Genomic DNA, 144,179 nt, shown 5'->3' with positions numbered 1-144,179 from the left:
GTATTCATTATTGTCTTTCAGATATTGCAAGGCTTGTCTAATTTTATGTAAGTCCACGAGTTGTTGCCAAATTTTGTTGTCTTTTGTTGGTACACCATTTACTAAGACAATTAAAGAATGCTCTATTGGACGTTGCACTACTAGAGTGTGCACATTTTCTGTCAGATGTAATGGCAAATAAACTACATTTCCTTTCACCAATTCAAAGAGAAAGTAGTTTATTTGCTGTTTTTGGTTGAAGGCGTATTATTGCTTGAAATGGGTGTACTGTTTGAATTATGATACTCTCATACAAATTGAGTTGTTGCAGGAGTTTTGGTAGTGGGAATAATTCCAAGTTATTTGTGATAGCACGTGAAGGAGTTTGGTTGTTGTCAAGTTTTGAAGTGCAGTAACTGCAACATATTAAGGGTTCACTTATTTCGTATTTGTTTTCTGCAAAAAGGTAGAGAGCTCATTCAAACCATTTGGAATCTTCATTGTCTTCTATTTTGTTTGTTACGTCTATAGTTTTTGTGTTACTTTTGTAAGAAGTTCTTCAGCAACTTCATACACACATGGTTTGGTACTTCAGCTGATGTAGTTTGTAGTTTTACATTTTAGTATTTCTTTTTTGTATCTGTGTAATAGAAGGTTACCATGTGCAGAATTGTTGCTAGTCTGTTCTAAAGCTATTGCATTTTATGAGTGGCTTTCACTTCCAAAATATTTTCTCTGGATACGGTCAATTTCTTCTTGTAGGTATTTGGGTGTACCATGCAGAAGAGTGTTATTTAAATTGGCTAGTTCTAAAGCTGGAATTTTAGCATAGTACAGTTTATACACTAGATTTCTTACATTTGAATGATGTGTTGATATCATTTTGATATCATGGAAGGTGCTTTTGCAAATAGGTCCTGAAATGCAGGCTAATGAATGTCCTTGTAGTCCTGTGTATTTGCGCACTGGACAGGTATCCATATTTTTCAGCACTTTCATTTTGATTTTGTCTTTACCTTTCACATACTGATTGAGGAACTGGCGTAAAGATTTGACAGACTTGTTGGGAATGTTACTCATCGACGTGCATGGCCATTTGTATACTGGAAGTTCTGGTTCAGTCGAATGGAGAGGTAATTCTCAGTTTCCTGGGGATACTTTTGCAAGCGGTGTTTCTTGTTCCATGATGGTATTATGGATTTTTTCATATCCTCGTCCACTGCTACGGGTGGCAGTTGTGTTTGTTTGATTTTATTTTGTATGCTTCTTCATTCAAATATGATTCTGTGGTCGTCGTGTGACTCCATTCACCTCCACAAATATTTAAGAAGTTATTTTTGTTGACATTCCGTTTATTGAGAAGTTTCTTTTGTAGTTTAGTACTTAGTTTTGTTAGTGGTTTCATCCTGTTTAAGACTAAAATAAATAACTTCCTTTTGAGAAGGATTGCACTGTCTACGAGAGCTTCTAGAATTTATTTTCTACGGTAGGTTGTAAGGGTTGTGGATGATTCTGCTCTTCTTCTTCTTCTTATTAGATTCTGAAGGACTCTGTGGTGGAACATTTTTGCTAAAATACTTTTTTTACTATGTTTTCTTGCTAGTATATGAGGATTTATAGGAGCAATGTTAGCAGTAGTGGTAGCCAAATTCTTGTTAAGCATTTTCTGTTTTGTGCCACATTTTGATAGAGGAGGCAATGTTTCTGTAGTTGAAGCTTCTTTTGTTTCGCTACATGATTGCATTAGTTGTTTTGTTTCAACGTTTTGTACAAACTCTGGTAGCGATGGATGCTTACTTTGGACACTTTTTTTTCATTTGCTCTATTTCTGCGTTCCTTTCTACGGACTTGCTTTTTGGTAGGCATTCTTTGGGGTCTGTTGAAAAAAAGAAGGTATGGGTTGGTCTGTTTTACAATGTATGTGTGATGTGTGCATGCGTGTATGAGTTTGATGGGGAAGTTGTTTGTGGTGGTGTGTGAATGTGCATTGGGCAGTTACAATGAGTTGGGAAGGCTATTTTTCTGTTTGTATTTTGCTACACTCTAGTTCAGATGAGAGTAGAAAGTGAGCTAGTGGTGAAGAGAAGCATTAATAGTAAACGTAATGGTATAAAAGTAAAACAGGTATTTGTTTTGTAGTACTAACATTCTAAGGCTTGCGTATGTTATTTGTGTGCCATTCTGCCTGTTAATCTTTGTTTAACAAATGGGGATTTGTGGGCAGAATGGTTCAGAAATCAATGTTTTATTGGTGTGCAAATTACATGAATGACCCACACAGTCTCTTTGAGGAACAGTAAGAATATAAAGGTAGTATTGTACTTCCTTTTTTTTGTGGAATGAGCAGGTTTCTTCAGATATGTTGTTTGTAGTGTAGATGCTGTTGATTTTGAGGAGAGTGGTCTTCACTGCAATTGTGAAAGGAAGAAGTTAGTAATGTTGTGTGTTTATAGCAGTGATGTTAATGAACACGTTCATTTTTATGCTTTCGTGGAAGTATTCCCTTTTAATATCTCAACACAGTGTATGAGTGCATTTCCTTTGACTATGTGCAGCCCTTATATGTTATTTGCAGTATGTTAGTTCAACCTGCTTCGCAAATTAGTCCAATTTTAGGTTCATGAAATTCCCTTGTTTTTTTGAAGCTGTGTTGTAGATAGCAGAGAGGTTTGGAAGTGATAGGTCATTATAGTAGATGGGAAAAATGTGAATACTTTCATATTATAAGTAGGCATGCGAAAAATCGGGAGCACCTGAGAGGAAGATGTCACCACAGCAATCGGGAACATTTATTTTTCTCATACCATCGCATTGGGCATAGCATTAATTTAGGCGGAAGACAGTAAAAAATTGTGACATTTTTTAATGAAAAATCGAGTTTCGCGCGTAAATCAGGAGGGTTAGTATGTATTTATAGGTTATGTGGGAGATAGTAAGAAGTAGTGCGATTTTTCAATGAAAAATCAGGAGTCTTGCGTTTAAAGCGGGAGCGTTCTTATGTATGTATTGGCTATGCAGATTTAGTGGCATTAATTTGTTTATATGGAATCATAAGAGTTGTACATGTACTCTGAATAAAGTATGCATACCTGTACTTTGTAATCATGCATGTGGGTATGCATGGAGCTGTAAGTAGAAATCCTCGAGACTTGCACAGTAGTTTTTGTAGTAGGTGCTTTGCAATGATATGAGACTTGTATTCAGTGTGATCAACAGTACATTTGAAGTCTCGAACTCTGATGATGGAGTTAGATGTAGAGGTCTTGGATGTGATTGGTGAATGGTTTTGTCACTCCTTAGCTGTGTCCAATGAGGGAATGGATTTGCGAGTGATGTGGAAAGGGTAGAAGGGCAGGCTAAGAGTTACGTGCCTTGCAGACACCGCGCCTGTCCGCGGGTAGTGCGTGCCACATACAGGGTTTTACAGCAAATCCAGTATGGAAAGGGGACTGTAGGGATCAGCCAATCAGATGTTGACATTGTTGATTTGTTTAGAAAGACAGTGTGTGTAGTGAAGATGGCAGAGGTGGAGACAGTCAGGGTGTTGGTGCTCGGAGATATTTTTGTCCATGGTTTACAGCACTATTCTCAATGTAGGCATGTGGCAAACAATTTCGATGTAAGAGGAGTGAAGGTGGTGTGGAGCGCTGCGACTGACTGCAATGTAGAAGCAATTCTCCAAGTTTGCAGGGATATGCGTAGGATGAACAGTCCCCATTTGGTAGTTTTGCACTATGGTGCTTTCCATTTGGGCTACGTGAGTTCACCTACTTTGTTGGGAGATTTGGAACAGTTGGTTCAAGCAGTCATCAACATCTTTCCAACTGCGAAAGTAATTTTTTCTGGATTACTTCCTAGCGCAAAATGAGACAACAGTTCTGTTTTTTGTCCTGATCAAAGTATTGGTAGTTGTGCAATCAATCGCGGCATACGTGCTTTCATGTTAAGAGCTGGTATGTTTTTCTGTAGCCACGAGAACATTGTTTCCAGTAATGTGGCTTATTTTGAAGCAGATGGTGTTTCTTTATCTTTTTTGGGAAATGCCATGTTCTTTTGGAATGTAAGGTTTGCTTTGGAGCAGGTTATGTGATGATTGTAGGAGTAAAGTAAGAAGAAATAAAAATACAAAATAACAGGTGTCTGTCAGGCAAATGGGGAACACTATTTAAATGTACAGTCATCACGCTTAGGTCCTCTACATGTCCGCGGACATGGCGGTAGTCTGCAGGCAGCGCGTATTACATATGGGGATTCTGGACTTGAGAAGCCTGCAAATGAGCGGAGCTAGGGATTGGTCAGTAAAGTTCAGTGGGTGTGTTGTGAACAGAGAGATTTAGTGAGAACGTCTTTTTCCTGAGAGGAGAACAGACAGCTATGGCTGTGTGTGCTCGAAAACAGATTATCTGGATTTTGGGGGACTCATGGTTACATTGGTTGAAGGTGCATGCAGAAAGTTGTGGTTTATCTGCAGATCTTGGATTCCCTCATGTGGAAGTGCACTGGCATGGAGTGCGTGGAATGAAGTGGCTGGTCTTGGTACCTCTCTGTGCTACTTTATAGACAGAGCGTCATCCTGATATAATTATCATTCATTGTGGAGGAAACAGTTTAGGGCATGTGTCTGGAATTTATTTGCAATTTGCAATGAAGGAAGGACTTGAGAAGGTTATGGACATGTTTCCAAATTGACAAGTCATTTTTTCTCATATTGCCCAAAGACAAATGTGGCTCCGTTCTTCTTTATTTGGTTGACAAATGGAGAAAGCGAGGCGCAATGTCAATAAGGCTGTTTGTGCCTTTCTAAGAGATGTTGGCATGGCCTCTTTTCGCAATGAAAATATTATGTTTCGTAGCACATTCATTTTTTTCACAGAGATGGAGTCCATCTTACATATGCTGGCAATCAGATTTTTATTTGAAATGTACAAAATGCATTGCGCCTTTTTCAGAGCCACCACTTACTCCCACAGAAAAATGCATTGATTTTGCTAGGGTTGCACCCCAAAAAGATTTCTGTACTAAGACTGTCCGTGTACTATTAAAAAATGCGGTGGTGCCTGCTCCGTTTACTTGATAGTTTTATTTTTAAACTGAGAAAGGTGGCTCTGAAAAGACCCTTCTTTTTCCTTTTCGTTGTTTTATATATTTTTTTGGCTTTTTCTACACCCGACACACTAGGATAGGAGGGGAAAGGAGGGTAAGGAAAGTACACCAATCACAGGGATAAAGAAAGGGCAGGTGGAGAGAGAAAGATGTAGGGTGGGCCTTATTTAGGTAGGTAGCAGCTCTTCTGGTGCTCCGTGACCGTAGTCTCAAAAGCACTTCGAAGACTCTCCCCCTGCAGAGTACTGCGTCGCTGTACATACACAATATTGTGACCCTTGAAAGGTAAGGGTCAACAGCATCGCGAATGGCCTCTGAAGCAGCTGGAGGGATGCGCTCTCCCACAAGAGTGTCTCTTGTGGTGAGTGGATCGGAAACGGAGGATGCTGTGGAGGAACTCAACCTAATACATTCTTTACATGGTACAACCTTGCTAATGTCCGCACCATAGAACGAAATTAGGTGTCGCTTCATGGTTGCCGTACCAAAGCTGTACGCACCAGGTCTCCCACGACTCAGCACCAACTTGCACTGGTTACAGGTGACCTGGTTCGCACGTGCTTTTGGTACGTTACCATAAACGGTAAACAACCACCTCACCCATGACTCCTGGCGAGTGCTGGTTGTAGGGAGTTCCTCCACCTCATTCTCTTCATCCTCTTCATCCTTGCTCTCTACATCCTCACGCGTATTCCCCTCTGCAGGCCCTTGGGGAGGTGGTGGTGGTGGAGGGTTTGGGGGAGGTGCTGAGGCTGATGTAGCAACAGCAGCCATGGATGCCATCAGGGTTGGTGAGATAATCTTCACTAGAGCACTAAAGGCAACAAAAGTCAATCTGCAATCGCCAGAAGTACAATGAAGATGAGCTTGGGGTGTGGCCTTTTATAGGGGTGGAGGGGTGTGCCTCGAGACCATATCGATCATATAGACCCGATGGGCTTTTCTTTTTACCCCTAGAATCTACCACATCTTTGCCATCACCACACTGGTAAAATGGCTTCCTTGGTCTGACTCAATCTTTTGTGGAAAGCCGAAACAAGAGAAGATGTGATTGATCATTATTGCAGTAGCTGTCTCTGCCTTACATTGTGAGCAAGCATGTCACATTCATCATGGACTTGTTTCCTCCAGAGGAGTGAATCACTGGTCTGATAAAATCGACTTGCAAATCTAACTAAGGCAGTGTCATTCCCCTTTTCTGTAGGGGGGCTCTGTGTGTGAGTGAACTGGGTTGGACTTGAGCACACACAAGGCAGCCCTTTAGGTGAGTGTTGAGGTCCTAGCCCATGTGTGGGCAGTAAGCAACCTTCCACAAGATTTCTAATGTTATGTGAAACCCTCTATGACCGGCAGTGGCTGCCTCATGGGCATGATTCAACATCAGGCTTCGGAATGAGGCAAGTACCACCCACTGGTCACAGCCAGATAGGGCTCTCCTTGCCAACAAACCATCTTGTATCTGAAACATCTTGGAGATCTTCATCAACACCTGGAGATCCTCTTTACCGGTATAATCCAACTATGTTAAAGGAATACTCAAATTGGGTCTTCGATGTGTCAATAACATTTCCTAATCATTGGGTCTGCTTTCTGTGCAGTGCTCAAATCTGCATCTGGGGTATCTTTACTCCACTGGGCAGTTGAGAGCTCACTGTTCACACACGTTTGCGACCTAGTGACAGCAGAAATTTAGATTTCCCTCAGCAGGGATTCTGTTTCTATGAAAACCCACTGGAGAGCTCTGGTTTTAGCCAGCTGGTCAGTCAGGTAATTCCCAGTCTTATCTGGCCCGTCTATCTTGGAATGACCTCTTATCTTCTTCCAATAGATGGTCATCACATTGGAGGTCACCAGATCGTTAATTGACTGGATTGTTATGGCATGCTTTAGGGGTTTGTTGTTGGCACACAGAATGCCCCAATTCTTTCATTTAATCAGGTGCTGCACAAACCCATTCCTGACAAAATCAGAGTCAGTGATTATGACAAGTTCATTCAGTTGGTGGTACACTGCAGTGAGGATGGCTTGAAAAAACGGCCATCAATTCTGTAACCTGACTACTTTGAGGTCCTATTTTATAACCAGCAGAGCGTTCTGGGGTATCATTCACCCAGGCATTCCCAATGCCTGCCACCAGTTATTTTTCTCCATTATCAACATGGTAGGAACACCCATCCACATGAACTGTGGGTATACCCTGACACATGTCTTCTTCATAGACCTTGTGTGGGGAAATTAAGTACGCCCCCATGTCGTTGTTGGTCATTAGACTTACGTCATCGAGAGAGTTTCCGTGAGCACAGTCATGCAAATCCGCCAACCCTTGCGATAGGGGACTCTTCTTGTTTTGGCTATACCTGACCTTCACAGGAAAGCCTTGCATGGACAGAGTCCAGGAAGTAATTCTGAAATTGTTAACATTCCCGCTCGGATTCTATTACTTTGTAGATATTTTCAGGGTTGGTGAGGAATCTCAACAATGATGTATTCCCCCTGTATGATTGGGTGGTAATTTTTCAACACCCACACTGTTGCCAGGAAGGCTTCTTACAGTCACTGAATATTTCCTCCATGGATGACAAAGTCGTGTTCGCAAATTAGATGGCTTTGTTGACCTTGTCATGCTTTTGGTACAACACCACTATTAGGCAAGTATCTGAGAACCCTGTTTCCAAGAAAAACTCAATTTTCTTTACGGGGTAAGCCAAACAAGGAGCCTGGGAAAGGCTTCTTTTGAGTTTTTTAACTGCCTCAGATAGTTCCGGACCCCACTCCCACTTGATTCTGGCCTTTAATAAATGGACCATGGGTCGAGTGACCTCTGCATAGTCTTCAATGAACTTCCGACTATAATTAGTGAGTCCAAGAAGGCTTCTTAATTCTCACAGAGTAGTAGGGTCTTTTCATTTAAAAAAGGCTTCCACTTTCTTTGCCTGGGGATTAAGACCCTCAGGGGTGAGTTTGTGCACTAAGAAGTTCACTCGGGTCTTACACCACTGTGCCTTCTGAAAGGACCGTTTTGCTCCGGCTTTCTGCAACTGGGTTAGAACATAGCAGATTTCTGCTATATGTTCCTCCACAGTTGAGCTCTTGATCAAAACATCATCCACATAGGCCAGGTTTCCCCCTTCGCCCAAATCGAGCATAGCCTTATGTAGGAAGATGTTAAACTCATTGCCGGGGTTTATGTATCCAAAGGAGGTTTGGGGTCCACATGTACTGCTGCCCCCCGAAGGTAAAGGAAAGCTTGTACTGATCTTCCCTACTGACAGGTACTGTCCAGTAACCATTGGTCAGGTCAATGGCCATGTACACCTTTGACCTTTGGATCTTGGCCAGTCCCTGATCGATGTAGGGAAGGGGCCATCTGGACATGTGGACCCATTTGTTGAACTCCTTCACGTATGCACATTGGCCCTCATTAGAACCCAGGCATTAAGGGGTTAACGGCTCCGTAAAAGGTGGCAGTGCCATTAAACCCTTAACGCCTGATTACGAGGTCCCTTTGCGGGTGGCACTTTAACGGCTGCTTTTAGCAGGCGTTAAAAAACCAACCCGCAAAGGGACCTTGGTGCTAAGTATGGTGCCGCAATTTGCGGCACCGTACTTTGTGCCTTCCCCATTCCCATTGAGCCCTATGGGGCAAAAATGGGAATGGGGAAGGGCCATGGCGGCATGGGGAATTACCACCCCGCCAACCTCGGAATGGGGCGGTAATTCCCCATTCCGCCATGGCAGAGTCGGTAAGTTACCGGCATGGACCATGGTGCTATTAGCACCATGGTCCAACGCCTGGGTCGTAATGAGGGCCATAGTCTCCATTGGCCTTTTGGTTTGAGTATCCACAGTAACGGGTGTTGAAGGTATTGTGGATCGGACAAATTATCCAACAGGATTCCAAGTTCCTAAAAATCTCTGTGAGTGACTCCATGGATGCGAGAGGTAACCGGTATTGTTTCACAAATACTGGAACCATCTCAGGGTCCATGGGAATGGTGGTGGAATTAAAGGATGTGCGTCCATAGTCGTATGAGTCCACTGAAAAGATATCTTGGAATTCCTGGAAGATCTGTTTCAGCTTTTGTCTTTGCTCTTCGGTCTCACAGGCATCACAAAGCTTGATCCTTTCCTTGACCATCTGCTTGAAACCTGGGCTTGCCTGTAACCTGTCATGGTTTGTTACACAGCACACACAAGCCAGGGAACTCCTTCACCTACAAGGACCTCAACCCCCAAACATCAAATGGACTTGATTCCCTTGAATGGAAGGCAGTGCCAGGTAGTAGGAATACAGGGGACAAATCGGTTTTGTTGTGGTGCCCACAGAAACAATATGGGGAGCCCGCACAGCAGGGAAAATCTGTTTTTGGAGCACCAATGGAAGAATGTTTTTTTTTTATTTAATGCCACAAGTGCTAGGGGAAAGAGATGGAAAAACAGAGAATTTGCTTGCTTGTGTTTAGAAAGACAGGCAGAGCTTTTAGGGAATACTAATCAGCACACAAGGAGAAAATTGTTTTTTAGAATATATCACATATGTGCAATGGAAAGGGAATGCAAATGAAAAATTCAGTTTGACCACACAATACAGAACGAGGAACAGAAAAGGGTAATCGTTTTTTGGGATATTAAGCTTAATTTCAATGGAAAACAAAATGCAAATAGAAATAGTTTTCTACTGAGGCTGTAAATGACAGGCAAGCTCTTGTAAAGGGAGTAGCTCTCACAAGGCAAATCAGTTTTCGGGTTTAGATAGCAATGCAAAGAGGAATGACCGTGGCAAATGGAAATTCGTTTATCAGGGCACAATTTAAACACAGGGCCAAATTTGTTTCTTAGATCACAATGGGATTTCATTATTTTGGACAATGCGTTATAACTATAACAATTAACGAAACCCCTGGGAAAAAGATTGCTGGTTTCAAATGCCACCAATCTGGATCTTGTGAAATTCAATGGGGGAATTAATTGATTTACTGACAAGAATACTAAGGATTTACACAGACAAATGGGGGTTCAATGGGGATATGCTAACATACACAGGCATACAAGAGATTCTTCTATGGGGAGATGACTGAAATGCACTTGCAATTGGGGTTTTCAATGGGGAATTTTCAATGAGGGAATTATGGATACAATGCTACAAGAACAAAGGCCTTATGCAATTTAGTGCTGGGGTTATTGTACTTACATAGCAAGCTTTTGTTTAAGGTTCAGGAAAGCCAGCTGCATCTCAGGACAATCTGGAAAGATAGGGCAGGGTTCTAATGACTCAACTCTCAAAGATGGTAAGTTGCAGCAGCATTCTCTCCATCTCTGTCCTCCTTTTTTTGTCTCCCCATTATTTTTGTCTCTGAGTCCTAGTACAGTCCTCCTTGTATAGCAGAAATGACCTCACCAATTTTACAATCTAGAGGAATTACCCTGCAATAACGATGCCGCTAGGAGTGGACAGTTCTGTCTCTCTCTGTGCCCCCAAATCAGGATTGGTTTAGGGGTTGTGAGCAACATCTGTCATTTCCCATTTGTTATCATCCTTTGTTTTCCTTTCAACTTTTTTGCAAAAATGAGTTATGTATCACAACTTCATAATTGTACTAGCAACTGCCATAAAAAATATATTTTCTGTTTTATCTGATCATGGGGAATTATATAAGCCAGCCTCCCAATCCGTATGATGTAGCATGGCCATGCATCACATTTTTGTCATTTCCATAAACTGCACAACAATTATGAAGATGTAAGTTATTTAGCATATCCCTAATTTCATGTTCTACCTTTTCACCAACTCTCACATTTGTAACATGTTCATATCAGCCAGAAACCTAGTCTAACTGGCCATTACAGTTCCCAGAGTCACAGGTAATGCATTTTATAACCCCAAAACTGCTTAGAAATTACATGAAGAATTGTATACAAATGAAATCAATCCACAGTATGGTTGCTGTGCAAAATGCCTAAAATGGAATAGTCATTTAAATTAATTGGGAGTGCTGCTGTTCAGCAAATGGGAAAGCTGCTTCATCCCCCACCACCATCTCTCCCCCTCTGCCAGCCTGTGACCAGAGGTTTTAATGAGTCTCTTTGAAGTTAGTGTGTGCTCTTTGGAGTGGGTGCAACAAGAATTCAGACATTTTAGTCATGCTACAGCCAAGGATGGCTTTCTGTTGAAGTCCTTGCTTCCATAGTCAGTAGGTCTGGAGGATACTGAATGTTGACACTGTGGGATATATTTACCCACTCAACAGTACTTCCTCACACCATCAAGCTGCACTTCAGCAGAACTAGCAAAATGGCTGTGCTGGCTCCTTTGAGGACCATTGCCATGCATCAAAACTGTGATTTACAGCTACCAGAATAATGGCTGCACCATCTTGCCAAGCACCTATTGAGCAGGATGAAACAAGGGGGCACACTGAGAAAGCCTGCCAGGGTGTTTCTTAAATGCACCAAGAAAGAAGAAAATTGAGAAGCAGCACGGCTTTGCTGCTTGATCCACATTCCCTTTGAAAAAGGAAATATTTGACCTTCATAATGATTGCACAATGGTGCTATTTCCAGCAAAATAGAACATTATCCCTGTATGACAGGCTGTGTCAGCCAAATCTTAGAAATCATAAGAAGCTTTATTTTCAGTCGCACAGGAAAATGCTTGACTTTTGAGTTACAAAATGTCAAATAGCAATGCTGCAAAAGAGACTCTGGCTCTCGGGGCCTATGTCAATTTCAATGGACCTGTGTCTTAAACAGATTGCTGTTTAAGTGAAACTGACTAGGGCTGAATAACAATGTCAAAAATTCAGAGAGAAAGCTTTTTGAAAGGGTCATCCTAGCAGACTTCACCATGTGTTAAAATGCGCTTTTGCAAATAAGGAAAAATTCCTATTTTAAAAGTGTAATGTTGAAAGAAGGTCCTGTTTCGGCCTAGCAATGTAAAGGGGGTTTCTGCTGGGAAACATATATGGGATGTTTTATTCAACAGGCTTGCTTTTGATTTAAAACAAAATAAAATAAAATAAGAAATAAAGGCATGGGCTGCCTTCTGAAAACTAGCCAAACAGGTTTCTGCCATGGCTCAAGGAACATTTGGCTGACAATAGGAGTGGCCTAACCCCCGAAAGAAGGAGCCACCATAGATTCTAGGACACATGGGTGATAATTGCTACCTTGGAAAACTTTGAATGGGCCAGAAGGCTGCATATCACAGTCTCATCAGACTTTTGTCTGGGCTGAGGGATCTTACAATAGGGATTCTGGGACACAGACATGTGAAAAAGGTAATCACATGTCCCATTGACTCCTACTGGGAGCTTCAAAGCCAACTCAAGAGCAGCCTTGGAACAATGCCCTTATATGATGAACAATGCTGACCATTTTTGCTGCTCTAAAAACTGTCATTTGTTAAGATGCCACAACTGTAAAAATGTGCCATTTATGTCAAAACTGGATTTTAGCTAAAGTAACTGTAGGAGGATCCTAGGGATTGTAAAGCCACATCATAAAGCTGATGTCATGTCTCTAAAAGTCCAACCAGCTGACAGCAGGGTGGTAACAATCATCCCGGGTCAATCCAGTTGTTAGAGGCATTCCTAGCTTAAGCCTGCCCCACCATAAAATCCTATGATGTCACCAGGCCCTATAAATAAGGCAGCCTGACAGAACTCTAGGACACACTCTCTTCTGAATTTCCAGCAACTGCGTATCCAGATATTCCACCTTCACTCTGCAAGATTCCAGACCCCACTGCCAGAAAAGGGATAGTTGACCCAGGCCTTCCTATCCAGGAAGAAACACCCTTCAGCACTAAAACCCCATAATAAAATTCCACTAACTTCATGGAGAAAGGGGAAAGGTGGATGAGCCCGCTTTGGGATTCTCTAGTGCCGCCTGCTTGTCCTGCTTACCCTCTCCATCCACCTGAGGTGTCGCTGTGCCGTGACCAGACATTTGCCCAGCTGTCTTTTGCCAGGAGAGCCCACTATCCTGTGACCAGAACCTTTTGAGCCCAGAACCTGGTTGGCTGTCCTAAATTCCAAACTCAAGTGCTCACTGTATTTCCCCATACCATAGCAACACATAGCATATCCCATCTTGAACCCTTTGTCTTTGCCCTATTTTATAAGTGATCCTATCCATACTCTGATAACTTGTCTAAACTGTTCTAATTTTCTGTGCACCCTGTCCTTGTTTTTCTAGTGTTAGCGCAATTCTTTCATTCACCTCATTGTGTAACTCATTACCAATATTTTGAATAATTTAAATGAATTCCCACATAGATCTGAACGCGGGATGTAAGGATTAAGTTGCAAGTTAACCCGGGATTGTACCATGTCTTTCTTTAACAATTTAGTCTGAATAAGCTAGTTTAAGTAAAATGTGTCCTTTTTCTTTCCAAACTGATTTCCTCTCTTTGACGGCTTTAATCCTACCAAAACCGACCCTCCTTTTATCTTGCAAATCTCATTCAGTTCTTCAGCTATAGCTCTCCTTTCACGTCTATATTGTCACTTTGATGTGCATCTATGCCCCAGCCCAAAAACTGCATTGCAATTCAGAGTATTTCACTGTTTTTTTTCTGAAAAACCATTTTGACATTTAAAACGGCAAACTAGAAAAAATGCAACTTTTTCATGTGTGACTTGACTGCACTGTGTTTTTGTATTCAACTTGCTTTGTGAACTGTATGCCTTTTGTGGTACCTTACCTTATAGTTACTAGTGGTATGATAGCCCTGAGACTGTGATAAAACATATGTACATAATTATTTAATTACACATATAATTAATTATTTGTTAAAATCTGAGTGTCATTTTAGGCTATTGCAAAGGGTTTTTGCCTCTTATGTTGATTATGTTTGCTGCCTCATATACCTGACTATCTGCTGCTTCTTTCTATCCACTCAACATTAAATTAATTGTGGGTTGAGGGAACATTGCAGGGGGAAATCTTAACTCTGGTGATATCTAGCCTAATTGAAAAAGTCTTAACTCTGGTGCTATCTATCCTAATTGAAAAAGAGGTCCTATTCAATTGTGCTTTGGATAGGTTCTTGTAGAAGGTTACCCAAGTGTATTTCAGTAGTTTTCACTGTAATTATCACCCCATTGGTGATTGCTGCCCGATATAAAAATGGTGTGATTTTCTTTCAAATTAAAATAAATAAATGTTGTGTTACCACCCACCGGCCTGGTTCAAGGTCCATTGTGACACAAGGTATTTGTAAAAGAGGGTGTTAGATGGGTCGAGTATCGGCTCAATTTGAATTTGTTGAAAAGAAAGAAAAAGCATACTAAATGGGCGCTACATCTAAGGCTGAGGGCGAAGGTCCTGGTCCCGTGTGTGACGCCCGATTGCAATCGTTCACAATGTCTTTAGCAGGACCACATTTTATTGCGGGTTATGAGATGTGACATCCAGCTGAAGCAGGGCTTTCCTTTGTGAAGTTTTGCCCCCAGTTTTTGAAGTTTTTGGATGCATGAGCTCTAATGCACGACCTAGGCTGGGCTTGAAATGGTTTCTTTTCTTCCCTTTTTTTACACATTTGGGAGCCATGGTGTATCAGTGCATTTTGATGCTCTTTGAGATGGTTGGTGACCGCCCTTCTTATATTACAGATTGGTTCTGCGTCCTCTTTTGTAATCATCTGCAGACTTGGTTGTCATTACAAGGGATTTCCTCCCCTTTCCCCACGTTGTGGGTGTCTTCACTTACGTGAAGGTAATTTTTATTTAATATATCCTGAACAATTCATGACTGTTGTCCTGTAGTGATCTGTGGCTCGTTGGAAGTGTGATGTGTCCTTTCTAGGTGTGACGATATTTTCGGCGGATTGAGACGCCTTTTGAAGTATCTTGGTTTTTCAATGAAGAAAAATTAGCCTATCTGTCATTTACAGACGTGCGTTGAAGATTCACAACATTAAGGTAAATCTAATTGGTTTAATTTCTAAACCTTTTTGTGGAATTGTTCTCTTGACTGAGTCAACTCCACTTTTACATTTGGTAATACCCCCTCCCCTGGGGATCTGATTAGTTTCCTCTGTTTCTCTTCTTTGCAGGCTGGTTGCCTGAAACTACCCATTCAACACGGTGTTGCGAAGAATAGTGGATGTTTTAAAGGTTCCCCTGAAGAATGTTCGCCCGAAAGGGGCTTTAAAGAACAGAAACATGTTGGGATTATATGTTGTTTTAGTGACACATTTAGGTTTTTTCTATGTACTGTGATATGTGATTTCGTCTGTGTCCATTTGTAAAGTGGTTTATTTGAAATTTAGCTTTTTAGATTTTGTAGGTTTTAGTGGTAGTTTTGTACACTGTGTTAGGTGTGGGTAGTATCTTATGTTTTAATTTAAATATTCTGTATTAAACAAAAATGTTTTTTGAAATTTGGAATGTTGCACGCAGTCTATGTTGTCAAGACCTGTAGTGCCGGAGAATCTGTCAGAGGTGTCTAATCGTTGGGGGAGAAGGAGGGGTGGAAGTAGAGAAAGTTTACCATCTTATCCTTCTTTTATAATATAATCTATGTTCCTATTGGTGGAGTAAGATGTAGTACATATAAATAGGATCCTGTGTACCTATTTGATTACATGTTTTCAGAGGCTCTTGTGGTCTCGTAGGTTGTGAATAAGGAGATATTGTATCACACCAGGACACTACACTACTAGCCATATAACATGGCTACAGCCTCAGACAAGTGCCAAGCATATAGCGAGGATCATGTGAAAAAATTGTTAGACACATTATCAGTGCTGGCTGGACCAGTGAAAATGAGATCAATATTAACAGCAATGATCAATGGGACGAATCGGTCCAATTAAGGAAAAGCCTTATTCGTACTAAACTGCATGGAGCTATTATGCTTGAGTATTTGAAAAATCAGGCCCTTCCTCAAGGTCTCATAGTGAGAAATGAGCCACGTCTATTTTTAGATAATAAGGAATTTAAACTAAAATGGAGTTACATATCTAACAAATGTGGGAGGGACTGGTTAGTCCTAATCATAGATACAGCTACTGAAGTGTCAAAGAAAATAGAGATAGATATTACAAAGTTGGAAGAAGAACTCAAAAAAGATCTTGATCTAGATACGTTCAAAGTAAAACTAGAACAACACCTTAAAGGGTTAGTAGATTTTAAAAATGATACTACCCTAGAAAGGGTCAAAAGGTTGAAAAAAGACCTCACCAATTTTACACATGAAAAGGCCTTCCCTTATGTTGTAGAGGGCCATAACTTTGGTAACACATTTCAGATTCCTAAAAACAATAGACGTGTACATTTTAGGGATACTTCATATAGCTCAGGTGAAGATAGCACAGGAGACAATGAACCTGTAGCTCAATCGAACACGGGCAGAGGCAGAGGAAGGGGCCAGAGAGGGGGCAACAGACAAAGGATGCCTTTTTTAGGGCAGGGTCCCAACCGAGGGGATTGGGACAACCAGGTCAGGACACGGAGCCGAACAAGGAATCAGTGGTGATTAACTTGTCCAAATATGTACTTTCAAGTGAAGAAGAGAATACCCTCAACAGGGGCCTTAGCTTTGTTATGACCAAAACCCATGATCCCTTTGAATTTCGTATTGAGATTTTTGCATTTATGCGTAAAGTACGCCTTAATGAATATTTCAGTTTACACGAGGGTTACAACAGTAATAACTGCAGTGGTCTGCGTAATGCGTCGACCTTCTGTGCACCCAGCTACTCTCACACCGCCGAATCCACGGTATTTGAAAGACAAGTGTTGGCTGAAGTTTTAAAGTTAGAATCCTGTGAGAAATCTCATAATTCGAACTTTAGTAAACCCCAGAGAGATTCTGTTCTAAAACTTGCAAAAGATAAGAATCTCATTATCAGACAAGCAGATAAAGGGGGAGCTATTGTTTTGATGAATCGCAGTGATTATGTTAAAGAATGTGAGAGACTTATTTCTGACAGTGTGAGCTATTTGAAACTTACTTGTGACCCTACTGCTCGGCTGATGAAGATCATAAAAGAAAAAGTTCCTTTGGCATATGACTCAGAGATGATTAGCAAACAAGAATTTGAATTTCTAATAAGGGAACAAGGCGGGGTACCTGTGTTCTATATTTTGCCTAAGGTGCATAAGAGATTGGTAGACCCTCCCGGACGTCCCATAGTCTCTGGGGTCAACTCCATTTTAGAAGCATTGTCTAAGTTCGCAGATTTTTATCTGCGCCCAATTGTGATGAAAATGCAGAGTTATTTGAGGGATACTACCGATGCCATCAATAAAATAGAGAACATAGATTTTGTTCAAGGCAATTCTTTATTGATAGGTTTGGATATTCAATCCCTCTATACTATGATACCACAAAGGGCGACATTAGAGGTTGTTGGAGAAATTTTGCTGGGCAGAGAGGATGGACATCCTGTGAGCAGTGCCTTTATTTTGTGGTGTACTGAGTTTGCCCTTACCCAAAACTTTTTCCAGTTCCAAGGAACTTTTTTCCTACAGACAGAAGGCACTGCCATGGGTGTGGCCATGGCCCTAATTTAGCCAACCTCTATGTTGAATATTTTGATAAAATTGTGATATACCCAGCCACTAATCCTTATATCCATCAGTTGAGGAAGTGGCTGAGGTATATAGACGATATACTTATTGTATGGGATGGTACGAGAGAAGAAGCTGAGTGCTTTATGACCTGGTTGAACCAACAGAATCTTTTTCTGAAATTTACGGGATCCATATGTGACTTTGAGACTCATTTTCTGGATATTACTATCTTTCATGAGAATGGAGTCTTAAAAGTGAAGCCCTACACAAAGACTACTGAAAAGAATTCTCTTCTGCACTTTAACAGCCATCATGCTAAGCATTTGAAAAACAACTTACCTTTTGGGCAGTTTTTAAGGTTAAAAAGGAATAGTAGTAGAAAAGAGGATTTCCGTCTAAGTGCGGACGCACTTACTCAGAAACTGCGAAACAAAGGCTATCCACCTAGAGTGATTAAGACTGCTTCAAAAAGAGCATACAATAAAAATCGGGAAGCTCTTTTGGAGAAAAATGTGAAAATAAAGAGAAAGATTGGTACTGTTTTTGTTAATACTTTTTCAAATTTATCGTACAAAATTAAATCTATTGTGATGAAAACTTGGAAAAAGGTATACAGAGGAAAAGAAGCCTTGCCCCCTTTGGTGGCCTTTAGAAAAAGTCAAAACCTAAGGAACATTTTGATCAGGAATGATGTAACTGAGAAAAGTACACCACTGGTGAGACAAACCAGGTTATGGGGTTTACCAGAAATAAAAGGGCATTTTCCTTGCGGTAAATGTAGTATGTGTGCCCCAACTAAAGAGATTACATATATACAAATTTTACCTAATCTGAAATGGGTGTGTAATGAAATGACCAACTGTAACACATCCAATGTTGTGTATTTAATCACATGCCCCTGTGGCCTATATTATGTAGGCAAGACTAACAGACAATGTAAAGTCCGTATGGTGGAACATCGGAGCTGCATCAGAAATCAAGTGATTGCAGCTCCTTTAGTGAAACATTTTCTTGATATGAAACATGGCTGCAATGACCTTACGTGGTTTATTTTGAAAAAGGTGCATGGCCATAGGAAAGCCGAGACCAGAAATTATTGAACCTGGAACAAAAAAGTATTTTTAAATTGCAAAGTAATGTTCTGGGGCTCAATGAGAGTATTGATTGGCATCTTTCTGGTCAGCCAAACATAAATGTTTTCTGCTATCTGACTATTGTTTGCAATTTTGGCTGTGTTTTGAATTTTTTTGAATTTTCCTTATTTTGTGCCATCTATATTTGCAAAAATGTGACTATGTCTGTTGCTTCATTTTTGCAATGCTGTGTCGATTTCTTTTGAATGGTTTTGTGCCCCCCAGTGCACTTTCTTCTCAACACTGCTTCCCCTTGTTGTTGGGTGGTTTGATGCAAAGATGGCCGCCAGTTTTTTCTTACCGGCTAGTACCTAACTGAAGAGTGTAGTCCTTCCTTAGTGTTCACTAGGAAGATTGCATATTAAAGATGGCCGCTGTATTTTCTTGCCGGCGTGTATTTAATCGAAAAGCATAGTCCTTTCTTAGTGTTTACTAGGAAGTGGTGAGCGTTTTGCTTCACTTGGTGAAAACACATGCTGGTGCTGCACGGTCTTCTTTCAAACCCCGCGAGTCATTAGCGAGGAGTTTGTTTCTCCTAATCTAGAGATGAGCATGTTGTTCTTGAACTTTAGTAGCTACATTACTTTTAGTGATGTTGGTGGCTATTATCCCTTTTCCGCAGTTTTTTACTTACTGAACGTTGAGGTGTTGTGTACTATCTCTCACTACTTGGTCACGTTCAGCATGTTTTTACACATTTAATGGCTGTGAAGACCGCTGGTGTATGACCCTACTGTTTGGAAGCATGAGCTCTAATGCACGACCTAGGCTGGGCTTGAAATGGTTTCTTTTCTTCCCTTTTTTTACACATTTGGGAGCCGTGGTGTATCAGTGCATTTTGATGCTCTTTGAGATGGTTGGTGAGAGCCCTTCTTATATTACAGATTGGTTCTGCGTCCTCTTTTGTAATCATCTGCAGACTTGGTTGTCATTACAAGGGATTTCCTCCCCTTTCCCCACGTTGTGGGTGTCTTCACTTACGTGAAGGTAATTTTTATTTAATATATCCTGAACAATTCATGGCTGTTGTCCTGTAGTGATCTGTGGCTCGTTGGAAGTGTGATGTGTCCTTTCTAGGTGTGACGATATTTTCGGCGGATTGAGACGCCTTTTGAAGTATCTTGGTTTTTCAATGAAGAAAAATTAGCCTATCTGTCATTTACAGACGTGCGTTGAAGATTCACCACATTAAGGTAAATCTAATTGGTTTAATTTCTAAACCTTTTTGTGGAATTGTTCTCTTGACTGAGTCAACTCCACTTTTACATTTGGTAATACCCCCTCCCCTGGGGATCTGATTAGTTTCCTCTGTTTCTCTTCTTTGCAGGCTGGTTGCCTGAAACTACCCATTCAACACGGTGTTGAGAAGAATAGTGGATGTTTTAAAGGTTCCCCTGAAGAATGTTCGCCCGAAAGGGGCTTTAAAGAACAGAAACATGTTGGGATTATATGTTGTTTTAGTGACACATTTAGGTTTTTTCTATGTACTGTGATATGTGATTTTGTCTGTGTCCATTTGTAAAGTGGTTTATTTGAAATTTAGCTTTTTAGATTTTGTAGGTTTTAGTGGTAGTTTTGTACACTGTGTTAGGCGTGGGTAGTATTTTATGTTTTAATTTAAATATTCTGTATTAAACAAAAATGTTTTTTGAAATTTGGAATGTTGCACGCAGTCTATGTTGTCAAGACCTGTAGTGCCGGAGAATCTGTCAGAGGTGTCTAATCGTTGGGGGAGGAGGGGTGGAAGTAGAGAAAGTTTACCATTTTATCCTTCTTTTATAATATAATCTATGTTCCTATTGGTGGAGTAAGATGTGGTACATATAAATAGGATCCTGTGTACCTATTTGATTACATGCACATGACAAGACATACAGTGCCTTCGTGTCTACGAGGGTAGCCACGCAGCGCAATGGGGCAAACAACGTCACATTCCGCCCCCTCCCGCCGCAACATCCGCTCACCCATAAATAAAAACCATTGTGCTTGAGAGAAGGCTGCGGGGGCAGTGACCCCATAGCCACTCGAGCCTGCCACCCCATTTGATGCTTGAAAATCGATGCTCTGGTTATCGCCCCATCAGTGAGCATATTTTAAAGCAGATTATATATGATATACATGTACTTTCTATTCAGATGTCGACCTCTGTCCCTGTAGATCTGTCCATCCATCTAACCACCGTGCAATAATCTATTAATTCATCCACCCGGTACTGATTACCATCTATCTATCGATATACAACCAGACAAAACATTAAAACATTTAAACTGCAAAGGCATTTTTGTGACACTGTTGATAAATCCTGCTTTTCGTGTGAAAGGGACTTCAGTTTGGGGCCTTTGAATGCCCTCCACATAGACATGGTTCAAATATCAAACTGTGAGCATTCTCATGTTCCCATAATGCTCTTTGCTTTTAGGAAAATGACCAGCCTTGGGTTGTATGAAGAAATACTGTGTTGCATTACCAGACCTGGTGCCACGACCACCGGCCCCACCCCATCCTGTCGCTCCCCTCTCCTCCGCCCAAGGAGGAGAGGCTTTCGCCCGGTAAAGATTTCCCATTTCCAGCAGTGGTGGGGAGTATGTCTTTTGTACATGATGACAATTGAGAGGGTGGAGTCTCACCACAGGTGGTAGTTAGAGCATAAGGCTAGGAATCCATTCCTGAGATAGATTATCACCATTTGTAAGTACTATAAATTCTGGGATGAGGAAAGGTTACACTAGGAGTAATGAAAATTACTACCTGGAAGTGGGGCATTTCTTGTCTCACCTCACACATCCCTTTCCTTTCTATCTCTCTGGCCCCATTCTCTTAGCTTCAGCCCCAAACTCACTTCCACTTGCCTTCTCCAAACAATGGTGTAGCCTTAGCATGCACTTTTTCTGGCAATATAACATAATGCAGGATCTCCACCCTAACTCAAATCCCCTCTCTCCTTTGCCCATATTTCCTAAAGTGGGGACTTTATTCCATATATTTTGAGACGCGAAAATACACCTGGATACATAAGGGCATATCTGACTTGTATGAATACAAGATATTTAAAGATGTAAGGCCTGCTTCATGGAATTTGATCACTATCCATTGTAAAAATATTACAACTTGCTCCTAAATTGGAACCCTTTGGCATGGCCCCTTACGATTACGATTATGATTATGAGTACGATGATTATGATTGATACCTGGATATGTATAGTGATTGTATTTATGTATTCATATGAAAGATATATTTTAAATAATTGTATACAATTTTCATATAAGTTTTATATTTAATGTTCTGATTGTATGTATGCATTAAGTACGTATGTATGTATTAAGTTATAGGTATTCGTATGGTTTGTGTAAAGTTCAATATGAACTAATTCACAATAAACGTATTATTATTATTGTAAAAACATACTTTGCACCGCTCTGTGAATCAGGGATTTTGGTGGCAGTGCAAAGTCACTTTGCACCACTCAAAGCATTCTGTGAATCAAGCCCTACATGTAATGTCGCACATTCATTGGAGATTATGCAAGCAAGACTGGGCATACCGTAGTGAAAGGAATGCAAACCAAGTGGGGAGGATTGTCTTGAATCCACGCTGCATCTTAGATTGCGATGTTCTGATTGTTCTACGACATTTATATCTTAGATCTTATAGCAATGAAAATATTGTTATGACACAAAAGGAATTATGGGATATTTTTATGGAGGGCAATGATATTAATTTAATATTTTATATACTGAAATTCATGGATTATGTAATGTTGATTTTACAAGATTTGATCGTTTTAAATGTTTTGGAGGGAGTGTGCAATATGGAAGCTGTTGTATACAAGGTCTATTTGACTATAGTATACTGTAAATAAATAAATAAATACGCATTACCCTTTTATGGACCCGTTTGTGTATCTCCCCTAACGCTTTCATTATCCGCACACAGCATATTTTTCTCTCATGCCCCACACACACTTCCACACAGACGCACTCACTTTCCCACCAGTCATGGAACACTCCCCCCCTGCATTGCCCTCTTAGGTCTTTCAATGCATGTGTTTTTTAAAGTTTTGATTTCACTCTCTCTGTCTCAGGCTTTCTTTAAAATGTACACATCCCCTCAACTGTCTGCAAATGGCCTGCATGTTCCATCTGCATTTCTCTGGTAACTCAGCCAGGCTGGCATTCCACCCTAAGGGCCTAATTCACAATGCATTTTCCAGTGGGGATTTGCCATTATAAAACGCTTCTGGGAATTAAGTAAAATACAGACACGGGGACGTGGACAACACAATTGGTCTCGTAGACAAAGAAAGACAGTGCAACTTGCATTGGTTTTGGAACGCCTGCAGCCAGGAAATCATAATTAACCGTAAAAGTCAGATTGATGTATTCCCGTCCTTCGGCCCACCTGCCTTTTTGCGCGTTAAGAGGTTTTCCGTGTGCCCCGGTGATATTAGGCCCGCTTTTCTAATTAGTCTCCACCGTATTTGACTTCGAAGTACATGCGTGTCCTGTTAGTTACATCTTCCAAAGAGAATGAGCCACAGGGTGAGCGACTGGCCTTGTGCTGATGACGTGTGTGCACGCAACCACGGGCTGAGCCCGTGTCATTGTCTTGGCGGGCTCTATCCATCAGCTGTAGATGCGAGTCACGCGGCCACTTAACCACTGCCTGCTGGGACCGATGCTCGGCGGCCAGCGCAAAGATTCCAATCCCGACAGCGCCGGCTCAGCCTTTCATCCTTCTAGGGTGTTAGAGTGAGCGCCATTGCATTGGCTAATGCCGACACCTGTTACCGCCCACGAAAAGGCAGACGAGGCGTGATTATTCCTCATATTAGGATGATTATTACTATGAGAGCTTTTGCACATGACAAGACATACATACAGTGCCTCCGTGTCTACGAGGGTAGCACGCAGCGCAGTGGGGCAAACAACGTCACAATCCGCCCCCTCCCGCCGCACCATCCGCTAACCCATAAATAAAAACCCTCGTGCTTGAGAGAAGGCTGCCGGGGCAGTGACCCCATAGCCACTCGAGCCTGCCACCCCATTTGATGCTTGAAAATCGCTGCCCTGGTTATCGGCCCATCAGTGAGCATTTTTTTTTAAAAAGCAGATTATATATGATATCACTATCGAGAGTTATGCACGTCTATGCACATGTACTACCTATTCAGATGTCGACCTCTGTCCCTGTAGATCTGTCCATCCAGCTAACCACCGTGCAATAATCTATTAATTCATCCACCCGGTACTGCTTACCATCTATCTATCGATATACAACCAGACAAAACGTTAAAAAAAAAGAAAACGCCACACGATGACAAAGAAAAATACCCGGACTCACGTCCTTTTAAAGTGCTTCAGTGCAGAAAGTGCAATGTAACTGCTAAGTAAATGAATGTCTAACATCTTAATTTGCAATATAATTTGCAATGCTGGTAAATTAGATCAGTGGGTTCAGCACTCGCTGCTGCGGTCGCAGGTTCGAATCCCGGCAAGGCCAACTCAGCCTTTCATCCTTCCGAGGTCGATAAATGAGAACCACTTTCGGTTGGGTGATATTGTATGTAAATATGTTTAAAGCGCTATATAAATAACACATCATTATAACCACGGACAAAAGAGAAAAAAAAAGACCTGCAAAAAAGGTGCACAACGTTGCCACGCATTCCATCCTCAACGGGACGTTGTCCAGCTGTCAATCAATCATCTATCTTTCCTTGGCCCCATCCCACTTCTATCCATACTTCTATCCATATATCTCTAAGTATGGCAATCTATCTATCTATCTATCTATCTATCTATCTATCTATCTATCTATCTATCTATCTATCTATCTATCTATCTATCTATCTATCTATCTATCTATCTCTATGTATGTGTCTGCCCATGTATCGTCTATCTATGTGTCTATCTATATATGTGACTGTCAGCTATCTATCCATCTATGTATTTATCTATCTATCTGTCACTCTATGTATCTGTCTGTCTATGTATCTATGTATGTGTCTGTCTGTCCGTCTATGTATATGTCTGTCTATGCATCTGTCGGCTACCTATCCATCTATGTATGTATCTATGTATCTGTAGGTCTATCTATGTATCTATATATCTATCTCTCTAGTATCTATCACTCTATGTATCTGTCGGATATATATCTCTTTATCTATCTGTCTAGGTATCTATCCATCGATCTTCATCAATCAATCTTTCTATGCATCTTTCAATCTCTCGATCTACCATCTTTCTATCTGCCTATCTCTATCTCTCCATCCAGATATGTTCTAGGAAGCTGCGGTCGGTGTCTCTGCCATGCGTCACGGGCAGAGGAGCCGCACCGGCCTCGGTCTGGAAGTCGCGCGCTGTCTCTTCCGGGCTTTCAGTCAGGAAATGGAGCGCGGGACTGCAGATCAATCTTCCAGGAGCGCGGCCGACGACGCATCTGTACTCGGGGGACTATTTAGTGGAACGGCCGGGCCCGCCCCCAGATCCAGGCCCATTAAAGGAAACCCTGGAAGTCTAAACTGTCAAAAAACACAAAACAGAAAACGATTCATCAGTGGAAAGATGATGGCTCCCGCCCCCACGGCAAACACAAGGGTCCTCTCGAGCAGCGATCAAAGGGCGCCATTACTGCATTCGTCCGCAATCACGGCGCAACATGTGGAGACCCTAAAGGGAGGCCATTTATTAAAAAAATGCGCGTGATCAATTCACATTTCACATGTAAATAGTTTCAGCAGCTCCCAAATGGGAGCGGCGGAATTTGATGGAGAGATTAAGGGATCTAAGAAGAGAAACTATCAACTCAAACTTTCTAAGAAAACGTGGAAAACTACGACGTACTTTTTTTTCGTGATATTGTTTCACCATGTTCATATAGATAATGCAATGGCGCATATGGCCATTTTTCCAACGTACAGCTCTTGGAATTATCGTTGTTAATTAAAGGAATAGTATAAATACGTGAGTTTCTACATCTTTATATATATATATATATATATATATAATTAAGGTGTGGAAACTTAAACGTTTCTTTTATAGTTGGTATAAGGCTTTTTTGACGCTTGATTCAATGCACAATACACACGCCCTCACGGCACTTACATGAACCCATATTGCATAGGCTTGTATTCGCATAATGTAGTCAAGCGAACATGTTTACGGATCGGTCAATGGCCCGCAAAGCCTTTATCTCGCGACTGCTCCCTTTGCTTCTGCAAGCATGCGGCGAACGCGCAAATACCGCTACTCCTCGAATATGGACCTACCACCTTATTTTGGACCCGTCTCCCGATGGCTCCATTCTGTGATGACCATTGTGAAATTAGGGGTCTGTGTGCATCGTTTTTTACAGGGGTCGCAGCACGCGTGCATTCATATCAAAGCTGGCTAGAAAGCGTGGACCGGGTTTGCGCCCCCCGCCCCCTAAAATCCCCATAAGAGAAACCGAAAATGTTAAGTGCATTTCAGAGGTGGGAAAGGCTAATTATTCCACTCAGTTTTCAAAATCAGCCCCCCTGCCCCCCCCCCGCACGCACAGAAATAAGGGGCAATCATTAATTCATGAATGTTCGCGGACGCACTTCACAGAATATTCGTTCGGAGACATCATTGTTCGAAAACTTGAAACAATTATACTTTCTGTCGTTTTTTTGTTTTTTTTTTGTTTTGTTGTTGAAATACTCTTGAAAGCAGTACGTCGTTGACGGGGAAGTTCGTCATGTTTTATAGCAATCTTCGTCGTTTTTCTGACGCCTTCGTTATTCAGTAGATTCCAAGACATCGCATTGGAACTCGCAGAAGACATTCCGCCGGAATGTTGGGCGGGACCTCACAGAACGAAAGAATGACATTTCCTCTGGAGCGAGCCCGGATCATAATATACAGCGCGCGTGCGTCAGGGCCCAGGGCAGCTAATGAGGCAGAGCTGCGTCCCCTGCTCCCGGGAGTGATGCCGGAGATGCAGCAACTGCTTCCGGAATACACTGTCCCAATTTCTGAGCAGACGCCGACGCTCTCCTGCCACAGCCATCTGCACTGATTGTGCCCCTGCATTGCAGGGACGAGGTCTGCACATCACTGTGGCCCGGGTGTGTGGTTTGTAGCGGTGGCCTGTCTCGAGTCGGTCAGATTTTGGGAGATATCAAGATGCTGAAAGGAAAACATCATTTGTCAGGTGATTTTGTCCGCGAACTTCACGAGTAACTGTCATGCCTCCAGACAAACGTACAGAGACACCCCCACCATTCCCCCCAACTATGCAATGGAACCACAGCACGTATTGTAATCTCGAAACCACCTTGCGGGCCATTTATCGGTGGGTCCCGTGGGTGTGTGTTCAAAGGCACAGCCCGGGCAGGAACGTGAGCACGTCCACATTCCACGAGGCATCTACTCTTTACAGAAACAGAATTTGCCAGCACTATCTATCACCGAATAATGACAAGGTACGAACAGCACACTTTAATCTTCCATTTCCACTAGAGGCCAGGACTCAATAAGACGCACAACAATCAGAGACGTAGTTTGACCTGTTTCGGGGGTATCAGTGGGTGTCGCAGTCATGCTTCCCAGGCATGATATCTATGCGGTTGGGGCCCCGCTAACACCAACATCGGGGCGAGTGAAACACGTGTGTGTGTGTCTGTGGAGTCGGGGCGGGAAGTACCACCCTTTTCACAGGTAGTGAAATAAATATACGTCTACACGCAGGCACACCTCGTCGCTACCCGCTGCTGTTTCACATCAAGAGGTTTTAGGGCAGAATCAAACCCGCACGCACTCAAAAGTTCCGCTTAAGCACGGGTTTAACCAGTAGAGAAAAGGAACAACTCCGAACAATTATCCAAAGCCCGCCCATGGCTCCTAAAATTACTTGGTTACCCTGCGACACACATCACACTTCCAAGCTTTTCAGGCGCTGGAGTCCCAGCAGTGGCTGTAGAAAAACAATTATTGGTAGTGAAAAAAAAACTCCGTCAAATTATTATTTTTAGTACGCCAAATACACGCTTGCCCCAATAACATGAAACAATTATAGACCCATTTACTGGTTTGTAGTGTGGCCTCTGCATACACCGTTTTAAACTCTCGGTTACATTTTCAAAGTGCTTGGATTGAGTTTGACGTTTTTTTTTTGGGCACCGAAAAACGCGAATTGTTGCTGCTTCCGAAGTCATTCATTTCGGCCGATCGTCCGTTTTCACTTTTTTTGTCAATGGTTGTTTGGAGCGGGCAGACCATTCCACACCTTCATCCTCTAAATGTTTTGAAGCGAAAGGGGAGGGTTTCAGAGTTAAAATTTGCATACGCGCAGATTTCATTCTAGCCGGTGTGGTTTTGTGTAGACTGTGTAAATTATCACCGGGAGTACAACTTTACAGGGACACACCACAGCTTGAAAATCCTTTTTTTTGTTGAACAGAGGCTAGTTGTGACATCATAACTGACCTGTAATAAGGAAATGACACCGCAGCCACTCTTTAATCAGTTATTACACTTGCTTCAGTTGTGACATCACAATGCCTACTGCTTGAGCCAGCACATAGCAGATCACCAGCTGCCACTGCAACACTTAATTAAATCCCTGACAAGCTTTTAAAATTGCTTACTAGTAATATAGTTTTCTGTGATACTTTGCCGACAGTAACACATGGACGTGTTTATATGGTAGATTTGTGCACTTCTGGAGTTTAACTGATTTTAAAGAACACGATCAAAACTGTTTTTGGTTAATTTTATGAAACTGCTCAGGCTATTTTTTTTGCAACACATTACAAGCTGCAGGTTAGCCTTTTTAAATCCAAAGGTATTCTACATTAATTATATGGAACAGGAAATGAAATATCTCTTACATTAGATTAAGCAAGAGGCCAGGTAGTAAAGGAGATGACAGTGTGTGCCCATGTATTATAAAGAATAAAATACCCCTACTTTATGTAAAAACGATATTTGCAAGTCACCTCAGAGTTCCATGACCTTATAAATGATAATGATGTGTTATTTATGTAGCGCCTTAATCCAAAGTGCTTTACCAAGCACATATTTACATACAATATCACACAACCGAAATTGGTACTTATTTATCGACCTCAGAAGGATGAAAGGCTGAGTTGGCCTTGCCGGAATTTGAACCTGTGAACTGCAGATCACCCTCAGATTGCAGCAGCAAGCGCTAAACCCACTGAGCTATCTTACTGGCATAAAAGGACCTCAGTCTTTGGTCATCAATCTCCTCAGTGGTTTGCAACAAACTTTTGAGTACGGTAGGGGATACTTTATCCCACATTTCAGCCTTAAAGAACACATGCTCCTTTTGGTATTCGACCCATGCCCGTTCTCAGTAGAGGGGCTCCCACACCCTTGTTTGAAGTTACTTTTTGTGTTCATTCGGTTCTTCCTGCTCCTTATGTTACATTGTATGGTTTCCCCAACACGCATAAAAACTGGACAAGCCACATTACATTACACTTACTGCCCTTTGAAGGGGGAAGAAAATGTGTCCTCCCGGTGGCAAATAGGGTTACAGACAGTAATCATTCTCCAGCAGGATACCCTGTGAATATGTCAGTGGCACACTTAACTGTCCCCCCAGCCATATGCCAACACTAGCCTCTTGCAATCCTGTTAAAATTGGGAGTCGGTTTATAAGGTCCAGGGAGTTCGGGGATGTCTAAGGATTGCCCTCCTTAAACGTCTGGGTGTCCAACCATACACAAGCTTCAATCTTATACCAAAGAAGGCTTTTTCAAGAACAACCAGCTCACCTTTCAGTAGACAGGCAGGTAGAGCACAGACTGGAGTACAGAGTGGATGGACATACTCATCTTTGAGTGAGCAGAGGGCATTACTATGGCAGCAACAGCTGGAACAAGTGATACAAGGGCATATAAAGAAGTTTAAGGGCCTTTTCCACTCAGCAAATCCTCACTGCAAGGGGCCTATAGCTATTAGCAACCCGGTGTGTTGTCCGTGGTGCTAAGAGTCTTGTTTTTTTAAATTGATAAATGGCACAGTAACAGTTCCCAATTTAAAGAAAAAACTGAAGAAGACGATTGCTACCACTGAAAAGTAAACAGCTACTCGTAGTCTCTTTTCTCTTTCCTTGGCAACAGGGCTCGAAACATAAATAAAAAAGCGGGGGTCTCTTACGCGTATTGGAAAGTGACGTTCAGGGCATCAAACTGAAATATGCACATTTTATTCAGGCCTGTCTTTTATGACCAAAAAAGGCAAACATGACAAAAAAGCATTTGCCAAGCGAGCAGATTTTTACACTACTTTGCTGCTTAAGTATAAAATGTCAGCACTTTTAAAATCTGAGAACCTCTAACAGAACATTTCCTGTATATTGAGATCACAATATGGGACGTTTTGCCAATTGCTGTGGTCTTGTGGTTAAGTGTCTCATTTCTGAGGCACAAGGCCATGGTTCGACTCCCAGCCAGAGCGGGGCACCCTGTTGTTAATATTTATTTATTTTATTTCTTAAACTTACAGGGCGGAAGCATCCGGCCACTCAATAAACAGGGCGCACGCCATCCACCCGCATGATCCCTTGACTGGATCCATATTTGGTAGTCACCTGTGGTAAAACGTGGTTGGCCAGGGGGATTGTGAGGAATTTGACCATCCGCATTGTGGGCATTCGATCGCCAGGACTTTGCGAATATTTAATTCAATTAAATGATGGTAGACCAACCTCAGGAAAATGTGTGGGGCTGATTAACACATATTCCTATGCTCACACCACGACAAAAGCATAGACACCTGTACTTCGAATGGGACACCGCCTAGAGGCACTGTCCGCTGCTGACATATTTAGTTGTAAAGTGACTGCTGAGTAGTGCACAATATCATCTCCAGGAAGGGGGAGAACCAATCTTCCCCTTGACATGGCCAGCCTAATTAACTGGCAAAGGCTTTGTGGATCTGCCTTGCTCTTTTGTTATGCCCTTAATATGGTGGCAGCGATTATCATACCACCGGTGGGTATTTCAAACAGGCCCACAAAGGGCCTGGCTGTAGAGGATAACAAAGGAGGCAGCAAACCCAACATTTTTTCATATACAACTGTTGTCTACCTGAAGCCAGCTCCCGCCTCTCACTATCAATGGCAGTGAACTGCCATGTCTGGGTCTGTTGTTCACAGTAGACCACCCCGCTAGGGGGACCCCATTCATAAGGTAAGAGAATATGGTTTGCAGGGGCCAGAGATTCTGGTCTCGCCACAGCTTAAAGGGAGACCTGCTGCTTTAACGTGGACCACATAGTGAGAACCATTAACCAGAGGGACTCTTTGAACACAACAAACAGGAAGATGGGTGGGACTTAGTAGCACAAATGAGTGAGCCCAGACCTCTTTCTGTTGAGAAAAGGGTTCCACCATTTTAGTTCTGGGATACATATTGTTCCTATTTTCACCCCATAAGCTTTCCTGTTGCAAATCACTCTGGTTATGACTCACACATAATAGAGATTGTTGGTAGAGAACCCATGATTGGTTCATTAAGGTAGGCTTAGCTTACATCAATCACCATGGCACACTTGTCTTTAAAGGAGGGCCTTAAACCCTCTTTTGCAGATCACCGGCTGACTTTACAAGAAGTCAGTAAGAAGAACGCAAACTTGGACCCTGGCTGAAGGTACAGTCTGCCTTACATCTTCTACCAGTGAAGGAAGGCCAGGATATCCAAAGAGGGAAGCAAGATCCCTTCCCATAACATATCCCAAGGAACAGAGGCAAATACAGAACTCAGAGGACCCACTAGTTACTCCAGAACTAGTACCCAGCAAGCACACAGTATGCCCTGCAAGGCTCTGCAGCAAGCTTCCTGGAGCCAGCGTGCCAGAAGGTCTCTGAACCTACAACCAAGGGCACAGCAGCTGTCTGCAACACACTTCACAGCTATGGGCCATCACCTTAAATGACGGCACAAGCCCATTGAAGAAGCTGCGAGAAGTGCCTCGACAAGAATATGTCGAGTTCCTCGTTCTGCAACTGACGGCAGCGCTGAATGTTTTCAGGCCGCTGTCGCTTAAAGACACCCAGTCATCTTGACCAGTGATTCCGAACCGCCGATCAGCACTGATATGATTGATTCCTGACCCCGAGCCGCCTTGTAGACCAGCCTGCAGCCGTTCGTCCAGCTTCGCTCGCCGAACTGTCTTTCCACCTGATACTCGCAGCTGACACCCATCTCAAGCAATGTCACAGAAGATTCCAAAGTGCCCTGAGGCCGACTTGACCCTGTTGAGCACCATGAACACCTCCAGCACAAGGTCCATTGTGGTTCTGTCCCCCTGGTACTTCCCACAAGGCCCCTAGAGACATATTAAGATCCATTGCTCCCTTTCTGCGGAAGCCAAGAAACCTTAAACTGTTGTGATTATTAACCATACTGATTACCCTCCTGTCAGTATCCAGAGTGCATCCCTGTTCCTTCTTTGAAATTGAATGTCCTCTGCATTCCTTTACAGGGTGGGTTGTATTTCATAATGTTGTTAGACTGTATGTTGTGATATAAATAAAGTATATATTTTTGATACAACCTTGGCTGTACAGTCCCTTTTTTCATTGGGTAATAATTGTATTTTCGCTGTGTTGCAACTAACCAACGATCCGTGACCTTTCGAAGATAAGCCTTCCGTTCTGCCCATGATACCAAAATTGGACAAGGAGGTTTATAATTAGCTTTTTATTCCAATCCGTTCAGACCCCTTCTGGTGTATTAGAGGTGTGGGGCTGATTAATGATTTAGAAACCGATATTCACCCCTGGATCACTGGTAACCCAGAAGTTGATTCGGCACAGGGATGCAGTGAGGCACAGTGCCTGCGGTTGCAGAGGACAGAGTGTCCTGAGGTGGGTGTGTTGGGGGAAAAAGGAAAGACAGTGCATGAGGCTAGGGATTTTTTTAAGGGTTTGGTGAAGCCTGGTGGTACGGGGGGAGGGTACATGTGGTGAGGCCTCTTTGCTATTATTTGCAGTGTGCCAGCGACATTGTGCATTGGAGATGTGAAAACCATCTGTTTGGGTTCATATGTGGATGGCATAGATATGTTAATGAGGTCCTCTGAATGAAGGTTGACTAAGCTAAAATCTTGCTGTTGGTTCATTGCACTTTACACCAAAAATATTTGTTGTGTACATTTTGGAACTGAGGATACTAAACATCTCACAGAGATCCTGTAATTGTAACCCAACATATCTCATCTTCGACCAGTTTCTATGGTTATGAAGCTAGAACCTATCTTGTATACTCTAGTCAGATGCACTCTGTGCATATTGCTGCTAGTGTGAGCTACAGAATTATATTTGCATCAAATACCCCCTTCCTTATATTATGTGTGTTTTGGCTCTCTCTAATGTGTTATATTCACAAAGGTAGACCTGGAGAGCATAAAGGCCAGGCAGACTGCACCCCCAGACCCAGCACTTCCTATTTAGAGTCAACTTAATTGTTTTATGTTTCTGACACCTATCATTTTGAGCAATAATACTCCAAGGTTTGAAGTCACTATGGCCCACATTTTATTATAGTTGGTATTATATAACTGTTTTATGTAAAGCGCTTCATGTCTGACTTGTCCTGCTTTTAAGTGCTGCACAAATAAGTTTTATTACTACCAAATGTAATAGTACTTAATTTATCAACCTACAGAAGTGTGAAGAATTTCCAGCAGGATACCGACAAAACTGTAATGAGGGCCTTAGTTTTGAAATAGTTTCCCTTTAAGTGTGACATCTGAGACTTATTCAACCTCATTCATGACTGTTTAAAATTAATATTCAGGTTTTTCTTTTTCTTTCTTGGTATGTGTGAATCTTATTTTATACTGCCATGACTGAAGCTGAAGTAGACGGGTTGAGTAGTGTAACAGATTTTATGACACGGCACACTCCAGCTAGGGACTTTTTCCACTGACACTGAAGGTGGCGCATAATAAAACACGCATTTTTGTTTTTATTTGAACCCTGGATTCTTTCTTGAGACGGCACCCAACCCATCTCACACCCAGCTAAACAAATACTCTGCGTCGCAATGGATCATGAACCAGGCCGGTGTGTAACAATGAAATATTATTTTATTTTTAGAATTCAAATGAAAAATCAGAGAAAAACAACATTTAGGGCAGGAGCCACCATGGTGTGGCAATACAAATGCAAAACCTTATACCACAGTTTATTCAACTTCTAACACAATATACATACACCTTTAAGAGAAATGGAAACAATATCACTTTTCTTCACAACCACAGATGGCACATAGGTTATGCACTCCCCCTGCAACACTTCTCCCAAACATCTGCGGACTAAATTCTGTGTGGATGGAAAGCAGTGTCAAGGAGTCAGAAAGTAGAAGGGAAAAATCAGATTTAAACTACAGCCCACCACCCCAATATAGGAGACCACAGAAGAAAATGAAAACCTTCAAAATGAGCAAAATAGCATATTCGGATTTCACTTGTTACTTGTATCTCAGTTTACAATTGCGGTAGGATAGCTATGACAGAAATGTGTGTGGCTGCACTACAGAGACAATTAAGTTTTCAGGCTACTGAGCAGGGCACTAAAGCAACGTGAACATAGGTGAGAAATTGATTTTGGGAAGGAAAACAATGCAGCAGAAATCACACGTGGCAGAATTTCAATTCCTTATTTTACACAGGCTTTAAACAGGCAAACAGCTAAGAAAATGGGCTTCGCAGTCAAAATCGGAAATTGTTTTTTGGGATGAGAAACAAAGATGCAGAACAGATAGGATACTGAGGGGAAGGGATGACTCTCTATAGGATGATAGTATGTTTTTTTTAATGGGAAATGTAAGTCTGATTTTTAAAGAAAAGCAACATACACGGGCAAAATCGGTTTTGTAAGCACAGTGATTAGTTCTACTGAGACTATATTTTAAGGACTATAATTGTTAAAGAAAGGCACTTGTCATAAAGTGGTTGGGTTCAAATTGCAACCAGCCCATTGTAAATCTCTTTATAGGGGTATTCATGTATTTATTGCAAATGATACTAGGGACTTACACATATAACTGAAATTATTATAAAAAGGAATATGCTAACAGATATGGACTAACACAGATTCTTCTAAGGAAAGAGTAAACAGAGAATACTGGCAATTTGGGAAATGACTAGGGTTTTTATGGGATTATTATAGGATTTGAATAGGATGCAAGGGTAAAAGAGCGGGATATGCAGTTTTGGGCACTGGGTAGAAGGATACTTACAAGGCAAGCTTGAGTTTGGTAATTTGGACAGCCAGCAGGTTCTCTGGACAGCGGGGTCAAGGATCCGGTCACTGGGCAGAGGGGTCAAGAGATCTGGTTACTGGGTCAGCGGGGCTCTCCGGAGCGGGAACACCTGGGCAAGAGCTGGTCACTGTGGACAGCGGGATGGGTCAGCTGGGCAAAAGGTCAGGTCAGTGCATTCACCTAAAGGGGATCAGCAGCCACTTCTATTTTCTCACTGGATTATTGGGTATGCCTAGATCTAGATGGGTAGCTCTGCCTGAATCTAGATGGTCGTGCTTGGATGAACTCAGATGCCTCTGGATCTGCTTTTGGGGTCTTGGAATCTTGAATGTTGAATGTTGAATATCCCTTGTGTCTCCCCGTCTCCCCCTTAAATAGCCATGGTGACATCATAGAATTTTACAATCTGGGGGGGAAGCACCCACGAATTAGTCCTATCTTAGGATAGGCCAGCCAATCGGTCCTCCCACCTCCCTCCAGGCTGATTGGTTACAGGGGAAGTGACATCAATTCATGTGTGTGCATTTTATGACTTACTTTGTCTCACCACAGCTACCTTTTACCAAAAATAAGTTATGGAACAAAACTTAATATTTACACTAGTTAGCATCATAAAAAGCAGATATGCAGATCCCATATTTCACAAGTAATCGACCTGTCCGAAAGCCAATTCTGTGTGATGTTACATCGCCCTTCGGCACAATTTTGTCATTTTCAGGAGAAACATAATATCTAAAATGCTGCAAATGGCTAAACAGATGCATACTATTATTTGGCATATTTTCCCCAAGTGTAATGTCTGTGCCATTTATGCTTCACCCAGAAATGCATTTTTCCTGCCATTCCAGTTCCCCAGGTGCCAGCAAGATGGCCTGGGTCTCATTTTGCTTGCTTAAAAATGACATCAGATACTGGCATAATATCGAATTGTTGCTTATTTAGGGTGCTGAAACAAGTGTCATAATGTACAACATGTCTTTAAAGTCCATGGGGTGAATTATTCACAGATGTAGGTCGTTCTCAACCTCCCACAGCCAGCTGTCTTCTGCCAGGCTTGGCTTGCACAAAGGACCTTCTGGGAGAGGGTGCTTGAAGGAAATCACACCTTTAAGTTAAACACAGGGCTTCACTCCCTACCTCTGTATTTGATGGCAGTTATGCCGGCCAGCCTGGTGAAATCAGTAATTATCACACCCTCAGTCCAAGAAGAGCAGAGCACATGTCCTTGCAGCCTCAATTCACTGGTAGGTGTGAAAAAAATGGGAGGCAAGCTTTCCTGCCAAACTGGTTTGACTGAAATTCCGTAGGCCTCAGCCAGGCTGATTGAAGTCTTTGTGGTGGGAAAAGCATAATCTACTTAGGTTTGCAGCCCCTCCACCCCTAAGTATAATATTTCTTGTGCGATCAACAGTGAAAGATTTGACATTTAACTTTAAATGACATTTTTCCTGATTTTCAGAAGTGTAAATTCACACGTGTGTTTATTTCAGTTCCATTTGAGTTTCCCAATGCAGTTTCTGTAGCACCAGTTTCTTATTAATTATCCTTCTGGAGTGCTTTTACAGATATGGTCAGTTTCTGGACACAGGGAGATATACTGCCAATCATTCTTTGCCATTAAAGTGATTTCCCAGTACATCAGCTGTCTGGAAATGTATTGCCTCCCTTCTTGGTACTCAGAAGAAGTAAAGCATGCCTGGGTGGGTTTTCATGAAGCGCACAACTTTGTGATGTTTTAAAATGAAATCAAGAGCAAATTGCAAATCCATCTTGGATGTCATGTGTGCAGCTTAAGTATTCAGAAAACAGAACAGCAAATGTAGTGCTGTTCTGCATGTAGGTTATTTTCAGATGGTTTATATGGAGGTAAAATAATGCAAAGCACTTATTTTGTTGGCATTGCATTTCTTGTATTCAGTGCTCGCCACACATATGCATCATGGAAAGGAAAGCGCAGACATTTTCCCGCAATATTTCCATGCAGTTTTGAGGTAAAGGGATTTTTGTTGTGGGCCTTAAATGTACCCCACAGTAGTCATTGGCAGTGAACAGACTAGTTCACACTATAGCAGAGACTTTGTTAATGCTATCAGCAACTGAAAATGCCCTCACCATAAAGATAACTCCTGGACACACCACTGTTTTGCCATTCAACCAAATGAGAAACCAGAGTCAAGCTCATTTTATAGCTAGCCTGCACCCTAACATGTAGCTGGTGGTGGCTGATTAGAGGTATTAATGGCAGAGGGAGTGGACGCTAACCCGATGCCTGAAGAAGTAACATTGCATAAAATGTTGGTGGGGACATGACATCTAAATGAAAGGGGCCCCTGCCAAATGAGTGAGACAAAATGGTGTGTCACAAAAGTTGGGGCGGTCAAGCACCCTTATCCCCCTCCTAAAAGTATGCCCATGCTGATGCCACAAGAAAGTTTAGACCTACCTCTTAATATATCTGAGCTAAAGTGTCAGAAACATGCAGATGTAGGTCTTAGCATTTGCAATCTGCTGGCAGGGCCATTGCAATGGGGCCGCTGTGAGGTCCCCTGCCAGAGTGATGTCTGGGGCAATTCAGTCCCTCTGCCCCCCCCTTGTGGAAGGGCTGCACGAGGTGGGTAACAGGATGGGGGAGTGGGGAGGTGGAACAGGAAGGAACTCGTCGGACCAGTGAGGGGGACTGATGGGGATGAAAGGCACCAGATGAAAAGTTGAGCCCTTCAGAGGGCACAGATTTAAGGCCAATAACGAGGTAGGGCCTCATCCTGTATTCTCCGATTAGCTGACAGCCACGGGAGGACTGGCAACTTTAGGCCGCCTGGAGGAAAAAGTATAGTTAAGTGGCCCATGGCGCACTGGCTCCAGACTTCAATAAAGAGGCCGCAACCCACCATTCAAAATGAAGAAGATGATGTGCCAAGGGTTCACACAATTTCGGTCTTGCGATGAAGCTGGGATTCTAACACAAGACACAGAAAAACGTATTGTACACCTCTTTCTACATTGTGTTAAAACAAAAATAATATTGCCTGAGCAGGTAAACTCAATACCAAACCCTTTCCACATCCACACTTGATCAAATGTGCATTGTGCATTCAATAGGCATTACTTTCCTTATTAAATGTGAGTACATGATTTTATTTTGTTGTCTTTTGGAGGCCCAGGCCCCAAGGAAGCACCCCCATATATAAAAATATAAAAAGATTTAGGAAAGGGGGTCAGTTTTACATCAGAGGTATTAAACCACTTATCGAAACTCATAATTCAGATTGATGTGTGTGGTTTGGAATCCAAAGGTTGGACGCTTGTCTTCACTCTATTAAGTATGTCGTTTCTTCAGGATTCTGGGTAAACACAGTGCCATTCAGGATAGAATTGTTTGGGTCCATAGTCAGCACAAAACAAACCCCTATTGAATAAGGATATCAATTAGAGCAGACTTCTATTGGTCGCAATGGGCTACCGTCTTGGTACATAATTCCAACGAATACACATTTACACATTCACATAATTCCGTTTGCCATCATAGCTTCTGCTGGATCACCACCAAAGAATATCAAAACTGGTATGACACCATGTAATACAGGTGCCCACTACCATCAGCGGCATCCGATCTTATTTAATAGTGAATCCATGTATCCACAAAACAAATATTCCAAGTCATATATGTTAATACAGATGATGCAATTGTCTTCAAACAACTTCCAGGCCTGGAAAAATGCAGGAAATACAAAATACATGTCTGATATGTTTTACTGAAAATAGATTTAATTTCATAAGGATCCTCACATGAATTCTTGTAAATTATTGCATCTAACAGAACTCTTGTAATGGACATTCCAGACCCTATAGGGTCTTGTTTCCCTTTGCACAACCCCTTAACCTTAATCTTGAACTCCTCCTCTTGCCATACACTCAGCTTAGAATTCTCATATCCTTCAGACCCCCATTTCCTTGCTGCTCTCTGATTTATTTTGTCCATCATACCAACAACACTTGCCACTCCCCTTTTGTTGCCTTCACACAAGTACCAGCTTTGATAAAGACCCCTGCCATGCTCTGCAGACTGCTGAGAAAGAGACTCGGGGGGCCAGGTTCCACCCCAATTGACTGAATGCTAGGTCGGGGTGGAATATGGAGTATCCTGAGGCAATTGTTTTGGATTTGCATCACATGCTAGGGTCAGTGACTAGGATACCACCACATCCCCTGCCCAATGAGTGCCAATCTTTAGTGGGCCCCTTCCCGTAAAACAATACTACGGAACCACTCATTCCTGGTACTAAACAAAATGGGCAGGCGCCTAATCAGACCCCCACACGCTCAGATTACTGCAAGTGCAATTCTGTGCATTCCCTGAGAAACACAGCCACATCTGTGGGGTTTGCAGACACTTCGAGATTCATGGACTCACAGAAAAAGTCCACAAATGTGTGAACTTTCACATAAAGCAAGAACCACACAATGAGCCCAGGAATAGTGTGGGGTCTTTTTTTTTATTTTTTTTTATTTTTTATTTGATTGGCTGATTAAATCAACCTTTCAAAGAGAATAACTTTTAGATTACAAAACATTTCTTAACATATAACAAATACAATGTATAGCAAATACATTTACTGGTTTACAAATATTTACATCGAAAAAGAAAAGAAAGAAAAAATAATCATAATAATAAATAAATAAGAAAGAAAAAAAAGAAAATTCTTCAAATTTATCAATCCTCTTAATGTCACAGCCTTCAGCCACTGATTGCGTGACCAGTTAACAAACATAAATTGCATAGAATCATCATAGTCATAAAAGAATTTAAGAACAAGAAATCAACCAAAATAAAAAATAAAAATCCACATTTAACAACAGGCCACTCATGCTACATGGTTGTATGGCAGAATTGTTTTTATAAACTGTGTAAGTGCAATGTGGATTGCAGTTCGATTACTCGTGATTAAAATGGTCCAGATTTCAGATTCAAAACGATCACAAGTCAATTGCAATAAATTACTAAAATAGCGTTCACGCAATCCATTTAAAGCAGGACAATTTACTACTAAATGTATCAGGGTTTCTATTTGTTTTTTATTTTGGCAAAATCGACAAAATCTGTGTTCTTTAGAGATTATACCTCGTCTGGCAAGGATTTGATTTGTTAAGTGCAAATTTAGACGTGTTCTTAACATTTCAACGCGGACGAAATTTGATGGACACTTCAAGAGGTAACAAGCCATTTGCTTATACTTTTTTGGTGGAAAAAGATTCAAGTCATAGTCCGCATAGTTAGAGCATAATTGATAAGTTGTAATCCAATCATGCCAATACATTTTTTTCTTTGCTCTATCAGGATTACTTAACAACAGCTCAATTGAAACGTCAGCTTCCACCAACCATCCCAAAATGCCCTTTACCCACTCCTTGGGGAAGGCATCATGCGATGAGCGCATATAAATTGCTAACGTTCTCAAAATATTTGGCTTTTCAAAACCAAGTAGACATTTCCGATAAAAATTACACATTTTCCACACCACTACTGCAGACAATGAAATTAGTCCCAACTCGTACTTTAGAAGGCACATCGGAGTGCACTTAGGTAAGGAAAAGATTGCCTTCCAGAATTTACCCTCCAGTAAATCCCAAACGTCCCTTCGCCGTGGCTGGAATGTTTCAGCTCCATAGGAAACAATCGGGACAACTTTCTGATTATAAAATGTAACTATATGAGTTGTAGTGAATTTGCCAAATCTGTACAAAATTATTCTTGCCTGTGATGTTAACATCAAGATTTTTGCTCTTAATGTGTCAAAATAAATTTGATTTTTCACAGTACCGGAAAAGGGTAGGCCCAGATATTTATAACTGTGGACAAGTTTTAAGGGCGAGTTCTTCAAAACCCATTGATAATTGCCCATCTTTTTGTCTTTTCTCTTTTGGCAGATCACTATTTGTGTTTTGCTGACATTAATTGTGAGATTATTCTTGTCAACATACGTCTCCAGTTTAATTAACAAGTTCTGAAGACCTCGCGGTGTTTGCGATATTAAAACCAGGTCGTCGGCATAAAGCAGCCATATGATTTTCTGCGTGCCTAGTTTAGGAGTGTCTGAGACTGCTTCTTCAAAGGCACTACCGATGTCTAGCAAGAAAAGATTAAATAAAGTAGATGCTAAGATGCACCCTTGCTTAAGGCCCCTTAAAGTGTCAATATTTGCCGAAAGAATACCTTCAATGGACAACCTAACTTGCATGGATGTATTTGAATGTAACATCTTAATTATTGTTAACACTGATGACGGGCAGCCATAGTTTTGCAACTTTTGGAATAATAGTGCTCTGTCTACCGAGTCAAAAGCTGACCGAAAGTCCACAAAAGTCATATATAATGGTTGATTTAAGTGGGCATATTTAGATTTAATCATGTTCAGCATTATCAAGTTTACAGAGGTCCCTAGGCCCGTCACAAACCCAGTTTGAAAAGGATCTCTTTTAAAGGAGACCGCTGACCATCTGGTTAATTCTTGCAAAATAATGCGGCTGTATAATTTACCAGGCGCATCTAATAATGCAATCGGTCTATAATTCTCAGGTAGAGAGCGGTCACCTTTTTTATGGATCGGTACAATAAGAGAATGTTTCCATGACAGAGGGATTTCCTGGGTGACATTAATGTTAACAAATATCTGATATAAGATCGATGTCCACAAGACTGGATGTTGCTTGAAAGTTTTGTTCGACAGGCCATCAGGTCCAGGAGCTCTAGATAGGCTAATTTTGTTGATGAAATAGAATATGTCGGCTTTGGAAATGTTAATATGAAACGATTGTTGAGGCAATGTGTTGTCTAATTTCACGGAGTTAGGCGGAAGCGCATACATTTTGGAAAAATAGCTAAGCCAGATTGCTTCCGGCACACCCTGAGTTTGTGACAATATTTGGATCGGAGATAAGGTATTAGTTATTACTTTCCAAATTTGCGTCACATTGCTGTTACGAGTCAGCATTAGCATTTGCTCACCATCACGCTGAAACAGTTTACTACGATGCTGTCGCCGCCAGTTTCTATATGTGATCTTAACTTTATTGAGTGCTTCAAACCTCCTACACAAAGGCAATTTTAGTGCCTCCCTTTTTCGAAGTCGATATTCAGTTTTTTTGTTTCTGGTTTCCAGATCGAACATATGTATGTGCTTAGACACCCTGGGCTTGCACATTTTAGTGTTGGAGAAGTGTTGCATAAGGTCATAGTAAGGAACAGAATTGACTTGGGAGCTGTTTCGTGAGTGACAAAAGGCTGTGCGCAAAGAATCATCAAATTTCCCAAGGCTGGTTTCATTCCAATTTAGGCGGTTTAAAGAATTGGATACCGTCATATGCCACCGGTCAGTTATAGAAGGAATCTTTAAAAGAGAAACATCAACTGCCCATTCAATAGAGAAAATGCAATGGTCACTATCCAAGTTATGCTCAATTTTGAAGGATTTGATTTTAGAGAACAGCCTATCGTCAACATAGATATAATCAATTGAGGCTTTTTTCCACCCCTGCTGCCATGTATAGGCCATTCCACCAGTATCAAATTTGCTTCCATTCAGCATACAAAACCCTCTGGAGAGCATTAAGTTCTCCCACAACCTTTGCCTGATGTTTTCTTGCAATATATTGCCCTGTAAACAGTGTAAATTTAGATCTCCAGCAACAATAGTATGCTTGATATTAGGTGCTAATATGATGAAGTCTAACATAGTGGATATATCAAGTAAAACATTTTGCATCTCAATGCCTTTGGGGTTCCAGTACAAGTTAACAATCGCATACAAGGTCTTTGCTAACGATATAATTGTCAGTTGTGAAAAGGAATTTGGAGCAAATGAGAAAATAATTCTTATTTGTGAGGATAGTTTAGCGGCAGTCAAAAGGCCAGACATAGGCCGACCCATCACACCTTTAATTGCTGGTAGAAAGTGTAAACCATGGTTATCCCATAAAGGGGCAGATAAAAGCCAGGTTTCTTGCAAAAGGATCAAATCGTACTTTGAGAGAGGGTCTTGTGTATTGTTAATTAAATGACGATAGCCGCGAGTATTCCAAGACACTAGAGTTATGGTCCGAGCTTTATTGACCTTGCATGGAAGTTAGCTTCTGGAATCACAATTACAACAGCATTGGTTCGAGGTGACTACAGCGGTGTTATTCTCAATAAATCTTTGTGCCTTGTTAAGTTCATTAGACGCCGACTTTATCCAGGATTCTACACAAAGAGGGCCATTGGTTGGAGTCAAAGGACCTAATAGTAATATGAATCCAAGATCTAGTAATTGGGTTTTGGCGTCCCATATCAGATTCCTAATAACACGGGACATCAGCCAGATACAAGCTGTACTCACTACATTATCATTGAAAAACTCCACCTGAGCAATGTCAGCCGATCCAATATCTTGTAGCATAGGAATATCAGAAAACACCTGTAGGATGCTGTGTCTATTAAGTACATACTGAGGAAATGGAGCAGGTCGACAGCCCAACACTAGAGCAATATTGGATTCTTTATCTGTTTTTGTTTTCAGTATGGATTTTATCAGAGGTTTATTAGGGACTAAAATTGAGTTAGTAGGACCAGGTTGTTTTGTTTTAGATCGTAAGGAATTTATTAGCAAAGCAATTTCTGCTTCCTGACTTGGAAGCGGTGAATCCGCTGATGATGTCGTTTTATCATCAGCACATTTAAACGTAACAATACGTTCAGATACCTGAGGAGTAGAAGTTGTTGATACTGCATATTCAAGTATGGGAGCTTTGAGAGTCGATAAAGTTGTGAAAGCACTCATATAGGCATCAACTTCGTTTCTAATTTCTAATCGTCTTCTTGCTAGCATCTGTTGCTCACAGCCAGCAGAAGAAGACAGTGAAGGTGTAGGAGGTTGATTCAAGGTGCAACTATTACTGATTTCCCTGATAGCGCCCTGAGGTTTCACACATTCTATATTTATTGTATTAGAGGAAGACTCGGATTTAGACCCAACTGGCTGTTCAGATTGTAATGGTTGGATTTCAGAATGAGCTTGCTGCTTTTCAGCGAGTTCGTAATTTTAAACAGCCTGCACTAGATGATCTAATGGCGCATAGGGTTCAGCTGCAACAAGATTTTTATCAGCACAATCGAGCTTGAGTTTACGCAGCTGATTCAGATGCGCATATTTTTTGGTAATAACACATGAAGTTTTCTGGGCCGATTCTTTTGGTAAAGTAAGCATATTAAAAAATGATTTAGAGCTTGCTGAGGTAGGTATTTCTGTATTTTTAATGTTCTTAGCTTTTTTAGATAGAGCAGACTGCATAATTTTCGTTTTTTTGGTTGGTTCCTTATTGGTCAGACAAGTCTTAGAGCCCGAGATGGAGGATTTTTTGAAAAATATTTTGAATGGAGCTTGAGGGGGTTCAGTTGGCGTCACGTCTTCAACATCCTCTATAACTTCTGTAGTTGCCTCTCTAATGATTTGACCAATATAAGGAAGTGAGCACAGGATTCCAGAATTGTCCACAGTGATTGGGGACAAAGGATCAACTCCTTGTTGATCCAAGCTCACATTTGCCACTGAATTATGTGACATTATTAGCGGTACAGGGTTAGGAACAGAGGTTAAATCAACCACAAGGTTAGGAGCTGAAGTTAGATCCACCGCCGGCGGAAACATGATGGGCGATAAACACTGATCAACTGTCAACCCTGGGTTCCAAGGATTTGCCTTTAAATTCAAGCCTTGACTAGCCCAGATTATTTCCTGTTTGGCTTGCCAAGCCAGCACTGATAGTAATTGCGTGCTTTGTACATCCAATTTGGAGTTCAATGTGTTAAATAGAGTCGTCAAGGTTTGCATTGTTAGGTTCATAGCACCCAGTGTTAGTTCCAACACTTTAGAGATGTTTGAGCAAGGAGGAATTTGATTCACTGGGGAAAATTTCCGTGGAGTGGGATGAATAAAAGAAGAGGTTAAATTTGATCTAGTGCAACCCCCAGCCGAGAATAGTTTAGGTGAAAAGGACAGACCTCCCAATGTTTGATTTAACAAAAAGTCAGAATCAGGGGGAGACAGATCGATAAGCGCCATTTCCTCTGAACATTTCGTGACCTCAAAGCTATGTTTCGAGGGTGGGTAGTAAGCCACAGAATCATTTCTTAAAACTGTGCTGTCAGAGAGTGAGACATGCACAGTAGAGCCACACACTTCTTGTGTTTGATTGGAGATTTTGGGGCCCTCTTGCTTAACAATTTGAGAGGACTGTGAGATGGATTTAGAATTTACACAGTCCGGGTAAAAAAATGTAATATCTTTCAGGTTTGAAACATTTTTTTGTCTAGATGTGGTAGTGTCACGAGAGGTTACTCATTTTTTAATTTTGGATACAAGGGGAACCACAGGCCCGGCCCCTGTAGCTCGCGGAGTCGAGACACACGGGACGGCCTGAACATGTAATTCGCTCGCATGCAATGGTACAGAAACCATTAGGGGCAATGCTTTTTTCACGCCCGAGTCATTCACACACGTGGTAATAACACCTGTGGTTATATTCGTATTCGGGTTCACACCACTTGATTTGGCGAACAGTTTAGGCAAGGGCGGCATCCCAGTGCGCAAGTTATAAATGTTACGTTTCATGCCAATGCTGCAATGCAAAGTGAGCAGAGTTGTTATAAACCACCAGAATTACAAGGTTTTTGTAGTCTTGCGAAATATATAGTGCTAGGTGCAGCCTCCTAACAATATTGTCACAATAAAATCACTCACTTCTCAGAGAAGCCCCTCGCTTTGCTCGCGCCGCTGCGGCGAAGTGGCAAAGCGGGACTTCACGGGGCTTCACCGGTGTGCGCGCACGAGTTCTATTTTATAGGCACGCCCACACTAGTCTGACAAAGTGCCTATAAGTAAATAGAAACCACAGTTAACACATGTATAATATAATATATGTATATATATATATCCCCAAGTCCATATACAGCAAGTCAATGCGACCACGGTCTTCACCTTGTGGTCAAAAGAGTCCAACGATATCCAAGGAAACAAATCCAAATCCAAATGGAGAGCGAAGCAGAGCAGCAGGCAAAGCGGGACTTCACGGGGGTCACACCTAGCTATCCCAACATGTACTTACCTCCCCAATACTACAGAACAGGCTGGCCACAGACAGAGGCAGATCCCTCTGACTTGCTGTGCACAAAAAGTCATTCCAAAATAGCTGCTAGGATTCACATAGAGGTATACCACTCCTAAGGCTCATTCTTACTCACAGGAAACCAGGGGCCACAATCAATCATAGGCCCATTCCGGCAACAGAACACAACTGCAGACCCTAAGCCAAAATTCCACCAAGGACAAGGGGGATCACCTTATGCACGCCAGGCAGCTAGACAAGCAGTGTGGTTTGCAGGAGCAGGAGGCTGGAGGTTGATGAAGGCTTGAAAGCCTGAAATGGAGTTGGCTGGAGCGACACTGGCAGATAAGGTTGTCACTGGAAATGCAGCAATAGCTGGAGAGGCGTCAGCAGGAGAAACAAGCAAGTGAGATCTACAGGGGAGAAGGGGTGGTGAGATCAGAAGGGTGGATGGTGGCAGTAAGAGGAGAGGCAGAGGTGTTAGGAGATAAGGAGAATATGGTTAAATAGGTGGTAATATGGGAGTGGAAGTCAGAGGTGAGATCAGAAGAGAAAGAGCTGGTGGTAGCGATGGAGATGAAGGAAGTGGTGACATCTAAGAGGTGGTAAAGAAAGTGGAATAATTGGAGGAGTGCCTATTTGTTGGAGGGAGGTGGAGCATGTAGATAACTCAAGGTGGTAGAGACAAGCCAGTGGCACAAAGATCAGCAAAATGTGGTAGAAAAAAGGGGGTCGTGAGAATAACAGGCCAAAGTGATAGTGAGGTGATGGTAGAGGTCGTTGTGGAGCAAATGATCATGGATACAGAGGAGTTTTGGGCTGAAGAATAACAAAGTAATGAGGAAGAGTATGAGCGTGAGGAAGGTATGGAGGAGGAAGAAGAGGATGAGGAGGAAGATCTGATTTTCATTGATGATAGGTGAAGGAGTAAGGAGAAAAACTGACAATGGGGTCTGGCACCTCAGAAACCCTGCATCTATGGTCTCTTGAGCAGAAGAAAAAGGTTTGTGTGACCCTTGAGCTCACAACCCCACACAGGGGTTATTCATGCCCTCTGGGATTTTTGGAACTAAACTTTTGGTTAACGGTAGAGACCAGAAGTGTTGTTATAGAGACCGGAATGCCCAAATACTCCTGTGGAGCGTGAGTTTTGAAGAGAGCATTTAGAAAGGAACATCCTATTTTTTTTTATTTTTTGGGAAAAGTCCAGTTAATATACTTTTGAGTTATCCCCCATTTTTTGGACACTTTCCTAAGAAAGGTGTTGGACTTAGAGTGTTTGGTGTTGGTGTCTTCTGATACCAACTGGCCATAATTTGGCACACTTTAATGTTTCCCTTTTATTTTCCACTCCAGCTTTTCATTTCATGGGCCTGAATGGGCCTAGATGTCTCTCTCCTGCTCCTTTTATTGTGTTCATGCACGAAACAGACTCATGTCTGAGGATTGGAGAGAGAAGAGCAGAATGCTCAACCCCTGCCATCCTCACTAGTCTCACCTGTGCGCCTTCTTGATCCATGCCAGCGACATCCCGTGGCACTAAGAGCCCAGCATACATTTCTCCATGGCATTGCTCATTGAATCTGCTTGAGAATGTATTTGTGTGGCCTTGGGTTCCTAGTTCTTCACCTCATGTGTTTGCAAACTACACCATGAGGACCTTGGAGCATAGCGACAACATGTCCCAATTTTTCACAACAAGGTGCCAATACAGCTCTCTTGGGTTTCAGAGGCAGAGACATGGGAAAATACATCTGTAAAGAGGTGAAGAAAGTGTCCTGAGATGAGGTAGGGGTCAGCATAGAGAATCGCAAGCGACTGAGGGATGTAGTGTCTGGAGACAGGCGGAAAGCATCTCAAGACCAAAGGTGAGACCGTTCATTAACCAACGAGAACATTTTCCAGAAACAGAGGCAAGCGTGCTCTGTCACAAAGTTCCTTGGAACCATATGGATAGACTCCAGAATGCAGACCTTTAAATGGTAGAGCTCCCCAGCCCCGCCAAACCTGCACCTCAGCTGACAGGAAAAGTCTAGCACCCCTCTATGTGACACAGTTGCACATGGTTGTTGGCTCAGATTCAAGAAGATGTCTTTTCACGTCTGAGTATAACACCACATTATGCATTGCTACAAAGGTGTTTGTTGATTAATTAGGTTTGTTAGTTAGCCTCATGGGAACTCTAGGCAAGTGCTTTGTTTCAACCCTCTCAGGTGAGTGCAATTGACATGACGTTTGCACTTCTTAGCCCCTCTGACTGTGCCCTTCTCCCCTGACTTGTGTACCCCTGCCCACCCAAGACCTGCCCCTCTGCCCGTGCCCCCTCTGCCGTGCCCCTAGGCCGGATGTGCCCCCTTCCCTTTTGATTCCTTCCCACGTGGTTCCATCGCACTCTTCCTTGCATTGCACTCTCTCGCCCCTTCCATCCGTGTCTTCCCACCTACACTTCCTCTGCCCACGTGGTTCCCTCGCAATTCCGTGAATGCATGGCTCCTCGCTCCTTCCATTCCTGCCATGTTTTCGCCTGCATGTCTTCGGCCTGCATGGTTCCCTCGCAATCCGTTATCGCGTGTGCTCTGTGTCCCTTCCATCCTTGGCTACGCTCATACTTGCGCGTCCCTGCCCACATGGTACCCTCACAATCCTTGAATGCGTGTTCTCCATGCCCCTTCCATCCTTGGCTACACTCGTGCCTGCGCATCTTCTGCCCGCATGGTTCCCTCGCAATCCTCTACCGCGTGTGCTCTGCACCCCTTCCATCCATAGCTATGTTCGTGCCTCTGCATCCTCTGCCCGCGTGGTTCCCTCGCAATCCTTGATTACGTGTGCTTCAAGCTCCTTCCATCTTTGGTTGGCTCACACTTACGCGTCCTCTGTGCATCGCATGCTCCTCATGCAGGCCCCTTCTCCCCTGACATTTTCCCCATCCCATCCCCTGTTGCTACTCTGTGCTCTGCTGCTTTTTCTTCTTCTAGGCCCCCTTTTTGCTTGACTGAACGGTTCTTGTGTCTGCTATCTTTGACTGCTGTATACATGTACTGCCTACTTCTGTATGATTTTCACTCTTCTCCTTAGGTTCCCTTGATCATTGTTCTGTTACTTAGCCCTTGATCTGCCTGGTCTTTCCCTGTTGTGTTCCTTTTTCTTTCAGGTTCCCTCGTTCTTATTCTGTTAACTGATTTGTTTTCACATCTACATGACTGCTCTTCTTTTTTGTCTCATCAAGCCAATTGTGTATTTTATTAATTTGTTCTTGTCTCGTTCTTGTCTCATCTGCTTGCTGTCCACACTAAGAAGAGAGCTCACATTCAAGTCTGCATCTCTGCAGCATCTAACAACTCTGCCAAACTCTTTAAAATCTGCAAGGGGCTGGCCAATCCTGCTGCAGTCTCTACCTCTCCTGTCCCCTCCCAGGCCCTCTGCTTCACATTTTATCTAACAAACCCAGGACATCCTGTCCACCCTCTCTTCCATCATCCTCTATTTCCACTACCTCTGGCTTTCGTGCAGCCGCCTCTCCTCCTCCCTTCTCTTCCCTTCCTTTGTTCACCCCTGACAAGGTTTCTAGACAAGTCTGATCTATGAAAGTCTCATCAAAACAGGTTTGTGTGTGTTCATCCAAAACCACCAATGACCACATTGACAACCTCGCTCCAGCCTTGCCCAACTTCTGCAACCACTCTTTCACCACTGGAACCTTCCCTTCCCCCCTGAAGAACTCTCTTGAGCACCCTCTTCCTAAGAAACGCTCAGCCGATCCCTTATGTCCGGCTAACTATCGCCTGATCTCATAACTCCTTTTCTGAGCAAACTCTTGGAAAAGCTGGCCATCTCCCAGCTTACCCTTCACACAAAATCAGTTGGGTGTCTCCATGACCATCAGTCTGGCTTCATAGCAGCTAGAAGCACGGAAACTGCTCTCCTGAACAGCCGTGAAGACCTGCTCTCAAACCTTGATAATAACCATCCCTCTGTCCTCATCCTACTCAATGTCTCTTCTGCTTTTGATACTGTCAACAATACCATCCTGCTCAACAGGCTCCGTGATAACCTGGCTATCACTGATCAGGCCCTGTCCAGGCTGAGCTCCTTTCTCTCTGACTGACCCTCCCAGGTCCAACTTGGGTCCTTCCTCTCCTCTATCTCTCTGTAAGTCTGTGGTGTTCCCCACGTGTCTAATCTTTCTCCCTGGCTGTTCAAGGAATACCTGGTACTTCCTACCCACCGCATAGCTGCTCTATGCTCCAACTTTCAGTGCTATGCAGATGACACACTGCTCGCTTTCAGGCTCTCCTCAGCCACCTCTTCTCCCTTTCTCATCCTGGATTGTCTGTCCGCAATCCAGGAGTGGTGTGCCGCCAATGATCTCTGCCTTAATTCCAGTAAGTCAGAGATCCTCCTCATTGGCTCACCAGCACCTTCCTTTCCTGTCACTCTAAGGCTGCCCACTCTGGGCCCTCGACCTGCTCCCACCTGTGAGGCTAAGAACCTCTGGGTCATCTTTGACTACACACTCTCCTTCTCTCCTCACATCTCTGATGTCTCAAAGAAGTCTAAGTACCAGCTGCACCTCCTCAGAGGTATTCTTCCTTCCTCACTTTCCCCCAGAAGCTCACTGTCTCCAGAGCTCTGGTTCTCTCTAGGCTGGACTACTTATCAACAGTATCTTTCTAAATCTACTTGCCTCTACTCTCTGTCCTCTAAAACCCATCCGGAACAGGACTGCAAGACTTGTTCTTGGGCTCAAGCCCAGGGATCATATCTCACCAGGTCTGAAATCTCTCCATTGGCTCCCAGTGGCATCAAGGATCAAGTTCAAGACCCTCTGCATTGTCCACAAGGCTTTCTGGGGCCTGGGACCACAATAACTCCAACTCACTCTACGGAAATAGCTTTGTACTTGAGCTCTTCACTCCTCCACCTCCAACTCCTTGAGGGTCAGTCGCTTCTCTAAGCAACAAGTTGGAGAGAGACCTCTTTCTTCGGCTGGTTCCTCCCTCTATAACAGCCTCCCTGCCTCTCTGAAACTTGAGCAGAGCCAGCTCTCATTCCGGAATCATCTCAAGACCTTCCTCTTTGTATCTGCCTTCTCTGGTTCTCTCCCCTGCTGCGCTCCTGCCTGATACATGCACTGGTTACCTGGCTACCCTCTGAATTCGGTGCCAGGTCTCTTGCCTGTCCAGCTGCATACCCGCACTGCCTCCTGGCACCCCCAGCACTTGTGGTCTGTATCTGTAACCCTATAGTCCCCTTTCCTGCACTTAATAGACACCTGTTGTCTGCACTTCTAACACCCACACTTGACACTTGTTGGCTGCACTACTTATTGTGTTGATTCCTTGTCCTGCACTTGTCCATCCTCCCACCCTGCATCCCCTGGCATTTCTCCCCTCCCTGCTCCCCTGCACTTTTGCGATCTCAATGTCACTAGGCAGAGTAAGATTGTTGTTTTTTGTCCTCCCTCTGTTTCCTCTCCCTTGCCTTGTCGTGCCTTGACACACTTATGTATAGGCGCGTTATGAATGCCATATCATATCGTTTCATATCATAAAAGCACAATGTTAAATGGATCAATCCTATATCTCAAGCTTGCAATGATCAACAGCAAAGAAATGACATGTTACTGCCTCAATCCTGTCTCTCCAGTTTGCATACATCAAAAGCAAAAAATGCAGTAATGAAACCACAATGCTAATGAATTATTCACTCATTTCAAAATGTGATAACCATCAAGAACACATGTTTAAAACAAGATATTCTCCAGCATATCACTTATAAGATGCCTGCTTGCTAAGTTAAACAGGACATCCCCTGTGGCTGTAGCTGGTCAGCTGTGACAGGACCCTCTAACAGCATGCATCTCCTCAACCATCCAAGTAGCAAGCCCCCCTTCTAAGGTTTGTATGTTATTATATACATTCTATTTGGAAACCGCCTGATCATTATGCTCACATGTCACTGGCTGGACATTTGCTCTGGATCTAATGTATCTAATGCCAATCTCTGTGTTGCAGGGCCGTTAAGGTCCAGCACTTAAGGTGTGATGTATATCAACAATTTAATTGGTATACCCCCTTCTGCTTTAAACTGGGGTAAACCGTTTCATTGCTCAGTGACTTATCTGTCACATGAACAAAACTTGCATTTTCTGTCTGCGTCTGTTATCTGTCTGCAGCATAAAGTGTCCAACGTGTCTAAGGCCATGTTTATCTGTGCCCAGAATGATATTCCTGGGGAAGGCTGCTCCAAAGCAATTATTTATTTGCGACTTCAGTCCCCAGCTCTGTGCCCCTGCTGATTAGTGCTGTCAACGCGTTATCAAAGCACAACAAAATACGTGCATGCACAACGTGCAAGGCCTTTTGCACAGTGCATCCTGGAGGACTGCTTTTCCAATCTTTCTATGGGGAATTAAAACAAGGTTGCTGGTGCTCTTTGCTAGTTCAATCTAAAACCTATAGAATTCTATCTAGAACTAAATATGCATGCATAACTCATTCATTCATAAATGTAAATGTACCATAACGCATACAACTAATTTAAGAGGTGGTTTTGCACATAAAAGCAAATGCAGGTTAATTCAGGCGTCTAGCACCTTTTGTGTTTCCTGATTTTCAAGGCACCATATTTTATTAACAGTACCTTGTCAGGCCTAGACTAGCCTTGCTTACATGAGGGTAATTCTAGCAGGCCATGATATCTAATTTGCCACTTCCTTCCTAGCCCAGAGGGAAGAATGGGTGACAACAGGTGTCAGCCTAAGGGCAAGGGAGTGCCCATAATTTGGTAACAGCATCAATAGACAGAGGGATGATAGTTTGAAAAACAGGTGCTGGCCACATGTAGGGAAGTGTGCATAGTCTGGGCAGGAAGAATGGTGCCATCCAAAGACAGGAATGAGAGTGCCCAGAGGCTGGTAAGAATGCCCAGAGAGAGGTGAGAGTATATCCATGGATGGGGGGATTAGAGCCTTCATAGATTGGAGTAGGAAGTATCAAAAGACAGGAGAGAAAACACCCACAAACAGGTGAGAATTCCAGGCCAGGGACATTGTCGAAAACACGGTTGACATCATTATCAAATAAGGGAATGATTTCATCCAGAGAACGAATGAGAGTCTTTTCGATACGCAATGGGGGCCATCCAGGGACAGGGTTAAGAATGTCAAGAGGCAATGTTGAGAGAATGCCCACAGATGGCGTAAGACCACGCCAAATAGAGAGGAAGAATAACTGCCTCCAGTGACATGGGAAAAGAGATGGCATCTGTGTTCTATACAAATACCCAATGCTTGAATTGCTAAATAATCAGTGCTTGCATCGCTGAATAATCAGTGCTTGCATTGCTGAATATTAAAATGTGTAGTCACATACCTAGGCAGCAGTAAATCCACCAATGATGCCGTATAATTACACCCTTGGAATGCATTTGCTGGTGAGATTATTCTTAAACAACATGCTCTACTTACTGGAGGAGAATAAAGAGGAAGAGCAGTGCTGATGAGGGGGGCACCCACGTTTCCTGATCTGACATGGTGAGCCCTCCCACTGGCCCCTGGACATAACAAACTGAACTCTGCAGAACTGGAGGGGTGTGAATGAAAACAATGTTCTCCCTTTTTTGTTTCTGTTAAACTTCACGAGATATAGTAGTAGCTTCACCCCCGAACCCAGCACAGACACCTGAGCGCTCTTATGGAGTGTGAGTGTGCTCCACTGTATTTGCAGACCAGCCCATTAACTGAAACTGCACTAGACATGATACAGTTTCCGTTACATGCTTTCAGTTTGTTAGCAGCGCCAGTACAGGTTCACAGCCCAATATGATAACACAAAAAATGTGCTTACTGCAAAGTGACACTTGGCGTCCATCCACTTTTAGGCTCACCAGCCCTGTCTAGACCTGCAATAGCAGCGTGGGAGGCAAATGCCACCTTGCCCGCCAGCCCGGTCCTCCTCGGCTGAGAGCCTCTATGATGTCACCTTCTGTGTCCTAATGCAGCATAGCACAACATTCCAATAAATAGATTATTTCCAGGTTATTATAAAATGTAACCCTTTATTTTTCGAAAATATCACACAGTTATTCTTTATAAAAATAAAAAAAAACCTGTGGATAATATGAAGACATCAGTACTGCAAAGTTGCAGCCATTTTACAAAAGTCAAAATAAATATTAAATAAAAAGTACAGGAATTGAACAAGCTGTCAACTCCTCCAAGAAATTGTTTGATATTCTAAAATCTATAAACAAAGCAACCAAAGATATTAACAGGCCTGAACCTTCGGTCGATTGTGGCAACTCCATTCAAGGCTACATTTGCGATAAAAGTAACAAGAGAAGGTCCAGAATTGATGACAGCAGCTCAACTGAAGTCTCCAATGACTCTGTTAAACTACCGAGTTATGCAAACTCGAGTCTGATGCCAACTGTCTGCAGTATTTCGTATGCCAAACCTGCCTTTAATCCTTCTGCACTCTGGTTTATAGAGGCTGCCTCCATCTTTGCTAGTCTGAATCCTACTTGTCTGAATGATCCCTGTCTATCCCCCATTATAAAGGAGTGCACAGATGTTCTAAGTCCTACCATCACTGCATTGATACACACCTCATTTCCCAACTCTCATGCGAAAGGCCCTGAAACAAGCTTGGGTCACCCCATCACTAAAGAAACCCACACTGGACCCAAGAGTCTGCTCAAACTATCATCCAATTACCAACATCCCCTTTTTACTGAAGGTTATGGCCAGGACAGCCACCATTGAACTGCAGACCTTTGTCGAATAACATGAATTGTTGGGAGATCATCAGTCTGGCTTTCGTTCAGTCAGCGGAATGCTATAGGCTCCAATTGACATCGAGGAAACCTTGCCTCCAACTCACTGATAACGGGGAAGCTGTTCTACTTATGCTCTTAGATTTATCTTCAGCTTTTTACACTCTGGACCACAACATCCGAATCCAAGGGCTCCAAAAGATTGTTGGTTCCACAGAGGATGCTGTCTTCTTGACCACCTCTTTCCTTTCCAACAGATCCTTAACTGTACAGATCGTAATTGCTAATCCTGCCCTTAATCAGTAACTCAGAGGGCTCATGGATATCTCTGCTTCTGTTCAATGTACATCTACAACCTTTGCACCATCTTCTAGTTGGACTCACAGTAGTAGTTCAACATGTTTCAGATGACACACACATCATTATTAAGTTTGAAAACCTGAACAAAAATCCTGATGTTAATATTACACATATTCAATTCATTTTTAAAATAATTGAAAGCTGGACGGCGTAAAATTGTCTTGTTCTTAATCCATAGAAAACAGAAACCCTGCTAGTCTCCACTCCAAAAAGTCGGTATACTTACAGTAGTTCTCAATATCCTTTAAGTACCGAGAAATCCATCTTTCTAATTTTCGAAACCCAATCTCAAATAAAGTAAAGATATTGGGGGTGATCCTTGAATAAACCCCCTCAATGAAAGCTCAAGTCAATGTTATTATCAGCAGAGCAAATGTTCATCTTATGGCATTGAGACAGCTGCAACCTCTGCTTTCACTGCTTTCAGAAAATCATTGCACCACCATCGCTAGAGCAATGATCAGCTGTCGAATAGATCATTGTATTGCTGTGTGCGCTGTTGCACCCAAATACCTGTATCAGTCTTCTTCAAGTCTCACGAAACACGACTGCCCAGATTCTCACAAATACAGCAAGATAAATGCACCTCATGAAACTTCACTGGCTTCCGATAAAGCCTCATATCACATTCAAACTTCGTACTCTGGTCCAACAATCTAACAATGGATCCTCACCTATGTACAAACATATTGTCTGGAAATATATACTCCAGCATGTCACATAAGATCTTGCTCTTTAAATCTAGATTTAAATGAGCCCAAGGACTAGGTTATACGAGCACATACCTTCGACTCTTCTAATCTTTAACCTTTTAAAATGTGTTGCCTTTAGGTCGAGCACTAAGATATCCAGGGCCGTAGCGCCATCCACCTACAAAACAGAAATAGAAAATAGGAAGGTTTTTCACTCCTTCATTGAATACAGTAAGCATAGGATACACATGTCCTCTTGTGAGCACTATAGAGAAGGATAACTCTCTAGTGTCTGGTCAATTTAGAGCCTAAAAATCCTCATGGCAGTCAAGGTTCAGGTATAAGTACTCGTACAAAAAACTGGCTTGCCAGTATGAGAAGAGTAGGTGCCTAGAGGCCAAATGGGGAAGTGTTTATTCACAAATTACTAATTCTAATTTACTTGTCACTTAAACCTGGTGACAGTGGCAGACAGGACTACAATGAACTCTGGAGAACTTTTCCTGCGGGTCTCCACCTTATGAGGCTCGTTTGTGTTCTGCATCACTTACCCTCTCTACCAGTCACCAAATCCCTTTCCTTCCATGTCGCCTCATCCCCCAAATGTCTTGGAAGCAAATAATGTGTTTTAAATATCCCTGACTTTGCTTGATAACTGTTTATATCTTTTTGTTGTTATATTTAACGGTTCTATGTGATAATCCTGAATATTGAAGGCCACACACAACAAAAACAAATAATTTTGGCTGATTTGGTGCAGCCTTCCTTAGCGGGAATGTCTCGATTTGGGGGTGGGGGGTATTACACTCCCAGCTTCCTCTGAAAGCCAATCCCCTGCACACCATCACTCTTTCATGCGCTAGTGTGGATTTCATTTAATACCCCCTTTTTACCCGGCCACCTCCTTTCCCCTCTAAAAACATTCCCCCTTCATCCCCTTCTGACAGACACACAAGCACAGACAGACAGACAGACAGACACACACACACACACACACACTTACTCGATCTCACACTCCCTCCCTTCCCTGCCACAAGCACTCCTCCTTGACACCCTCACAGACACAAACACACTTACCTTCTACCCTACCCCACTACAAACATTCCCCCTCAAAAGGCACAAAGCCACACACTTACCTCTCACACCTGTGACTCAGGTCTTCCAACCTGGTTGCACATGTCTTGTAGATGGGAGGTGTCTGTTAAGTTCGATTTACAAAGACTGATTATACCGACTGTTCACTAATGAACACTTTAGGTGAATTGACAAGAGGCGCATGGGGATAAGTCACTTTGAAGATGTGCATCAGTTGCAGAGACATTTCTTGACCAGTGTGTCAATAACGTACAGTGATATCCTTGATAATTACATCAACTACAACTTTGGCACAGATAAGTACCCATCTTCCTTGATGCCAGAATATTTTCAGTATCTTAATATTCACATTCCAGCACCAATGAGAAGCATTAAGGGCCTCATCACAAATCAGGCGTTAACCCTTAAAAGCGATGGTAATGGAATTAGCTCTGCCATTACTGCTCCACCGGATCATGAGCCGGCGCAAATACTGCCGACTGCAAAAGCAGCCAGCCCAATTACAACCTGTGCTATTACAGCTGGCACCATCACAGCTAGCGCAACTACAGCCACATCACAAGTCCAAGTCTGCTGCAAATAGCGCCAAAAAATGGTGTAAATGCCGCCAAAAACACAGCACAGATACCTCCAGCTTCCAGCTTCAGCACTGTGGTGCATGGTGATTGGCAGGCTGGGCACATGTCGGTGAGTGGGACGTACTTCCCTGTGGCTTGTCTGCCATGCCAACATGGGGCAAGCCTACTAGGCCTGCAACAATCCTGGTGCAACTGCAGCAAAGTGTTGTGGTCATTCACACACCCCAATCCCCCTGGCACTGGGTGCACCAGTAGAGGTGTTGCACGCATGGCATTTTCTTGGTGCACTTGCCTGCCCTTCCTGCTGCTGTGATGCTCAGGGGAACCCTTGGTGCCCTGCGCCGTGGCTGCTGTGGAGGGTGGCTGATGTGCCACCCCATCACTCTGCCCTGTTGGCATGCCCTGCTTACGGGTCTGCTGACTTGTGTCACAGTCCACTGGGGCATCTCATGCTGGGCTGTCATTTGTGCATACATTTGTGTTTGGGGGTTCACTCACCTCCTGCCTCCGGGCTGCTGGCACCCGCGTCCGCACTGCTGACTCCCTCTATCCCTTTGAGGTGCAACACTGTGCTTAATTTTTCCTCCCAGGCGGTGAGGACCAGTGGCTCAACACTGCCTCCTCCAGTCGCCAGGGACTCCCGGCGGTGTTGCGACTGCAGTCCCCGCACCCTGACTCTCAGGTCGTTCCACCGCTTGCGGCAGTCCTCTCCATCTGCTACTAGTGCCAGCAGTTATAGTTTCGGGATTCCCGGTGGTAGCGATATTAGCACAGCTTTTTCTACAGTTACCCTTATTTCCACGAAGTTAGTGCCGGTGTTAATAACATTTCCACTGGATTCGGTGCGCGTTCACGCCAGGTTGTGGTGCATCGCTAATTCTGCCACACAACCAGGCAGTAACACTATTTCTGCTTGGCGGTAATTGCACCAGATTACCATCAGACTTGTTATGAGGCCCTAAGTTTGAAGCTCAATAACTAGTTGAAGGTTAAAACTCATCACAACAAGAAGAGTTCACAAACACAGTTCTTGTGGCAGAACGTACAACCGTTTAATGATGCAATCATGACACAAAGAATCCAAATGTCATGCCTCACAAATGGGTTTGTGATGCTAACATTCAAAAGAGAAAGTGGACACAATAAATCAAGAAAAGTAAACACGTAGTTTGTGGAAACAGAAGACCCTAAACTGTTTATTCTTACCCTAGATTCCACTTGATACAGAAGACATAATGGATTGTATGTTGTTCCTAAAGTAAGTTTGAACACAATGTTCCAGAATAAGCACATATGATTGACCAGCAAAAAAAAAAAAAAAAAATAGATGTACACCGCGTGATAATCCTGAAGAAATTCCAAGAAATGCTTGTTATTGGCCAGGACACATAAAGACAGTGCACTTGATGAGTGTGTGTAGATTATTTTTACCTGGAGAATGTTTTTGAACTTTTTTAAACACTCTCCTTTGAAGATTAAAGAGGGTGTAGTCGTCCTTTGAAAACCTTTTTTATTCATGTTGGGAAAGCTACACAATTGTGGTGCATGGAAGATAAGCATGCTCAGTGGTTATTGTGATAATGCAGTTTGCTTGTCATTGAGTAATACTGCTGCAAAGAAGTACAACTGAGTCAATACCCTTACAGGCCGATTCATGGAAGCAACGTGCACCGAAAAAACAGCGCACGCGTGCTAAAACGTGCAAATCGCAGTGAAATAGCGAAAATCGCAGTGCAAGTGCGATTATCGCACAGAAAACATTGCACATCTATTCATGGAAGTCCGTGCACGTGCAAAATGTGGGATGTGTGCTGAAAAAGTGCGCGGCGCACGCTGGCGCACGCTGGTGCACAGGTCACCGAACGCCGTGCGATAAGGCCACAGCGAATTCGCACATAGCGCAGCGCACATAACAAAAGTAGGCGTAACACGGGGCGTTACACGCAGAATGGGGAACAACTCGTGAAAATGTGGGCGTCACGGGGGAAGTACAGGAGGCAAGTGCGCGGAACGCCCACACGCTCGCCTACAACACGTATTCATGGAATCGAATAGAGAAAAACAGCGCACGGCCAAAGACGCGCACATGCCCATACATGTCCGCCACAAGAAAGCAGGCGGTAGCTTCCCTGTGCAGGAAAAAAATGTGCGCCAAAGTCCTACACGCACGAGAAGTTCCACACGCGATCGGGCCTGGGGGAGCGTGTGCGTGTATTTCCGAGGTGCGCGAGAAGTTCCACACGCGATTGGGCCTGGGGGAGCGTGTATTTCAGAGGTGCGCGAGAAGTTCCACACGCGATTGGCCTGGGCGCGTGTATTTCAGGGGTGCGTGAGAAGTTCCACACGCGATTGGCCTGGGCGCGTGTATTTCAGGGGTGCGCGAGAAGTTCCACACGCGATTGGCCTGGGCGCGTGTATTTCAGGGGTGCGCGAGAAGTTCCACACGCGATTGGCCTGGGCGCGTGTATTTCAGGGGTGCGCGAGAAGTTCCACACGCGATTGGCCTGGACGCGTGTATTTCAGATGTGCGCGAGAAGTTCCACACGCGATTGGGCCTGGGGGAGCGTGTGCGTGTATTTCAGAGGTGCGCGAGAAGTTCCACACGCGATTGTGCCTGGGGGAGCGTGTTCGTGTATTTCAGAGGTGCGCGAGAAGTTCCACACGCGATTGGCTTGGGCGCGTGTATTTCAGAGGTGCGCGAGAAGTTCCACACGCGATAGGCCTGGGCGCGTGTATTTCAGAGGTGCGCGAGAAGTTCCACACGCAATTGGCCTGGACGCGTGTATTTCAGAGGTGCGCGAGAAGTTCCACATGCGATTGGCTGGGCGCGTGTATTTCAGAGGTGCGCGAGAAGTTCCACCCGCGATTGGCCTGGGCGCGTATATTTCAGGGGCTTGCGGGTGGTTTTACACACGATCGGGCCTGGGGGAGCGGGGTACGTGTATTTCAGGGGTTCGCGGGGGGTTTCACATGCGATTGTGCCTGGGGGAGCGTGTGCGTGTATTTCAGAGGTGCGCGAGAAGTTCCACACGCGATTGGCCTGGGCGCGTGTATTTCAGAGGTGCACGAGAAGTTCCACACGCGATTGGCCTGGGTGCGTGTATTTCAGAGGTGCGCGAGAAGTTCCACACGCGATTGGCCTGGGCGCGTGCATTTCAGAGGTGCGCCAGAAGTTCCACACGCGATTGGCCTGGGCGCGTGTATTTCAGAGGTGCGCGAGAAGTTCCACACGCGATTGCCCTGGGCGCGCGTATTTCAGAGGTGCGCAAGAAGTTCCACACGCGATTGGCCTGGGCGCGTGTATTTCAGAGGTGCGCGAGAAGTTCCACACGCGATTGGCCTGGGCGCGTGTATTTCAGGGGCTTGCGGGTAGTTTTACACGCGATCGGGCCTGGGGGAGTGGGGTACGTGTATTTCAGGGGCTTGCGGGTGGTTTTACACGCGATCGGGCTCGGGGAGCAGGGTACCACTCACCGTCTGCCTTGCGTGTAGAAGAACGCGTAGCCAACACCCACCCGCTGTGAAGTAATAGCGTGTGAACCCCAACGCCTGCAAAACACACGCACCGCACCCCACGAAAAGCAACGCCCGTGCGCGATACGTCACAGACACGCATACGCGCTAAGGGCCTTTGGTCCAATGGAATCGCGTATGCGTGCTGACGCGCTTACGCGCTAAGGGCCTTTCCTCGATTCACACGCTGACATGCAGAATTTTCACGTGCCAAATCACTCCGTATCAAGCTGGCCACGCGTAAGCACACGGAAGACCACGCTCCTGCCCAAAAGGCTGAATTACTGCCCCCCAGAGCCCCGAGCAGCCTCCCACGAGCCATCTGCTGCTGCCTGCCTGCCTGCTGCCACCGTGCCCTGCCATTTGGTGCCTGCACATCAGCCATCTGCAGGGGTCCAGTTGCTGTGTCCACCCCTGCTGGAACAGAACACTCCCGACTGGGATACCATCGCTCGGCAGCCCAGCCCCAGGACCCAGTTGCCCACCCACGCCTGCCTCGGGGGTCGCCATGTCGGGGCAAACACCATCCGAGACCACTGGCGACCCCCCGCCAGAGGGGCAGAGGGCCACCAGCTTCAGTCAGAAGGAAGTTGGTGTCCTGGTGGAGCTTGTCCTGGGGCATTATGATGCCCTCTTCGGATCACCACGCGCCGACAAGGAAGGACAGGACAGGATCTGGGACGACTTTGTGGTTGCCATCAACGCGGAGGGGGTGGCAACCCGCAACATCAAGCAAGTCAAGAAGCGCTGGGAGGACTTCAGGTCCAGGACCCTCATAAAGGCCCGGCGCCTCGTGGAGGGGGGCCAGGGCAGCATGAGTACCATCCAGCTGAGGGTCCTGGAACGCGTACGCCCAGCGCTCCATGCCCAGATCCTTGAGAGGCAGACCCGTCTGGAGTCGAGCGGTAAGTGGCCAAGAATTGATGTGTGAGACAGGGCATGTTGCAGCGTGCTGGTTCTCTGATACTTCCCTGTATGTGTGACATAGGCCATGTACGCGTGTGTGTGTGTGCAGGGACATCATGGTCACGCATGTGAGACCAGTAATGTGTGAAGCACACGGTTGGTGTATGTGTTTAAATGTAACATGGGGAGCCCTATGCGGAATGGACACATGAGAGCATGCCAGTCTCTGTTCCTGGACATGGGTGTGGGTGAGGGATGGGTGCTGATGCCATGTACATGTATGGTGTCCATGTCTGTGTTTCTGACCTGCGTGTCTGTGACTTGTGGATGCCATGGATGCATGACACATGTCTGTGACAATGTTCAGATTCACTGATGCAGCCTAGTTATCCTTGCATCCACTGTGTCTGGGGTGTACGAGTCCAGATGGATGAAAGTACGTTGAAGTGTGTGCATGTGATAGGCATGACCCATGATGCATGTGAGTCCAAAAACAACATTGTATGCTTCAAGAGTCCCTTGGACATGTTTGCTTATGTCCATAGCATGCGCCATGCCTGTTACTGCATGTGTTTTGCCTGCACTGACCCATGTGTTGTGGAGGGACATGATGGAAGTGATCTTTGACAGTGCCACTCATCTGCTATTGCTTCCTGTCTAGGAGACCATTGTACAGTACCCTGATGCTTGTGTTCTATGTCTCCCTCTACACAGCGCAAAGTGAAGAAGAGGGCGGAGACGGCGCTGTGGAGCTAAGCGGCGGGGATGCCCCCACGGCTGCAGCGGAAGGGGTGGGTGAGCCCCCACAGGGGCTTGCAACGGCGGAAGACGGTGTGGAGCCATCCAGGTTGGTGGTTTCCACAGAGGAGGAGGAGGCCGCTACTGAGCCGCACATGGGGCCTGGTGGGGGCATCCCTGCTGGTGCAAGTGGTGCAGTCCAGGGGCAGGAGGCAGCACAGGTCGCCGTGGAGGTGCCTGTGCATGTCACTGTCCCTGACACTGTGACTGCACCACCATGCACCAGCAGGGATGCCCCATCCCAGGCCCGTCCGCAGGTAGGGGGGATGTCCATGTCATCTGACTCCCCTCCACCTGCGGACGAGGGGACCCCTGGCCGTATGGAGAAGGTCCTGATTGGAGTCGCGTTGCGCACGGCTGTCATTCGTGATGAGGTGCGTGCTTCCCGGGGGGAGCACGCACGTCATCACGAAGGGCACCGTGCCAACGTGGCCCAGTTGGGAGCGGTCATGGTCGGGGGTCTCGTACATGTGTCGGGCACTCTGGTGACCCTCTCCTCCTCTGTGGAGGCTATGCACCAGTCGTACTCTATGCCGTCTTCCGGCCCAGATGCTACCAGGGCCCCCTGTGGACCTGCCCCGACCAATGCAGCTACCTCGGTGGGGATCCCATCCCTGCCACAGTCGGGAGTCGGAGGTCCAGCAGGGGTGGACACACCAGCAACTGGACCCCAGCAGATGGAGGATGTGACGGCATCATCGGGCAGGGCACGTGCAAGACGGCGTCGGTGGTTTCCATCAGCCTGGATGCCGTCGTGCTGGCACAGGCAGTTGCGTCGGCGGCAGCGGCAGGCTCGACGTGGGAGGTATCATGGCTCAGGGCCATCAACATCAGGGGTGCAGGCATCGGCCGGAGGGCAGGAGAACCCTGGAATGGGAGTGGCTTCTGTGTGGGAGCGGCTGGGCCAGTAGATAGGTGCGGAGCGGCAGCGGGCAGAGGAGGAACGGCTCACAATGGTCAGGGCGGAGAACTCCATGCCGAGGGCGCTGAGGCGGGCTGAGTGCCTCGAGGGTCTTCGCAGGGAGTTGGAGCTGGACACTGCATTATCCCTGCGGGACCTCGGGGCCAGGGAACATGCCCGCTTCCAAGCCATTGAACAGGAGTTCGATGATGCCCTGGCCCATGACAACAACCAGTGAGCCGTCGGACTAGCCCGCTGCCCTTGTAAATAGTTATGTAGTTAGTGTTAGGTTTCCTTGCCTTTTTTATTTATTTTGGACCTTTTGGACAAAGGGCCACATTTTTGTATATAGTTTTATTTTATTAGGTAGTATTTTTATGTAGGTTTCATTTCTTCAGTACGGATCATGGACCCTGGTTTGTTTATCTGTATATTTTTTTGGGATTTACCCATGGAGCAATGGTTTTCGGTTTTGTTTTTACCTTGGATTTACTTTCTTGAACTGTGACTTTGGACACCTTCCCTTTGGATTATGATTTGTCGTTTTTCATTATTTTATGGACATGCTGCTTTTGGTTTTTGATTCCCATTGTCATTTGTTTATTTTTAATTCCATTTATGCTGTTTTTAATACATTTTTTTCATCAAACTTCAATGTGTAGTATCATCTCATTGGTATCATGCATATCATGATATGGGTTTTGAGATTCACTGTCACCCATTGGGTGTATGTGAGGGCCATGTGTTCATTTCCAAACTTGCTATTGGGGTTCTATCATGTCATTGCCATTTCTAAGTGGGTGGATGCAATACTCGAGTGGGTGTTTTGCATTTGGAGGCTGACCATAAGGAACAGGGATCTGGATTGTGATGACATGTTGGCTGGGGGACATGTGTGGGGGCCTGCTGGCAGGTGCCCCGCAATGCTGGGGGTGGGGGTGCAGGGCGACATGAGTGGTACATGAGTGGGGGCCTGCTGGCAGGTGCCCCGCAATGCTGGGGGGTGGGGATGCAGGGGGACATGAGTGGGACATGAGTGGGGGCCTGCTGGCAGGTGCCCCGCAATGCTGGGCGGTGGGGGTGCAGGGGGACATGAGTGGGACATGAGTGGGGGCCTGCTGGCAGGTGCCCCGCAATGCTGGGGGGTGGGGGTGCAGGTGGACATGAGTGGGGGCCTGCTGGCAGGTGCCCCGCAATGCTGGGGGGGGTTCAGGGGGACATGAGTGGAACATGAGTGGGGGCCTGCTGGCAGGTGCCCCGCAATGCTGGGGGTGGGGGTGCAAGGGGACATGAGTTGGTGATCAGTAGTGCAAGGAGACATGTGCCTTTGCTGGGGGGCATGCCCATGTTGGGTGGGCTGCCTGCGGGACATGACCAGGGATGCAGGGTAGTCCCCTGTGGTGTGGTCTGCCTGCAGGGGCCGTGGAGGGTGTACAGGGGACACCTGGGAGGACCCACACTGCCAAATCACATGTAGGACTCCCCGGCACCCCTGAAATACACGTACCCTGCTGAAATTGCGTGTGAAAATTCTCGCGCACCCCTGAAATACACGTACTCTGCTGAAATCGCGTGTGAAAATTCTCGCGCACCCCTGAAATACACGTACCCTGCTGAAATCGCGTGTGAAAATTCTCGCGCACCCCTGAAATACACATACCCTGCTGAAATCACGTGTGGAACTTCTCGCGCACCTCTGAAAAACACGGACACGCACCCCCAGGCCCGATCGCGTGTGAAACCACCCGCGAGCCCCTGAAATACACGCACCCGGGCCAATCGCGTGTGGAACTTCTCGCGCACCTCTGAAATACACGCACACGCTCCCCCAGGCCCGATCGCGTGTGAAAACACCCGCGAGCCCCTGAAATGCACGCGCCCAGGCCAATCGCTTGTGGAACTTCTCGCGCACCTCTGAAATACACGCGCCCAGGCCAATCGCGTGTGGAACTTCTCGCGCACCTCTGAAATACACGCACACGCTCCCCCAGGCCCGATCGCGTGTGAAACCACCAGCGAGCCCCTGAAATGCACGCGCCCAGGCCAATCGCATGTGGAACTTCTCGCACACCTCTGAAATACACACGCCCAGGCCAATCGCGTGTGGTACTTCTCGCGCACCTCTGAAATACACGCGCCCAGGCCATTCGCGTGTGGAACTTCTCGTGCACCCCTGAAATACACGCACCCAGGCCATTCGCATGTGGAACTTCTCGCTCACCCCTGAAATACACGCACCCAGGCCATTTGCGTCTAATACTTCTCGCGCACCCCTGAAATACACGCACACGCTCCCCCAGGCCAGATCGCGTGTGAAACTTCTCGCGCACGTGTGTTCCCGACACCCGTAATACGCGTTCGCCACTTTGCGTTTGCTGTTTGCCAGTCCGGTAAACTGGTACAGGGTTGGCGCAGCCCTTTGCGATGGTTTTGCGATCTTGATGGCTTTTCCTTGCGCGAGAGCGTTCTTGGGGGCGTAACTGGCGCTGCTGCAGGGTTGCTGCGCCACTCTGCGCCACGTCTGCTTTTGGAGGTGAGAATCCATGAATACACTGTGCGCGGAAATTGATTTTATCGCACGCGGCTGGCACAGACATTCGCACGGGCACGCTGTGCGCCAGCCGCGCGCGACACTTTTGAGAGGAATTACATGAATCGGCCTATTAGTCTTGTGCATGCCGTATATATATATGCTTCAGCAGCTAAACCCGATGCACGTTAAGACAAAATGCACTTAAAGGGTTTAACACCCTGCTTTTCATAAACATCTTCATTCTTCTTTCGCATTTTCACATTTGCAAATTTTTTTTAATGTGGTATATTTCATCCTCCGCTTCTCAGACAATTTTTAAAGGTACATGTTGACATTTTTCCAAAATAAATTGCTTGAAAGGTGATATTCATGTAATGTAACAGCCACGAAATGCACATGTTTCAATCACTCTGATCGTCATCAGGTGGCGAAATGATATGAACAAACCCGTTTAGACTGAACTGCAGCAACACCTGCCACATGTCCCACTTTTGATAGTCTCCTCCTTGATAGTGTTGTGCATGCTCTAGAGAGACTTTGTGTACCAAGGGTTGTTGGCAAATAGTACAAAACAAGCTTCAGACACAATCCCTAAATGTGCAAGTTATTGTGTCATCAGTGCTGCATTTAGACATTACACAAATTGAAAGTGCACACAAAACATAATTGACCTAAAAACATTTGGCCTAAAACATTTGATCGAATTTTTTTTACCTTTTTTTCGGTCAAATTTAATTAAATATATATATATGGGTGTGGGTAAGGATATAGATTAGGTTGAGGGGAAGTGCGGGTGGGGTCTTTGGAGGGGATCTCCCACTGCATTTTAGACCAAAAAAAGGTCAAATAAATTCGATCAAATGTTTTAGGTCAAATAGACCCACACACACGTGCGCCCAAACACACACAAAAAACAATATTTTCTTTTGAACTTGGCACATTTATCCACAACATAAAGAGAAATAAAGCACAACAGCCAATGCCAAATGCCCTGTTGTCAGCCATGGCGTTAGGATATTTCATTTTGTTCGTGCCCACATGCCCTGTTTGTACTGTGGTCCACATAGGCCATAACCTGTGGCTTTAGTATATATACCAGAGCTGTTGTATTATGCATGGTTTTATTAGGTAGCCTATATGGCGTGCCCTAAGGTCAGCAATAATAAACCTCTTTGAGAAGTGCTTTCAAATAAGCAACAGACACTTAAAAACAACTCCGTAGCAGAATACAGCATATTCTTCCCCTGTACCGAGGCGACTGTTTCTTGTAGTGAATGATGTCATGGACGATATCATTTGCGATATCCTCATCACGACCCAGGCGGTAAGTTACCGTCTGGGCCGTGACTTTACCACCATGGCGTAAACTATGTTTACGCCATGGTGGTTGGCGGACTTACCGCCCCATTCCGACCTTGGCGGGGCGGTAAGTCCCCAATCCCCATTTACCCTTCCCCATTCCCATTTTTGCCCCATAGGGCATAATGGGAGTGGGGAAGGCGTTAATTACGCCACCGTAAATTACGGTGGCGTAATTAACTCCATGGTCCCTTAGCGCCATGGATTTTAACACCTGCTAAAAGCAGGTGTTAAATCCGCCATGGCGCTAAGGGACCTCGTACTCAGGCGGTAAGGGTCGGCGCTGTTTACGGCGCCGTAAACCCCTTACCGCCTGAGTTGTAATGAGGGCCCATCATGTGTTGCATGATGGACAGTGCATGGCGGTGGCTGATTTATGGTTAGGTTTTTAACCAAATCTGGTGAAATTCAAGTGGGGTAGGTGGAGGAGGGGGTCTCTGTGCAATTTCGATTTGAACAACATGACTCCCAAAGTTATTTCATTCATTATTTGTTTGTTAATTGATATAAGCTAACATACCTACTACTACAGTGCCAACTAGTAAGGGCCTATGGACAAACAAGTAGCATATTGCAGTCGACTGGGTGTCCCCTGCACCCTTGGCAAAGTGAGAGGGTATAAAGGGAGTGCAACATGGCCACAAAAAGAAAAAAAAAACATGCATTTTTGCCGTGAGGACCACATAACGTGTTCCCGGTTTTGAGCCGGGCTTGACGTTGTTGCGAAAGGCTCGCATGCAAGAGCCAGGTTTTGGACCAGGCACAGGTCTGCAAATCCAATGCAAATCATACTGTCTGGGACAAAGAGTTTTTTGGAAGACCGTGTGGTCCTGGCATAGCGCCATTGGGCCCCAAACCTGGAATGGACCAGGTTGCCCAGGCCTGCAGGCCTAAAGCTAGTTTTCAATGGGAACACAGACCTGGTTTTTGACCCGAGTATAATCATGTCTGGTGTGGAGCATGCATGGGATAGGTCATGGGCCTAGGCCCTCAGCAAGGTTTGTGCCAGCTATATTGTGGCCTGCATACCAGGAACCGGTGCTGAGGACCCTGAACCAGAGAGATACTGGGTCTGTGCAACCCTATGGCACGCCGTTTTGGGGACCACAAGCCCCTAGTTTGGTCTGAACTGGGCCTGTGTTTTCCGTGTTGGTTTCACAGATCCCGAATTGGGTGTTAGCCATGTATCTGGTGGCCAGTGGACTTGACTCAGAGCCTTCTGGTCCAAGCCAGAACTGTGTGGGGCCATGTACCAGGCTTGGTGAGATTGGGACATGACCAAAGGCCATAGCAAACTGGGCATTGCCAAGTCGTCATATATACGTGAGCACAATGGGAGGCTTGAATGTACTGCCAAGTGTTTGCTGGGCATGACCATAGCGAAACAGGGAAGTGACTGTATTTGAGGTGCCATGGGAATGTCCCAAGGCTATGACCAGGTAAAAGGACCGATTGACATGGCCACCGGCCCTTTACAGAGGGAACATTGGGGTTCTTAAATGAGCCCAGAGGATAGCTGAATTCCGATGGGGAGGGGCATGGCCAATGTTTATACCCATGGCCATGTACTGACGCTCATTTCCACAGGCCGTGCACGCTCAGAATAATAGATGCCATGGGTGTGCCTACTGCAGAGCTGTATGCTAGCAGTACGAACTCCCCAACTACTTTCACGTGTATGGCCTCTGTTTGGACTTTGTCAATGAGCATACTCCAAAAAACGTCACTACCCAAAGTTTCCCCAGGACATTTACAGCACCAAGAGTATGGACTCGATTCCACTTTCTTGCAGTAGTATTGCAACACGTGAAACACACAAACTCAATAACAACCAGAAACCTTACTCAGAAATATAACCATGAAGCAATAAAAGCCACAATGTACAATTGCAACACGATCAATACAAAATGAATAGTGAAGATTAAAACACGAAACAAGCAGCAACCTTCTTAGTGTACACATATGTCACAACACACTTCCTGTATATTAAATACTTTTGTTTAAAAAGTTTATACTATATATGAGCAGCTACTATCAAATCTATCTGCCTTCACAATGCTCATAGCTCCAACACCCTAGTTCTGGAACATTCGACTCCCAAACGTCTAAAATGTATGCCTTAACCCTGGTCTACAAGGTATAACTTGTCATTGGAAATGTAACTTCAGTTTAGGTCTTACTGTGGGAGCAAAAAAGTGCCTCTTGCTTGTGCTCGGCATACACCTTAACTAGCAGAGGCTTGAAACATCTTTCTCTTAATGCTTGGAGGTGGGACATGAAAAATAAGAATTACATTGAAGCCTCCTGGCGTAGGTGCATCCGAAGACACAGAAAGTCACACGTCTCAGACCTTGGATCATTTCCTAATATGTGCCATTGTTTCGAGGTTCCCCAACCTTAATATTGTGCACAACTCTTTCATCTCAGAGCAGACCATGTGATGCAGATACCTTCCCAAGCAGTGAAACGTCTTATTGTAAGATTAAGCCTGGGGTGTTCAGTTATTACAGACGGCTCCTAGACTCTCATCCTCTACCCATTTCCAGGAATACACCCTCTACTCCCCCGCACCTACTTTTTGTAGCCTGAGTCTCCTAAGCCAAGTTTCTATTTGGGCCTCTGCCCCTCCATCCAACCCTGTTACTTCATCAATGTGTATTTTATAGACTGATGGACGTGACTTTGCACAAATCCTATACCACAGGAGTCTGGGCTTTAGGGTCATGATGTGATGAATCACTCGAATTCCCGATCTCCTCTCCAGCTAAAAGGAAGGAGCAAATCATGTATATGCAGAGGACGTGCTCGAGTAGTTTATTTTCTTTCGATATGATGGGGTGAAATGGATCCCCGTGCCTCCCTAACTCCCAACCCTCTACCCTGTACATCAACTGTAATGACTATTATTGCATAGACTTGAGCTGGCATTGTTAATATGGTCCCTCTCTGGTGAGTGTTTCACAGTCTAGACTTTCCAAGAGGAGGCAGAACGCATACTAGGGTAATGATCAGCAGGCTGTCTCAAAACTTCCACCCCCCCTAACATTCCTCATGTCTTAAAGGTTCTCTAGTTTCCATCACCATCATCTTTGTTTTTGCAATATTCCCGGTAAGGCCCTATTGCATGCAATACATATCAAAACTCTCCAGCAGCCTAATTGCCCCTTTTTCTACCCCTGATATGAAGACTGCATCATACACAAACAGCCGGATCAGTACACCAGACGCGCAACCGTTAGGCTTTCAAAATCACAAAAAAGAATAATAAGGGACAGGGAAAGCACACAACACTGCCACACATACCTCGATAATGGGGCCTTGTTCTGTTATCTCCCCATTGGGCTCAAACTTGACACACTTTAGAGTGTTTCAGCACACCAACTACATCTCTAGTACCTCTGTGACAGGCTCATGTTGCATCTTGCAGTTTTATTTGACTCCCATCACTGCCAATGTACTACATTCTAAGTTTTCCAAGTGCATGCCAAACCAATCTCTGATCATTCTTGCAGATTGTCTATGCACAGGAGACTTCATAGGTGTTTTATTAAAGCTGCTGTGGATGATATCACTAGCATCATCTGTCATGTAATGTATGGTGTCATGATCAGGGTGTGGTGGTGGATGAGTCATACTTTCCCTAGTTTCAATAATTGCTGAATTATGGGATTTTGATGTAACCATGATGCCCCTTCAAGGAATGTTTATTTCAGCGAATATGCTCACGTTTATTCAAACGTCTAGGGCATAATGGTTGCTTATCTGGATGATGTTCACTGTGGGTTAATATAGACCCTGTCACATTTCAAGACTAGGAATTCAGATATGTTCATGCACAACATACTTCCATTAGAAAAGAACAGGGGGATTATGGGGGGCTGAGTGCAGTTTACATGAAAGAAAACAGTAAGATGTAAAGTGCATTTTGAATGGTAGTTGTGTCCGGTGCTGTAGGGTATGGGGGTCCAGAATCTCCCATTTCCCTTTATAACGGGTGTATGTAGTTCTTGAGCAAATACAAAAGGCTGGAATATGGAAATGTGGTAGAGCCTCTATATTGGCCCACAGATAACTTAATCCAGAAAAAGTTACAATTCCCTACTAGATTTTGGAATATCATTAAATGTATGTATGAGTTTGGCCTTGCATATTTGTTATTGTCCTGTCCATTATCTATATACATAAAAGTCAAAAATTGTTGGTTTCTAGTTTTGTGAAACATTTGACGTATGGGAGGAGAAGGTGTATGAGAGACGTAAGGTGAAGGCCTATGGGACGCGAAGACGAGGCGTATGGGAGGCGAATGGACCTGAGAGGTGAAGGAGGTAGCATTCCAGACATTTCCAAATTGTTGCTGTATAAAGAGGTGCAAGAGGCATTTGTGTTACTCTCTTACGAATAGTGCTAAAGTGTAATTTGACAAGTGGCTGTGTGAACGAACCATCCTTGCTGTTAAAAATTATTTTGTCAATGAAACTAATAGTTAAATCCAGGGTATGTTTCCAGGCACAGTTACTGAGTACAACTCAATCGATATGGTGGTGGATACCGACAAAGTTGTAAACTATCCAACAGAGTTCCTCAAATCACTCAACACCCCCATAAATACTATCACATCACCTTCGACTGAAAGTTCGGTCACCTATCATGATGCTTCACAACCTGGAAAAATACTGTTGAGTGATGATTAAGTATCAGAACTGCCCCTCCACTAATCCCTAACAACTGCTGAAGCAAGGTGTGCCTACACCACTCTGACTTCCTTGCCTTACCTAATCAGACTCATTCCTATCTACATCACATTTTTCCTTTTACAAATTCGAAGCCTGGTGTGTGTTTATTGCCTAGCCAAAATACTTCAGCGCTTTGGTATAAAGCGCTATATAAGACTAATAAATACAAATACAAATACTTCTGCAAACGCATTCTCCTCCTGTGCTTCTAATTTGTTTTATGTGTTTAGAGTGCTTAGGTAAATTAACAAGGAGGGGTCCTGGGAGTCCCTCTACCAGACATTAGTCCTGGTTACGTGATCCTTACCCAGATTCTTTATATCTTTCACAGAGGAGAAATATCCAAAACATGTCAGTCTTTGTCTTGCCCTGGGGCAGTCCAGCACCGATATTTTAGGCAATTCTCCTCTAAACAAGAGTACCAACAGCAACGCCAGACACGTCTTTCGGTCTGGTTGGACCTCATCAGTAGGGTGGAACTGTGACTCTCTAAGAATAGTGAGCAAGGGGTCCACGTCTGGATTCCACTAGTAACTTAGGGTGAGACCCAAAGTTACTTAAATTATGCAAATTAACAAGGGGTGTCCTGGGAGTCCCGCTGCCAGACATTAGTCCTGGTTAAAAGATCCTTACCCAGATTCATTAGCTCACTATCTTTCAAAGAGGAGAAATATCCATAACATATCAGTCTTAGTCCTGCCCTGGGGCAGTCCAGCACTGAAATGCTAGGCAATCCTCCTCTGAACAAGAGTACCAACAGCCTAGGTAACATTACATCTTGGTTTCCATTTGGTTCTATGTGTTTAGTGCCTTGCATCAAAAATCGAATGTAGGTGTCCTATGTGTGTTTTGTGTGCTTTGATTGCTACTCCAGTGCATCTGCTTCTTGTTCTTCCTTGGCTACTAGACCAACTGGTGAGCTTGTTATCATGATGTACAGTCCCTCTCCTCTATCTCCCATCTTTAACTTTCCACCACCCAAATGACACTCTCCATCTCTCCTATCTATTCTAACTGCTATGCTATCACCTATGCTCCTTCTCTCACAAAGTCTGGAAGAACTTTTTTTAAGAAAGAAATCCTGACCACTAACCATGGCCTATCTATCAGAGACACCTATGTCAGCACATCTTCCAGACAGATCTTTACTGATATCCTCTTCTCTGTCCTGTCTCCAGATCTTTGGACTTCTCATCTCATCTCTACTCTCTCTCCTCTTACATCCTCACCCATTAATGGTGGCACTAAATGGTAAGTCCTCTTGGCGGACTACGCATCATCCAGGTTTATCATTACCGTCTATCACAATGGCACTCTCTTGGCTCAGGGTCTCAAGCCAACCTCCACCTGCTTGACCAGCTGCCACTGCCCCTCATTAACTTCCCACTCCTACTACTACTTCTTCCACTCTCTCTGTCCCCCCCACTCCGACTTGTGTACCACATCCCCGTACCCGTCCTCGGAAGACCTTCAAAGGTGGAGATCTCTGACATCTTCCGCCCTCTTCAAGACCTTGACCTCAATATCCTTGCTCTCACAGAGACATGGCTCAAGGTCAGCTCAGTCACTACTTTTGACTCCCAGATGGCTATAAGATTATTTCTAAGCTTCACCCTAACCGTGCATGTGGTGGGTTTACTTTTACCTTCCCGCAGTAGGTTTCTTCTTCCCTCATATCCACCCAGCCTTACGCTTCCTTCGAGAGCCTGGTTTTCAAGTTGGTCATCTCCCCCACCTCCTCACTGGCCATTGCCAACATCTACAGGCCACCTGGCTCAACCTCTCTGAATTTCTCCTCCTCTCTCCTCACTACCACCAATAAACTCCTTTTCATGAGCAATTTTAACATCCACCTTGACTCCTCAATCATGGCTTCCACTCTCTTCCATGACCTCTGCACCTTACTCTACCTCTCCATTTTCCCTTCTGGTCCTACCCACTTAGCATGACACACAGTTGATGCCTTCATCCACATCAATCATTCACTCTCCCTTCACTGACAATACCACTTTCTGGGTCAGACCACTCCCTCCTTTCCTCTCATCTGGGTCCTCTCGGCCCTCTAACCGCACCTCCCTCAGCAATAACAACCTTGTTCACAAATATCTGTCTGATGAAATGAATGTCAATTGCTGCCTTTGCATCTACCTCTGACTCCACTCTCGGCAGCTTCCATCTTGCCATTAATAATACTCTAGACATTCTTGCCCCAGTCGTGAGGATCTGCCTGAAACATGCCTCTAAGCATAAGACTTGGTACGACTCTGAAATTACAGCCCTGAAACGCAAGTGCAGAGCTGCAGAACAGATGTGGCAGACCTCAGGCTCACCCTCAGACAAACTGGCTTGTCGCCTACTCCAAAGGCAATACAGACTCTCCGTCCACACCAAGAAAAGGGCCCAAATCCAGACCTGCATCTCTAGTGCATCCAACAAAATGGCTGAACTCTTTAAAATTTGCAGTCCCTCTGCAGTCGCCTCCTCCCCTCTTCCCTCCCAGGCCCTCTAAAACGCACTGGCAACACACTTTACTGCGAAAACTCAGGACATCCTGAGCACCCTCGTGTCACTCTTCCCCTCCCATCCACCAACCCCCCTGCCTCCTATGGCCTCCAATCCTCCCTCTGCCTTTCTCTCTTATCACACCTGATGAGGTTACCAGAGCTGTATGCTCCATGAAGGTCTCCTCCAAACAGGTTTCCCCCTTCCTCCCCCAGAACCATTAAGGACAATGCTGGCTCCCATACCCCTGCAGTGGCTGATTTATGCAACCATTATTTTGCTACTGGATCTTTCACCTCCTCTCTCAAGCACTCCCTTGTGTTCCCACTCCTGAAACAAACCTTCTGCAGACCCTTCTTGTCCTGCCAATTACCACCCCATATCTATCACTCCCTTCCATGGGAGACTCCTGGAGTGGATGGTCCTCCACCAACTGACCCATCACACCAAACTTGTTGCTTGCCTCCACGACCATCACTCTGGATTCTGAGCATCCAGAAGCATGGAAACTGCTCTTCTTAACATCTGTGAGGAACTGCTTGCATCTCTTGATTAAAACTCTCCGGTTGTTCTTATTCTACTTGATGTCTCCTATGCATCTGATACAGTCAACCACTCCATCCTCATAAAACGGCTTCACGATACCCTATGTATCTCCATGCAGGCACTGGACTGGCTGACCTCCTTCCTTAGTGACCAACCGTCCCATGCTATTCTGGGCTCTTTCTCCTCCCTCTCCCACCTCGATCTCCACCTGTAACATCTCCCAGGGCTCCAACATTTCTCCCTGGCTCTTTAATAACTAGCTTGCTCTTCTTGCATACCTCATTTCCATCTTCTCTCCAAACCTCCAGTGTTATGCAGATGACACACAACTCTTCTTCAAACTGCCCTCTGATTCCTTTCTTACTTCCTCCATCGTTCCTGATCGCAAATCTGCCACCCGGTACTTTTGTACTTCAAATGATCTCTGCCTCAATGCCAGCAAGACTGAGATCCTTCCTACTGGGACTCCTGCTCCCTCTTTCTGTCCCTCATTCCGGCCATCTTCTATGGACTCCCCCCTTCTCCCCAACTGAAGCCAAAAACCTTGAAATCATCTTCAACTGCTCTCTTTTCTTCATTCCACATTCAGGACCTTGCCAAGCAGTCCAACTTTCATCACCACTTTCTCAAAGGAACTCTTCCTTTCCCCACTTTCACCCAGAAGCCCAATGTCTCTAGAGCTCTGGTTCTCTCTAGGCTTTACTACTGCAAAAGCATTTTCCTTAATCTACCCTCTTCTTCTCTACTGCCCCTCTAGCTAATCCAGAATAGGGCTGCAAGACGCATCCTTGTACTCAAGCCTAGGCACCACTTCTCTACAGCCCTAAAAACTCTCCAATGGCTCCCGGTTGCTGCCAGGATCAAATTCAAATGCTTCTCCCTCATGCACAAGGCTGTCTGGGGTCTGGGACCATGCTATCTACAACTTGCTCTCACTAAATACTCTCCCACTAGATCTTTACATTCCTCCGGCACCAACTCTCTGTATGTTAAGCGCTTTACTAAACAGTGAGCTGGTGGCTGATCCCTCTCCTCAGCAGGCTCCTTCCTTAGCCTCCCCCTTCCTCTTCATCTTGAGCTGGATCTCCTCAAATTCCGGAAGCTCCTCAAGACTTTCCTTTTCACCTCTTCCTTCCCTTCTCCCTTCTCTGTTAAATCCCACAGTGGCTGAGATTGGTGACCAGGGCCCTTATTTGTCCTCCCGGGTCCTGGCATCCCACACCCAATCGCTTACAGCCTCCACCCCCCCCAGAACTTTGCCTTAGCACCCACTGGCCGCTTATGTCTCCACAGGCCTTGCACTTATTTATTGACGCCTGACCAATCTGCCTACGCATTTACATCTGCTCACTCCCTAGCTCTTGATACACCAAGCACTTACCCCCCACTCCCTCATCCCATCTCTCGTCTCTCTGCATGTGCATGTTCTGAATGCTCACAAGGCTTACTAGCACCGCTTCCATCTTTCATTGTTGTATTGTAATGTATTTCCATGTCCCCTCCCTGTTGCCCTATGGGTGCTATGAAACACAATTTACTTGATGTAAAAGTGCCTTATAAATGCATAATACATAAATAAATACATATATATTTACTCAGTGAAAAATGCTTGGTTACGAGAGAGTTAAGGGGGTGAGGTTTAATTAAACAAAATCATTGAAATTCAGTACTCGCATTTCAAGCATGTCTACCTTAGTCTTGCACCCGCTGTTGCTAAGCGAATGACCACAAGGATGACATCACAGATGACATCACTGGTGATATCACTCGTGCCCGAACTAATGACATCACTAATAATATCAATAATTACATCATATATGACATTACTGATTATGGGCCTGATCACGACTTTGGCGGTAACCCTTAAATCCGGCGGTAGCACTATTACCGCCGGATTTAAGGGTCTGCCAAATCAGGACTTCGGCGGATTTCGCCCCAGCTCTTAGCTGGGGGGAAATCCGCCGAAAATTTGCGCTATCACCGCCGGCGGGAAATCCGCCGGCGGTAAGAGCGTGAATTTTCCCCATTGAGCCCAATGGGGAATGGGGCATTCCTGAATGGGCTCAATGGGGAATTACATTACCGCTGAACTCGTGATCCGGCGCTATTAGCGCCGGGGAGTTTGGAAGTAGGGCTAATACCGCCGGCGGTAATACCGCTGGCGTTACCGCCGAATTCGTGATCAGGCCCTATATAAGTTAGAATATTTTTGTTGGCCACTTTTGATACTTATATTTATTAGACCTGCAGTAATAACAACATGACATTGAACAATTCAGTCATACACACGTTTCATATGATTATGTGTGGAGCATTCATTTGTATTACTTATCAAATTATTAAATGTAACATAAAAATATGTAACGTTATACAAATAGTTCAAATTTCATATATTAGTACGTCATTAAATACTTAATTGCAGGGAAAGAAACCATCCAGCTAAATTTATTTCAGGTATTTCAAAGATAATATAATAAGTTGATTGACAAAGTATTACCCTGTATTCGCCCGACAATGGGAAGAATGAGCAAAAAGTGCTGAAGTAATCCACGGTATTCCCCCAATAAGCTGCCTTCACAGCACTCACCATGTGCCCCACTCTTCTTTACTTGCTTCCCCACACTCTCGAATGATTTGTTCCTCCCTAGCCCTCTCCCATTAACTGTGATGCATTTTCTTTTCCAAGCCCGTCTTTCACCTTGTGTTATTACAGTGATATTCTCACGAGTTTCCCCAGTATTCCCCATATAATACAAACATTTTGGAACTGTGACTAACTCTCCTGACAACCCCCAACTCTCCAACTTCACATGGTGTTCTTTTCCCCCTCCCATCACCTGATTCGAGCAAAGAATAAAGGGAGATTTACATTTCTGAAAAGCCTCTCTGCTGCAAGGCACCATGAGAGATATATCATTCTTTTTGGGAGCAAGATTTACCCCATCCCCGTTGAATATTTGCTAAACTCTTGGAGGGATCTACCACAAACCTGTACGGTAAATGTGTGGGCCATAAGAGAATGTTGCTTAAAAGCACGTGTTGAAACCCTATATACCGTAAAGTGTGTGTGGCATAAGAGCATGTGTGGAAAGATTGAATGTGGTGTAGGAGTGCACTCTGTTGAAATGTGTGTCTTAGAAGCATTTGTCGTAGGAGCGTGTGTCATAGAACAGCGTGTCATAAGGGCATGCATAGTAAGAATGGGTTTTGGAGCTTGTGTTGTAGGAGCATGTTTCATAGGAGTGTGTGTTTGTTACAGTGTGCGTCATAAGAGTGTGTGTTTTAAGAGCATAGATGTGATTATTCAGGCGATGCATATTGTGTAATGTACGGCCTGTGATACTCATATGCCTCTGTGTACAGTTCACATGAAAGATGTACATTTTGTATAAAAGTTGTTTCTAGTGTGGCTGTTCTTGGGCATGGACACCATTTGGATATACATGCTGCTGAGGAGGCCAGAGGGCCAGCAATGTGGTGGCGGACAGAGACAAGGTCAGATTCCACAGTACATATCAAATATCCAAAATGCAGTGTATGTTTCTGTCTAGCCTTTAGGGACATGGATTCTAATCTCACTTATAATGACTGGCATACATACATTGATTCTTAGCATGTTTAATGTACATATTCTAAAAGTATGTATACATTTTATATAGAAGAGGTTCCCATGTATAATAGCGTACAAAATGAACATCCTACATTTTGTATAGAAGGTGTTCATTGATTCTCAGTGTTTGCCTTAATAGCGTGTTTGGTACGAACATGTAGTGTAAGTGTGTGGGGTTCAAGCACATGTTGCTTAACTGCATGTGGTGAAAGTGTATGGTTCATAAGTGTGTGTATCGTAAGAGCATATGTGGTGAGATTGTGTGTCTTTTGTGTTGTAGGAGCAGGCTTTGTAAAAGTGTGTGTGGTTGGAGCGTGTGTCATGGGAGCTTGTGTCATAGGAGCATGTGCCACTGAGGCATGTGTTAGAACAGTGTGTGTCATAGCAGCGTGTGTCATAGGAGTGTGTATCATAGTAGCATGCATAGTAAGAGTTTCTGGTGTTGAAGTGTGTGTCATAGGAGCATGTGTTGTAGGAGCTTGTGTCATAGGAGCATGCATAGTAAGAGTGTGAGTTGTTGGAGTGTGTGTCATAGGAGAATGTTTTGTAGGAGCGTAAATTTAATATAAGAGTGTGTGTTTTAAGAGCGTTGATCAGATTTTTCATGAGATGCACATTGCCTTATGTACGAACTGTGAAACTCATACACCTCTTTCATTTGAAAGATGTACAATTTGCATAGAAGCTGTTCCTCGAGCAACTATGCTTGGACATGGACTTGGACACCATTTGGATATTCCTGCTGCTGATCAGGTACCAACAGTGCAGTGGAGGACAGAGACAAGGTCAGATTCCACCGTTCTTATTAAATATGCAATATGCAGTGTATGTTCTGCTCACACCTTTAAGCACATTGATTCTAATCTCACTTATGATGAATATTATATGTGCATTTATTCTTAAAGTGTGTAAAGTATACATTTTGTATACAAGCTGTTCCTATGTATTGTAGCATACAAGTGCGAAATGTACATCTTCTACATGTACTTGTACATTTTGTATATAAACTGTACATTAATTATCAGCATTTGTCTTAATAGAGTAGCCTGTGTTGTAAGAACATGTAGCGTAATTGTGTGTGGCGTAAGAGCATGTTGTGTTACAGCATATAGCGTAAGTGTATGTGTCATAAGTGGGTGTGTGTTGTAAGTGTGTGTGCGTCATAAGAGCGTGTGTGGTAAGATTGTGTGTCGTAGGAGGATGCATTGTAGAGACTTGTCTTTTAGGAGCCTCTGTCAAAGGAATATGTGTCGTGGGAGAATGTGTTGTAGGAACATGTGTCCTATGAGCGCATGTCACAAACAGTGTGTGTCATAGGAGCATGTGACATAGGATGCATTTGACATAGACGCACATGTCCAAGGAACATGCATAGTTAGAGTCATTGGAGTATGTGTAGTAGGAGCACATGTAGGAGAATGAGTCGTAACAGTGTTTCTTGTAAGCGTGTGTGTCTTAAGAGTGTTGATGTATGTTTTTGGGAGACGTACATTGTGTAATAAACTGTGAAACTCATTCAGCTCTCTGTACAGTTTGCATGAAAGATGTTCATTTTAATATTCATTAGGAGGGAGAGCTGGTTTACTTCACATTTAAATCAATAGAGATGAAGTCCTATCCTAAGACTTTCTAACTAATAAAAATAGCTTTACTAGTAAATAATAGTTTATAAAATTGCAAAAAGCACATACAATGCCCTCATTGATGCTTCAAAACAATTTGGAATTAAGTTTGGATGTCTGAGTTTCTAAGCATCCACTTTCTAACTGGCACATGTGGACACTTACAGTGGCAATCAAAGTCATGAATCATAATTGCTAGGTGATGAGAATAGTAATTTATGATTTTTATATTGATAATGATATACTTCATTAACCTGAAATACATGTGGATTTCATTGATGACAAAGTTTGGTCCACTGTGTGCGCCCAATGGATTTGGGAACATTAAGAAAGCATTGTGATCTGCCCAATTGCTGCCTTACGCTGTTGATTTCCAAACCTAAGAAGACGTTACTGCTCCTAGAAATGCTGACAATTCACCCACCTGTAACATTTTATGAAATGAGAGGTCATGTCTAATAAAGATGTTTTCATTAATTTGAATAATCCTTTTCAGATACAATTACCTTCGCTATACCCATCACGACTTTTTGACTTCTGAGATTATACTATTTGCATATTGGTTGATAATAATAATTTAGAAACTACCACTTTGTGTAAAGACATGTCTATTGAAAAGGCTCTTAGCTCAATGGAGCACTGGCGTGGGACAAAGTGGGATTCAGTGTTTCTTGATGGTATTGGTCCTGAAAACATCTACATTCGACCAATGCTCCACTGGGTAGAGGATATTTACCTGTCACAATTTTGACAATGAAATGGTATTCAGAGTTACAAATAATTATCACAATACCAAAGTGTTATCCAATCAGTTAGATAAGATTCACTGAGATCTTTCCACCCAACTCCGATGCATCTGAAATTGCAATACCATATGTTTTTCAGGCTTCCTTCATTTGGTAAAAGAGTGATTGGCCTGGCTGATGTCTGTGAGACCAAAGAACAGAGACACCAACACAGAGATAGGTGTTTTTGGATTTGGAGATTATCCTCTTTGTTGATTCTTACAACTATGGACATACATCCCTGCATTAGACAACAATTCCCACAGATCAGGATATGGTGCAAGTATTTTTCAGACAGTACTACCTGCCTCTTGCAACCATGGAATCACTCACAGACTGTATTACACATTCGGAACCCCTTATGATCATTCCTCTTATTTACAGTACTTTTAATAAACTAGTAATTGGGGTACTAAACCAAATGGACACGGGAGACTATGTACTGATGTTAGAGAAATGAACAAAATGGTCCACACATCCAGTTCACTTCTTCCTTAAATCCAGTCACAGAATCAAGCGTCTAATGTGTATGCAGCCCTTGATTTTCCAGATTTTTGCTACTCCCCATGATTCACACATATCAATTTTAGCTTGCTCTCACATTTGAGGGTAGCAATACACATGGACTTTACACCATTTAGGTACATCAACAGAGGGAATTAATTTAATATATTCCCACATAAGGCCTTGCCTGACCTCAATGAATGAGGAACTAGGCCTATTTTGATGATCTGGAAGTAAAAAGCAAAATGGTGGAATTTCACCCTGTGGACATCCATCATGTTCTGACAAAATTACAGAAAGGAGGTTAAAAAGTATAATTCTGGAAAGCTCAATGGTGCAGAAACAAAGTAAGGATTATGTGACCTGAAATCACAGCTGAAGGCCTTTAGCCACAGAAAAAAGAAAGCTGTAGTCTTATTGAAATTAAGGGACGCCACAAATCACTGTGAATTATGTAACTTCTTAGGACTCACCAATTTTAGACACAAGTTCACAGAGGATTAAGCAAAGATGATGCAGCCATTAGACCATTTATTAAAGGCAGAGGTAATGTGGGAGTCATGTCACCCACAAATATTTGGTAAAACAAGCGATACGAAGCCTGCCTCAAACCTGTTACTTAGCTAACCCCTTTAAGAGCAAGATCTTTATAGAAACTGGATTTTTCAGCACCTGCTGGACCACAGTATTGTATCAGAAACATGGCCCGATCTATAAGGTAATCTCCCATGCAAGTAAAACTTAGCCACCTGCAAATGTAATGAATGCCAAACACATTTTCAGCGTAATGGCATGGGCATTTAAAAATGCTCTTCTGTTGATTCATGGAATACACATCATAGTGGAGATCCCCCTTCAGCTGCTGCACATCCTCCATTCATTCAGTGAAGGGGTAACCTGTTGATATCCAGTATGGTCAAAATAATAATTGTCCAATGGTCAAAAATTTGGTGGATTTACAGGAGTGTGTCAAAGATTATTGGCTAGAAGAAGAATATTTAAAACAGTGACAATTGTGGCATAATTAGCTTCCCTGCATAAGATGTTTGAAGAAAACATCTGTCAGGGGGTGCACACAGTTTGTGGATGTACGTTTCTGCCATACTACTGTAAATGTCGAGAAGGAATCTGGGCTACCATTGGAAATGCTTGGGTTGATGATATTTTTGAACCCTCAGATGGTTACAAAACTGATGCCCATAGTAGTAAGCTGGTAGAAGTGATGGCCATTTAGCAGGCATCCCTCATTGCCATATATTCACAGCCCCAGAACATGTTATTATTAGAGTTTCTGACTATGTCAATTGAGTTGTTAAAGCTCTGGTAAATTGAAAAGCAAGGGGTATGCAAACAAAAAGGCCTGGTAAACTGATCCAAACTATCAATTATTTCTGATGTCTAACAACGTGACAACATATTGGAGAACCTCAAGAGTTATTGAAAAGTAGATTGCCCCAATGAAATATGAAGTTAATTGTCTGATCAATTAGCTAAAGCAGGAGCTCTACGTGGTATTTCAGTGATGTGGAACATCTCCTCAGAGGCAGATGCAAGTGACAGTGCTGACTAAATCACAGTCTCTTCTGGACAGTGAACTCTTCATAGCTCAGTTGAGTAGATCTGCTCCCAGTGCATATTAAATCACTGCTCAATAAGATGGTCTGATTATTAGGAAATTGTATCAATACCTACAAGACCACTTTCCCCTTACTAAACAAGATTATCAGGGGAAGGAAGATTTGAGAGTCCTGTTGAAATTTAAAAACATGTTTCAAATCTCAGATGAGCTGTTGTCTATGCATTTCCTATTTGAGTCTGACAAGTGTTTAGTACCAATCTCTTTCACAAGTATAATGTCAAATCATGTCTGAGAGAACCCGTAGGTTTCTACAGAACAAGTATCCTATAACACCGGTCTTGTATATACTTCCTAAAATCTGCAAAAGACTCATAAAACCTCCAGGACGCCCAATCATTGCTGCAACAGAGAGCCTACTTGAGCCACTAGCGCAGTATTTAGATAAGATTCTACAACCTTTGATCCAGAATACGCCTACATACCTGAGGGACACTATGGCTTTCCTGAAAAAACTTCAAGATATACAGTTTGTCGAGGGACGGGACATACTGTTCACAATGGATGTGACTTCATTGTACACTAACATAGTCCATGAATCTGGGCTTGAGGCAGTGGAATGGCTGCTTTTGAACTCTGACAACTGCCAAGGTGATCGTGTATTCGTGTTGACCTTGCTGAAGCTAGTTTTGATGAATAATTCTTTCAAGTTTGACGATAGATATTTTCTGCAGATCTCAGGTACGAGCATGGGAGCAGCCATGGCTCCCTGCTATGCTAACATATACATGTATTTTCTCGAGCATGAGTATGTGATCTCCTCACCAAGATGGTCTAGGCACCTTACCATGTACACTCGATATATTGATGATATCTTCGAGATTTGGAGCGGACCGGATGATGAACTACAGGCCTTTTTTAGTATGATGAATCAGATGCATCCAACGATCCAATTCACAACTGTAACCAGCAAGTCAAGTATTCACTTCCTGGACGTTGAGGTCTATGTTCAGGCACATAAACTCGAGACCCGGATCTTTTCTAAAGCCACGGATAGAAACAGTTTACTCTTGGCTACCAGCTTTCATCCGCAGAGAACGTTGGACAGCGTTCCCTTGAGCCAATTTCTAAGATATGGGCATAACATCTCAGAACCTACAGAGTACACCCGGCAATCTGCCATGTTGGAAAAGAAGTTTGAGGAGAGAGGCTATGATCACAATCTTATCTAGAGTGTGAAGGACAAAGTGAGTAAAGTACCAAGGGACACTCTACTCACACCTAAACCACGGAAGACTGGTGAGACACTGGTATATGTGACGACTCATTCCACGCAAAGCAAAAGAATCAAGAGGATCATACAGAAGCACTGGGCCATGCTATAAATGGACTCGAAGCTCCAACAGCTATTCCCCCAAAAGCCAACATTTGCATACAAGAACAACAAGGCACTGCGCAATAGCCTCATTAAGGCAGAATTACAAGTACCAAAACAGGATGCAAGAACATACAAGGGTACGATCTCTTGTTTGAATTGCCAACATTGCGCGAACATTATCAAGGGGAATAGTGTCAGGCACCCACACTCGGGTAAACCGATTTGGCTCAAACACTCATGTACATGTGATGCTGTGAACGTGGTTTATGGCCTGAAATGCCCTTGTGGCTTCTATTACGTGGGGATGACCACGAGAAAAGCCAAAATACGCTGGATGGAGTATAAGTCTACTATCCGAACTAAGAACCAGAAATCACCAGTGGCGATGCACTTTACAGAAGCCAGACACACAGTGGCACAACTGAAATGTGTCATATTAGAACAAGTGAAACTGGGCCCAAGGGGTGGTGATATTACTAAGAAGCTCCAACAGAGGGAAATCCTGGATTGATCTACTGGACTGTATCAGTCAAAGGGGTATGAATCTGGAATTTGATTTGATGTGTTTTGTTTGAAGGGCTGGATCCTGAGGTTGGGTTGGGTACTTTTTGAGTAACTTGGTTCTAGAATGACCAGACAACATGCTACTGATTGTTGCTAAAATGTGAATGGATTTGTAATTTTAGCTGGTGTGTGTTGTGTAGTGGAATGTATAGACCAAAAGATGTCAGTGCACTTACACTTGCATATTATGTGCACGCTTGGGATGTCTACTCAAGGTACTCTGAATGCAGCAGTTTGGAGAGGTATATCGCCCCTTTTGGGCCTGCTGACATTTTGAATTTGACACATGAATTTATGGCCGTGACCCCCTGCCTTTGTGGGATGAGGGGAGATGGAGACTGAGGACTGACTGTACACCTTCCTGTTACATTAATAAGATGGGGCATATCCCTTTCTTAGATGGTGCATAGCGTTATTGAGGCTGTTCTGGACAATCACAGCATACTGGCTGTGGCATTCAAAACTTAGGTAATCAGTGACTATGGGGGCCCCAGCAGACTTTGATCTGCATTCCCCCATGCTCACCTCCAGGAAATGCAGTGGAGTACAATGTATGGATACGGGGTGTTGGTGATTTGTATAGTTGCCCCTTGAGACCCCTACGAGCGTAATGTGCTCGGTTCGCATTGAACTTGCATATACGGCATTGGGCCTCGATTTGCCCACACAAATATGGCGGCCGCCGGCACCAGCGCGCATGCGCGTAGTTGCCACGGCAACCGTTATACACAATGGAGAACGGCCCTGCGTTGACACAACGATTGGCTGGCTCTCCATCTATCCGAAGTGTTAATGCTATTGACATATGGAGAGGTCCCCTGCTGGGTTGACATCCCGTGAGGGTGTAAACGCTGCAGGGATGTTTAATGGATAACATGGCTTTCCTTTTGAATTGGGGGCGCCATTTTTAGGACTTTACAAATTCGAGCTTTCACTCTGATGGAGTTGGGAATGCTGAACCGGATAACTCCCACACACAACGGGCCTTGTTAGGTGACTAATTCATAAAGGGTCATAGCAGCACACCCCTAATAGTCAGTGACTGTACTGTGGATTTGGGATATAATGGAATAGTCTGGGGAGTTTGAGTTCCATTGTACTCCATTGTAGATCCTTTAAGCCTCATGCATTTTTAAACATTGTGGTGTATGATTTTGTCCTTGACACACCATCCTTTCCTCCTATAGGACACTGGGCGCCGCCACACACGACTCAAATCTGTAGCTGGACTCAGTGGAGCGCTGCGATTCAGCTTACCTGCTTTCAATATTTGGTATCCACGGCTGATGAGCCACGAGGTTGGTGTTTTTCCCATGGAAACAAGTGATATTATTGTGTTTAGGATCCCTTTAAAGATATTTCTAGTGATTGTACTTTCTGTTACCTTATAGAAATCAGAATTGTGGAAATTCAGAAAAAGGTCGGAACGGATAGCAACCATAGCCCTGAAGATGGATTCTGTTGTAATCCGAAACGCGTTGGCGATTGTTTGAATTCATTGGTGCTGTTTGGAATTTTGAAATGGTTACTGCTGTTCTACCTAAAACAATGCTCTAGTGTGATTGTTGTAAACACTGGACATTGTAAATTGTTTTGAAGATTATTTTCTTTCCTATTGTTTGTTTGTAGCATTCAATTTACTTTGAAAATGTGAACACAAAACATTCTGTAATCAAGTGTGAGGTACTTTTATGTTTACAACGGTGCTTTCCTTGATGATTTACTTTTCCTTATTAAAAAAACGTTAGAGATAAGTTGATGCCTGTTCTTGAGAAAGCCAAGAATTTGTTGGTACTTATATGCTTTAAGTTCACCTTCTCTCAGTGTGAGAGTAATACTAGCAAGTTAGTTATAAACACTTCACATGTGAGAAATGTAATTGATGGTAGTCGGTACCCCCCTCATTATCCCAGTGTTGGGGACACAGACTCGTAAGCTAAACCTGGGGTAACTCTTCGCCCCCCTTGGAGTGCATATGGGGTTACCGGGTGGCAACACACGGCTTTGTTTTGTTTAATGTCAAATCATGCCCATGATGCAGAAATAATCAGAAAAGTGAGACTTTAAAAGACATTTGAAATCCTACACCAGGTAGCTTATGGACCACACCTAGGTCAAGACTTACATAACTATTTAAAGAACTGTCTAGTGTGTACACCATTCTAGCTGAGTTCTCGCACTCACAGGACCTCATTTCAGAAAAGAAAAAGGACATTAGCGTGGTCAGGTCGACAGATCGTTTTATTCAGGGCAGAAATAAGTACAAGTTGGCTGTGACATGCCTATTCACAAAATGGGTTACATGTCTCCCAGCCTGAAACTTTGAAGTGGAGACAGTGGCTATTTACTGATGAAACACATATTTTATAATTTCAGGATTTCTCAAAGTATTGAGTCTGACTGAGATCATCACTTCAGTAGTGAAATGATTACAAAGATATGGGAAATTGTAGGTGTAAAAAGAAAACTCCACGTTGCCTGTCACCCTGCATCTTTTGAAGGAGTGGAGCGGTACAATAAAATACTGGGCAGGTTGTTAAGAAGTTTGTGGTTGACACCAGGCTAGATGGTAATTATGACTACCCTTAGTTCTTATGGTCCTAAGATGTAACCCTTCTTCCACTACCCATATCACCCCCATTTGTACTCATAATTGGCAGAAAGATGGTGTTACCTGATGAAAACAGTCAGTAAAGCAGATATTTACACACAAATATTTAAAAAAATAGTTAGAGAACCCGTATGGGGACATCTGTTATACTGCACCAACCACAGGGATAGATATTGCTAAATACCTCTACTACATATGAGAACATTGAAAACATTTGAAAGCATTTATAGATGCTATTTCACATGCTCAACAAAAACTTTAAAAGCCTGCTGGTAGAGTGAGAACTTACTATTACCTCACAACTTCTAAACAGGCATACAAATTGGGTGAGAGGCGCGTCCCCTATGACTTCCAGGGGAACCAAACTAAGGAAAAGAACTTTCATCCTAAGCGGATCAGATCCTTTGAATTTGTAGGAAAATATCTCCTGTCACTTACAAGATCTGAATCACAAAAGGAGTACAAACAAACCAATGCTGTTTTCATATCAACAAGTTGAAAATCATGCATTCTAAGACAAATATAGGGACTATTTTAACCAATGATTGAGGTAACCTGAGAATAAAGATCAAGAAGAAAACTTGAAAGAAGAATGGATTGTAATTATCACACAGAGTAAGTAAGAATGTTTACATAGAAGGGTGGAAGTTTGAACTTTATTATTAAAAAGGCATTCGGCAGTAGGGTAGAATGTATGCTGTTCAATTAAAAAAGGTCCATTACAATCATTTACTTATAATGGGTGCCCAAACTTTTGGTTCAAAGGAAAATAGATCTTCCATGCATTTTATCTGGGGAGGCAGCTGTTCCCTTTCATTGCTCAGTGAGTTATTGAACTACCTCTGCTTCATGAAACACCTGTGGGCTCGTGGCCACCAAGGTTTCTGTCATGAAATTGGCATCCATGTCATTCTTTGGCTAGTAAAGATTTTCTTAAAATGGAGAATATAGCAGTCAGTGCCACTTGGGCATTACCTTAGTTTTGCATGTTGTCCTCCTATACTTTGCTCTTCTACCCAACAATGACTTATCATCCTTTGTTTGGAGACCAAACACAGCGATTTCTACAAATGATTAAATTCATCCTGCTTTTTTTTCCTTTATTGTAAGTTTATAGCAAGAGTGTCATTTTATCACAAGCTGAGTCTCTGTGGGTCAAATTCTGTAAGATGTGATCTAGCCTCCTTTTAGCATCTCGTTGTCATACCGCCTGTATGAAATGTTTCAGTATTAGACGTTTTAGTTGTAACATGGAGAACAATTGCCTGCAGTAACGCCGGTTGTGTACATTCAACATCCTCTTGGTTCAAAACAACATCCTCTTGAACAACTGAACAACTTTCTATACTGGAACAAAGTTCACATACATAATTGGGATTTGCATAACCTTATCTATTTCAACCAACATAATAATGATTTTGCTTTGTTTGTGGAGAGACCTTTGAATCATTAGTGTACATTTTCTTCCCGGGAACATGTATAATAAGAAGAGCTTTTGGAAGAAGGACCGGATTGTCATTGTACTCTTTTCTTTGTACCAGTTACATTTTTTGGGCTGAATGCCAGTGTACTATATCTATAAGAATGTAGTCTATAAACAGGGAGGTTTTTCCTTGCCGGAAAGAGGGCTTGGGTGGACGGTCCCCTTTTAATTGACCATTACCAGCACTGCACCAAAGTTTCCAGAGTTTGTTATCCATCCTGGCGGCATCTAAGTGTTTACATGTTGGAGGAGCAACCTCCAATACAGGGATATTTATTGCAAAGTCCTTCTCACTGTATAAGACAGTGGATGACATAGAAGATTTGTATTGATTCATACAAAGTACTTCAGTTCATATAAATTCTATTCTAACGTTCCTTGATCTAAAATAAACATTAAATAAAACAAAAATTCTTTCCTTATTATGAAAAACATTTAGGCACATTAGATCTGAACTATCAGTCTGTTCAATCACAATATTAAAACCCACTTTATTTTGAACCCATGTGGATAATCCTCTACTGGGATATGATATGACTGGTTATTACCCAGAGGTTTCTAAACGAGGACCTGGGGATCGAACCTGTGTTGCTCTGTGTCGTCTTGCTTCCAAGGTGAGCATGTTGCCCCTGAGCTATTCTCCCAAAACACAATGCCCCTTAGTGTCCTTAATTGCAGCCATAAAGAAACTGGTAATCTGCTTTGTATAGCTCGGTCAAAACGCAGATCTCCTGGAAATAGACTATGTCCTCAATGTTCAGAAATAGGTGCCAATCAGGATCATCCATTATTCTACGGAGCCCTGCTATATTCCAAGAAGCTATCACAATGTTGGCATAGACATAAGTGAGTCACTGGATGGCCTCCTCATGGGGTTTCATGTGGAGAAGAAAACCTTCAGGCCCGTCGTGTCCCATTCATAGAATGGTAAATACAATTATAATTGTGTATCCCCCAAACTTCAGATTGAAGGTGAATAGATCTCAGGGTTCAATGTCCCCAAATGGATAGAAAGTCTTTTGCAGACAAATATGTTCAGATTCGATGGAGGGAGAATCATAAGGTATATTGATAATAAACCTTTGTGAGCCGAATTTTTAAAATGTTACTTTAAGGATGTCCTTAGATGGTTGTTTCGCGTCTGAAATTCACTGTTGCCACCAACTAGTCACACAGAATTCCACAACATACCTTCTTGTGACACATCTAATGGATAATCTTACTAGTTACGGAGTCCTTGGAGTCAAAAGAATTTGTAGAGAGTGAAGGGATACATTCTGATGGAAGAGGATTGATGAATTGATCCTTATACGCTGTGGCCAGTTAAACGATACTGTTGAAGAGCTTGAGACTTTCCTTTACTTTGTCACAGGATTCTCAATTGGGCCAGTATAGCATTTTTTATCACCAGAACACCGAAAGTTTATTTCTCAACAGGGCCTTGCCTTCATCTCTTTGCTAGCACGTAGGTAAGGTAAAGCCTTTGAGTTGGCAGAAGTGAGCCAGACCAAAGAGGATTTCAGTACTGCAACTTCACTATACTACTTTGTTGATTCTTTTAGCTAAATCACTTCTTTCAATCCCATGGACAGGCCACACATGAGCTCAGGATACAATTAGGGACTTCAGGTCTCGAAGGAACATTTGAAAATTCTGTCTGTGCTCTTGGAGGGTTCCCTATACCCAAGACCTCAAACCAATGAGATATGACCATGTTCGCTGCAGTTTTAGCTCTAGGAGATAAGCTTTGTCACCTGGTGGGCACAACATCAAATGATTGATTGATAGTGGATCGATCCATGTGAATAACCACTATCTTCTCTCTATATATAAAGCAGAAAATCTGTTAGTTTGTTCCTTAAATAATTCCACACTGTTGCACCAATCTGCACAAAATTTAGCATAGTAACCTATTTGGACCCTCCGGACATTACTGGCTACATGACATTTGGATACCCCACCCTTTGCCCGCATTTCAGCCCCTTCACACATGAGATGGTTGCCTGAAATCAGAAAACCATCAATGTGGTCGTAGAAGGACCAGATAAAGGTAATTTTAAGTGTCTCAATGCGAGCAACAAAACTCAGCGGTCCCCATTGAAAGCCACATTTTGATGTCCTAGGATGCACCACTTCTGAGATTTTTGCACCGCAACAAACTGCACTGATTTTGATTTTGTGCAATTTCTATGCTTTTCTCTTCCCAGATGCCTCCCAAAAAGCAAATATCCACTGGGCAATCGAAAATCAAAGAAAGTGAGATTGTTAAGGACCTGTCTATAGAACCTGTGCGGATAAGAGTACTTTTTGCTAGTAAGAAAATATAATCTACTGCCTTCCTGATAATTGGGCAATGACATTTCGTACTGGAACAGTTCATCATTACAATCTTTATGAGGTTTTGACCTGAATGCTGCATGATCTCTGTGATCACTCGTGTTTTCCTGCGAGCCAGGATATGCCGGTTTTGTATTTTAAAATCCTCCAAGAGCACTACAAATAAGTACTTTCCGTAATTATGTAATTGAAGCACAATTAGTAGATGATTTTGCAGGCAGAGGGAGAGGAGGAGGTTTATTTACCATGTTCAATTTGCCATCAGTGCTTCATCCCTTCTATTTGAGTGTCAAGAAAAAAGCTGAAAAGACTGGTAAATCAAGAGGAACCAAAAGTGCTGGTCGATCCAGAAACACAATTCTAAAATAGCCACCTTACTCCACACTCCAATGGAACTGGGCAGCACAATACAACACAGCACATGCTGCACGCTGCGGAGGTTGCAAGAAAGAAGACGGACTTCCAAATGTCAAGAAGCGACCCACAGCACATTCAAGGCCAACAGCAAAGTTGCTTCGAACAGTGGCTCTGTAGCTCTGTTATCAAGTGTGCAATCCTCTGCTGGAACACTTTAGGGGCTTTCAACGTATGTTAGTATACGTTATACTTCATAAAACATGGTCAATCAAATGCTAAAGATTCAGACCACAGGAACCTGGCCCAGAAGTCACTGTAACTCTGTGACTCTCCCCACCCCTAGGCGAGATAGTGAGCAGGCTCAGTATCAGAACGGAACATCAAATATTGAGGCAGGGAATCAGCTCTACCTCAAGCGTGCCACAAACAACAAGGTGCACATAGCTTCTGGCCATTGGACAGAAACAGAAACGAACAGGAGAAGTAATAGCAGTTTGATTGACCGCCCAGTTGATCAGCAGCGTTGCTCCTTTCACCACTGCCCTATGGACTCTACTGACCCCCGCTCTGGGACCAACGCAGCTTGCAGTATCGCTCCAGTATAGCTGATATCAGCTATGCTGATACCTTTAGTATCAGCTGCCCTTCACAACAATCTGCCACTTTGGTGCTCCTGGTTAGGGAACGTAATCCACCATCGTCCTGGGTTGAACTGCGCTGCCTTGGCAGCCACTTCCGACATCCCCAGCTCGCTCGAGAAATTTAAGTTAGTAAATTGAAATTTGAAAAAAGGCATAGCAGTACATCTCCTTAACAATTTAATATTGAGTCGGGCATATTGGTCTCTGCTTTAAGAAATTAATGAATGCACTTGGTTTTGCCAGATACAAAATACATCTCGCCTTTAAGGAATACTGCATCACAAATCTTGAAGATTAACAGTGATTAAATACCTGTTTAAATACAAGATTTGAATTAACCTATTTCCTTGTTCTTACAGGGACTACAAAAAGAGAAGGATAATGGGGGAACAGCACCCAAATAGACACCTGCGGTTGGGCTATTTTGGCCCCTTAACTTTTCATAGGAAACAAACCGTTATTTCAAAATGACCCATTATGACTACATTGCAATTTGAAACATTTCGGAAGTCAAGGGTTCTCATGTTCTATGTCCCCACAGCATAAAAAAAAAAGGCTAACGAAACGTGTAAAGATGTTACACTTGTCGCACACCTTTTTTTACGCTGCAGGTCATGTTTTGTTGTCGGATTTCAGGAGGCTTGGGGGGTAAGGCCCAGAATGGGAATTATGCCCCCGCCCCCTTTTCCTCTCCTCCAAAAAACTGTTTGTTTTACACTAGCATGGTATTTACAATGTTTTCAAACAGAATCTTCTGGCTTTTTTCTTTCGGCAGAAGCAGGCGATTCTAAAGGAATCCATTGTATATTCTGCCTGACATGCCTAAATGCTAGGTAGCATGTACTCAATTTGCAATGTGAAGTGCAAAAAGAAGATGTGATGCTGATCTTGCCTGCTTTTTAAACATACGTTTTGCACTTCATAGTGTAAATAATTAAAACTGCAGTTTACTGCTGTGCAATTTACAAAGAGATTGAACATGAACTCCAAGAGGGGTTGCCCTAGTTGAAAGCTTGAGACCTATAAGCGAGCGACTTGCTGATTCTTTCATCATTTTTATTTCCTAATTTCTGCGAAGACATAAATAATGCTGTGATTTTGTTTTATCTGTAATTTTAGGGAGCCTTATTCTGAATACATTACCACCCAGTGATAGAAGGGTGATTTTGTTTTGAATGAGTACTGCAAATGGAGCTGAATTATAATTGTTTGTAGAAAGATGCAATCTGGAAGAATTAACTTTCTCTCCTGCGGAAAACCAAGCCCTTCATCCCAGAAAAGAACTTCGGATCTCCTGTCCAACCACGGTCCTCTCCCACCTGGATGGTGGCAATGCCCCTTTGGGAGGCCTTCTGGCATCTACACTGGCACCCCTCAGATGTGTCCTGCATGCTGCAGTATGACTCATTAAAGGATTAGGCAAATTCGACCGCACATCACCCACAACCCTCATCAAACTGCGCTGGCTCTCGCTGCAAGCCTGTATTATCTTCAAATCCTGCAGCATCATCTACAAGACTATCACCCTGAAGTCTCCAAGCTACCTCACTGAGAAACTCAGCATCTCTGAAGTCCTACAACCCACCAGAAGATGTGCAGACTTGAACTTGACTTGTGCAGGAAATAAAGAGCCAGAAGACAGGCCTTCTTTGTCTACACCCCAGGGCTCTGGAACCTTCTCCCAGTCAATATCAGACTTCACCCATTGCTTCTACAGTTCAGGAAGGAGCTCAAGACAATCTGCTTCAATAAATGGCTCCTTCCTAACACCTACACCCACAGCCCTCTACTCCCCACCCTACCTGAGATGGGGTGATCTGTTCCCCACAATTTCATCACCTGGTTGCTTGTAGATACCTGGCTGCCAAATTGCTTGGCTCACCTCCCCCTCCCTCTTGTTAGCTCCTTGTTCCCATTTTGATTTGCTTCCCTCACTGGGTTCTTCATCCTATGATGGGAAAGTGCAAAGTAGCTCCCCGAAACTAGGTCTGCACTCAATCAACACCCTACTACAACTACTACTACTAATAATATATCATTCTGAAATTGTGTATTTATTCTACATAAAAGGTTATCATAATATCCGTCATAGGTTGGACAATCTTTATTCACAGAGAAATCTTGGGACTTTTTATTTTCTGGAACCAGCTTGGCTTTAAGTTTACCGTGTATTACATATGGCAAGAGATTTTAAAATTGTCGAATGATGATGTGTGATTTAAGCATGAGGATATCTCCTGAATGTTTTTTTATACTTTATTAAATTTAGATCTACTTATGTGATCCAATTATGTGATTGTTTTAATTTAGGCATGTTAAACTAGATATATGTTCATGAGTTATTAAGTGTTATTATGTGTTATTATGTATTTGAATTTTTAGTATGATGTTGTATTTCACAAATTGTATTAAAAGGTTAGATTTTAACCAAAACACTTTAATTTAAAAAATAGAAAACACAAACAAAAAAAATATATATTTGTTCTTTTTGTTTTTGGCAACTGTGATTCACAGGTATTTTTTTTGGTTTTACAGTTATACAAACCTTAAGCTTACACAAAATTTGAAAAAAACACAGAAACCCCAAAAACAAATAAAAACAAGAATAAGAATAAGAAAAAGAAAAAGAAATAGATAAAAGGCTTTCACCTCATCATTTTCGCCCCCTGCCCACTATAAAACATGTATTTCCCTTGCATTAAGAGTAAGCATTAAGAGTAAGCAGACACCACCTAAAACAAAGATCTTGTTACAGCACAAGTTGTTTCTTTCCCCAGAAGGAGAGATTGAGAATGGGATGCAATGGACCATTATACTGAGGTTCCACATGTACATCAAAAGTACGTGAAATAATGAATTGTGCTAGTTTTATTTGGGAGTGCTGTTAAACATCCTTGAATGAGGTGCTGTTGAAAATTGTGTTACACTGCATACCACCCGGCTCAACTCAGCCCTCTTTCTTGTGCACATTTCTATGGACACACGTATATTTTCAAAAACAGGGAGACAACACATCTTAAACTTATGAGCTTTTTCCAGTACAGGTCCCCACACCCACCTGCACTTAACCATTTGACTCCCGGCAGGAGTTTTTCTTTTTTTTGTTTTGATCTATTTATTGCTTTTTACATTTTAAAGCCTTCTTCATTCTTAGTCTACATTATTTTGAGTAACTATTATATGTATCACTTTATTGTCAGTGCTATTCATTTTTACAACACGCCTAGGTACTCTGAGACTACTATGGTGGTGATTTAGTGCAGTATACAAACATCTTAACATAACATTACTTTGGCACAGCTTACCAGATGTCTAACTAACATCCAATGCCACTACATTGCATTGAATGCCATTCCATTCTGCTCTATGAAAGAGTCTTTAGGACCAATCATGGAGATAGTCCATTTGAGATGGTGTTTTGAGGGCATAGCTCATTCCGAGGACCCTAGCACAGTTCTGTGGTGCACTAAAGCCTCTTATTAGTTTATTTAATTTATTTCCAGGGCTTCGCAGCATGCGTGCCTGAAAGTAATATGTGGTAAATTCAAGGCAGAATGCTAACATAGAATCAAAAATAAGAAAAAAGAAACCACGTTTATGGAAGTCTCCAGCTGTGTCAAAGAATGATTGAGCCAAATTATAAAAAGATATGAATTAAGTCCAAAAAATAGCAGATTAATTTTCGTTTTCCCTTTCTGTTTCTTCTTTTTCGTTTATGTGTAGGTTTTTGTTATACAAATGACATTTTCAGTGTCTTCGAACACCAAATTTGCAAGGACTTGAAAATTAAGGAAATTCGATGTGTTAGAATTGAGGAACAATGGTAAAATTGCCCTGAAGAAGCTCACTACAGTCACTGTAATTGCACTGGTCTCAAGAGTGAATGACATGTTGTCAAAGTGTACTTGTTTATAATCTGAAAGGCAAAGTGTTCTCATTTATAATTTTAAAATGTTGTATATGCAGTAGCGTTTTTTGGAGATAAAATAATTTGTTAATTATATGGTTACAAGGTGGAAAGAAGGCCAAGTGTTCTCATTTGCAATTGTTTTTTGTGCTAATGTAAGTGCTGAACATTTTGTGTATATACTAGCCTTTTCTGGATATTGTATACACATTTGAAAAGATTATAAAAGAGGTGTAACCAAAGAAATACAATTATTTCCCTTGGAAAAAGGGAAACCATGAAAATATAATTCGTTTTCTTGGATTTCAGAAATCATAAAGAAAATTTGAATGTACAATTCACCAATTTAATACATATTGAGAAAGGGACAAACTATATTAATAACTCTGAATTGTGTGACTCACAAGATTACAATGTGTCAGATTTATATTGGGGTGATGTTACTTGAGGCAGCAGGCCATCCCTGTCGATAACGGTCCACCGACCAAGTTAAGGTCTCGAGCGAAGAGAGGGTCCCTTAACATGCCAGCACCAGCAACAGAACGTAGGCTTGTACCAGACAATACAGCCCGCATTCTGACTATCCTAATTGGCCAGCACCCGCTTTCAGGTTGCTAATAAATGATCTAATGCACAAGGAAGAGTGCACTTTATATAACAGGGTTGCATCCACACATTTCATAACATAGTTGAGTTCTTAACCTTGCTTTACATACTCGATACAAAGCTCAGACAGGATAATAGGGAATTTCCTATTTTTCGATGATTCTCCTTAACATGCAAACAAATACAAAACACAGGAAGGAAGGTATACCGGGAAATGTAATCTGGTAACCCAGTCTACACTCCTGTTCTGACCTAAGATTCACATTAATCCCTCTTTTTAACAGGGCAAGGTAATTGTAAATATTCGAAGGCTGGATTATGAAGAGTAAATCCCATTAGTGTATACCTCAGCCTAAAATGATTCCTGCCTCAAATACCACTATAGCCATGGCCCAAAAAGGTAATTGTAGGCTTTAAGAAGCTCCAGCAAACCCGGTATCAAGCTTTTGCTTCCAGTGCAGACATGATTGTAAACCTCACCCTCCATATAGAAGTGACTGCATTTCCTTTCAGCTTTCCTATTTAGTGAACCTGGCTGTTCAGGACGTATGGGGAGTATGTTGAAGTGCTTTGTCTCTGTATTTCCTTGGGCACAGTTTCAACATGCCCAACTTTCCAAGACAACACTGGCAATGTGGAAGGGTTAGAAGTATCACCACTGCTGAGTCAAAGATAGTATTATCTTCTTAAATACTATGAACAAAATCGCAATCCTAGGTTGCTCTAAGTGAGACTACAGTGGTGGTGACTAGGTGCAGTATAAACACTTTATTGACAGCATAAAATAAAAGGCAAGAAGAGGTGATTCTGCTCACTTTTAAGGGAATCAGTATCATGGCAAACAGTCATATCTGACATTATAATCCTTCCAACCCAATGTTGTTATTAAAGGCAATTACATTTGTTGCAGGGTTACCAGGTCACAATTCCTCTTGACTGTGAGTACTTTTTCACACTCATTTCCTCCACATTGCTGGCTAGCAAAATGTCTGGGGGCCCTTTATTGTTGATATTTGCATGCAGTGGTATTCAGGTGTGTTGGCTTGGGAGCTGAAAGCTAGCCTCCCTGATCATTGGTCCTTTGAGGTGGCCTTACTGTGGCATGATGTATTGTACAGAGCATGGCTTTGGTTCTTTGTAACAGTGAAAGCATAGTAGCATAACATAAGAGAAGGGTGCACGTCTGTCACTGGATACAGAAGGACCTAATCTGTCCCTTCTCTCCCTACCTATCCTGTTTTGTCGAACATCCACCTCTTGCATAGTGACCTCAGGCTCTATTTTCCTCATTATAGAAGGGTAGGTTCTGTTTTACTTTGACAGCCCAATTCCGAATAAGACACCCCCTGTGTAATTTTGAGCTAAAATGAATCTTAGGAGGACATGACATGGAACAAAATCAGTACCAGTTCACTACTCCATCCCTTAATGTCTGAAACTAGCATTTACCTTTTAAAAATGTAATCCTTGGCTATGAAACTCTTGGCTTAAGGTTGGCAGTCACAGAATTGATATTTTGCACTTCGACAATTATTGGATTGGCATTGATGAAGGTGATGTATCAGTTCTGATTAGGACCTATGTGCTTTGAGGTCGAAACACGTGTTGGTAAGACCAAGAAAATCACCACCTTGATTAAATATGTTTCAATGGAAAACACTATTGGTGTAGAATTTGTGTCTAAAGAGTGGTTAGACTTAATTTTTCAAAACACAATAACACAAATACAAACAAAATTTTTTCAGTAGAATTCTTGAGTGTTATGCGCCGTGGACAGACTAAATACTTTTCTATTATTTTGTGTCAGGCTCGTTAAGGGACTATGGATCTCATGCCAAGCTTGCCGGTCCGGAATCAATGGTGCCGGTAAGCTCACTGGCACCCTTGTTTTCTGGACCAGTAAATTACAGTTTGCCTGCCAGAGCCACTGTGCCGGACAGGTCTGACCCTTCTGGGCGCAGCAGTCATGGTAAGCAAATCCGTCATGTAAGAACAGTGCTTCCCAGTCCACATTCCAATAGAGTCCTATGTGACTCTATTGGGAATAGAATCCTATGGGACTCTATGGGAATAGGGATTTACAAATTTACTGGCACCTGACTTCCCGGCCGCCGGACTCATAATGAGTGGGGCCCATTATGAAGCCCTCTGAGTCTTTTGGCATTGGCCCATGCAGCAATAGCAGACAATTGTATATATACACTTGTATATTGAGTCATTAACTCTTTTTGAGTGGATTTTGTAGAGGAGTATTAGACCCTGAATTTATTTGCTATACCTCAAGATCGACTCCATCAAGGACATCCAAAGCCTCAAAACCTAACTCTCACTGATCCAGTCTTGGAATTACAGTGCATACTTGAAGCTGAACCCCTTTAAGACCAAATTCCAACTCCTCTCCAACAACACCGAACATCCAGGCATACAGGCTTGGCTACCACCCATGCACCCTGAGGGCTTCACACCCGAGCTCACCTCCTGTGCCAAGTTCCCCGGGTCCCACATCGACCAACACCTCCCCTTCAAGACACACATAGCTAAGAAACCTCGGACAGCTTGGTATCAGCTCTCCCTATTGTGGAAAGTAAAGCTTTTCCTCCCTCCAGACAGATTTTGATTCACTGTTCAAGTACTGGTTCTATCCCACTGGTATGGGGACAATGCGCTCCTCGAAGGCCTCCCTTGTGCCCCTTAAAATTGTCCTACATGCGACTGCATGATTCATCAAGCGTCTATGCAGATATGACCACATCACCCCGAACCTTCACTGGCTCCCACTGCATGCACAAATTACCTTCACGTCTTGCTGCATTATCTATAAGGCAGTCACCCTGAAGTCACCCAGCTACCTCATGGAGAAACTCAGCATCTTCGGCAGACAGCACACCACCAGAAACCCAGATATGTATATACTTGAAATCCATCGCTGCAAAAAGGAAACAACCAGAAAACAAGCCTTCTCTGCCTGCGCCTCAATACTATGGAACCTCTCCCCATCAGCATCAGACTCTCCCCCACGCTTCTAAAATTCAGAAAAGAACTCAAGACTCACCCTTCAAGGAGTCTCTCCTCCTCAACACATAGGCCATCACATCGCCCCTATGCCATCTGACTTGCTAGACTCTGTGTGCCCCTCTACTCCCAGCCAACCTGTACATCTCTACCCCTCCTCTGTGCCCCTCTGTTGCCCACATCCCACTGTTCATGTGTTCAGTTGTTACCTCTGAAAGTAGCTCTGTTATGCATCTGTACTGTTGTATACCTATGTGAAGCACTCCATTGTGTATCTGTATTTTTGTATACCCCTGTAAATCTCTCTGTTGCATCTCGAAGCCGGGTCCGCACTCAATGCATTCCATAATATTATAATAATAATAATAATAATAATAATAATAATAACACTGTATTTCCTTATTTCACATTCTCTTATTTCCCTCTCGTTCATTTTCTTTGTTCCAGCAGATTAAAGTCTGGAACCTCCTGGAGGGGGCAAGGTATGCCACTCCACAAACAAGCGCAGGCGCTCTGAAACTACTAAAGTGGTGATTTGATACAGTATAAAGCATATTAACACAAAATATAATACGTAACCCCTATGCCCACCTGCAGCTCCAGGTCGCTGGGAGTGCTATCTGCATACAAGTGGGTGCCAATTTGTCCAATGAGGACATTCACGTGATTAAAGAGAAGTCTGAGCAACGAGGTATCCCACAGGGAATAGTGAAAGGTTTGAAAGTCAGCTCGACAATTCTGACCTAGGATATGTGGAGCATCACGAAGGAATACAACCAGGCTGGTATAGTGGCACCAATGTGTAGTCCCACAAATACAGCTGGTATGTCCAATGGAAGATAGAAAGGAAATATGCACGCTGTATGCGGTTGGCAGATCTCCTCACAATCCCTTTGTTTCTAAAATATAAGGCATCCTTCCCAAGTCCACACTTTTTAGAAACTGGATTTTCCTTCCTTACTAAGAGTCTGGGTTACTCTTCCCTCCAAAGCCTCAGCACCTTTGCAAAGTATAGCATGGAGCTAAACATATGACTAAACCACAAGTGCAATTCACAAGAAAGAAATATTACAACAGAAAATTCACCTGCCAAACGTCTTGTGGGTTTTGACAAAATGAAAGCAAAAACATTCTTGTAAAATTAGTATTCATGTTGAAAATTGACTTGGAAACGCAAGCTGTGTGATAGTAAATGAGTCCAGCTTTATTAGGTGTATGCATTGATTGATGAGAGGGACCCTCATCCCCCAAAATAGTCAAATATCCGTTCGTCGCCTGGGTGTAGACCCCGGTGTTTATTGATGTTTGGCAAATATCATTCAGGTTTAGTTTCAGAATTTGAAGGGCTGTGAGATAATGGTGGGTCTTAAAGTCATTCTTCTGGGTGTTTGATAGTTGTCAAGCGTGATCTATTTTTAATTTAAGATTTGGTGTTGTGAGAAGGATGGGAGTTTTTGGTTTCAGACCCTGAGCTAGCACAGGTTTCGCCCTATGGCTTCCTCAAGGATCATGATGTATGGTGATCTAGTTCCGGGGGGCAAATTTGTTTTGTCTGCCTGTGAGGCGGAGGGCTGATGTGCTGATTGGCAAAGGCTGTCCTAGCAGCATGGTCTGCATCATTCCAGGCATCCCGCCGGTCATATGAGCAGCTCAATCTGAAGAGTCTGAAAGTTTGTGGTATGCAGGCAGTAGTTTTTTTTGTTGTATTTGGTTTATTTAATAAAAACCTTTATAATTGATTTTCATTCAATGTACATTAAAACAATATTTAAAATAATCCAACAATTACATTCATCTATGATTCTTACCAAGCTTCATTGAATTTGAAATTGAATGTATAGTCATCGTGAAATACATCCATACAAATGCTAACATTTTACTTCGTCATGTCTCATTTAGGTAGTAAACCTCTAATTGCAAAATCAAAGTAATGATTAGATACAATTTATCAAAAGGCTTCCAATTCATACGGTTTGATTCACGCTACTTCGTACAATGCATAGTTAACAAATTACAGTTGTTACAGGTATGCAGGCAGTAGTTACTTCCATGCGATTGTTGGAGTTTACATGTTCTCAAAATACCTAGGGTGAAATTGACTGAACACAAATGTGTGTCATTCATAGAAATAGAAGGTGAAACAGGCAGGATCCCGGCCAACAGTTTGAAGGGTTGGAACACATGTAATGGAAAATATCCATTTTATAATTATTAATGATAGCGAAACGGGTTTGGAAAATTAGGCCATGCGATAGCCAACGAATGCAGCAATATATTCTTAATTTACAGTATGGTACATAAATGAAAGTTTGCTACAGGGCAGTTTGGCATCAGCAGAATCGGCTCATTTCCACTGTTTACGTTTATGAACAAAGCTCACTGTTAAGGAACAATGAAACCTTTTTTGAGTTTGTCTATGGAGCTGTTGCCAAAAATTCGATGGGTAACACTTCCCTACACACCTCTTTGCAGAGATCGGGTTTCCTACACTGATATGATATGTCGCTCTAAGAGAGCTGGGTCACACTGACTGTACTCAGTGTATTGAATAAGATGGTCCCCATGCAAAATTGTACTGTCTGGAATTATGTTTAGCTATATAAGGAATAGGAAGATTGCTTTTAGGCCATTTGACTCTGGCTGACGTTCCCTGCAGATTAAAATGTTATTTGTATCTTAAAAAATAGTCCATACGGGCCCCTCTGCAAGAACAAACACAGCTAAATGACCTGTTCTTTGGGAAGGTACCCACTCGAGAGTCCGCAGCCACACTTTAGCACACTGTACCTTTCACAGAAGTGAAATGCCCAGTTGCATATCAGTATTTGTCCCGCCCACATGGGCAGTCCGGCACCAAAATGCTATGGCAATACCCGTCTGAACAACAGCAACCGCATGAAATTTGTTTTAGCCTTGGTGGGCCTCATCAGTGAGGTGGAGCTGTGCCTCTCTGAGCACAGTGAGAAGGGGTCCACGTCTGGATGACACTTTGAAACTTAGGTTGACTAAACCTAAGTCCCTTAAATAATCAAAAATACTCCATAGGCGCCCCTCTGCGAGAACGAACACGGCTAAATGACCTGTTTTTGGGAAGGTACTCACTCGAGAGTCCGCAGCCACACTTTAGCTCATTGTACCTGAAACACGTGTATGGGTTCTCTGTTGGTACTCTTGTGCTGGACTGCCCATGTGGGCAGGACAAAGACTGATATGGAAATGGATATTTCCCAAATGTGAAAGGTACAGTGAGCGAAAGTGTGGCTGCGGACTCTCAAGTGGGTACCTTCCCAAAGAACAGGTGAGTAGGCCATGTTCATTCTCGCAGAGGGGTGCCTATGGACTATTTTCTGATCGTTTGTATCTTAGCATAGTGCAAAGTGAGATGCTTGACATAATATTATGGCTTCCCCAATAGATTACTATCAACTAGGACTGTCAGCTTCCTTACAAGTATGGTGGTGTTGGAAAAGTCCCATCGGAATTCCTAGACAAGCGACCAGAAGTATTTTGTGAGTCACTGATCCAAAACGTTGATGATCCTTGAAATTTAGTCGGTCACTTACAATATCCCATGGCCTCCCTCCACCCACTCTACGCTATCCTCCAGGACCCTTCACTTGCCTAAGAATGGTTTACACCTTTTTTTTTCAATTTCCTGCAAAGGAGCACTAGACATAGCAAACACGTTTAACATGCCCTATTGACATGAGGGGCCGAACAGTCCCCAGTAACTTAGTGTCCCCATTTTTCTTAACTCGGGGTGAGCTCAAATTCCCTGTATGAAAATATGGGGGCATTCTAAAAGATTGTAGCACTTGAACCACACACTATTCTGGCCGTTCGAATTTTGCACAAACTGTCCTGCTCACTAGCTAGTTTATATGCTGCCTGCCATTCACACACGGAAGACATCACTTAAAACAGATTTCTATGGAATCCTCCTTCTTTAAGCATGTGCTAAAACGGGTGGATTCCATAGGAATCCATTGGTTTTATGGTAGCATGTAAAGGGAGGCTTCCTTAAAACCATTTCGTTTTTGCAATTGAAGTGTACATAGCATGCAACAACCTTTACAGTCCAGCACAGTACAAAAGCAGGTGCAAAACCGGGTCTAAAATCTACACCTGTTTGTGTGCACCAATAATTTGTAAAATGACCCCCTCTGTTTCGGATATTGAACTCTTGCATTAAGTGATCCATTGTAAAAAGGGGCCAACATGCAAGTTTCACATTCGAATCTGGGAAGGGATGACTGAGCCCTTCAACCATCCGAGAACGACAGACTAGCATTAAATATGAAAATTACAATAGCTGTTATTTACACACTTACAAGAGGGGGTTGTCCAGCATGGAGTACCGTTTTAAACCTGATATTATTGGGTGCACTATAGTATTGTCTTGTTTGCTAATGTTTTAGCTTGTTGTTTTTCAATTCTTAAAAATAGCGGACGTGTAGAGTAGCTCTTGGGAACAATAATAGAAAAGAAAGGTTTCAAACATCACAGGATTTGCAGACTACTTTATACAAAGTTAGGATCTAGGATTTGTGGGTTATTGTTAGAACAATTTACATATTAAAGCAAACGAGGTCAGTAAAACTGCTCAGAATTAGATTAGATTCAAAGGCCAATTAACAGGAGAGATTTTGTTTTCCCCACAATGGCAGATTTTGCCACTGTAGGGAGCCTGCCATAACCTAGGCAACATTTACAATTGAAAGGCATGTGTTGAAAGTTGGCAGAGACTGGCAGATGCTCTCAACTTCCAACAAATTGTTCTTAATTGACCCTTATTTTCTTCTCATCTGTATTTGCATCCGGACAGCAATAGAACTAGCAAGGATTGGGAGGGGTTCGAGGATGTGGCTGGAGAAGGGCTGACATCATCGTGTTTGGCTGCTCTTCTGTTCATTGATGAGCACTTTGTACCTGTTACTACCTAACGTGATTACAGCTTGCTTCTGAGGACAGATGGTGCGTCTGTTCGACTCATTTTGATGTGCCTCTAACATATTATTGCCAAAAAATGATTCGTGCAGACCCCACTCCCCTCCCAGAGACCAATAGCCATACTGATTGTGCCCTCTGCCGCTCCTGTCTCGGTGAACAGGGTTACATTTGCCCTATGAAACTGATGTGGTGTAAGCCCATTGGAGTATCCCACCAAACGCTGTGCACATTCAGTAACACCGAGTAATGTCCTGGCTGTTGTGTGCACACCCACTGAGATAATTGGAATGCTTCCAGGCTGCACACTGCACAGGCTTTGTTATTTTGGTGCAATATTGTCCAATACTATGCGCTAAAGAGAAAGGCGGGAGCCTTGCCTTATTATGTGACCGTTTTAGCGTGAGCTGTGGTGTGTGTGCAGTAGAATATGTGGCTTCTGCATAAGGACCAGGGGTAGGGCTGCCACCTTTGTTCGAAGCAAAAACTGGACTTTTAGCCATGCCCACCCCTTGACACACTCCTTTCATAGATTCGAAAGCTGTAGTACAATTGCCAGGGGGGGGAGCATGGTAGTAGTTATGTTTTTAACTGACCTATATGTATATATGTTTTTCAAAAGCAATCTGCATTGTTAAAATAACAAATTATTATTTATGGGTAAACTGACAGTGCTCAAAATTATAAACCAAATTTTTTTTTTTACCTTGGAATGATGAAAAGTGGAGTTGATTCAGACAAAATAGATCCAGTGATGTCAAGTAAGACCTCCCTACAGTTGAAATCAAAATCTCTGACATTTCTGGTATTTCCATTGAGCATTGAGCTCCTGACCCAGTTCCTATTTATTAAACATTCTGCCATTGTCATATCTCAGAGTAAAAAAGGTTTAGTATAATATCGTGCGCACACACGCATGTCAACATTTTTAACTATCTAGATAAAAATGTAAAAATTTTAACCTATTATCATCACTTTTAATTAATTTAATTTGGAAAATCTGAATTTTATATAAATGTATATATATATTCAGTAAAAAAACGTTGTTAAAGGGACGTTATGGTTAAGTTGCGCTACTAAAAACCTATGAAATTCAGTAAAAAAAAACATTGTTAAAGGGACGCTATGGTTCCAAGCAAAACCAAAAAACCCCTGAAATTCGCCAGTTATGGTAAACTAAGCAACCATAACTCGCGCCACCACCGTGTATTGCTAAGACTAACAACCAGGACATCAAAGATGACATCACAAATGTCATTGATGACATCACTATTTTTTTTCTTATACTTTATTTAACCCAAGAGTTTTTAAAAGATTTTGTGTTACATTCCTTCATGTATTCAGTCTGTTTGGCTACTTTTCTTTGTCAGAAGTTAGAAGGATTGCATCTAAGATTTTCGCTGTAGCTGTGACCCAGGTTGTACGGCCGCCTCCAATTATTCTCGACCACCAAATCTCCTCGTCAAAGGTGTGAGCCGTAGCTAATACCGCCTTCAAATAGGGTCTTCTTATAGCCTCCACTCCTGGGCATGCTAGAAGCAGATGTCTTGTTGTTTCAACTGCAGACAGATCTTTACAAAACCTGCATTTGTTTGATGGGGCCAGGCCTCGTATCTTCAAGATTTCATTGGGCTGAAGTAGATTGAGGCGGGCTCTTAAAAAAGTGCTCCTCAGCTTGAAATTTGGATATTTTTTCACGAACGGTTGTAGCTCATGTAATTTATAGGCCGTGAAAGGCAGATGCGACACCAGTTTGTAAGAAGCGGCGTGATCCAAGGTATTAATCCAATCAAGTTTGTTTAAATTTTTGTGAGTTGTCATAGGATTTGCCATAAGCTCTTTTTTGGAGAATTGAATTAGGTCCAGTTTCACTTCTTGTTCTTTATACCATTGGTTCAGGACCGCAGATCGACCTCCTTCTGCCTCGTTGTTTATAGCTTCAAATAGCTCAGTGCGATTCTCCAGCAGTAGCTTCCTGAACAGTATCATGGTGTTCCTTTCCACTATCGAGGCAAGAGAAAGCTGGCTCATTTCACGTCTTATCAGGATCATTGGCATCAAGCTTGGTAAATTCAAAACTTCCCTACAGTATTGGCTTTTAAGTTTAATCCAGATTTTTTTAGGTAGCCCTAGCATTGCTTCAGCACTCTAGACGAGTGTGGGGACGACCTTTGCTTTGTAAAAGTCCACAATTGATATGAGGGAGAAGCAACAACATTTCTTATCTATCGCTTTTGCCTGGGAAGTTAAGCTCTTTATTTTTGCCAACAGATGCTTTTGCATTGCATTTTCAGTGGCGAATTGTCCACCATAATACCCAGGTATTTGAATTCTGTGACCTTCTCAATGCACTCTCCCTCCATGGACCATGTGAAGGTATTGCTTTTTTGTCTCCCCTTTCCAAAGAATAGAATTTTGGTTTTTGGCTTATTTATTTTGAGGCCGTTTGCAGAGATATATTCCGCAAAATGAGTGAGTTGTCTCTGCAGCCCTATTGGCACTAATGACATCACATGTGTATTTACTTTTCATGAAAACTCTGTACAAGGGATTCTTATTATAATGTTGACAGAACAAGTTTCAAGGATCATTTGAATAGATATCTTGAGCTATGTAGTGCATTAGGCAATGCGTTGATATAAATAACATACTATTATGAAGTTCTTTACAGTATAGTAAGCTACTCATGTATAAATATAAGCATTGTGTGCAGCATACATGATGTAGGTGCAATATTCATAATCTTCCTATGTTGAATAGTGAAATGATAAATGCTTTCTTATTAGAGATTTGTCTACTGTGCAACATATAATAAGTAGCTAATAAAAACACTTACTACATAATTTCATTATTACATACAAAAGACAAAGACACAACAACACATACAAATATGAGTATATATACAGAAAGTGAAGTATGCAAAAAAGCAGCAGTAGAAGCAGAAAGTGTTCACAACCTAACTGATTATCTTTATGCGCAGAAAGGATTACTCTGCTTCAAACCTACTACTTCACTATGTACAAATATCACATGATATGACTGCACTCTAAAGAAAATAATGCAAATACAAATATGAGCACATCCAGAGAAAGTACAGTAATAAAAAAAAGAGCAGAACAATAAGTGTTGATAACCTTACTGATTTTCCTCATACAGAGAAAGCATTGCTATCATTTAAGTGTGTATCTTTCCTGTGTATATGTTTCATATGCTGTGAGTGGACTCTAAGTGAATTATTGTAAGAACATATTTGAAGTATAAGTCTACACATATAGTACTTTTTGATTTCTTTGTTCCTAACTATTACTTGTCAAGATATATCACTAAAGGAAAAAAGAGCGAGTCAGACATGTGTTGTCACCAGTGATGTCATCAATGACATTTGTGATGTCATCTTTGATGTCCTGGGTGTTGGTTTTAGCAATGCACGGTAGGGGCGCGAGTTATGGTTGCTTAGCGTACCATAACTGGCAAAGTTCAGGGGGTTTTCGGTTTTCCTTGGAACCATAACGTCCCTTTAACAAAGTTTTTTTACTGAAAATATATATATATATATATATTCAGTGAAAAAACGTTGTTAAAGGGACAGGGACGTTATGGTTCCAAGTAAAACCGAAAAACCACGGTGGTGGCGCGAGTTATGGTTGCTTAGCTTACCATAACTGGTGAATTTCAAGGGTTTTTCGGTTTTCCTTGGAACCATAACGTCCCTTTAACAAAGTCTTTTTACTGAAAATATATATATATATATTCAGTGAAAAAACGTTGTTAAAGGGACAGGGACGTTATGGTTCCAAGTAAAACCGAAAAACCCTTGAAATTCACCAGTTATGGTAAGCTAAGCAACCATAACTCGTGCCACCACCGTGCACTGCTAAGACTAACACCCAGGACATCAAAGATGACATCACAAATGTCATTGATGACATCACTGATGACATCACATGTGTATGTACTTTTCATGAAATATGTGTACAAGGGATTCTTATTATAATGTTGCGAAACAAGTGTCAAGGATCATTGCAATAAATATCATACCCTAATTAGTGCATTGAACGATGCATTGATATAAATAGCATTCTATTATGGGGTTCTATCTGGTATACTAAGCTACTCATACAGAAACAATACATTTTGTGCAGCGTACAAGATGAAGGTATAATATTCGTAATGTTAATATGTTGAATATTGAAATGATAATTGTTTTCTTACTAGATTTTTGTGTACTGTGAAATATGTAATACGTAGCTAATAAAACACATGTATTACATAATTGCATTACTATTGACAAAACACAAAAGCACAAGAACACATACCAATATGGGTATATACAGGGAAAGTGAAGCTAGCAAAAAAGCACAAGTAGTAGCAGAAACAATTAATAATTTAACTGATTATTTTCATGCAAATAAATGATTGCTCTGTTTCAAAGCTGCTGTTTACCCTATGTATATGTATCACTTGATGTGATTGGACCCACAGGGAAAGTACAGCCATAAAAAAAAAAAAACAACAGAACTATTAGGAAGTGCTCATAAGTCTATTGATTATCTTTATGCACAAAAAGGATGGCTGTCTTTCAAGCTTGTGTCTTCCCGTATGTATATGTTTCATATGACGTGACTGGACTCTAAGGGAATTACTGTAAGAACCTACTTGAAGGATACGTCTACAAATAAAATAACATTTTTAGTTTCTGACTGTTACTGAAGAAAACCATGTGGCCTAGACATGTCAGCAAAAGAAAAAAGAGCGAACCAGACATGTGATGTCATCAGTGATGTCATCAATGACATTTGTGATGTCATCTTTGATGTCCTGGGTGTTAGTCTTAGCAGTGCACGGTGGTGGCGCGAGTTATGGTTGCTTAGCTTACCATAACTGGAGAATTTCAAGGGTTTTTCGGTTTTACTTGGAACCATAACGTCCCTTTGAAAACGTTTTTTCACTGAATTTCATATGTTTTTAGTAGCGCAACTTAACCTTAACGTCCCTTTAACAACATTTTTTCACTGAATTTCATAGGTTTTTAGTAGTGCAACTTAACCATGACGTCCCTTTAACAAGTTTTTTCATTGAATTTCATAGGTTTTTATTAGTGCAACTTAACCATAACGTCCCTGTAACACAATTTTTTTTTACTGCATTTCATAGGTTTTTATTAGTGCAACGTCACCATAACATCCTTTTCAATAGATGAAGACCACTAGCATCTTAGGTCCTCAAAGTGGGAACCCCAGGTGGTAAAAAAAAGATTTGTCTTCCCAAACCGGGACGCATGCGGCGTCCCGGTGCAGGAAGGAAAATCTTTTACCAAGATGGCCACCATGGAAAGGGAAGGCAGGGTGTATAAAGAGAACACAACAGGGCATGAGCAGGGGGTTGGTGGGAGGGGATAGACACACACAGGGCATGAGCGGGGGTGGGTGGGAGGGGATAGACAGACGGGGCATGAGCGGGGGGTGGGCGGAAGGGGATAGACACACGGGGCATGAGCGGGTGGGTGGGCGGGAGGGATAGAGACACACGGGGCATGAGCAGGGGGGTGGGGCAGGAGGGATAGAGACACACGGGGCATGCATGAGCGGGGGGGCGGGAGGGATAGAGACACACGGGGCATGAGCGGGGGGTGGGCGGGAGGGGATAGAGACACACGGGGCATGAGCGGGGGGTGGGAGAGGGATAGAGACACACGGGGCATGAGCAGGGGGTGGGTGGGAGGGATAGAGACACACGGGGCATGAGCGGGGGGTGGGTGGGAGGGATAGAGACACACGGGGAATGAGCAGGGGGTGGGTGGGAGGGATAGAGAAACAGGGGGCATGAGTGGGGGGAGGGTGGGAGGGATAGAGACACACGGGGCATGGGCGAGGGGATGGTGGGAGGGAAAGAGACACACGGGGCATAAGCGGGTGGTGGGCGGGAGGGATAGAGACACACGGGGCGTGAGCGGGGGGTGGGTGGGAGGGATAGAGACACACAGGGCATAAGCGTGGGAGGGTGGGCGGGAGGGGATAGACACACGGGGGATGAGCGGGTGGGTGGGCGGGAGGGATAGAGACACACGGGGCATGAGTAGGGGGGGTGGGACAGGAGGGATAGAGACACACGGGGCATGAGCGGGGGGGCGGGAGGGATAGAGACACACGGGGCGTGAGCGGGGGGTGGGTGGGAGGGATAGAGACACACAGGGCATAAGCGTGGGAGGGTGGGCGGAAGGGGATAGACACACTGGGGATGAGCGGGTGGGTGGGCGGGAGGGATAGAGACACACGGGGCATGAGTAGGGGGGGTGGGGCAGGAGGGATAGAGACACACGGGGCATGAGCGGGGGGGCGGGAGGGATAGAGACACACGGGGCATGAGCGGGGGGTGGGCGGGAGGGGATAGAGACACACGGGGCATGAGCGGGGGGTGGGAGAGAGGGATAGAGACACACGGGGCATGAGCGGGGGGTGGGTGGGAGGGATAGAGACACACGGGGCATGAGCGGGGGGTGGGTGGGAGGGATAGAGACACACGGGGCATGAGCGGGGGGTGGGTGGGAGGGATAGAGACACAGGGGGCATGAGCGGGGGGTGGGTGGGAGGGATAGAGACACACGGGCATGCGCAAGGGGTGGGTAGGAGGGATAGAGACACACGGGGCATAAGCGGGTGGTGGGTGTGTGGGATAGAGACACACGGGGCATGAGCGGGGGGTGGGTGGGAGGGATAGAGACACACGGGCATGAGCGGGGGGTGGGTGGGAGTGATAGAGACACACGGGGCATGAGCGGGGGGTGGGTGGGAGGGATAGAGACACACGGGGCATGAGCAGGGGGTGTGTGGGAGTGATGGAGACACACGGGGCTTGAGTAGGGGGTGAGGGGAGAGACAAACGGGGCATGAGCAGGGGGTGTGTGGGAGTGATGGAGACACACGGGGCTTGAGTAGGGGGTGAGGGGAGAGACAAACGGGGCATGAGCAGGGGGTTGGGGGAGGGAGAGACACACAAGGGGCATGAGCGGGGGGTGGGTGGGAGGGATAGAGACACACAGGGCATGAGTGTCGGGTGGGTGGGAGGGATAGAGACACACGGGGCATGAGCAGCGGGTGGGTGGGAGGGATAGAGACACACAGGGCATGAGCGGGGGGTGGGTGGGAGGGATAGAGACACAGGGGGCATGAGCGGGGGGTGGGTGGGAGGGATCGAGACACACGGGGCATGAGCGGGGGGTGGGTGGGAGGGATAGAGACACACGGGGAATGAGGGGGGGTGGGTGGGAGGGATAGACACACACGGGGCATGAGCGGGGGGTGGGTGGGAGGGATAGAGACACACGGGGCATGAGCAAGGGGTGGGGGGGAGCGGAGAGACACACGGGGCATGAGCGGGTGTGGGTGGGGGGGATAGATACACACGGCATGAGCGGGGGTGGGTGGGAGGGATAGAGACACACGGGGCATGAGCGGGGGGTGGGTGGGAGGGATAGGGGCCTGAGCGGGGGGTGGGCGGGAGGGATAGAGACACTCGGGGCATGAGCGGTGGGTGGGGGGAGAGGAGAGACACACGGGGCATGAGCAGGGGGTGGGTGGGAGGGATAGAGACACACGGGGCATGAGCAGCGGGTGGGTGGGAGGGATAGAGACACACGGGGCATGAGCGGGGGGGTGGGTGGGAGGGATAGAGACACACGGGGCATGGGGAGGGGAGAGACACACGGGGCATGAGCGGGGGTGGGTGGGAGTGGAGAGACACACGGGGTATGAGCAGGGGGTGGGTGGGAGGGGAGAGACACACGGGGCGTGAACGGGGGGTGGGTGGGAGGGGAAAGACACATGGGGCATAAGCGGGGGGTAGGTGGGAGGGGAGAGACACATGGGGCATGAGCGGGGGGTGGGTGGGAGGGCTAGAAACACACGGGGCATGAGCGGGCAGGGGGTGGGTGGCAGGGCTAGAGACACACGGCGCATGAGCTGGGGGTGGGTGGGAATGCTAGAGACACACGGGGCATGAGCGGGGGGTGGGTGGGAGGGCTAGAGACACACGGGGCATGAGCGGGGGGTGGGTGGGAGGACTAGAGACACACGGGGCGTGAGCGGGGGGTGGGTGGGAGGACTAGAGACACAAAGGGCATGAGCAGGGGGTGGGTGAGAGGGCTAGAGACACACGGGGCATGAGCAGGGGGTGGGTGAGAGGGCTAGAGACACACGGGGCATGAGCGGGGGTGGGGGGAGGGAGAGAGACACACGAGGCATGAGCGAGGGGTGAGCGGGAGGGAGAGAGACACACAGGGCATGAGCGGGGGTGGGGAGGAGGGAGAGACACACACGGGGCATGAGCGGGGGTGGGGGGGAGATAGAGAGACACGCGGGGGTGGGGGGCTGGCGGGGAGGGAGAGAGACACACGGAGCATGAGCGGGGGGGAGGGAGAGAGACACACGGGGCATGAGCGGGGGTTGGACGGGAGGGATAGAGACACACGAGGCATGAGCGGGGGTACGGGGGAGGGAGAGAGACGCACGGGGCATGAGCTGGGGGTGGGTGGGGCAGGAGGGATAGTGACACACGGGGCATGCATGAGCGGGGGGGCGGGAGGGATAGAGACACACGGGGCATGAGCGGGGGGTGGGTGGGAGGGATAGAGACACACGGGGCATGAGCGGGGGGTGGGTGGGAGGGATAGAGACACACGGGGCATGAGCGGGGGGTGCGTGGGAGGGATAGAGACACAGGGGGCATGAGCGGGGGGTGGGTGGGAGGGATAGAGACACACGGGCATGCGCAAGGGGTGGGTAGGAGGGATAGAGACACACGGGGCATAAGCGGGTGGTGGGTGTGTGGGATAGAGACACACGGGGCATGAGCGGGGGGTGGGTGGGAGGGATAGAGACACACGGGCATGAGCGGGGGGTGGGTGGGAGTGATAGAGACACACGGGGCATGAGCGGTGGGTGGGAGGGATAGAGACACACGGGGCATGAGCAGGGGGTGTGTGGGAGTGATGGAGACACACAGGGCTTGAGTAGGGGGTGAGGGAAGAGACATACGGGGCATGAGCAGGGGGTTGGGGGAGGGAGAGACACACAAGGGGCATGAGCGGGGGGTGGGTGGGAGGGATAGAGACACACAGGGCATGAGTGTCGGGTGGGTGGGAGTGATAGAGACACACGGGGCATGAGCGGGGGGTGGGCGGGAGGGATAGAGACACACGGGGCATGAGCGGGGGGTGGGCGGGAGGGGATAGAGACACACGGGGCATGACCGGGGGGTGGGGGAGAGGGATAGAGACACACGGGGCATGAGCGGGGGGTGGGTGGGAGGGATAGAGACACACGGGGCATGAGCAGCGGGTGGGTGGGAGGGATAGAGACACACAGGGCATGAGCGGGGGGTGGATGGGAGGGATAGAGACACAGGGGGCATGAGCGGAGGGTGGGTGGGAGGGACCGAGACATACGGGGCATGAGCGGGGGTGGGGGGAGGGAGAGAGACACACGAGGCATGAGCGAGGGGTGAGCGGGAGGGAGAGAGACACACAGGGCATGAGCGGGGGTGGGGAGGAGGGAGAGACACACACGGGGCATGAGCGGGGGTGGGGGGGAGATAGAGAGACACGCGGGGGTGGGGGGCTGGCGGGGAGGGAGAGAGACACACGGAGCATGAGCGGGGGGGAGGGAGAGAGACACACGGGGCATGAGCGGGGGTTGGGCGGGAGGGATAGAGACACACGAGGCATGAGCGGGGGTACGGGGGAGGGAGAGAGACGCACGGGGCATGAGCTGGGGGTGGGTGGGGCAGGAGGGATAGAGACACACGGGGCATGCATGAGCGGGGGGGCGGGAGGGATAGAGACACACGGGGCATGAGCGGGGGGTGGGCGGGAGGGGATAGAGACACACGGGGCATGAGCGGGGGGTGGGAGAGAGGGATAGAGACACACGGGGCATGAGCGGGGGGTGGGTGGGAGGGATAGAGAAACAGGGGGCATGAGCGGGGGGAGGGTGGGAGGGATAGAGACACACGGGGCATGAGCGAGGGGTGGGTGGGAGGGAAAGAGACACACGGGGCATAAGCGGGTGGTGGGTGGGAGGGATAGAGACACACGGGGCATGAGCGGGGGGTGGGTGGGAGGGATAGAGACACACGGGGCATGAGCGGGGGGTGGGTGGGAGGGATAGAGACACACAGGGCATGAGCGGGGGGTGGGCGGGAGGGGATAGACACACGGGGGATGAGCGGGTGGGTGGGCGGGAGGGATAGAGACACACGGGGCATGAGCAGGGGGGGTGGGGCAGGAGGGATAGAGAGACACGGGGCATGAGCGGGGGGGCGGGAGGGATAGAGACACACGGGGCATGAGCGGGCGGTGGGCGGGAGGGGATAGAGACACACGGGGCATGAGCGGGGGGTGGGAGAGAGGGATAGAGACACACGGGGCATGAGCGGGGGGTGGGTGGGAGGGATAGAGACACACGGGGCATGAGCGGGGGGTGGGTGGGAGGGATAGAGACACACGGGGCATGAGCGGGAGGTGGGTGGGAGGGATAGAGACACAGGGGGCATGAGCGGGAGGTGGGTGGGAGGGATAGAGACACACGGGGCATGAGCAAGGGGTGGGTGGGAGGGATAGAGACACACGGGGCATAAGCGGGTGGTGGGTGTGTGGGATAGAGACACGCGGGGCATGAGCGGGGGTGGGTGGGAGGGATAGAGACACACGGGCAAGAGCGGGGGGTGGGTGGGAGTGATAGAGACACACGGGGCATGAGCGGGGGGTGGGTGGGAGGGATAGAGACACACGGGGCATGAGCAGGGGGTGGGTGGGAGTGATGGAGACACACGGGGCTTGAGTAGGGGGTGAGGGGAGAGACAAATGGGGCATGAGCAGGGGGTTGGGGGAGGGAGAGACACACAAGGGGCATGAGCGGGGGGTGGGTGGGAGGGATAGAGACACACAGGGCATGAGCGTCGGGTGGGTGGGAGTGATAGAGACACACGGGGCATGAGCGGGGGGTGGGCTGGAGGGATAGAGACACAGGGGGCATGAGCGGGGGGTGGGCGGGAGGGGATAGAGACACACGGGGCATGACCGGGGGGTGGGGGAGAGGGATAGAGACACACGGGGCATGAGCGGGGGGTGAGTGGGAGGGATAGAGACACACGGGGCATGAGCAGCGGGTGGGTGGGAGGGATAGAGACACACAGGGCATGAGCGGGGGGTGGGTGGGAGGGCTAGAGACACAGGGGGCATGAGCGGGGGGTGGGTGGGAGGGATCGAGACACACGGGGCATGAGCGGGGGTGGGTGGGAGGGATAGAGACACACGGGGAATGAGGGGGGGTGGGTGGGAGGGATAGACACACACGGGGCATGAGCGGGGGGTGGGTGGGAGGGATAGAGACACACGGGGCATGAGCAAGGGGTGGGGGGGAGGGGAGAGACACACGGGGCATGAGCGTGTGTGGGTGGGGGGGATAGAGACACACGGCATGAGCGGGGGTGGGTGGGAGGGATAGAGACACACGGGGCATGAGCGGGGGGTGGGTGGGAGGGATAGGGGCCTGAGCGGGGGGTGGGCAGGAGGGATAGAGACACTCGGGGCATGAGCGGGGGTTGGGGGGAGAGGAGAGACACACGGGGCATGAGCAGGGGGTGGGTGGGAGGGATAGAGACACACGGGGCATGAGCAGCGGGTGGGTGGGAGGGATAGAGACACACGGGGCATGAGCGGGTGTGGGTGGGGGGGATAGATACACACGGCATGAGCGGGGGTGGGTGGGAGGGAGAGAGACACACGGGGCATGAGCGGGGGGTGGGTGGGAGGGATAGGGGCCTGAGCGGGGGGTGGGCGGGAGGGATAGAGACACTCGGGGCATGAGCGGTGGGTGGGGGGAGAGGAGAGACACACGGGGCATGAGCAGGGGGTGGGTGGGAGGGATAGAGACACACGGGGCATGAGCAGCGGGTGGGTGGGAGGGATAGAGACACACGGGGCATGAGCGGGGGGGGTGGGTGGGAGGGATAGAGACACACGGGGCATGAGCAGGGGAGGGGAGAGACACACGGGGCATGAGCGGGGGGTGGGTGGGAGGGGAGAGACACACGGGGTATGAGCAGGGGGTGGGTGGGAGGGGAGAGACACACGGGGCGTGAACGGGGGGTGGGTGGGAGGGGAGAGACACATGGGGCATAAGCGGGGGGTGGGTGGGAGGGGAGAGACACACGGGGCATGAGCGGGGGGTGGGTGGGAGGGCTAGAGACACACGGGGCATGAGCGGGCAGGGGGTGGGCGGCAGGGCTAGAGACACACGGCGCATGAGCTGGGGGTGGGTGGGAATGCTAGAGACACACGGGGCATGAGCGGGGGGTGGGTCGGAGGGCTAGAGACACACAGGGCATGAGCGGGGGGTGGGTGGGAGGACTAGAGACACACGGGGCGTGAGCGGGGGGTGGGTGGGAGGACTAGAGACACAAAGGGCATGAGCAGGGGGTGGGTGAGAGGGCTAGAGACACACGGGGCATGAGCAGGGGGTGGGTGAGAGGGCTAGAGACACACGGGGCATGAGCGGGGGTGGGGAGGGGGGAGAGACACACACGGGGCATGAGCGGGGGTGGGGCGGTAGATAGAGAGACACGCGGGGGTGGGGGGCTGGCGGGGAGGGAGAGAGACACACGGGGCATGAGCGGGGGGGAGGGAGAGAGACACACGGGGCATGAGCGGGGGTTGGGCGGGAGGGATAGAGACACACGAGGCATGAGCGGGGGTACGGGGGAGGGAGAGAGACACACGGGGCATGAGCTGGGGGTGGGTGGGGCAGGAGGGATAGAGACACACGGGGCATGCATGAGCGGGGGGGCGGGAGGGATAGAGACACACGGGGCATGAGCGGGGGGTGGGCGGGAGGGGATAGACACACACGGGGCATGAGCGGGGGGTGGGAGAGAGGGATAGAGACACACGGGGCATGAGCGGGGGGTGGGTGGGAGGGATAGAGACACACGGGGCATGAGCGGGGGGTGGGTGGGAGGGATAGAGACACACGGGGCATGAGCAGGGGGTGGGTGGGAGGGATAGAGAAACAGGGGGCATGAGCGGGGGGAGGGTGGGAGGGATAGAGACACACGGGGCATGAGCGAGGGGTGGGTGGGAGGGATAGAGACACACGGGGCATAAGCGGGTGGTGGGTGGGAGGGATAGAGACACACGGGGCATGAGCGGGGGGTGGGTGGGAGGGATAGAGACACACGGGGCATGAGCGGGGGGTGGGTGGGAGGGATAGAGACACACAGGGCATGAGCGAGGGGTGGGTGGGAGGGATAGAGACACACGGGGCATAAGCGGGTGGTGGGGGGAGAGGAGAGACACACGGGGCATGAGCAGGGGGTGGGTGGGAGGGATAGAGACACACGGGGCATGAGCAGCGGGTGGGTGGGAGGGATAGAGACACACGGGGCATGAGCGGGGGGGTGGGTGGGAGGGATAGAGACACACGGGGCATGAGCAGGGGAGGGGAGAGACACACGGGGCATGAGCGGGGGGTGGGTGGGAGGGGAGAGACACACGGGGTATGAGCAGGGGGTGGGTGGGAGGGGAGAGACACACGGGGCGTGAACGGGGGGTGGGTGGGAGGGGAGAGACACATGGGGCATAAGCGGGGGGTGGGTGGTCGGGAAGAGACACACGGGGCATGAGCGGGGGGTGGGTGGGAGGGCTAGAGGCACACGGGGCATGAGCGGGCAGGGGGTGGGCGGCAGGGCTAGAGACACACGGCGCATGAGCTGGGGGTGGGTGGGAATGCTAGAGACACACGGGGCATGAGCGGGGGGTGGGTGGGAGGGCTAGAGACACACGGGGCATGAGCGGGGGGTGGCCGGGAGGGGATAGAGACACACGGGGCATGAGCGGGGGGTGGGAGAGAGGGATAGAGACACACGGGGCATGAGCGGGGGGTGGGTGGGAGGGATAGAGACACACGAGGCATGAGCGGGGGGTGGGTGGGAGGGATAGAGACACACGGGGCATGAGCAGGGGGTGGGTGGGAGGGATAGAGAAACAGGGGGCATGAGCGGGGGGAGGGTGGGAGGGATAGAGACACACGGGGCATGAGCGAGGGGTGGGTGGGAGGGATAGAGACACACGGGGCATAAGCGGGTGGTGGGTGGGAGGGATAGAGACACACGGGGCATGAGCGGGGGGTGGGTGGGAGGGATAGAGACACACGGGGCATGAGCGGGGGGTGGGTGGGAGGGATAGAGACACACAGGGCATGAGCGAGGGGTGGGTGGGTGGGAGGGATAGAGACACACAGGGCATAAGCGGGTGGTGGGGGGAGAGGAGAGACACACGGGGCATGAGCAGGGGGTGGGTGGGAGGGATAGAGACACACGGGGCATGAGCAGCGGGTGGGTGGGAGGGATAGAGACACACGGGGCATGAGCGGGGGGGTGGGTGGGAGGGATAGAGACACACGGGGCATGAGCAGGGGAGGGGAGAGACACATGGGGCATGAGCGGGGGGTGGGTGGGAGGGGAGAGACACACGGGGTATGAGCAGGGGGTGGGTGGGAGGGGAGAGACACACGGGGCGTGAACGGGGGGTGGGTGGGAGGGGAGAGACACATGGGGCATAAGCGGGGGGTGGGTGGGAGGGGATAGACACACGGGGCATGAGCGGGGGTGGGTGGGAGGGCTAGAGACACACGGGGCATGAGCGGGCAGGGGGTGGGCGGCAGGGCTAGAGACACACGGCGCATGAGCTGGGGGTGTGTGGGAATGCTAGAGACACATGGGGCATGAGCGGGGGGTGGGTGGGAGGGCTAGAGACTAGAGACACACGGGGCATGAGCGGGGGGTGGGTGGGAGGACTAGAGACACACGGGGCATGAGCGGGGGGTGGGTGGGAGGACTAGAGACACAAAGGGCATGAGCAGGGGGTGGGTGAGAGGGCTAGAGACACACGGGGCATGAGCAGGGGGTGGGTGAGAGGGCTAGAGACACACGGGGCATGAGCGGGGGTGGGGGGAGGGAGAGAGACACACGAGGCATGAGCGAGGGGTGAGCGGGAGGAAGAGAGACACACGGGGCATGAGCGGGGGTGGGGAGGAGGGAGAGACACACACGGGGCATGAGCGGGGGTGGGGGGAGATAGAGAGACACGCGGGGGTGGGGGGCTGGCGGGGGAGGGAGAGAGACACACGGGGCATGAGCGGGGGGGAGGGAGAGAGACACACGGGGCATGAGCGGGGGTTGGGCGGGAGGGATAGAGACACACGAGGCATGAGCGGGGGTACGGGGGAGGGAGAGAGACGCACGGGGCATGAGCTGGGGCTGGGTGGGGCAGGAGGGATAGAGACACACGGGGCATGCATGAGCGGGGGGGCGGGAGGGATAGAGACACACGGGGCATGAGCGGGGGGTGGGCGGGAGGGGATAGAGACACACGGGGCATGAGCGGGGGGTGGGAGAGAGGGATAGAGACACACGGGGCATGAGTGGGGGGTGGGTGGGAGGGATAGAGACACACGGGGCATGAGCGGGGGGTGGGTGGGAGGGATAGAGACACACGGGGCATGAGCAGGGGGTGGGTGGGAGGGATAGAGAAACAGGGGGCATGAGCGGGGGGAGGGTGGGAGGGATAGAGACACACGGGGCATGAGCGAGGGGTGGGTGGGAGGGATAGAGACACACGGGGCATAAGCGGGTGGTGGGTGGGAGGGATAGAGACACACGGGGCATGAGCGGGGGGTTGGGTGGGAGGGATAGAGACACACGGGGCATGAGCGGGGGGTGGGTGGAAGGGATAGAGACACACAGGGCATGAGCGGGGGGTGGGCGGGAGGGGATAGACACACGGGGGATGAGCGGGTGGGTGGGCAGGAGGGATAGAGACACACGGGGCATGAGCAGGGGGGGTGGGGCAGGAGGGATAGAGAGACACGGGGCATGAGCGGCGGGGCGGGAGGGATAGAGACACACGGGGCATGAGCGGGGGGTGGGAGAGAGGGATAGAGACACACGGGGCATGAGCGGGGGGTGGGTGGGAGGGATAGAGACACACGGGGCATGAGCGGGGGGTGGGTGGGAGGGATAGAGACACACGGGGCATGAGCGGGGGGTGGGTGGGAGGGATAGAGACACAGGGGGCATGAGCGGGGGGTGGGTGGAGGGATAGAGACACACGGGGCATGAGCAAGGGGTGGGTGGGAGGGATAGAGACACACGGGGCATAAGCGGGTGGTGGGTGTGTGGGATAGAGACACGCGGGGCATGAGCGGGGGTGGGTGGGAGGGATAGAGACACACGGGCATGAGCGGGGGGTGGGTGGGAGTGATAGAGACACACGGGGCATGAGCGGGGGGTGGGTGGGAGGGATAGAGACACACGGGGCATGAGCAGGGGGTTTGTGGGAGTGATGGAGACACACGGGGCTTGAGTAGGGGGTGAGGGGAGAGACAAACGGGGCATGAGCAGGGGGTTGGGGAGGGAGAGACACACAAGGGGCATGAGCGGGGGGTGGGTGGGAGGGATAGAGACACACAGGGCATGAGTGTCGGGTGGGTGGGAGTGATAGAGACACACGGGGCATGAGCGGGGGGTGGGCGGGAGGGATAGAGACACACGGGGCATGAGCGGGGGGTGGGCGGGAGGGGATAGAGACACACGGGGCATGACCGGGGGGTGGGGGAGAGGGATAGAGACACACGGGGCATGAGCGGGGGGTGGGTGGGAGGGATAGAGACACACGGGGCATGAGCAGCGGGTGGGTGGGGAGGGATAGAGACACACAGGGCATGAGCGGGGGGTGGGTGGGAGGGATAGAGACACAGGGGCATGAGCGGGGGGTAGGTGGGAGGGATCGAGACACACGGGGCATGAGCGGGGGGTGGGTGGGAGGGATAGAGACACACGGGGAATGAGGGGGGGTGGGTGGGAGGGATAGACACACACGGGGCATGAGCGGGGGTGGGTGTTTCGGAATAGAGACACACGGGGCATGAGCAAGGGGTGGGGGGGAGGGGAGAGACACACGGGGCATGAGCGGGTGTGGGTGGGGGGGATAGATACACACGGCATGAGCGGGGGTGGGTGGGAGGGATAGAGACACACGGGGCATGAGCGGGGGATGGGTGGGAGGGATAGGGGCCTGAGCGGGGCGTGGGCGGGAGGGATAGAGACACTCGGGGCATGAGCGGTGGGTGGGGGGAGAGGAGAGACACACGGGGCATGAGCAGCGGGTGGGTGGGAGGGATAGAGACACACGGGGCATGAGCAGCGGGTGGGTGGGAGGGATAGAGACACACGGGGCATGAGCGGGGGGGTGGGTAGGAGGGATAGAGACACACGGGGCATGAGCAGGGGAGGGGAGAGACACACGGGGCATGAGCGGGGGGTGGGTGGGAGGGGAGAGACACACGGGGTATGAGCAGGGGGTGGGTAGGAGGGGAGAGACACACGGGGCGTGAACGGGGGGTGGGTGGGAGGGGAGAGACACATGGGGCATAAGCGGGGGGTGGGTGGGAGGGGAGAGACACATGGGGCATGAGCGGGGGGTGGGTGGGAGGGCTAGAGACACACGGGGCATGAGCGGGCAGGGGTGGGCGGCAGGGCTAGAGACACACGGCGCATGAGCTGGAGTGGGTGGGAATGCTAGAGACACACGGGGCATGAGCGGGGGGTGGGTGGGAGGGCTAGAGACACACGGGGCATGAGCGGGGGGTGGGTGGGAGGACTAGAGACACACGGGGCGTGAGCGGGGGGTGGGTGGGAGGACTAGAGACACAAAGGGCATGAGCAGGGGGTGGGTGAGAGGGCTAGAGACACACGGGGCATGAGCAGGGGGTGGGTGAGAGGGCTAGAGACACACGGGGCATGAGCGGGGGTGGGGGGAGGGAGAGAGACACACGAGGCATGAGCGAGGGGTGAGCGGGAGGGAGAGAGACACACGGGGCATGAGCGGGGGGGAGGGAGAGAGACACACGGGGCATGAGCGGGGGTTGGGCGGGAGGGATAGAGACACACGAGGCATGAGCGGGGGTACGGGGGAGGGAGAGAGACGCACGGGGCATGAGCTGGGGGTGGGGAGGGGCAGGAGGGATAGAGACACACGGGGCATGCATGAGCGGGGTGGCGGGGGGGATAGAGACACACGGGGCATGAGCGGGGGGTGGGCGGGAGGGGATAGAGACACACGGGGCATGAGCGGGGGGTGGGAGAGAGGGATAGAGACACACGGGGCATGAGCGGGGGGTGGGTGGGAGGGATAGAGACACACGGGGCATGAGCGGGGGGTGGGTGGGAGGGATAGAGACACATGGGGCATGAGCAGGGGGTGGGTGGGAGGGATAGAGAAACAGGGGGCATGAGCGGGGGGAGGGTGGAAGGGATAGAGACACACGGGGCATGAGCGAGGGGTGGGTGGGAGGGATAGAGACACACGGGGCATAAGCGGGTGATGGGTGGGAGGGATAGAGACACAAGGGGCATGAGCGGGGGGTGGGTGGGAGGGATAGAGACACACGGGGCATGAGCAGGGGGTGGGTGGGTGGGATGGATAGAGACACACAGGGCATGAGCGAGGGGTGGGTGGGAGGGATAGAGACACACGGGGCATAAGCGGGTGGTGGGGGGAGAGGAGAGACACACGGGGCATGAGCAGGGGGTGGGTGGGAGGGATAGAGACACACGGGGCATGAGCAGCGGGTGGGTGGGAGGGATAGAGACACACGGGGCATGAGCGGGGGGGTGGGTGGGAGGGATAGAGACACACGAGGCATGAGCAGGGGAGGGGAGAGACACACGGGGCATGAGCGGGGGGTGGGTGGGAGGGGAGAGACACACGGGGTATGAGCAGGGGGTGGGTGGGAGGGGAGAGATACACAGGGCGTGAACGGGGGGTGGGTGGGAGGGGAGAGACACATGGGGCATAAGCGGGGGGTGGGTGGGAGGGGAGAGACACACGGGGCATGAGCGGGCAGGGGGTGGGCGGCAGGGCTAGAGACACACGGGGCATGAGCGGGGGGTGGGTGGGAGGGCTAGAGACACACGGGGCATGAGCGGGGGTGGGTGGGAGGGCTAGAGACACACGGGGCATGAGCGGGGGGTGGGTGGGAGGACTAGAGACACACGGGGCGTGAGCGGGGGGTGGGTGGGAGGACTAGAGACACAAAGGGCATGAGCAGGGGGTGGGTGAGAGGGCTAGAGACACACGGGGCATGAGCAGGGGGTGGGTGAGAGGGCTAGAGACACACGGGGCATGAGCGGGGGTGGGGGGAGGGAGAGAGACACACGAGGCATGAGCGAGGGGTGAGCGGGAGGGAGAGAGACACACGGGGCATGAGCGGGGGTGGGGAGGAGGGAGAGACACACACGGGGCATGAGCGGGGGTGGGGGGGAGATAGAGAGACACGCGTGGGTGGGGGGCTGGCGGGGAGGGAGAGAGACACACGGGGCATGAGCGGGGGGGAGGGAGAGAGACACACGGGGCATGAGCGGGGGTTGGGCGGGAGGGATAGAGACACACGAGGCATGAGCGGGGGTACAGGGGAGGGAGAGAGACGCACGGGGCATGAGCTGGGGGTGGGTGGGGCAGGAGGGATAGAGACACACGGGGCATGCATGAGCGGGGGGGCCGGAGGGATAGACACACACGGGGCATGAGCGGGGGGTGGGCGGGAGGTGATAGAGACACACGGGGCATGAGCGGGGGGTGAGAGAGAGGGATAGAGACACACGGGGCATGAGCGGGGGGTGGGTGGGAGGGATAGAGACACACGGGGCATGAGCGGGGGGTGGGTGGGAGGGATAGAGACACACGGGGCATGAGCAGGGGGTGGGTGGGAGGGATAGAGAAACAGGAGGCATGAGCTGAGCGGGGGGAGGGTGGGAGGGATAGAGACACACGGGGCATGAGCGAGGGGTGGGTGGGAGGGATAGAGACACACGGGGCATAAGCGGGTGGTGGATGGGAGTGATAGAGACACACGGGGCATGAGCGGGGGGTGGGCGGGAGGGATAGAGACACAGGGGGCATGAGCGGGGGGTGGGCGGGAGGGGATAGAGACACACGGGGCATGACCGGGGGGTGGGCGGGAGGGATAGAGACACACGGGGCATGAGCAGGGGGTGGGTGGGAGGGATAGAGACACAAGGGGCATGAGCGGGGGGTGGGTGGGAGGGATAGAGACACAGGGGGCATGAGCGGGGGGTGGGTGGGAGGGATAGAGACACACAGGGCATGAGCGAGGGGTGCGTGGGAGGGATAGAGACACACGGGGCATAAGCGGGTGGTGGGGGGAGAGGAGAGACACACGGGGCATGAGCAGGGGGTGGGTGGGAGGGATAGAGACACACGGGGCATGAGCAGCGGGTGGGTGGGAGGGATAGAGACACACGGGGCATGAGCGGGGGGGTGGGTGGGAGGGATAGAGACACACGGGGCATGAGCAGGGGAGGGGAGAGACACACGGGGCATGAGCGGGGGGTGGGTGGGAGGGGAGAGACACACGGGGTATGAGCAGGGGGTGGGTGGGAGGGGAGAGACACACGGGGCGTGAACGGGGGGTGGGTGGGAGGGGAGAGACACATGGGGCATAAGCGGGGGGTGGGTGGGAGGGCTAGAGACACACGGGGCATGAGCGGGGGGTGGGTGGGAGGACTAGAGACACACGGGGCGTGAGCGGGGGGTGGGTGGGAGGACTAGAGACACAAAGGGCATGAGCAGGGGGTGGGTGAGAGGGCTAGAGACACACGGGGCATGAGCAGGGGGTGGGTGAGAGGGCTAGAGACACACGGGGCATGAGCGGGGGTGGGGGGAGGGAGAGAGACACACAAGGCATGAGCGAGGGGTGAGCGGGAGGGAGAGAGACACACGGGGCATGAGCGGGGGTGGGGAGGAGGGAGAGACACACACGGGGCATGAGCGGGGGTGGGGGGGAGATAGAGAGACACGCGGGGGTGGGGGGCTGGCGGGGAGGGAGAGAGACACACGGGGCATGAGCGGGGGGAGGGAGAGAGACACACGGGGCATGAGCGGGGGTTGGGCGGGAGGGATAGAGACACACGAGGCATGAGCGGGGGTACGGGGGAGGGAGAGAGACGCACAGGGCATGAGCTGGGGGTGGGTGGGGCAGGAGGGATAGAGACACACGGGGCATGCATGAGCGGGGGGGCGGGAGGGATAGAGACACACGGGGCATGAGCGGGGGGTGGGGGGGAGGTGATAGAGACACACGGGGCATGAGCGGGGGGTGGGAGAGAGGGATAGCGACACACGGGGCATGAGCGGGGGGTGGGTGGGAGGGATAGAGACACACGGGGCATGAGCGGGGGGTGGGTGGGAGGGATAGAGACACACGGGGCATGAGCAGGGGGTGGGTGGGAGGGATAGAGAAACAGGGGGCATGAGCTGAGCGGGGGGAGGGTGGGAGGGATAGAGACACACGGGGCATGAGCGAGGGGTGGGTGGGAGGGATAGAGACACACGGGGCATAAGCGGGTGGTGGGTGGGAGGGATAGAGACACACGGGGCATGAGCGGGGGGTGGGTGGGAGGGATAGAGACACACGGGGCATGAGCGGGGGGTGGGAGAGAGGGATAGCGACACACGGGGCATGAGCGGGGGGTGGGTGGGAGGGATAGAGACACACGGGGCATGAGCGGGGGGTGGGTGGGAGGGATAGAGACACACGGGGCATGAGCAGGGGGTGGGTGGGAGGGATAGAGAAACAGGGGGCATGAGCTGAGCGGGGGGAGGGTGGGAGGGATAGAGACACACGGGGCATGAGCGAGGGGTGGGTGGGAGGGGAGAGACACATGGGGCATAAGCGGGGGGTGGGTGGGAGGGCTAGAGACACACGGGGCATGAGCGGGGGGTGGGTGGGAGGACTAGAGACACACGGGGCGTGAGCGGGGGGTGGGTGGGAGGACTAGAGACACAAAGGGCATGAGCAGGGGGTGGGTGAGAGGGCTAGAGACACACGGGGCATGAGCAGGGGGTGGGTGAGAGGGCTAGAGACACACGGGGCATGAGCGGGGGTGGGGGGAGGGAGAGAGACACACAAGGCATGAGCGAGGGGTGAGCGGGAGGGAGAGAGACACACGGGGCATGAGCGGGGGTGGGGAGGAGGGAGAGACACACACGGGGCATGAGCGGGGGTGGGGGGGAGATAGAGAGACACGCGGGGGTGGGGGGCTGGCGGGGAGGGAGAGAGACACACGGGGCATGAGCGGGGGGAGGGAGAGAGACACACGGGGCATGAGCGGGGGTTGGGCGGGAGGGATAGAGACACACGAGGCATGAGCGGGGGTACGGGGGAGGGAGAGAGACGCACAGGGCATGAGCTGGGGGTGGGTGGGGCAGGAGGGATAGAGACACACGGGGCATGCATGAGCGGGGGGGCGGGAGGGATAGAGACACACGGGGCATGAGCGGGGGGTGGGGGGGAGGTGATAGAGACACACTGGGCATGAGCGGGGGGTGGGAGAGAGGGATAGCGACACACGGGGCATGAGCGGGGGGTGGGTGGGAGGGATAGAGACACACGGGGCATGAGCGGGGGGTGGGTGGGAGGGATAGAGACACACGGGGCATCAGCAGGGGGTGGGTGGGAGGGATAGAGAAACAGGGGGCATGAGCTGAGCGGGGGGAGGGTGGGAGGGATAGAGACACACGGGGCATGAGCGAGGGGTGGGTGGGAGGGATAGAGACACACGGGGCATAAGCGGGTGGTGGGTGGGAGGGATAGAGACACACGGGGCATGAGCGGGGGGTGGGTGGGAGGGATAGAGACACACGGGGCATGAGCGGGGGGTGGGAGAGAGGGATAGCGACACACGGGGCATGAGCGGGGGGTGGGTGGGAGGGATAGAGACACACGGGGCATGAGCGGGGGGTGGGTGGGAGGGATAGAGACACACGGGGCATGAGCAGGGGGTGGGTGGGAGGGATAGAGAAACAGGGGGCATGAGCTGAGCGGGGGGAGGGTGGGAGGGATAGAGACACACGGGGCATGAGCGAGGGGTGGGTGGGAGGGATAGAGACACACGGGGCATAAGCGGGTGGTGGGTGGGAGGGATAGAGACACACGGGGCATGAGCAAGGGGTGGGGTGGAGGGGAGAGACACACAGGGCATGAGCGTGTGTGGGTGGGGGGGATAGAGACACACGCCATGAGCGGGGTGGGTGGGAGGGATAGAGACACACGGGGCATGAGCGGGGGGTGGGTGGGAGGGATAGGGGCCTGAGCGGGGGGTGGGCGGGAGGGATAGAGACACTCGGGGCGTGAGCGGGGGTTGGGGGGAGAGGAGAGACACACGGGGCATGAGCAGGGGGTGGGTGGGAGGGATAGAGACACACGGGGCATGAGCAGCGGGTGGGTGGGAGGGATAGAGACACGGGGCATGAGCGGGGGGGTGGGTGGGAGGGATAGAGACACACGGGGCATGAGCAGGGGAGGGGAGAGACACACGGGGCATGAGCGGGGGGTGGGTGGGAGGGAAGAGACACACGGGGCATGAGCAGGGGGTGGGTGGGAGGGGAGAGTCACACGGGGCGTGAACGGGGGGTGGGTGGGAGGGGAGAGACAAATGGGGCATAAGCGGGGGGTGGGTGGGAGGGGAGAGACACACGGGGCATGAGCGGGGGGTGGGTGGGAGGGCTAGAGACACACGGGGCATGAGCGGGCAGGGGGTGGGTGGCAGGGCTAGAGACACACGGCGCATGATCTGGGGGTGGGTGGGAATGCTAGAGACACACGGGGCATGAGCGGGGGGTGGGTGGGAGGGCTAGAGACACACAGGGCATGAGCGGGGTGTGGGTGGGAGGACTAGAGACACACGGGGCATGAGCGGGGGGTGGGTGGGAGGACTAGAGACACAAGGGGCATGAGCAGGGGGTGGGTGAGAGGGCTAGAGACACACGGGGCATGAGCAGGGGGTGGGTGAGAGGGCTAGAGACACACGGGGCATGAGCGGGGGTGGGGGGAGGGAGAGAGACACACTAGGCATGAGCGAGGGGTGAGCGGGAGGGAGAGAGACACACGGGGCATGAGCGGGGGTGGGGAGGAGGGAGAGACACACACGGGGCATGAGCGGGGGTGGGGGGGAGATAGAGAGACACGCGGGGGTGGGGGGCTGGCGGGGAGGGAGAGAGACACACGGGGCATGAGCGGGGGGGAGGGAGAGAGACACACGGGGCATGAGCGGGGGTTGGGCGGGAGGGATAGAGACACACGAGGCATGAGCGGGGGCACGGGGGAGGGAGAGAGACACACGGGGCATCAGCTGGGGGTGGGTGGGAGGGATAGAGACGCACTGGGCATGAGCGGGAGGTGGGTGGGAGGGATAGAGACACACGGGGCATGAGCGGGGGGTGGGAGGGAGGGATAGAGACACACAGGGCATGAGCGGGGGGTGGGTGGGAGGGATAGCGACACACAGGGCATGAGCGGGGGGTGGGTGGGAGGGATAGAGACAGACGGGGCAGGAGCGGGGGGTGGGTTTGAGGGGAGAGACACATGGGGCATGAGCAGGGGGTGGGAGGGGAGAGACACACGGGGCATGAGCAGGGGGTGGGTGGGAGGGGAGAGACAAATGGGGCATGAGCGAGGGGTGGGGTGGAGGGCTAGGGGCATTAGCGGGGGGTGGGTGGGAGGGCTAGAGACTCACGGGGCATGAGCGGGGGGTGAGCGGGAGGGATAGAGACACACGGGGCATGAGCAGGGGGGTGGGTGGGAGGGATAGAGACACACGGGGCATGAGCAGGGGGTGCGTGGGAGGGATAGAGACACACGGGGCATGAGTGGGGCGTGGGTGGGAGGGCCAGGGGCATGAGCGGGGGGAGGTTGGGAGGGCTAGAGACACACGGGGCATGAGTATGGGGTAAGGGGAGAGACACACGGGGCATGAGCAGGGGGTGGGGGGAGGGATAGACACACAAGGGGCATGAGCGGGGGGTGGGTGGGAGGGATAGAGACACACAGGGCATGAGCGGGGCGTGGGTGGGAGTGATGGAGACACACGGGACATGAGTAGGGGGTGGGGGGAGGGAGAGACACTTAAGGGGCATGAGCGGGGGATGGGTGGGAGGGATAGAAACACACGGGGCATGAGCGGGGGGTGGGTGGGAGGTATAGAGACAAACGGGGCATGAGCGGGGGGTGGGTGGGAGGGCTAGGGGCATGAGTGGGGGGTGGGTGGGAGTGCTAGAGATACACGGGGCATGAGTAGGGGGTGAGGGGAGAGACACAGGGGGCATGAGCGGGGGTGGGGGGAGGGAGAGACACACACAGGGCACGAGCGGGGGTGGAGGGGAGGGAGAGACACACACGGGGCATGAGCTGGGGGTGGGGGGAGGGAGAGACACACGGGGCATGAGCGGGGGATGTGCGGGAGGGATAGAGACACACGGGGCGTGAGCGGGGGTGGGGGAAGGGATAGAGACACACGGGGCTTGAGCGGGGGGTGGGCGAGAGGGATAGAGACACACGGGGCATGAGCGGGGGGTGGGCGGGAGGGATAGAGACACACGGGGCATGAGCGGGGGTGGGGGGAGGGAGAGAGACACACAGGGCATGAGCGGGGGTGGGTGGGAGGGCTAGGGGCATGAGTGGGGGGTGGGTGGGAGTGCTAGAGATACACGGGGCATGAGTAGGGGGTGAGGGGAGAGACACAGGGGGCATGAGCGGGGGTGGGGGGAGGGAGAGACACACACAGGGCACGAGCGGGGGTGGAGGGGAGGGAGAGACACACACGGGGCATGAGCTGGGGGTGGGTGGGAGGTATAGAGACAAACGGGGCATGAGCGGGGGGTGGGTGGGAGGGCTAGGGGCATGAGTGGGGGGTGGGTGGGAGTGCTAGAGATACACGGGGCATGAGTAGGGGGTGAGGGGAGAGACACAGGGGGCATGAGCGGGGGTGGGGGGAGGGAGAGACACACACAGGGCACGAGCGGGGGTGGAGGGGAGGGAGAGACACACACGGGGCATGAGCTGGGGGTGGGGGGAGGGAGAGACACACGGGGCATGAGCGGGGGATGAGCGGGAGGGATAGAGACACACGGGGCGTGAGCGGGGGTGGGGGAAGGGATAGAGACACACGGGGCTTGAGCGGGGGGTGGGCGAGAGGGATAGAGACACACGGGGCATGAGCGGGGGGTGGGCGGGAGGGATAGAGACACACGGGGCATGAGCGGGGGTGGGGGGAGGGAGAGAGACACACAGGGCATGAGCGGGGGTTGGGGGGAGGGAGAGAGACACACGGGGCATGAGCGGGGGGTGGGTGGGAGGGGAGAGACAAACGGTGGATGAGCGGGGGGTGGGTGGGAGGGCAGAGACAAACGGGGCATGAGCGGGGGGTGGGTGGGAGGGCTAGGGCCATGAGCGGGGGGTGGGTGGGAGGGCTAGAGACACACGGGGCATGAGTAGGGGGTGAGGGGAGAGACACACACGGGGCATGAGCGGGGGGTGGGTGGGAGGGATAGAGACACACGGGGCATGAGCAGGGGGTGGGTGGGAGGGATAGAGAAACAGGGGGCATGAGCTGAGCGGGGGGAGGGTGGGAGGGATAGAGACACACGGGGCATGAGCGAGGGGTGGGTGGGAGGGATAGAGACACACGGGGCATAAGCGGGTGGTGGGTGGGAGGGATAGAGACACATGGGGCATGAGCGGGGGGTGGGTGGGAGGGATAGAGACACACGGGGCATGAGCGGGGGGTGGGTGGGAGGGATAGAGACACACAGGGCATGAGCGGGGGGTGGGCGGGAGGGGATAGACACACGGGGGATGAGCGGGTGGGTGGGCAGGAGGGATAGAGACACACGGGGCATGAGCAGGGGGGGTGGGGCAGGAGGGATAGAGAGACACGGGGCATGAGCGGGGGGGCGGGAGGGATAGAGACACACGGGGCATGAGCGGGCGGTGGGCGGGAGGGGATAGAGACACACGGGGCATGAGCGGGGGGTGGGAGAGAGGGATAGAGACACACGGGGCATGAGCGGGGGGTGGGTGGGAGGGATAGAGACACACGGGGCATGAGCGGGGGGTGGGTGGGAGGGATAGAGACACATGGGGCATGAGCGGGGGGTGGGTGGGAGGGATAGAGACACAGGGGGCATGAGCAAGGGGTGGGTGGGAGGGATAGAGACACACGGGGCATAAGCGGGTGGTGGGTGTGTGGGATAGAGACACGCGGGGCATGAGCGGGGGTGGGTGGGAGGGATATAGACACACGGGCATGAGCGGGGGGTGGGTGGGAGTGATAGAGACACATGGGGCATGAGCGGGGGGTGGGTGGGAGGGATAGAGACACACGGGGCATGAGCAGGGGGTGGGTGGGAGTGATGGAGACACACGGGGCTTGAGTAGGGGGTGAGGAGAGAGAAAAACGGGGCATGAGCAGGGGGTTGGGGGAGGGAGAGACACACAAGGGGCATGAGCGGGGGGTGGGTGGGAGGGATAGAGACACACAGGGCATGAGCGTCGGGTGGGTGGGAGTGATAGAGACACACGGGGCATGAGCGGGGGGTGGGCGGGGGGGATAGAGACACAGGGGGCATGAGCGGGGGGTGGGCGGGAGGGGATAGAGACACACGGGGCATGACCGGGGGGTGGGGGAGAGGGATAGAGACACACGGGGCATGAGCGGGGGGTGAGTGGGAGGGATAGAGACACACGGGGCATGAGCAGCGGGTGGGTGGGAGGGATAGAGACACACAGGGCATGAGCGGGGGGTGGGTGGGAGGGCTAGAGACACAGGGGGCATGAGCGGGGGGGTGGGAGGGATTGAGACACACGGGGCATGAGCGGGGGGTGGGTGGGAGGGATAGAGACACACGGGGAATGAGGGGGGGTGGGTGGGAGGGATAGACACACACAGGGCATGAGCGGGGGGTGGGTGGGAGGGATAGAGACACACGGGGCATGAGCAAGGGGTGGGGGGGAGGGGAGAGACACACGGGGCATGAGCGTGTGTGGGTGGGGGGGATAGAGACACACGCCATGAGCGGGGGTGGGTGGGAGGGATAGAGACACACGGGGCATGAGCGGGGGGTGGGTGGGAGGGATAGGGGCCTGAGCGGGGGGTGGGCGGGAGGGATAGAGACACTCGGGGCGTGAGCGGGGGTTGGGGGGAGAGGAGAGACACACGGGGCATGAGCAGGGGGTGGGTGGGAGGGATAGAGACACACGGGGCATGAGCAGCGGGTGGGTGGGAGGGATAGAGACACACGGGGCATGAGCGGGGGGGTGGGTGGGAGGGATAGAGACACACGGGGCATGAGCAGGGGAGGGGAGAGACACACGGGGCATGAGCGGGGGGTGGGTGGGAGGGAAGAGACACACGGGGCATGAGCAGGGGGTGGGTGGGAGGGGAGAGTCACACGGGGCGTGAACGGGGGGTGGGTGGGAGGGGAGAGACAAATGGGGCATAAGCGGGGGGTGGGTGGGAGGGGAGAGACACACGGGGCATGAGCGGGGGTGGGTGGGAGGGCTAGAGACACACGGGGCATGAGCGGGCAGGGGGTGGGTGGCAGGGCTAGAGACACACGGCGCATGATCTGGGGGTGGGTGGGAATGCTAGAGACACACGGGGCATGAGCGGGGGGTGGGTGGGAGGGCTAGAGACACACGGGGCATGAGCGGGGTGTGGGTGGGAGGACTAGAGACACACGGGGCATGAGCGGGGGGTGGGTGGGAGGACTAGAGACACAAGGGGCATGAGCAGGGGGTGGGTGAGAGGGCTAGAGACACACGGGGCATGAGCAGGGGGTGGGTGAGAGGGCTAGAGACACACGGGGCATGAGCGGGGGTGGGGGGAGGGAGAGAGACACACTAGGCATGAGCGAGGGGTGAGCGGGAGGGAGAGAGACACACGGGGCATGAGCGGGGGTGGGGAGGAGGGAGAGACACACACGGGGCATGAGCGGGGGTGGGGGGGAGATAGAGAGACACGCGGGGGTGGGGGGCTGGCGGGGAGGGAGAGAGACACACGGGGCATGAGCGGGGGGGAGGGAGAGAGACACACGGGGCATGAGCGGGGGTTGGGCGGGAGGGATAGAGACACACGAGGCATGAGCGGGGGCACGGGGGAGGGAGAGAGACACACGGGGCATGAGCTGGGGGTGGGTGGGAGGGATAGAGACGCACTGGGCATGAGCGGGAGGTGGGTGGGAGGGATAGAGACACACGGGGCATGAGCGGGGGGTGGGAGGGAGGGATAGAGACACACAGGGCATGAGCGGGGGGTGGGTGGGAGGGATAGCGACACACAGGGCATGAGCGGGGGGTGGGTGGGAGGGATAGAGACAGACGGGGCAGGAGCGGGGGGTGGGTTTGAGGGGAGAGACACATGGGGCATGAGCAGGGGGTGGGAGGGGAGAGACACACGGGGCATGAGCAGGGGGTGGGTGGGAGGGGAGAGACAAATGGGGCATGAGCGAGGGGTGGGGTGGAGGGCTAGGGGCATTAGCGGGGGGTGGGTGGGAGGGCTAGAGACTCACGGGGCATGAGCGGGGGGTGAGCGGGAGGGATAGAGACACACGGGGCATGAGCAGGGGGGTGGGTGGGAGGGATAGAGACACACGGGGCATGAGCAGGGGGTGCGTGGGAGGGATAGAGACACACGGGGCATGAGTGGGGCGTGGGTGGGAGGGCCAGGGGCATGAGCGGGGGGAGGTTGGGAGGGCTAGAGACACACGGGGCATGAGTATGGGGTAAGGGGAGAGACACACGGGGCATGAGCAGGGGGTGGGGGGAGGGATAGACACACAAGGGGCATGAGCGGGGGTGGGTGGGAGGGATAGAGACACACAGGGCATGAGCGGGGCGTGGGTGGGAGTGATGGAGACACACGGGACATGAGTAGGGGGTGGGGGGAGGGAGAGACACTCAAGGGGCATGAGCGGGGGATGGGTGGGAGGGATAGAAACACACGGGGCATGAGCGGGGGGTGGGTGGGAGGTATAGAGACAAACGGGGCATGAGCGGGGGGTGGGTGGGAGGGCTAGGGGCATGAGTGGGGGGTGGGTGGGAGTGCTAGAGATACACGGGGCAAGAGTAGGGGGTGAGGGGAGAGACACAGGGGGCATGAGCGGGGGTGGGGGGAGGGAGAGACACACACAGGGCACGAGCGGGGGTGGAGGGGAGGGAGAGACACACACGGGGCATGAGCTGGGGGTGGGGGGAGGGAGAGACACACGGGGCATGAGCGGGGGATGAGCGGGAGGGATAGAGACACACGGGGCGTGAGCGGGGGTGGGGGAAGGGATAGAGACACAGGGGGCTTGAGCGGGGGGTGGGCGAGAGGGATAGAGACACACGGGGCATGAGCGGGGGGTGGGCGGGAGGGATAGAGACACACGGGGCATGAGCGGGGGTGGGGGGAGGGAGAGAGACACACAGGGCATGAGCGGGGGTGGGGGGGAGGGAGAGAGACACACGGGGCATGAGCGGGGGGTGGGTGGGAGGGGACAGACAAACGGTGGATGAGCGGGGGGTGGGTGGGAGGGCAGAGACAAACGGGGCATGAGCGGGGGGTGGGTGGGAGGGCTAGGGCCATGAGCGGGGGGTGGGTGGTAGGGCTAGAGACACACGGGGCATGAGTAGGGGGTGAGGGGAGAGACACACACGGGGCATGAGCAGGGGGTGGGGGGAGGGAGAGAGAGACACGGGGCATGAGCGGGGGGTGGGTGGGAGGGCTAGAGTCACACAGGCCATGAGCGGGGGGTGGGTGCGAGGGCTAGAGACACACGGGGCATGAGCGGGGGGGGCGGGAGGGATAGAGACACACGGGGCATGAGCGGGGGGTGGGCGGGAGGGATAGAGACACACGGGGCATGAGTGGGGGTGGGGGGAGGGAGAGAGACACACGGGGCATGAGCGGGGGTGGGGGGGAGGGAGAGAGACACATGGGGCATGAGCGGGGGTGGGGGGGAGGTAGAGAGACCCACGGGGCATGAGTAGGGGGTGAGGGGAGAGACACACACGGGGCATGAACAGGGGGTGGGGGGGAGGGAGAGACACACACGGGGCATGAGCGGGGGGTGGGTGGGAGGGCTAGAGACACACAGGGCTTGACCGGGGGGTGGGAGGGCTAGAGACACACGGGGCATGAGCGGAGGGTAGGAGGGCTAGAGACACACGGGGCATGAGCGGGGGGTGGGTGGGAGGGCTAGAGACACACGGGGCATGAGCAGGGGTGGTGGGGAGGGAGAGAGACACACGGGGCATGAGCGGGGGTGGGGGGAGTGAGAGAGACACATGGGGCATGGGTGGGGGGGAGGGAGAGAGACACACGGGGCATGAGCGGGGGGTGGGCAGGAGGGATAGAGACACACGGGGCATGAGCGGGGGTGGGGGGAGGGAGAGACACACGGGGCATGAGCGGGGGTGGGGGGGAAGGAGAGACACACACAGGGTATGAGCGGGGGTGTGGGGGAAGACACACACGGGGTATGAGCGGGGGGTGGGCAGGAGACATAGAGACATACGGGGCATGAGCGGGGGGTGGGCGGGAGGGATAGAGACACACGGGGCATGAGCGGGGGGTTTGGGGGACAAACCAAAACACGGACATGCGTTTGTGCGGCAGATCCCGCTCCTCGGCCCTCCGCTGGCCACTGACACGGGGCATGAGCGGGGGTGGGGGGAGGGAGAGAGACACACGGGGCATGAGCGGGGGTGGGGCGAAGGGAGAGAGACACACGGGGCATGAGCAGGGGTGGGGGGGAGGGAGATAGACACACGGGCCATGAGCGAGGGTGGGGGGAGAGAGACACACGGGGCATGAGCGGGGGTGGGGGGTAGGGAGAGAGACACACGGGGCATGAGCGGGGGGTGGGCGGGAGGGATAGGGACACATGGGGCATGAGCGGGGGTGGGGGAGAGTGAGAGGCACACACGGGGAATGAGCGGGGGGTGGGCGGGAGGGATAGAGACACACGGGGCATGAGCAGGGGTTGGGGGGGACAGAAAGGACACACGGGGCATGAGCGGGGGTGGGGGAGACAGAAAGGACACACGGGGCATGAGCTGGGGATGGGGCAGACACGGGCATGAGCGGGGGTGGGAGGAACAAGAGACAGACACGCTCCTGCTGACCTGACAAAGCCTCTCATGCGGCAAAGAAAGAGGGCGGGCGTCTCTGAAGCCACACGCACTGCACGCTTTCACCGCATCCAATGAGAGAGCACGTCAGATGTCCGCGGACATCTCGCAAGCTGCTGGCCCAATCACCGTCCTGTCCGCGGAGCGAACAGGGAAGTCCATCCGCGGACCGAACACAGATATCACTAATTTTTTTTTACCTACATTTTGGTCATTTTTAAAAAAACTACTGGACGGATTTTCACCAAATTTGCAAAAGCACACTTTTGGGACCAAGCCGCTGCTCCTGGTCCAAATTTCGGGAAAATCCGTCCAGCGGTTTGGGCTGTAGACGTGAGCAAAACATTTTTCCCATTCAGTCTATGGGAAAAATTTAAGTTTTGGGACCCCCCTATAACTTTGCCCCCCCTGGATGAATCCTCACCAAACTTTGCAAAAAAATTCAGAGTGGACCAAATACTTTTTTTGCAAAGTTTGGTCAGGATTCGTCCAGGGAGATCGAAGTTATAAGCCGCCCAAAAAGTGTTCTTCCTATGGAAACAGCAACTTAACCATAACTACACGGCCACTACCGTGGCCACGTAATATATCACAGCAAAAAAAACTTTGTTGAAGGGACGTTATGGTTAAGTTGCCCTACGAAAAACCTGTGCACTTCACTAAAAAGAAAATGTTCAGCCTCCCCATTATGATTCAAATTAAAACCGAAAATCCGCTGAAATTCGCCAGTTATGGCAGAATGAGCCCCCATACTTGCCATCACCACTGTGCACTGCTAACAGTCACACCCAGAACATGAAAGATGTACTCAAATGTAACTGATGACATCACTGACCACATCACATGTTTAACCCCTTCAGTGCTTTAAATGGAGTAAGAAATTGAGGGGGGGCCCTCGTTTGGGGGCGTGGCTTCCATTGTGGGCGTGGCCTAAAACGTGCACAAATCATTGTAAGGTGCGCAAACAAATATATAAATGTATGTGAGCATTTATATATTTGTATGCGCACTACTATGGTTTGTGTACCTTTCAAGCCTTATAAACATACCAATGTTACGTATTTCTAGGTTTATAAAAAGGTGGCTTGAAAAGTGCACAAACCATAGTAATTTACGCACACTTGTGTGCTTACCTTACTATGGTTTGTGCACTTTTCAAGCCACCTTTTATAAGCATAGACATTTATAACATATTTCATAACATAAACAATTCAAGGCATCTTTTATAAAGCGTTGAGGACGGACAAAACCTGAGGTGGCTTTGTCCATCGACAAAGCTTTATAAAAGATGCCTTGAATTGTGCACGTTTCAAGCGGTCTTTTATAAACATAGAAATATTTCTACGTTTATAAAAGATGGCTTGAAACGTATACAATTCAAGGCATCTTTTATAAAGCTTTGCCAACGGAGATAGACGCCTCGGGCTCTGTGATCCATCTGCTCTGAGCAGATAGATCACAGAGCCCGAGGCACCTTTCACCCTCTGCGAACCTGTGGGCTCCGTGATCTAATCTGCATATTAGATCATGGAGTCCGCAGGTTCGCTGAGGGTCAGTGACCTGGCGAGGGCAAACAAAGGAACTGTAACTCCCCTGATGACCCTCAGATGAGGGGTCATCAGGGAAGTTACAGTGACTGACAGAAGTGCCAGCCAGCCTCAGCGACGCTGTGCCTGGCTGGCACTTCTGTCAGCTCGCCTGAAATTAAACTGGCGGGCGCATCTCCCGTCGCGGCTGCGGCGGGATAATGCATCCTGCCAATGTTGTGTGGGATGGGGGGCCCCGGCAGGGCCCCGGCTCAGTCCCACTTTTTGGAGACTGCCGGGGCCCGGACCCAGCAGGCCCCTGCCCACTTTAAGCACTGAGCCCCTTTGTTTTCGTTCACTGCTCTATACATATATGTAAATTCAGTAAAAAAAATGTGTTAAAGGGATGTTATACTTCACAGTGAAACCAAAAAACACTGCACATTCCCCCATTATCGTAAGCTCAGCAGCCATAACTCACAGCATCTACATGCATTGCTAAGACTAAGACCCAGGACATCAAAGATGACATCACTCATATCATTGATGACATCACTGATGACATCACATGTGAAAATAATGTTGACGAAAAGTCCCTACCTACAAGGGGTTCTTTCTGTTATGTTGGTAGCAAGCAAGATGTCAGGGGTGATTGTGTAATGTTAAATATGTAATAACTAGCTAACAATTCAAGACTTAATACACACTTGTACTAGTACAAACAATACATATGAAGACCCAATGCATACAAATCAAAGGCAAATACGGGGACACTCAAGTAAGGAAGAAAGAAACAGAATCATCAGAAAGTTTATCTTCATGTATACAAATTAATTGTGAGTTTGAGGCCTTCTATTGCCCCATGCATATGCATCATGAGCTCAGACCAGACCCTAAGGAAAGTACTTTAAGAACACACAACAAGGTTACCGTTTTGATATACAGCACCTTTTCAATGTTTATATTGTGATTGTCAGTGAATAAAACCACCTTGCCTAGATTTTGCAATGCACCAAAATAAGTAAGGCAGACATGTGATGTCATCAGTGATGTCATCAATGATATTTGTGATGTCATCTTTGATGTCCTGGATGTTAGTCTTAGCAATGCACGTAGATGCTGCGAGTTATGGCTGCTGAGCTTACCATAATGGGGGAATGTGCAGTGTTTTTTGTTTCACTGTGAAGTATAACATCCCTTTAACAAAGTTTTTTTACTGAATTTGCATATATATAGAGAGAAGGGAATGGAAACAAAGGGGCTAAACATGTGATGTGGTCAGTGATGTCACCAGTTACATTTGAGATACATCTTTCATGTTCTGGGTGTGACTGTTAGCAGTGCACAGTGGTGATGGCAAGTATGGGGGCTCAGTCTGCCATAATTGGCGAATTTCAGGGTTTTTTCAGTTTTAGTTTGAACCATAATGGGGAGGGCGAACATTTTTTTTTTAGTGAAGTGCACAGGTTTTTTGTAGGGCAACTTAACCATAACGTCCCCTCAACAAAGTTTTTTTGTAATGAATTTTACAGGTTTTTGGGAGAGCAACGTAACCATAACATCCCTTTAACAAAGTTTTTTTAACTGAATGCCATAGGTTTTTAGTATTGTAAATACATCATAACAGTACGTTAACAAAAATATTGTACTATATTTATTAGGGTTCTAATAGTAACACATAAGCATACCACTGTAAAGGAACATTTGAAGTAACTGCCCACCTTCCGAAGAATTCCACATTATCATATGCTGGCGCACAGCATGGGGGCATGTTCGAAAAGTCATACGCACTTCACAATGACATGTGTAACTGGGTGATAGTGGAGAAGTACATTGTATATTCTTGTACGAACTTGAAAATTGAACATTTCCGGCACAGAACTCCACAAGGCAAGCGTGCAACACAATATAAGCAAGAGTGTATACCAATGTATCTGGATCATTAACCCCCATTCCTCCCCAAAGAGTGAGGGATGAATGCCTTAAGCAATCGAGATTTTACAGCAGCAACCCGTGCTACCAAGAAAGAGGATTTTTTGTCTTCAACCGGAACGCCTCTGGCGTTCCCGGCTGAAGAAAACAAATCCTTTTTCAAGATGGCCACCATAGAAAGGGAAGACAGGTGTTGGATAGAAACCCTTCTTCACTTTCCATTGCAGGCTACAGAAAGCAAAAATGAAACTGTGTGACCGTAAAGGCAGCACCACATTTGTTTTCCTTGAGAAATGTATGGTTATAAGTAACACCTTTACCAGAAAGGCAGTTCCTGATGGACATGGCGACCTTAATGCAATGTTTTGTCCCTTCCAGTAATGGCCAGTAGCCACATCCCCGACATTGTGGCTACTAACCATACATAGATGTTACCCCTCAGAGACGGAAGCTGTACTGTTGATTTGTTATGTACATGAGTACACTTGTTCAATATCAAAACACTATCACATACACAACATAAACCTTTTCGGGTGTTGGCAATGACCTTTACTTACATGTGTTGTAAATGTAGTAATGTTTTTCTGTAAAAATGTGCTTACAAAATGCAAAGGAGTAGTTTACTTACGTTTACATAAAATCTGAAACAAACTCTGTGATGGGAAGCACAATGACGTTAGAAATACTGGAAGCAACACCATTACGACTCACCGTTTGACACATAATTTCGTAAGTGGCACAGGTCGAAAGGTGTGAAGATATGTGTATTGGGAGGGTGTAACCATGTATTATTTTACAAACATTTCTGTGCACCAAACACTTTCAGTGCACCTTACCTTATTTTCCCGCTTTTAAGAAGATAGTAAGTATTCTGAACTAATGTTGGTTAATAGGGCATCTGGGTGACAGGTCTGACGGTGACAGAAATTGGCCTGATGGCACTAAAGCATATGATATGGGCCTGACCCTCCCGTAGCCAAAGCAAGTGGGGTATGCAGTACCTTTCGCCATAACGTTCTTTGGCATCTTAAACAAATGCGTCCATATTGACGTACGTGCCGTGATGTAGAACCTACAAAAGAACACATTACAACATGCAACGTAGCATGCCACATTGTGAAAGCAGAGTAAATTTGTTTAAAAAAATGGACATTTCAAAATTAGTACAGTAGTTTTATTTCACAATAAACTGAGCAAAATCATCGCCCTATGCAATTAGTAAAGTAGTTGTGTTTCACAGTGAACTGTGCGAAATGATTTCCCTATGCACATTTCCATACAAGTTTTACGTTTCTGTCTTTCGTCGACAACAAAAATGGTAGTGGGCACGTTGGTTTCTTTCACACACAGAAAGTGAGCGTTGCTGCCACAGTAGTCGTTTTCCTCCCACATTGATGTGCAAGACATCGTTTTTAAGGGAACTACTGGATGGATTGTCACAGAATTTACAAAAGCACGCTTTTGCAACCAAGCCCCTGCCACTGCCGCAAATTTGGTTGAAATCCGTCCAGCGGTTTGGCCTGTAGCCGTGCGCAAACCTTTCCCCCATTCAGTCTATGGGAAAAAAAAGAGTGGCCCAGGATTCGTCTAAGTGGAGCGGAGTTATAAGCCACCCAAAAAGTGTTCTTCCTATGGAAACAGCAACTTAACCATAACTACACAGCCAATAGTGTGGCTGTGTAATATGGATATATATTCTCCAATAGGTTTCCACCGATCCCTCGGTGAACAGCGAGCCACACTCACAGGGTATTAGTGGTGAAGAAATATGGAACAGTTACCAGATTTTTTAAATCAACACCGCGGTCCAGCATGTATGGATGATTTAAAATTTCAATTTTATATTTTCATTATCCAAAATTAAAATCATAGCTCAAAACCCGCCCCCAGCATACAAAAGCGGAAGGCAAAGCAAAGATGATGCGTTTCGCTACCTCTCGTAGTTTGGTCACATGATTTTGCTCATGTAAAGGAACACAATATATTTGCATGCATCAACGGTGTTGTAGACAAAGAAAGAGGACTGGATTTAGTATTTTCAACACTGTCTCTCCTCTGTGCTTAATATGCTATCAACTCACTGCTTCAATTCATACACAGCACAATTTGCACCTATTATGTCTCAAATCCATACCATATTAGATATAGTTATGTCATCAACCAACCCTGATGCCTTAAGTGGGTACACCATAAAATACGTGTATAAAATCATTGTAACATCAGACGGTGGAATTCTGACAAGTCACCACCTTTTACATTTGACAAATTCTGTATCTTTTGGGGCTGCCAATCTGTCATACGTTGAGCTTCCACATTTAGATCGGCTCTTCAAGTTCTATGTCCAATGGTGGTAACTCGAGAACACATATACATCCATGTCCCCATTTAGTGCCCACGTAGATGGTTCTGTTGGAGCACTCTGCAACCGTAAAGTGCAATAAATACCAATAAAGAGCCAAGTGCACTTTCCTATGTCAGTTCAAATACTCTAGAATGCATAGTATATATATATATATATATATATATATATATATATATATATATATATATATATATATATATATATTTCTGTTTGATTGAAAAAAGAAAAAACAGGGCTTATGTAGGTCACGGTATTTATTTATTTAAATTGTTGTAACACGCAACATGCCAATGGGCCTCAGATCACACATTAGATGTGCTACAGATAAGGCACAAAAGGATAAACAGATTTGTCCAGAATCACACATTTTAGTGAAAAGATGAAGCTAGGATTTGAGAAAATCCACCACTTAGGGACTTGACCTCATATTGTACGTGCAAGATAGGAACATTACCCTCACTGAGCGGATGGCACTGTGCATTGCAAAGATCACTGCTGGAGGCCCATTCAGCCGTGCCCGATACACATCTTCACAGGCCACAGGCTGCTCCTTATGCAATGTCCCTGGCTTCTGAGTCTTGAAACTCAGACTGCTGTTGTCCCAGGAGACACATACAATCTGCATGTATTGCATCTTAACCGGACAAACTCCGAAAGATATGGTCAGTCCGGTCGAAATCTGGGCAGGTGGGAACCCTACCCTGGGGCAAGGTCGTTAAGGTCGGCATAGGGCTAATCATGCTGGTCGCAATGCTCCTCAGATCTGTTATGCAGAGTGTGTAGTGCTGAAGAGAATGACCCTGAGGTAAGCACTGGGACAGTGGGAGCCACTGAGAGAAGCCCTCTCCTTATCTATAGGTGACGTCAGAGACTGCCACTGTAACAGAAAAAAACAATACTGCTCGTC

At 47.6% G+C, this 144,179-nt stretch overlaps 1 long non-coding RNA gene across 1 annotated transcript; it reads left to right on the top strand.

Moving 5' to 3' along the window:
- The first annotated feature begins 26,706 nt into the window (after positions 1–26,706).
- Positions 26,707–87,161, top strand: LOC138579737 (uncharacterized). Its single transcript, XR_011304128.1, has 4 exons — positions 26,707–26,912; positions 79,704–79,823; positions 86,655–86,765; positions 86,859–87,161. It is a non-coding gene; the product is annotated as an uncharacterized lncRNA (long non-coding RNA).
- The last annotated feature ends 57,018 nt before the right edge of the window (positions 87,162–144,179 follow it).

The sequence above is a fragment of the Ambystoma mexicanum genome, chromosome 3p (assembly GCF_040938575.1).
Source record: "Ambystoma mexicanum isolate Mex_15411 chromosome 3p, UKY_AmexF1_1, whole genome shotgun sequence".
Lineage (NCBI taxonomy): Eukaryota > Metazoa > Chordata > Amphibia > Caudata > Ambystomatidae > Ambystoma > Ambystoma mexicanum.
This window is presented reverse-complemented; position numbering and strand designations above follow the sequence as displayed.